Raw genomic sequence first — 115,412 nt, forward strand, 5'->3', positions numbered from 1 at the left:
GCCAAAACAGAAGCTCAACAACATCTGTCCAAACAAGTGCATGGCCTAGAGCATTCCATTCAACTGCCCAACGCAGTGGAGCAGTAGGATAGCCTAAGTCAGGGTAGGTTCAACCAATAACCACCCCCTCTGACCTACAGACCTCTTTTGTGAGAGTGTTTGTGTGTGTGTGGGTGGGTGTGTGTGTGTGTGTGTGTGTGAGAGAGAGTGTTTGTGTGTGTGGGTGGGTGTGTGTGTGTGAGAGTGTTTGTGTGTGTGGGTGGGTGGGTGTGTGTGTGTGTGTGTGTGTGTGTGTGGGTGTGTGTGTGGGTGTGTGTGAGAGAGTGTTTGTGTGTGTGTGGGTGGGTGTGTGTGTGTGTGTGTGTGTGTGTGTTTGTGTGTGGGTGTGTGTGTGTGAGAGAGTGTTTGTGTGTGTGGGTGGGTGGGTGTGTGTGTGTGTGTCTGTGTGTGTGTGTGTGTGGGTGGAAAGAGTGGAAAGGGGGATCTGATCCATGAGGTCGTGATGACATCACCACACTCAGAGGCACAAAGGCTGGGCTCTCATTAAGGGGAAGAAAAGGTGCTCGTAGCTCTTATATCCTCCAATTATCCTCCATTTATAGCACAGTGGAGTGCTCCACCGCAGCTCTCTGACAAAACATACCAGCTATCAAGCCTCGCAACCTGTCTCACTCTGAACTATGGTGTGATTACATTTCGTTTCCAAAGACTTCAAGACAGTAAACAGGCTCCGTAGCCAGTTGGAAAAGTGTTAGCTTTGATGTACATCTTTAATGTAACACGTGTCGGAACATCCAAATATAGAAATGAGAAAATAAAATCAGCTGACTGCGGTCATGACCTAGAGGAGAATAACTGCAGTTCTGCAGACTCCACTAACTTTTTTTTTTTTTTTTTTTTACAGACAAAACGGCTTTTTTAGTCTGGCTTAGACAGTATGTTTAGCTTGGCTTTGCCATGACAGACTGGCTACATTATAATTGCTTAGCTGCATAATTTGGTATGAGCTTGATCGTCTCAACTGCCTCTTGGGTCTGCACTATTGTAATGCCGCGGTGTAATAAGGGGGTGTGTGGACCCACAAAACTGTTTACTCTGCGTCTTTCCCTGATCCCCCCCAGCACCCACAGGCTCCAGGTCAGGCTCCCTGGGCTGCGGGGCTCCAGGGTCAGGGGGGTGAGACTGATCCCGGATCAGGAAGCGCAGGGAGACGAGGGACGGAAGGGGGTGGAGGGGGGGGTGGGCTCTGATCCGCACCCCCCGGCGGAGCATCCATCTGGATAGGAGCTCACTCATCGCTTTGACACTCACAGCAAGACTCCGTCTGGAACCCCAGAGATCCTCTGCTCTGTGAAACCACCCTCCCTACCCTCCACTCCTCTCCTCACTCCATACCTACCTCCACTGCAGCCTCTACCCCCCCCCCCCCAACCACCACCCCCTCCCTGTTCCCATCCACTCCAGGCCTCCAGCTGAGGCCCCCTTGACGCTCCATATCGTCACCAAACAGCACCTCTGAACTCTCGGGGGCCACAGAAAGGGCTTTTCTCTGACTCTCTCCTCCAATCCCTTTCCTCCCCCCCCACCCCTCCAACCCCTCGCCCACCTTCTCCCAGTGCAGTGAATACACATTGTTGCATTGTTCCCTGGGCACATACGCACCCGAGCTCATTTAGTCATCCAAAAAGTGGGTTAAGGGGGGTAAGAGATCCAACAGTGGGCCGTCACTCGCCGTCCCCTCACCTCCCTCCCCCTTCCGTGGGGTCGGGACTGGGGGTGAGCGTAAATCTCCACGGGAGATCAGGATAACCCCATGTTTAAATCGGGGTAGGGCAAGGGTAAGCTTAGCCCTATTAATGTTGTATGGAGGTCGTTGCGGAAAGAAGTGAAGGAGTGGAGTGGAGTGGAGTGAAGGAGAGGACCTCGAGTGGCCATTTCTCATTTGAAAAAGTTTACAGAAACTCTCCAATTGAGTCGTGTGTTAAAATGTCTTGAGTGTGAAAAGTGTTTGAGACAGGCGTTAACACTGTGAAAGACCACCTGCTTCTGTGCACCCCTACCAGGTATAAAAGAGAGTTTGTAACACTAAACATACATTTTACACAAAACATGCATTACATTCTTTAAAAAACAACAAAACAAAAAAAGCTACAAAGTTCCCTGTAAAAACGGACACAGACAGTCCTTTTGTTAGCGTTTTATGCTTTTAATGTGACAGGACACGACCATAAGCACACCCACATTCAAAATATTCCTCTCCAGCAAATGATATTTGCATGGCCCTACACAGGCCCCTTCTGTGTGTACAAGGGAGACTAGAAACAAGGGACGGAGGTGGGGGTGAGGGAGTTCAGCACCGCACCCACACACCAACGCCCCCCCCCCCCCGCTTCATCCAGAGTTTAGGAAGAAATGAAGGGGAGCATGTCTTAGTGCACTGCTTGCATATTTCTTTCTTTTTTTCTCTTTCTTCTTCAACAGGGCTCTGAGGGGGAAAGATGCAGAAAAAAGGCACAATAGCACGCCCCCTTCAGGTCAACTGCATCTACTACATTTACGTATTAACAGTCATGATTTCATTTCTTTAAACCCTTCCTCCTCCTCTACACTGGAACACACAATTCCAGAACCGGTTTGTAAAGGTTAATGGCGCGGTCCCTGGAAGACACAATCAGAAGTGTTGATAGTCTGTCGGGATCAGCTCATAATTCTGTATAAGTATATAAGGAACACGTTTGTGTGTAAAGCGCACACCTTCCTCGTGTTTAGTGCAAGCATTCTGTGCATTAGGTAAACAAGCCTTCTGTGCATTAGGTAAACAAGTACAACTGAAGAACTCTGCTCTACCTCCTCAGAGGAGTGTCACTCTTTGGTAGAGGGAGCGTTGTGATGCTCTTTAAAGAAACCAGGTTATTTCCTTGCTCCATCAGAGATTTGAATTGTGTTTCCTTCACAAGCACCTCCTGTAAACTTTGGGGGTTACAGTACAGGATGGACAGGATCAGCCATGTTAAGAAAACCAAAACAACCCCCACCAGCAGATTTTGGGTTAATATGCCATGTCGTTATACATTTAATATGTGTTATACACTTAATATTTACTGAGATTGTCAGGATATATGTTTGATCTTAAATCAGGAAAGCACCAGTGTATACAGTTAATGCAGCACGTCAAAGCAGAGCACCTCTTCCGTCACGTCAAGACTCAAATATGAAATGTAATGAATATAAGTGCATCCCCAATGGGAACAACCCAAAGTAAACTGCATGGAAGGTGTCTGAAATGGTGTTTGAAGGTATGAAATGAGTATGTGAGGATATAAAACTAGACTTTGTTTCCACCTGTTTCAAAGGATGCCTTCAGTTCAACAGAGTTGGCAAAACACAGATGGCCATGCTTGTCTTAAAATAGTTTTATTTGTGAATTTACACTGATTAGCAATACATCTAAAAGCAACTCCATTAGATAACCATTTATATAAGATTTCACATATCACAGATAGGCTTGGCTCAAAGTTGCATGCCAAAGCTAATTTGTATTTTTTTTTTCTCCTTTAAAACAAAAGTGATGGAAAGACAGGCATTAGTAGAACAAGGTGCAAACGGTCAAAGAAACAAACAAAAAAAAAAGCTTGAGAAGAAAGGAAAAATGAAATAAAACGAGAGAATGCAATGCACATTCATTCATCTGCCATTTTGTGCTCGTAAATGGTGAGTAAAAAGCTTTGTGCTCTGTAAACTATTTTAAAACATACTGCAGTACAAACGGAGGACTGAAAGCTTAAAATAACTTGCAAAAGGGAAAAAACATGGTATGAAAGAGGAAAAAAAAAAAAAGTAGTACAACTGGATCGATTTTAAAACATGTTAAATGTCAGGAACGCCTTTCTTCACTTCCCGACTCGACCCAATGCTCGTCCCACCCCCACCCTGCCTGCCTGCCTTATAAAAAATTCAAATGTTTGCCTCCATCTCTGGCCCCGGCTTTGGCGTTCGACATGTATGAGATCCAGCCGGGGGCCTCCTGAAAGCCACATGCTTATTTACACAGCTTACATGTCCTTCGCTCCACCCCACCCCGTTCCCAACCCCCCACCCCATCCCCCTGCCCTCTGGGTCCAAATCCAGTACTTTCACATTGCTGGCTGGGATGTCTCCATTGCTGGTTTGGCCTGCCCACTCCCAACCCACTGACTGACCAACACTGATTTAGAGGATAAGTGACAACCTACTTTCTTTTTTTTTTTTTTTTTTTTCTAATGGTAGAGTTCACTCTTGGGTCTCTGTAATCTGGACGAGCTTTTGGTAGATTATTTTTTTTTATTTCCAGAAAAAAATTCAATCAGCATGAAGGATCAGATGGAGGGGAAATTAATAAAGTGTAACCACATCTCTCCCAGTTGCCACGGTCATTCATTTCATGTTTTCATGATTTGAACCCCATCCGCTCAAAATAGTACTTGGATGTGGGTACAGTGGGACATAAAAAACAAAACAAAAAAAAAAAAAACAGTTGAAATGACAAAATGGCAGCAAACAAAAACAAAGGGTCTCAAAGTAACCATGGCGACAGAGAGAAGTCTGTGGCCTGGTGTGGTGCCATTTCATTGTAGTGACTTTAACGTGTGGCTTCCACGTCATGCAAGTGACTCGTAAGAGTTTGATAGTGGTCTCGTGACCCTCCTGGTCCCCCTTACCCATCTCTCCCTCTCCCTCACTCACTCACGCACTCACTTTCTCTCTCGCTGTAGAACGAGCAGGAAGATTGTAGCTCAACCTTTGTCTTGCAATTATACATCCAAAAAAAAAATGAAAAACAACAACACAACAACCTTGATATCTGTATGGCTCATTGTAGGAAGAAACACGCACAGGAAATGGCACTCCGATTCCGTTCGGAGACCAGAGACTCCTGCTTCACACCTCCTGGCTGGTGCTTCCATAGTGGTGGTGAATGGTGACGGGACTGCTTGTTTATAATGCACTTTCATATGGGATTGAGATTTTTGTTTTGTTTTGTTGTTGTTTTGCTCTACATAGTTGTTAACAAATACATATATTTAATATAATTGGATGCTTAACACACACACACACACACACAAAAAAACACTCTCTGTCTCTACTCCCTTTCCATACACCTGAAATGTCGTTCCCCAGTTTCTCAAACTTTTCATCTCGTCTTTGCATCTTCTCTGCTCCTGACACTTTCTATCTGGCCTTCCCCGCACCTTCCTTCAATGGTGAAACCGCCTACATGTACGAGTTTGTGTTATACACCATTAGAAAAGTGCAGAACAATTAAAAAAAAAAAAGAAAAAAAAATACAAATACAGAATCAATCATTAATTCAATGCATCCAGTTATCATATACCTCCAATATATGCAGTTTTATTGTCTGAGCTACAATGCTGAGGAGCTCGGCATCACTGTAGCCATATAAAGTTCAAAGAGAAAGAGAGAGAGAGAGAGAAAAAAAATGTTGACCATTTTAACTTTCAGTAAAAGCATAGAAATGGAGTAAAAACTTAAAAGCATCTAGCAGGAAACCCCACTGACTAAAATCAGAGATGAATGTTTTTTTCTTCTTCTTAAAACAAAAAAAAATCCAAATGCATGATGTAAAAATGATGAGATTCCATTTCACTAAAACGTGATTGTTTCTTTTTTCCATTTAGTTTGGCAAGAGGGAAAAAAAAAAAAAGTGGGGAAGCTGATTAACGAGACTATACAGGATTGTGAATGAAGTCAGAGCGCAACAAGGATGTGATCCCAATTCTGCCTCCAACCGAAGGACCCTTTATGACCTTTTAAAGGTACAAACCCATTGAATCTCTCTCGACGAGAGACACGGGTGAAGACAGGGTAAAGACGGAAAGAGCAGACAGAGGATGAAGGGTATATAAGAGGAAGAAAACACAATAAATCATAAATCCTGTTAAAAAAAAAAAAAATGTCTCAAACTGATTCCAGTGACTTTCGCGTCTGTGGTGTGGTGTGATCGCTCATCCTCTTTCGCTTAAGGAGAGACGAGCCCAGAGCACAGGGGAAGCAGACCATGATTGACAGGCCTCATAAAACAAAATGGCTGCCAGCCACAGAGGATGAGTTCATGAATGCTACATCGCCGTGCTGTGCAGCTTTGTTTGTCGGGCCATAGCGCCCGCTAACTCTTAAGGCCAATCATTACGCAGAGGGGGAATCACACAGGTGGAGTTTAGTTTACCGGCTGTTATCCTGTTATTGAAATTAATCTTCTTACATGATTCCTCATAAAATTCATCTTCTTACATGATTCCTCAGAAAATTCATCTTCTTACATGATTCCTCAGAAAATTCATCTTCACTCATCTTTCAACTAGAGTGATTAAAATCAGCATTTTTTTTGTTTTGCATACAGTGGTGGGATTCTTTTCTCTTTTCACAAAAAAAAAAATTAACTTTACAAAAAAATTCAATGACTTAAAAAAACAAAACAAACACAGACTGAAGTAATGCGAAACACACAGAAGAGGGAGAGAGGACTCAAAACAGACCCGACCGGCTGGAAAGTGAAATGCTGACGACAAAAGGGGTAGAATTTGTGTGTGCGTGTGTGTGTGTGTGTGTGTGTGTGTGTGTGTGTGTGTGTGTGTGATCTCTAATAATAATAAAAAAAAAGCTACCAAATGAACTGTGAAGAGTGGTGGAAAGTTCTTGGCATACAAAGACTGGAAGAAAAAAAATCAAAATAAAAGCTTCACTGCCACAGGTCACACCCACTACACACATTTCAGATTCCCATGCCTGAGGAATCAGCCCGACTCCTCCATCTCTCTCTCCCTGCTCTCTGCTGCACTCCTAATCTCTAAAAAAAAAAAAGGTGTGACTAGGTCGTCCGAAAAAGACAACTTGCCTTCACCTCACACCCTCCCTTCCATCCATCCCACTCCTCCCTCTCAAGCTTCCACCTTCTCCTTCTTCTTGTTCTTCTTGAGGAAGGACGGCGTGCGGAACTTCTTCTTCTTCTTGTTGGGGGACTTGGAGGGTGAGCTGTCGGGCGAGAGCGCCTCCTCGATCTTCTCGCCGTGCGGCGGCTTCAGGCTCTCGGCGCTGGTGGTCAGCTGACTCATGCGCTTGTTCAGCTCCTCCTCCTCGTTGCCGTTGTGGCCCTCGCCCTTCCCGTTCAGCAGCACGCCCGTGTGGTTCTCTGTGTGGTCGGGAGAGAGAACGGGGAAAAAAAATGAATACGGAGTGCATCTGGAATGAGAGAGACGTTACAGTTTTCCCGACCTATAGACTTAAACTACACTGAAATGACCACGACTAGGACTACAAACTCAAGCTACTCATGATGTCTTAGCTGTAAGGTAGCACCTCAGGCTAACATCACACCCTTCACGACTCACTTGAAATGCGTAAAAATATACTCAGGGCATCTGCTTTCATACTCCACATATATTTAAGCATTTCAAGTATCTGCTTCCATATTCTCCACACATTTCTATTGTCTGAATTAATATCCTTATACCCTTCTGCGTATCCCCAGTGAAGTACTTCAAATCCTCTACTCTGCTGATACGGTTCTGTTCCTGCACGGATTAGGGGCAAATTACCAGCGCACGCGAGTCTAAGCCGTAATTGAGCCGAAGCAGTGGCTACGTATATGCATTAGCGCCTTCATAGTATCATAGTACCTTCTACAGTATTATGCTCTGTGTATTGAAGTTCTCATCTCAATGGGGGCCACTAGTGCTTTTCCTGTACAACGGAGGAGAGGTGCACGAGGCAGAAAACTTGGGAAAAATCCTTTCATATCTAATGAAAATACAGAATTGACATAAGTTGGATAGTACTGTAACATAATACTTTGTAATAAGTGGATATAAACTGACATTAATGTACTATTACTGACAATTACAACTGAGGAGACTGTTTTCGTATAATGACAATCTACTAATCACCACACTTGTAAATGTTCTAGCCTCGTCTTGTTCCGTCGTCCAAAAAAACGAAACAACCACAGATCATCCGTGACCGCAGAGGACGACGGAAGGGGACAAAGAAGCCAGGCCTGATGACACGCCGTCGACAATTACTACAATGGCCGCCCCTGCTTATCTACAGCAATCAAATCAATTGTCACTAATTAAGAACAGACACACTGAATTATGTAGGAGAGACAATGCCCTAAGGCTAACTCTGTAAGCACTCTGTTTCACAGCTTGAGATGTGTCTCTGATATTATGCTTCCTGTTTACAAAAGGAGTATTTATATTATTTCATTACTTCATATTGTGACCTTTCAAAACATTGAAACAGTGAAAGACCCACTTGAGAGCCACTTGGAAGAGGGCGCACTGATTAGATCCTGTTCTGTTAAGAGGGGGGTCAACTAGGGCAAATAATGTCACTGGTCATGTAACCGAGAGAAAGAGAGAGAGAGGCAGGGACAGAGAAAGAAGAAGAGAATGAGAAGAAAAATGGAAATAGAAAGAGACTGACTGAAAGAGAAAGAGAGGAGAGAGTGAAAGAGAGGAGAGAGAGAGAAAGAGAGGAGAGTGTGAAAGAGAGGAGAGTGTGCCAGAATCATGACCAATAGGCTACAGGTTGAACACAGAAACCATATAACCAAAAGGAACAAGCCAGAAGGTACCAAAAAAGGAAGAAGTGCAGAGCTGAAAAAAAAAAAAAAGCAGAGAGAAAGGAAGAGTGCACTAAACCCAGAGAGGAGGGAACAGGATGTACTTCCTCCTGTGCGTCTCAGGGCTGCCACCGCTCGGCGCGGTCCCTTTGATGTGTCACAATGTCACAATGCCACAGCGCCACATCAAAGGCCGTTGCACAGCAATTGACACCCCTCGTTCGGGTCGCTGGCTTGAATTGTTTTGACCCCGAACCGTGTCATTAATAGAGTAGAGCTACAGTGTGTTTGTGTTTGTGTCCTGAGCCTGGTTGTGTGTGTGTGTGTGGGTGCACACTTGTGTTTGTGTTTGTCCTGAGCCTGGTTGTGTGTGTGTGTGTGGGTGCACACTTGTGTTTGCAGAGGGCTCAAACACAGGAAGTGAGACAAACCTCTCATCCTACCTATATTGATCCCTGCTTCTGAGCTGCCAATTAAAGGAAAGGTTTGCCTGATAGACTGGGCCTTTAGACAGAAATACCACTAACTTTGCCATCAGAGAAAAGGGTTCTTAATTCCTCTCCTTGCGAAGATTGCGCAACTATTTCAGTTCGACTCACAAAGATTCGGACACACTCAAATATATATATTTTAGGAAGTGCTCTGCACTCTCTTGACTCAAAAAAAACCAACCAGTCTAGTGTCAAAAGTTTATACCTCAGCAAGCACTTCTGCTTTGTGAAGCTGACTACACACAGTTGTGTATGCTTTGTAGAGTTGCACTGAACTGATTTTGTAGTTTTTAAAACTACTTCTTATAAAAAATAAAGGGCTTATCATTAAGCCTTGTGACCTGTGCTATGTTTCAGTAGAAAAACACACAAACACATGCAGTTACACACACAAACACAGACATGCTCGCACACATCTAACCACACACGCTCTAAAGCACACATCGTGAGTAAATATCTAGAGGACCCAGCCGTTCTGTCCAACTCCGATACCTTCTTTAGCAGGAGTGATTTGTGGAGACTGAGGCAGGGAGAGAGACTGGGAGAGTGTGGACACGTCGTCGGAGGTTAGCTGGTCGTGCTCACCATCTGCAGGAAGTGAGGAAGGAGGGTGGGGGTGGGGGTGGGGGAGCAGGGGTGAGGGGTGAGGGAGAGATTAGTGAACACACGGGTTAGAGACACAGAGAGAGGAGAGAGAGAATAGAGAGAGAGAGAGAGAGATTTTGTGTGTACTGTCAGAGAGAGAGAGAGAGAGAGAGAGAATAGAGAGAGAGAGTTTGTGTGTACTGTCAGAGAGAGAGAGAATAGAGAGAGAGTTTGTGTGTACTGTCAGAGAGAGAGAAAGAGAGAGAGCGAGAGACAAAGAGAGGGAGAGAGCGAGAGAGAGAAAGAGAGCAAGAGAGAGAGAAAGACATGCACATTCACAGCGGTTGTGGTTAAAGTCTGCTCTGATGAGCTCAGTGGATGCAGACTGTGGGTGTGAGTGTGGTTTTGTGGGGGAGATGACAGAGGGAACCTTTCAGATGCAAACGAACACAGATTATGAGAAGACGATCAACATCATGTGCTCGGAGAGGTGTGTGTGTGACAGGGTGTGTGTGACAGGGTGCGTGTGACAGGGTGCGTGTGAGTTCGGGGAAAGGGGTAGCAGGGCAGGTCAGTGACAGGATTAAACATACGGATTGATTGATTTGGTCTTGATCACAGACTATGGCTATGAGAACCTATGAGCCTGAACGGTTTGTGGCGGTGGAGCTTGATGACGCCGGCCCCAGTATTTGGGGAGCATTTCCTCCAAGGGAGTAAGGGCGTCACATCAGGTGCAGACACAGAGTGGATTTGGACTAGAGGACGTGGCGGCTGCGTGCCCATTCCAGAGATCTGGAGTCGAGGAGGCGGTGGATGTCCAGCTCACGCCGTCAGCATCACAAGGGCACAGGAGGGCCAGCTCAAACTGATCAATCCTTCAGACCTCAGATCTCTCTGTTACACGTGCTGATGGCAAGAATCCAGCTCCTACACTCTTAGTGTGTGTGTGTGTGTGTGTGTGTGTGTGTGTGTGTGTGTGTGTGTGTGAGAGAGAAAGAGAAAAGTAATTAGGCATGTTTATGTGGGAGTATCAATGGACAATGGTATCAATGGTGTGTGTGTAGCAACGGAAAGACGACACATCTTTGTGATACTGTGTGTGTGTGTGTCAGAGTGTGAGCAAGCATTTATATCTGTCTATGTATAGAGAGTAGAGTATGCATACACTAATGGCATTAGTCCATCTCCTACTCTCTGTGATTGAATGTGTGTGAGTGTGGGATATTAGAGAGAGTTTGGTGTGTGTATGTGTGTGTATCGCAATGCAAAGGAGCACACACACACACACACACACACACACACACACACACACACACTAATGGCATCCATCCATCTCCTGAGCGCTTTGATTGTGTGTGCATGCGCTACTCAACATTGCTACACACAAACACACACACACACACACACACACACACACACACACAGAGAGACGTTACTAATGGCCACCATGTTGACCCCGAGACGTTTTCCCCATACATGCTGTATTGATTTCCCCCTCTGAAAGGCTCACCTCCCTGTTGATCTTATAATTACCATCGACTGAAGACCCCAGGGGTCGAATAAGAAGCCTTCACACACATGACAAATTTCAGACACATGAACAAACACACACACGTGCACACACACACACACACACACACACACACAAACACACAGATCCATTCACCCTACAGCTTTACTGTATAGGGCCTGTGTGTGTGTGCACGTGCCTGTGTTTGGAGCCAGGCAGTCATTTACAAGGGCTATTGTGTGATTGACATGACAAAATGGAGGCCCAACCAAACGCAATCGATGTGTGTGCTGAATCCCGGATGTGCAAAGGTTACTGTGGTGGCGTACTCCTTACACCTTTCTCAAAGACCATCAAAGCATTCTCGGGTGTGGCGGCCGTTCAGCACGAACGGAATCTCGGTAGAGATGGCCGCTGGAGATGAAAGCTCAGAGACTCTACGTCCGGCCAGGTTTGACTCTGGAGGGGGGGGGGGGGGGGAGGAGGCAGCCACACAGAGACGTGACGCTAGGACCAGGCAACACTAGACCTAGTGCGTCAAACAGGCCAAACTGGAGCCAGTATCTCCAAAGTCTTCTTTCAAGCCTTTTTTTTCCCTCATTTGTTTGTGCAGTGTGTATGAGGAGGCATCACAAGACCTCATGATCAGACGATTACAGGAACAATGCCACTGATAAAAGCCTTCGGGGAGGGTGGGGACCCACAGAGAGAGGAACTGTGTGATCACATCGGGTTCATATGAGAATGAGCAAATGTGTGCGAGTGCAAAATTGTGCGTACTTTTGCTGGTTTCTCCAACATTGCCTATCCTACCTTTAACTGCAAATTCCTATATACATGTACCGTAATTTCCGGACTATTGAACGCACCTGAATATAAGCCTCACCCACTGAATTTTTTAAAAATAATTATTTTTAACATAAATAAGCCGCACATGTCTATAAGCCGCAGGTGCCTACCGGTACATTGAAACAAATTAACTTTACACAGGCTAAAATGAATATCAAAAGTAATACAATAGTGATGCATTTTATTAGTTTTGCCAGTTACGATAAGTGCACTGTTGCTTTAAGAGAGCACAGTTGCAAGAGTCAATCAGAAGCTAGAACGTTAGATTGAAGACAGCGAGATAGAATAAAGACGCTAGTTTGAAACCAGTGAGCTAAAGAACTTGAAAAGACTGGATTTGTATTGTTGTAAACTTTTTTTAAATTTTCTAAAGTGTTTTGAGTTGTGTTCTGTCTACGCCGGTAGACTGTGGTTATTTTGACATTAGTTAAGTTATTGAGAGATACTGAGAAATCGCGTGGAGCTAAGCATCCATGCGGCTGCATCCATGCTAGCATCCTAGCTCCACAAAGCCACTGTAAACACAAAGCCACCGTATACAGTCACAGGTATCATAATCCATAAATTAGCCGCGTCATTGTTTAAGCCGCGAGGTTCAAAGCGTGGGAAAAAAGTAGCGGCTTATAGTCCGGAAATTACGGTAAACGCAAATTCCTTTACATATAAAAGCGACATACATCCAAGTGTGACAATGCATGAGTGGTAGTGAATAACCTCTCTCTGTTTGCTATTAAAGTGTTTCTATGACTACCAGTGGGTGACATCTGATGACACCGACATCATTATTTGCAGGTGATATGTGACCTCATTATCTAACTGCTTGACTTCTGACCAACCTCTGGGAGAATGACCTCCGACTGAATCTCTCTTGACCTAACTGGCTTCGGGTGGCTGTGGCCGGTGAATCCTGTTACTGACCAGTCCAGCCCTGAATTCTGGATGAGGGAGTAACGCTGTTTCACCTCGGGTGCAAGTTTCTGTTTTCAGGCAAAGGTGATGTCATGCGCTGGTATCTGTGTTTTGTGCCTGAATGAGTGGCGTGGTCTGGCGTGGCGTGGTGTGGGTTACTCTTCACACATAAACCTATTCTCTGTCTAGGTGCAAGGTCTCCATTACCCTGACCTCCACTGAATTGAGTCTGTGCATCATTTATATGAAGGTGTGTGTGTGTGTGTGTGTGTGTGTGTGTCCTTCAAAGAAAGAGAGACTCCATATGTGCACTTCATCATGGGTGTGGGCACATGTGTGCTAACATCATGGATTATATTGATCCAATTCATCTTTTTAAAATAAAAGGCATCGCTTTAGTGGACTGGGTGTGCTACTGCCTTTGTATACACATGTCACAATCATTGCATTTAGTACCCATTCCTGTATCTGTAAACACTCGGTGTGAAAATGTTCTCCCTTTGTATATGTGATTTATGTATGTATGTCCGTGAGGTGTACATGTGTATAAGCTACTGGATGACCTAAATTTCCCTCGGGATTAATAAAGTATCCATCTATCTATCTATCCATCTATCACATGTGTACATGGATGCATGCATACATTTCAACGTGTGTGAATGTTTGTCGCATTTTCTAATCCCAGGAAAGTGCATGTACTGTATAGGCAGACAAATATACCCAAATGTATACTTAGAAATGTGTGAATATGAAAAAAAGTGTGCATTCAACTGAATGTTCACATTAGTGTGTTCGATCTGATAATTGTTGTTACACATTCTGTGTGTGTGTGTGTGTGTGTGTGTGTGTGTGTGTGTGTGTGTGTGAGAGAGTGTGTGTGTGTGTGAGCGTCTGCATTACCAGTGAGGTGTTTGCCGTCCACGTTGTCGGTCTGCTCGCTGAAGGGGTTGGGAGGCAGCGGCCCTGTCTGCTCCTCATCGTCTCCTGTGTAAGGCTGAGGAGGACGGGACAGACAGACAAGACAAGACAGGGGAGGAGAGGACAGGAAGGGACACAAACAGTGGGACAGGACAGGACGGGGGGAAGACCAGAGAGGAAGAGTCAGTTACTATGAGTAGCAATAAACAATCATTGTGATAATGTCTTCTACTGAGAGAACACACACCTACATCTACGCACACAAACACCCACTCTTCATGCTAAGAGCTAGTGTGAAATCTCACACCACTGCACACTGGGTCATACACACACACACACACACACTCATGTCAAACACATGGAGGTCCACGTTTAATTACAAGAGTAACTGAGTGACAAATCACGAAACTGAACAGGATGAGAAGTGCACTACGGAAATAAAACGTCCACATGCGTCAATGTGCGTCACACTCAGGGACAGACAATGTGACCCACTCATCTTCAACTTACAACCTCGCATAACTCTGGATTCAGTATGAGAGTGAAAACTAGATACAAACAAGTGAAGACCTCATGCTATGCTGTGCTGTTCGTTTAAGACAGAAACTACTCCACTCAGGAACAGAAAATAGACGGTAAAACTGGGCTGCAAACAACATACACAGTGAGTCGTTTACCTTTCCAGGACCCTCACCCTTCAGACACAACACACACACACACACACACACACACACACACACACACAGATTGCAAGAAGAGAAGAACAGGGAGATGTTTCTCTTATTTAAAGTTCATTAAGAAACATGAGCAGTGCTTTCTTTGAACCGTTTCATGTGCATCCAAGACCATCAAATGCCATTGGTGCCCTGTGGCATCACTGACTACTGTAAAGCAGCACCACCTTGTGGTGAATATTGGTACTGACATGTCAGAGCATCAAAGGCCATGATGCTTGCTAGCTGTCCTCTAAAATATAGTACCACATAAATACTCTATAGAGTCACCAGTATTCAAAGGCATCTACCCAGAAGTACAAGGATGCATACAAGTTACAATCAATCACCTGCCTCTGGCTTAGTTCCAAACACTGCAAATAAGACTCGGAAAATGTCCTTACAACCCAAGCAGTACATCATTTTCACCAATTCCCAAAGCTAGCTTCCTTTTACTCAGTAGTGTGACATGAACTTGCTAACTGATGCGATACAACATATCATCTATAAGCTATGGACCATCCCTGACCAAATTCACACAAACATCTCTTTAAAGAGTACTTCACCACAATTGCTTTGACCAAAATCAAAAGCGTTACGGACACATTTCCAAACGAATCACCTGCTCATGAACGCTAGATGAGGGATTGGAGCAGCATGAAAGCCTCACACACAGGAAGCACTCGTCTGACCGTGATGGGTCTAAACACTCCTGCGGGTGATGGCGTACGATACTAAGCAAACTCCCCACACCGACCTTTAGGACATGATTTTACTTGTGCTCACATCCCAGACCTCGGAAGAAGCAATCTACGTTAGAGTATTACGATCCACGCAAAGATCAAGGTTTTAGTAACCAAAGTACACCCACACAGATGCAGAACACACGTTAGTGTCAGGTGTAGAATAATCTAATTCTCATGTAAAGTAGTATTTATTGTTACACCATGCTTTTTTTATTGCTCTTAGCTTGACTGTTCTCTCCCTTGTACGTCGCTTTGGACAAAAGCGTCTGCTAAATGACTAAATGTAAATGTAAATAATCTAGGAGAATTCAAATCCACCCTGTTAAGAGTTGGAGTAGCTCTCAGTATGGGAAATGTGAAATTGCAGGCTCAAGGCTACTGGTGTCCCATTGAGAGAGCAGATCTCTTTAGGACCCAGAGGGGCGGGACTCGGGCACTCACCGGCGGTCTCTCGATCACGATGCCCGCCAGCTTATGGGACTGGGGCCCTGCTGTTGTCATGTCGTATCTGTTCTGTTCCCGGATCTGTGTGGGGGGGGGAGAGAGAGAGAGTTAGAGAGAGAGAGAGAGAGAGAGAGAGAGAGAGAGAGAGAGAGAGAGAGAGAGAGAGAGAGAGAGAGAGAGAGAGAGAGAAGGTCACCACAATAATAATAATAATAATAATACATTTTATTTCACAGCGCCTTTCATGTCACTCAAGGACGCTTTACAATTTAAAACAGGAGCAAACAAATAACAAAACAATTAAAATTAAAAGTGCAAGTAAAAACAGCATGGCAACTACAGTGAGAATGCAATCCTGAAAAGGTGGGTTTTGAGAGAGGATTTGAACTGAGGGAAGGAGTCAATGTTTCACAAACAGACAATCAGACACTTCAAGGGGGGGGGGGGGGTAATGTGACACACAGTCAGGCTTGTGATTGGATGGTGAGGGGATGAGAGGCGGTGCTGATGAGGCGTGAGGGACTCACTCTGTTCCTCTTCTCCTGCACCTCATGGGGGTTGGTGTTGAGGGGGATGAACTGGTTGGCGTCCTCGATCCGGATAGGGGTACCGCTGCTGAGGCTGGAGTCTTCAGATTTCATCCACTGTGGGAGAACAGTTATCATTGAATTCAATTATATTACATTATATTATATATCATCATACATCTTCTTACAGACTAAACAGCAGAACAACTACTTTCACACCAGCGCTAGAGAAATGTAGAATGTCTAATGGCAGACAGATGCTGGACATGGTATGTTAGCTTTAATACATACTATCTTTGCATGGATAGTGCAGTTTCCTCTGTGGCCACAAGAGGGCAGAAGCACATCAGAGTTATAGAGGAGATGGCAGCATCAGCTCTCTATTTGCTTTGGTCTCGCTTTGTGTCAGCTGAGATTGTCAAAAAAAAATGTTTCTCAACCTCAGCTAGGAACTGTAAGATGAACAGCCACGTCACTGACTGATCTAAGAGCAGTCGGTCCGAACAACTTTACTTGTGACTCTGGCTTGTTTGTCTTTACAGGAGACTGAAGACACCCTTAAGGCTATGGAAACTGTTGAGACACACTTGTTTATCTCTGGTCCAGTGACACCCACACAACAATATAAACACACAGTGGTGAAACTCATTGTTTACCCCAGACAAGGAAGTAACAAACACCTAGCAATGACTCTCTCCTGCCTTTTGTTTTTCCTGGAGACAAACAAGCTGAGAGAGACTCAACTGAGTGTCATTAACAGTCAGCAGTGAAGGCGGCAGTGACGCAGTTCTTTGTATTTTGTTGATTTCATCAGTATGGAAACACAACACACAACACTCTCTCTCTCTCTCTCTGTGTGTGTTTGAGTCTTCTCTGCATTGCTATGCAAACTGAGAGTATGTTTCAACTATTCCAGTAGCTATGGCACTGGGCTACTGGGTAGGTGCCAACTTCACTTAATCAAATAGAAACAGGCATCGCACAAAGCCAAAAATGTAATGTTCATCAATATCTCTCTTGTATATCAATCATCCTTGCCTTTCAATGGGGCTTCTGTTCTGACTTCAGGGCTTCAATAATGCCAAAATGAGACACTAGCAGTTCTAACATGTGTGTGAGTATCAGTCTCTCAGTGTGTGTGTGTGTGTGTGTGTGTGTATCAGTCTGTTAAAGAAAGTATTAGTATATTTTATCATGAATGTCTTTTTGTTTTAAGGTTTCTTCCAAAATGCTGTGTGCCCTGCTTCTCCATGTAGATTGGACTTTGGAAGACAATTAGCAGAGTCAAGAATGTTAACCCAGAAACCTAACGTATATGTTTACATAAGATAAGGAATTGGGGGGTTGTGGAATGTCTTGTTACTGGGCAGAAGTAGAAGGTATCCTAAGTGCATCCCAGAGTCTTGACTGTCATACTGTGTAAACATTGGTTAATAAAAGGACTTGTTTTCAGCACGGCACGTCAGACAGACTTAAGGTGTCTGTCTCCGTCGGGGCCCGTTCGAAAACCGTCCAGTTCACTTATATGCTGGGTAGTGTTTTTAACCTGCTAACTAACTGTTGAGGGTCTTATCCCTGACATTTATTGGTCCTTTCGAGCCGGAACCCAACAACACCGACCGCCTGGGAGCAGACTTCAGGAAGCCGAAGACAAGTGCACGTCCTGCCGAGAGAAACCATCGGCAGAAAGTCCCACTTAGTGAATTCTACGTGGGCCGGCGGAGAGGGCTCTGCATCCAGGGAGGCTGGTCTGACGGGGATCTGAAGCAAGGTTGAACACACAGCATGATATGAGTAAGTAGCATTAGCCTACTGAATTAGAACAGACTAAAAAAAGAGATTCGAGTTCTCTTAAAAGCGCTAGTTGTGAATGGATGTACATGTGTGAATGAGTGCGTGAATGGAGTAAGGAAATTAAGCAAAATTAAAACTTTGGAAAATATCTGAGAGTACAAACTCCAAGGGATGGTCCGGATTGATTTATCAATCTAGAAGCTCGGCCTCCGGATATTTTTCATAGACTCAAGAGAAGTATTTTGCTTAATTCAAAAAAAAAACTCACCATAATTAATGAATATGAGTGTGACTAGAGCAAGTGATTAACAGTCTAAAAACAGATAGAACTCTGTGGTACAAACACCAAGGGAAAGCCGGACATATTTTTGTCTAGAAGCTTGCTTTCCGGAGTCTATATCTGACCCATTTGAGGTATTCTGTTTTAATCCAAAAAAGCTCGAAAATGGGTAATGAATATGAGATGGTTTGAAGAAAGTAAGAAGGCAAGATGGTTTTAAGAAAGTAAGAATGAGATGGTTTGAAGAAAGTAAGAAGGCAAGATGGTTTTAAGAAAGTAAGAATGAAAAGGTACGTGGAAAGTGAGAATGAGAAAGTCAATGGAAAGTGAAGAAGAAGATTAAAAGAAAGTGAGGTTAAGTGTTATTCTTGTAGAGAAAGAGGGGTAAAACTGCAGGCTTGATAAACTGTATTAGAGATTTTACTGTGGCCACGTGAAAGACTCTATACATTTTATCTGCTTTGTTCATTTGCACGCACTTTTTAGTCTTAAGTGCGTGAAGGGGGAGTTACTAGAAATTATGTAAGACATAAATAGAGTTGAGCATTTGTGAATGAGAAATTGGGATACTGGCATAGACAGACACTGCGCACGCGCACAATCCATGTGTCTCATTGAAATAGCCACCAGTGACTGTGGCTGAAAATAAACACAACTGTAAGAAGCTGAATGCTATACTTCCAGAAGGATTATAATCCTTTGTTCAAACGGATAAGTGGCTCATTCAGAACTTACTCATTGTGTTTCATTAACCTTGTTTGTGAGTCAGAACGTGCTTGTTTCAATTGGTTGAATCCTACGGGCCCTCAAGAAGGCAGGGGTGTGGTTTTTCCAACAACCCAAGATAACCGGTGGTTTGAATTAATTGATTAAGCACGTGACAAGCAACACAAGGCAATAATCAAAACAGAGGGAAGAGGTCTTATTGGATATAAAAGACCTTACATTGTACTAATTTGATTTAACAGCACAGGTGGGGAAGGGACACATTGGAATTGTGATCATCATTGTGTATCATCTAATTATCATTTGTTATCATTATATGATAATGATGGCGATACTGGCTTAAATAAAATAATACAAGTGCAGATCGATTTGAGGATGAGGAATTTTGGTCTGATCAACTAAAAGATCTCTATCCAAATAATCGAATTGCATGAATAGCCGCAGGGGTAGAGGCCCGGAGTTAAGATTAGATTAGATTCAACTGTATAGTCATTTGCACAGAGTACAAGTACTGAGACAACGAAATGCAGTGTAAGCATTTATAATGAAGAATAAAGGAGTGGGATTCAGAATAATCTCAGAGTGCTATAAATATATAGATATTATAGTAATGAATGGAAATAATTCCAGTGTTGCAGGAATTTTAGGAATTATATTTGCAAAAACCTATTGTATGTAAGCTACGTTTTCATTAGTTTCATTAAGAGATTGTTTGGTGCTCCGAGGCGAGACTAAACGTAGATTTGAGGGGGAACCTACCGTTTTAAATTGATATTTAAAACTAAAATAAGCAAGTGACCAGTTGTTGGCATAGTTTACTTGAAGGTATTTTGTGTAACATCTGTGAAGAGAGAGCATTTAAAATTGCTGAGAGCGCGACGCGCATGACACGAAAAAGATCAGATTAAACTTTCTCTCGTTACCTTAGTAGTGCGCCGTCAGAGGGCATAACAAGAGAAAAGTGGAAATACGAGATTGTGATGTGTTGTGAGCTATTGTATGTGCCAAAGTACTGAGTGATTAACATGGCCCGGAATGATTGTAGATTGTTTTTAAAACGTAAGATCGCTAGCAGCTACTTCGACTTTTTAAACAAACCTGTGTGATTGACTGTTGGGACAAAACAGAGAAGCACACGGGTGGGGGCTGTTAGGGGGAACAGAGGACTCAATCTCACACACGCACGTTCTCACACACACACGCACGGTCGTAATTAGAAGGAGAGGAGGTGAAAAGAATAATAATCAGACTACACATATTAGTGTAGCTCGACAGTACTGGCTCTCCCAAATTATGCGAAACCTTTCGTCCTTATGGTTGATTCCAGACATGGATTCATGACGTCTGTTTTGCTTCGAGTATGGGGGATCAAAATGAGACCCATCGCATTTTATTCGACCCAACTCGACCCGGTAGCTCGTGCTACACCATCATGTGTACAAGCAGTGCTCGCGGATGCATCGGCCGTTCACGCGTCAGCAGAAATTGTGCTGGTTCATGAACTCGTCGTTAAAGTATCCCATGCAGTCTTAATGCTTTTATTACCTAGCATATAAAGCAGACAAGCAGGCAGCTGGCCTGTATCTAACACAGGGAACAGAGGATGATGGTGTAGTTAACATGCATCAACAAGCACCCAAAAGTGAAAAGGGAAATTTGGATAAAACTGGGCGACTCTGAAAGATGAGGTATATGTAAGTCCAGATAGAAAACCCATCCTGTTGCGAGCTCGATACAAATGGGCAGCAATTTTTTGAGTCATGGGAATTTCCATGCCTCAACAGGGGGGAGATAAAGACTAGTACATAAACACTGTACAACATATAACCTATTAAAAAAAATAATAATAATAGTAATAATAATAAAAAAAAATTAATTAAATTTTATTTTATTAAAAAAAATTTGTCAGCAATGTGAAATATGCATTCGGCATAACTCACAGGGAAACCTCAGGCCAAAGAGGGGCGAAGTTCCCAAGCCTGATTATCCTTTCCAGGTAATACACATGGATTATATCCAATTTAGCAAAACCAAAGGGCTGGAATATTGTTTGGTTATAATTGATGTGTCTTCCAAATGGATAGAGGTATTTCCCCAGCTCAACCCCAGATTTCCTCACAGTAGCAAAATCACTGTGCAAAAGAATAAGACCAACTTTTGGTGTGCCACAAATTACACTACAAACTAGGGAATGTAAGAACCCAATACTGTTCGAGTTTTTTTCTGTGTCTCCACAGGTACAAGGCCAGGTGAAGGTGGGAAACTGGGTGTTCATCAAAGTCATCAAAAGAAAGAACTGGTCTGACGACAGGTGGGAGGGACCATGCCAAGTGTACTTGCCACCCCAACAGCCGTCAAGATCGCTGAACGCTCCACCTGGATTCACCTGTCACCCTAGAACATTCAGAACATTCAGAACATTCAGAACATTACCAGGATCCACCACTAGCGTTGAGTAGCGTTTTGTGGCGCCGGCAGGGGGCTAAGTGTTTAAATCTTGGTCGTTTGAACGTCACCTAACTTCCAGGGAGTGCCCTGAGGGTTAGAGATGCTGCTCAACATAGTAGAGGTGTATCTGTGTTTTTTGTTTTTCATGTTTATTTGTGTTTATTGTTTTTCTGTATACATCATATCACTCCGTTATAACAATGTCTAGTCTGCTGCTATTAGTGGTTACTTCAGGAGTAATAATGGGTCTCTGGTCCTCCACAAGTGTAAATGAGAGAATCCATAAGAGGTGGATTTCATATGGGGAACATGAGGTCCTGGGGAATGTTACTCACCTGTATTCTACTAATTCATGGTATAGATATGCATCCATGCAAGCGAACAGACTTGATAAGACTAATTGCTATGTATGTACCTTAATGCCAACATCCTACTTTCACCCTAGACTTAAATTAAGGCTACTCTCATTCCAAGCAACGATCTGTGTTGGAGAGAAGTGTGCCCCAGACAACTGGGGCTACAGTAAGCCATTTTATTATACAGACGATACCCAGGTGCAGGATCTGTGTAACAATACCCACCCACTAGCAGAACTAAAAAACATGCCACAACCTAGCTGTCACCTTAAGTGGCAGTCCATTCCATATTCCTAATGTGTTTTTCTATTAGAGGAACAACGAGAGTAGGCTCTCTGAGACGGAAACAGTGTAATGAAATTGTCATCGATACTGCTATAACTGTCATCAAACACTGCTTCCTCAGCCAACGTCGTACCCTGTCCATAGGAACAGGTCCTTATGTTGAGGTTGGAATGCAGGGCATTGCCACTCTGACAAGGGTACCCCTAAGGTGAGAGAGGTATTGTGGTTGTGTGGTAGTATATTGTACAGTCATCTTCTTCCACACTGGGGTGGCGTAAGCGCCCCCGCCCAGGTCATGGACCATTTTTGTGTTGTTAGTGCTATCTCGCAGGCAGAGTATCTCGTAAGAAGAGATTTGCTGTTGAGAAGCATGACAGCGTGTGGGGGACTGATGTGCTGATGACTAAAAGATTTGGACCACCAGCTCCAAGGTTATTTTGTTTCTGTTTTAGGCCCTAGGAGTAGGAAAAGTCATGTTAAGAATGGCAACCCTTAATTATAGGTTAGAATTGTTTGTTAATGCCACCTTAGTCAGCATGGACGGCCTTAATGATGAGGTCTCGCAGATTCGGCTGATGGTGCTGAAAAATAGATTAGTGTTAGACTCACTGCTGCTGGTGGGGGAGTTTTGTGACTGATATCTGTTGTATCTGGATATTGGATTATATTCATAGTGTCTCTGTGACTGAAGCCTTACAGCAAATGAAGGTTGTTATGTGATGCTTTATTACAAGACAAAGTGGTTAATGTTCCGTGGTGAAATGTGTTTGCTTGGTTTACATCTGGTACATGGTGGTAAATGATGGTGAAAGGTCTGTTCTCTATTGTAGCAATTTGTATACTTTTTGTATTTTTATGATGTGTATTTCTACATGTTTCTAAGTTCTCATGTCTAGTCTTGTATGTACTTCTGTATGGAGTGTACTGTTGTCTGGAACCATCAAGATGATGATGCTTTAGTTTAATGATGTTTATACTAGTGTTATTTTCATGATAAACAGGAGGGAAATGTTAAAGAAAGTATTAGTATATTTTATCATGAATGTCTTTTTGTTTTAAGGTTTCTTCCAAAATGCTGTGTGCCCTGCTTCTCCATGTAGATTGGACTTTGGAAGACAATTAGCAGAGTCAAGAATGTTAACCCAGAAACCTAACGTATATGTTTACATAAGATAAGGAATTGGGGGGTTGTGGAATGTCTTGTTACTGGGCAGAAGTAGAAGGTATCCTAAGTGCATCCCAGAGTCTTGACTGTCATACTGTGTAAACATTGGTTAATAAAAGGACTTGTTTTCAGCACGGCACGTCAGACAGACTTAAGGTGTCTGTCTCCGTCGGGGCCCGTTCGAAAACCGTCCAGTTCACTTATATGCTGGGTAGTGTTTTTAACCTGCTAACTAACTGTTGAGGGTCTTATCCCTGACACAGTCTCTCAGTGTGTGTGTGTGTGTGTGTGTATGTATCAGTCTCTCAGTGTGTGTGTGTGTCACGCTCTCAGTGTGTGTGTATCAGTCTCTTAGTGTGTGTGTGTGAACTGTGTTAAGACTAACCCTAAGTAAAGCCCCCATGGCCTCCCCCCACCGGTCCCCCTCTCCCCTTACCTTGGTGCGTGGGTTGCTCTCGGAGCCGTTGTTCTCGCCGATGTTGACCTTCATGTAGCTGTTGGGCGAGTTGAGCCAGCGGGTCTTCTCTCGCTGCTGCCGCTGCTGGAGCAGCTTAAAGGGCAGCCGCGTCGCAGCGTCCTCCTCCTCGAACGAGAACGCCGTCACCGTGGCCGGGATCTCCACCTCGCTCTTGTGCCGCGGCTTGTCCCGCACGATGGGGTGCCGGTAGGCGAAGCCCGTTCGGTAGCCCTGCAGGTCAGAGGAGAGGAGAGGGATGTGAGGAAGGGCCGTGTGTGTGTGTGTGTGTGTGTGTGTGTGTGTGTGTGTGTGTGTGTGTGTGTGTGTGTGCGCCAAAGCAAGGCAGTGGTTTTAGTGTGTGTGTGTGTGTGTGTGCGCCAAAGCAAGGCAGTGGTTTTAGTGTGTGTGTGTGTGTGTGTGTGTGTGTGTGTGTGTGTCCCACAATGAATGGAAAGCAAAGCTTTCAGGACAAACGGAGAAGGGACAATGGGAAAGTTTGTCATTTTAGAGGATTTCAGATACACATCTAAAATGCACTCTCTTTACAGGAGTTGAAAAGAAAACACCTATGATATAAACGAAGAAATAAACTACAAAAGAAACTACTTCACCGTTTCAACACATTAGCAGAGGGCATTTTGGCCTTTCAACATCATAATGCCAGTGACCGAAAATGACCTCTCTGCCCAAGCTGCATCCAAATCAATAAGAAAGTAGATTAATTACTAAGACGGACCGCAGGAGAGGAGCACACTTGGGACCGAAGGGATTTCCATCACTCTCCTCCTCCGACAGAGAGAGAGAGGGAAGAGTGACGGCAGACTATGGAGGGAGGAAGGGAGGGAGAGACGTGGGGAGGAAGAGATCTATAAACGAGCAATCAGCTGACCGCCTGCCAGATGGATTTCCCCGGGCCTGCCCCAATTAGTGCTCCCTAAGAACTAAGTCAGCTTGGACCGACAGAGAATTATAGAGACGGGGGGGAGGATGAGAGAGAGATGGACAGAGAGAGGAAGAGAGGGAAAGAGAGAGGGAAAGAGAGATCGAGAAAAAGAGTGTGTGAGAGCTCAAGTGAGATATTCCCTGACAGGTGCAGCTAGTTTTCCAGTCAATCAAGCACAGCAGCTGACCTCTGAAAGCACAGGGGCCGTCTGCAACATCTGGCACTGATTCTCAAAGTGCTGCTGTGGACACATCCTCTCTCACACACACACACACACACACACACACACTCTACTGTGACCCAAAACACGCGTGAAGGGTGTTAAACACCACACTGTGACAGATGGCCAGAGGGATTCCGTTGGACACAGGAAGTGACACAGAGAGGACGAGGGGTGGGTGACACAGCCGATGGCACACGGTACTTGTGCCACAGCTTACACAACGGGTCACGCGGCCACCAGCTGTAACGTGTGCCAGCGTACGGGCGGTTGGTAAGTAGATAAGGGCATGTCTGTTTTTATGAGTGGGGATAGGTTAACATTCCCGTAGGGCATTTAAAAAAAAAATTAAAAACCCGAATGCCTGTCAGCTTAGGAGGGTGTTAAAGTCTTTGTTTTCATGCTTCTTGTTTGATTACTGTAAGCTTGTCTGGGTAAGTAATTGCATATGTGTGTGTGTGTGTGTGTGTGTGTGTGTGCTTGCATGATATGCAGGTGTATCTGAGCACATTTCCATCAACAGACCTGTGCAGTGTGTGGAAATATATGCGCAGTGTTTTTAAGGCTATTTGTGCAAACAGGAACATCCAAAAGATATACAGTAAGTGAGTACACCCTTGTGCAGTATCACTTTAACGTCAAAATGAATGCATTACTTCTTAAAAAAACTAACAGTTTGGAGTTTCCATATTAACATTACAGGACCCAAAGTAGGAACTAATTTACATTTAGTCATTTAGCAGACGCTTTTGTCCAAAGCGACGTACAAGGGAGAGAACGCAACTCAACGCAAGTCAGTACACCTTTCATCACAGATTCAAATCTTTTATATGTTCAATACCAGTGTCTGCTGCTCTCTCCTGCATGGGCTTTGTGTTGCTCTTCCGTTCCCTTTAAAATAACCCCAAAGATTCTATTGGATTCTAGTCAGGCGACACACTAGGCCAGGTCATAGTCTTCACTCACTCACTCACTCCTTCTTTCTTTAGAAACTCTGGGGTTATTTTGGCAGTGTGCTTTTGGATCGTTATCATGATGAACGATTCCTTTTCTGACAAGCTTCTGAAGACTGGGAGTCATCCTGTCAGCCAGTATTTTGGAAATCCACAGGCATTCATGGTGCCATCCATGCATGTCATCTTCCCAACACCTGTACAGTACCAGTCAAAAGTTTGGACACACCTTTCATTTTTTTTAAAAGTGTTTTCTTTACTTTTATTATTTTCTACATTGTAGATTTATACTGAAGACATTTAAACTACGAAAGAACACATATGGAATGATGTACTAAACAAAAAAAGTTGTATCTACCATGTAGAAAATAATAAAATCAAAGAAAAATCTTCTCAAAAAATGAGAAGGTGTGTCCAAACTTTTGACTGGTACTGTGTGTAACCTCCCCAACACATGTATGTAATCTCCCCAACACCTGTATGTAATCTCCCCAACACCTGTATGTAATCTCCCCAACACCTGTATGTAATCTCCCCAACACATGTATGTAATCTCCCCAACACCTGTATGTCATCTCCCCAACACATGTATGTCATCTCCCCAACACCTGTATGTAATCTCCCCAACACCTGTATGTAATCTCCCCAACACCTGTATGTAATCTCTCCAACACATGTATGTAATCTCCCCAACACCTGTATGTAATCTCCCCAACACCTGTATGTAATCTCCCCAACACATGTATGTAATCTCCCCAACACATGTATGTAATCTCCCCAACACCTGTATGTAATCTCTCCAACACATGTATGTAATCTCCCCAACACCTGTATGTAATCTCCCCAACACCTGTATGTAATCTCCCCAACACATGTATGTAATCTCCCCAACACATGTATGTAATCTCCCCAACACCTGTATGTAATCTCCCCAACACATGTATGTAATCTCCCCAACACATGTATGTAATCTCCCCAACACCTGTATGTAATCTCCCCAACACCTGTATGTAATCTCCCCAACACCTTTTGTACTCAAGCAGCCCCATACATCACACTTCATGCTTCACGGTCAGGACGTTGCATTCACTGTGGTAGTCCTGGCCAGGTTCATACCAAAACATGCTGGACTCCATCTGAGCCAGACAAATGTATCTTGGTCTCAGAATACGCTCCCAATATTCATCAGGCTTTTTTTCAGGTTTGTAGTTTATTCTCGCTGTTTTGAGCAAGCAAGGTTCTCTTTTTTACCTTCTTGGACACCGTCTACAGAGGTTGACGTTATGCAATGTCCTTCACACTGTCTAAGTGGTCATAAAATCTCATCTCTAAAGCACTTGCCCATCTGTTTCTCAGAGCCGGATGGTGCGAGTAGTGCGCTGGCCATGCCGTCATGAGGTTCTCATTTGTGTGGTAGTGATCACAGGTGTATTCACTTTAGATGTATACTGCACGTATATTTGCAGTCATGTGCGTATTTGCACTAGTTTTCAGGAATATGAGCAACTTTGTGTGGATGTATAAGGGCATATGTGAGTGAGTGTGAATATGTGTATGTGTGTGTGTGTATATATATATATATATATGTGTGTGTGTGTGTGAGTGCGTATATATATATATATATATATATATATATATATATATATATATATATGTGTGTGTGTGTGTGTGTGTGTGTGTGTGTGTGAGTGCGTGTGTGTGCGTGTGCGTGTGTGTGTGTGTGAGTGCGTGTGTGTGAGTGTGAGTGCGAGTGGCAATGTTCCACTCACCAGGTTGTCAAGCATGCGCATGAGCGACTCGAACTCCAGCTCGCCCACCTTCCACTTGTGCTGGCTGCCCATGTTGACCCCGGCCACGGCCACACCGTGCGTGCGCTGGTTGTACTTCTCCTGGTCCAGCACGATCAGGTTGTCCACGCCGCCCGCGCACGAGATGGCATTCACCTGCGGGAAGGAGAGACGGCAGGTCACTTCACCTGCGGTGTTTCTAAACAGGTCACTTCACATGTAAAGCCAGTATCGTAGGCTGTATGTAATGTATTTGGATTTCCAGAGAGGGTAAGATGAGCGAAAAAGAGGGAGAGAGAGAGAGAGAGAGAGAGAGAGAGAGAGAGAGAGAGAGAGAGAGAGAGAGAGAGAGAGAGAGAGAGAGAGAGAGGACGAGTATAGGACGAGACTGTGACGGGGCAATGTCAATCATGGAAAAAAGGACATAAAAACAGTGAAGGCACAAAAACACTACATTTTTACACAGTGGATAAAAACTAACAAAAACACTGTGTCCAACCCCCCCCCCCACACACACAAACATGGAGTCCCTAACACTGTACGTCCCCAGAGGGAATAATGGGATCGCGGCTCACGGACATTTTTCCATAAGTCAAACATGTAACCAGCGGGGGGTGTTTATTTTTAGCAGCGTGAGGGAACCGTGGGTTAGAGAGCTTTGCAGCGCAGATTAATGTTTTTGTTGCACCCTGGCTCCGAGTCAAATTGGGATTTTGTATGCCTATTACATGGAAGGGGCGGAGGGGCGTACACACACACACACCCCAGCCTACTAAATCTGTCTCCCACACTTTATCCCGCCCCGGCGACGGCAGGATGCGCTGAAAAAGCAGGCAGGCACAGTCCTTTACCGTCTTCCCTACGTCACACTTCCTGTTCTCTTCACCGGTCAAGCCCGCCTAATTAAAAGTCCCCCGGCGCCCATTATCAAGGCAAATCCTGAGATAATCCACAGAATGCAGATGTTTTGGGAATGTTATTATGACCGCTGAAAATTTGGATGGTGGGGGAGAGGGAGGGAGAGGGCCAGGCCTGTTTTATGAGGTTGTAAAGACAAGAGGGAAAAAGGAGGAGGAGGGAGGGGAAGGGGAGGGGGGAGAAGAGTGTGGAGAGGAGGGGTGGGGGGGGGGGGGGGGACAGCTGGAGGAGAGCCTGGCATAGAAAACAAACAGATTATATAAAGCCCTCTCTCTGCTCTGAGCCAAGAGAGATGAAAACACAAACATAAACACGCTCTGCATGAACTGTAACGGGGGACATACAAAAAAGGGCCTGGGCTGTTTGCTGGATGAAGGGGAAACAAAGTGATGAGCCGGTGTAAGCAGTGCGTGGGGTGGGGGTGGGGGGTGGGGGAGTGTGGTGTGTGTGTGTGTGTGTGTGTGTGTGTGTGTGGTCGCGTTGGAATACACAGCCTGAAAGTGTGTATATCTAGTCTGTGCATGAGTGTGTGCGTCTATGTGTGTACATGTTTGACTAGATTGTGTGAGTGGAAGACTGGGTGGAAGAGGAGATATATATATATATATGCATGCGTCTTACCTGGATTTCACACGCAAACTGGGCGGTGTAGATGTAGTGAAAGGCCTCTTCGATAGTCTCTCCCAGCGCCACCACTCCATGGTTCCTCAGGACCAGCACCTGCGCACACACACACACACACACACACACACACACCAACCAACTTTGAGTGTACAGGCCCAATCGCTTCAATCATCCCCATAACACCAGTACACTGGCACAGAACCGGCAGTCATCCCCATAACGCCAGCACACCAGCACAGAACCGGAAGTTAATAGGTTATACCTGCCGAGGACACACCCTTGTAAAAACACCTTCATTTTACTTCCATCTTCACTTTATGTAGCTCTTCATTAAGATAAACGAATCTATGCCCCCTAAGTGGCCATCATCAAACAGCAGCTGCTAGCCAGTGTGCGTTCCTGCAGCTCCACTGGTAGATCAAGGCCAGGGGATTCACCCCCCATGGAGCAGACATGCTGAGGAAGACGTGTGTATCTGCACTAAACTGGGGAGGCACTGGGATTAAAAAGCCTTTGCTAAACACATGTAAATGTAGCCTGCACAGTCATGTGAAATCAATCATGTTTGAATGGTTAAGAGCAGGGAGGTGTGTTGCTTTGTGTGTGTGCAGTGAGGTGTGGTGCTCTGTGTGTGTGCGGTGAGACCTTGGTAGAGGGGCCCAGGGCCTTCTGGAGCTCCAAGCGCTCCTCCTGGTCGTCAAGGCTGCCTTGGTAGTTGTAGTAGGCGATGTCGCCCAGGATCAGAGCCTCTTGGGATATGGGCAGAATCCCGCACTTCATGGAGGAGACCTGAGGGGGGAGCCAGAGAGGGAGGTTACACTCAGAGCACTGAGGTGCACGGGGTAGTGGTTCTTTTGTAGTGCGTTTAGTGATGGAGAAGTTAGAGTTGGGAAAAGAAAGAGAGCGGTACAGACAATCTGAAATATGGAACAAATTGGCATAAGTGACACATCTGTAGTGGGGTTTTAATTGTTTGTAAGTCTGTCTTCTTCCAGACTATCAACTGACTCCGATGTGAACTACATTTCCCAGCATGCCTTGCGGCGTCGGGTGTGTACTCACTGCGGCAGTGGCTGGAGTGTGGATGTGGATGATGCACCGGACGTCGGGACGCATGGAGTAGATGGCCGCGTGGGGGCTGAAGCCGGCGTAGTCGATGCACAGGTTGGTGGAGCCCTGGTCCACCACGTCCCCGATCATGTTCACCTTTACCTGGGGGGAGGAGATGGTTAAACATGAGAGGTAATAAAGACACCGTCCCAAGAAGACCTGGGGGCTCCTCCTTCCAATCAATGAAGCATGGCTGACCTATTCCCATAAAAAGGAACATGTCGTCAAGTGCCACATCTGAACTACTTGTGGTCATGAATAGTATCCCCACTTCAAACAGAAACGAGAGGAAATAAGCTATGGAGATATGAAAGAATGTAGAGTTCCATCATACTTATTGATTTTTTTTTTTTTTTTTTTTTAAATATAACCAATGGTTGCTAATTTCCTAAAAACCTAAACTCACATACACTGCTGAATGGCAGTATGTGTAGGCTGTTGGCAAGTGCGTAGCAGTTGCAACAGGCTGCATCTTGGCAGCCGACGCAGCAAATGCCAGGCAACCAGTTGTGGATAACAACATTATAGGGGGAATCAGCTCTGTTAACCGGTGACATCATGCTGTGAGGAATGAGTCGTTTTATTACTGGAAATGTGAACTGAAACCGTCCAATTGGGTTACGAAGTGGGCCGGATGAGTAATTCTTGACCAATGAGTGACGAGGCGGCGGGCTGTGTGGGAGTAGCCCTGCCTGGGGAGCAGACGCTGATGTGGATAACAGCAGAACCAGGACCAGAACCAGAACCTGTCATCGGCCGCCTGTGAAACTAAAGCCAGTGGAAAGAGGGAAGAAAAAAAACAAAAAAAAGAAACGGAGACCGAGTGGAAACTATCCCCGTCCACATGGCCGACTCATTTGAGCTTTGTGCATCATATCTTTTCGCTGGTAATTTGACATGGGCCCTGAGGCGAGGGTAGTTGGATCCAGCGCCGCAATGTTCTCTTCAAATCGATTTGCATTAATTAATTGGGGGCTTGTGACCCAAGACACACAAGGCTACAAGGGGAGTAGCCTAAAGGGGGGAAAACTACAAAAATGACTAACGAAGCCATAAAAACAATAACATCCTGAGGCATTACCCATGAACAAAATCACGACGGACGATTCTGCTGTATCGGACTACAAAACAAATCACTCGCGTTCAATCACAATGTTTGTAACAGAGAATGGAAATCTCCCTCTGTATTAAAAACATTTCAAGTGGTGCCACTTCACTGGAGTTTAGAAGAAGATCCTTCCCCTCAACAGCTGGGCCTCACGCACAGAGTGAACCATATGAGCAACCCTCAGGGAACTCGCTATGGCAACAGGTCGAATAAAAACCAATTTTGACTGAATGTACATTTAATAAATGGATTGGTACTTTCATCGATGTCTTTTAATTGAGTTGATGCTATTTAATGGTCAATACCAAGTTATACTGTCATGCTGACTATTTGTCCAATCCCAAGTGCACATATGGCTTTCATGCACTTGGATCAATAGATATCCAACTAGTGGAAAAGTGAATGGTCGAGGCATGTTTCATTTTGCATCCATCTGTTCTCTGCCCCACAACACAAACCGCACACACACACACACAGCTGCCAGAACGCCTGAAAGTTACGTCACATGTTGATCCTGAAACTGACCACCCATGCTGCCCTTCAACTCCACTTCGCTTCTCTGAGCCGTCAATACTCTGGGCCCAAATAGCTTCGGGGTCTGCATGCTTTCAATACAATACAATACAGTACAGCAGAGCCCAGGCCTAAAAATACACACTTTAACTGCCAGTGACGAGACGCTGAAACACAACACTGGTGATGGACAGGCCAAGGTGACATTCAGAAGAAGGAGAGATTCCCCGCGGGCGCGTCCGATTGGTGGATTCACACACACACACAAAAAAAGAAATCCCTCAAGACCTTGAGGGCCCCCACGGTGCCGGCCAATCACAGCGATCCTGTGTTGTTTTCTGCCCCAACCATGCAAACCCCCCCCCCAATTCCAAAATACAAGGTGTCGTGTAACGCAAGACATCCCGTCGGCAGGGTGTGGCACTTGCAACCCGCTTCCAGCTGCGTTTGAAACATTTTGTCAAACGCAGCAACAATATAGGCTAACACATACACATACCATAGAAAGAGAAACCATCACACTGTCTCTGCTTTTTATGATTCCAAGTGGCTTCTGCTTCGGTGATAAAGTTAGATAAAGTCGGCTAAACATCTACTGAAGTACGGCGCTAAATGAAGGGTTTTATAAGGGCAGTCAACTCTACTGTAGTGGATGAAACAAACATGGGATCAGTTCTTAAAACCTCTCAAAAAACGATGATTAAAAACTAATCTCCTTGTTGCAGTGGGCTTTACTGTGGGAGGAGAGGGACTTCTCTTTTTGTTTTTCGCCGAAGCTAGAAAGAGAGAGAAAGAGAGGGAAGGAGACAGAAAGAAAATGAAAGACTTACGGATGGGTGGGGGAGGGAGGGAGGGAGGGAATAAGGAGAGAAAGAAAGACGGTGGCCTTTACAGACGTCTGCTTCCTGCCGGAGCCCTTTCCCTCAACTTACAGGCAGACAGACCGTGTTAGTGCGACCAGACTTGTCAGCCAAAGGTTACAGCCAGACCTTGGAGTGACCTTTTCACATGATGCACTTTAACAGGCTCTGAACCAAGGACTTACTCAAGCTGAACTGGGGTCAGGACAGTCTCCAGAAAGACCACTTGAGTTCAAATCCATAAAAAAAAAAAAAAAAACACAAAACAAAAGACTGTGGGCTGCGAAATGGAACAGGCCTCTCCGGTCTGTTTTGTTGTTTTTTTTTGCTCAGAAATGGTTTTCTTTTGCTACTGAAACATGCACTGCTACCAGCGAGCACTTCATCTACTTCCAGCCATTCAGAGTTTTGATAGCAGACAGCGGCGAGAGCCGTTCGCCCTGAAAAAAAAAGAAAAATGACATCTGCCCAGAATAACAAGTCTAGCACAGCCTCGACCAAAAAGGGAGGACGGGTTTGGTGCTGCACTTTAAAAAAAAAATGGGGCCAAGCTGAAGTGAACAGAGGGGTTCATTCAGCAGTGGCCCAGATCTCACTCCTCTGGAGCGGTGCCCGGTCGCTGGAGCCGCATTCGGAGGGGGAAACAGCCATAGGTGATGTCAGCTCTCACCTGTCACCTGAGCTAGTACAGGTATGTGCGCCACCACACTGGTGCACCTGACAGAGGCAGGTGCTGCACGAGCAACAGAAAAAAAGAAAGAAAAAAAAAAAGAACAAGGAAAAAAAAAAACAGCCCGTGCAGGGGTTGTTTGACCTTAACTGACATGAGAGTATATATCACACATGTTTGTCTTCGCTGCGGAAAGCAGGGGTTTAAAAAAACAGTTTGAACAGAAAAGTCGAGTCAAGGTGCTATGGTTAAGACTTTGTGCCAGACAAGAAGAGGCTTGTATTTTGCCAAGGTGTCTAAGAGCACTTAGTGAACGAGCAGCTAAGTGCACTGCACTTTTACTCTATAGAGTTCATTCATGTCAGGAAGGGTAGCGGGGTGGGGTGGGGGTGGGGGTGGGGGGGTACAGAGGGAGACCGAGACAGAAAGGGAGAAGAGTGAGACGGGTAACATTAGGGTGCGAGACAGATCGACAGACAGAGAAAGACAAGTGCCTGTCTACTTCCATTACTGTGTTCTCTCAAACGGCAGTGACTGTATCCATTTCATCTGCATTGGTGCTTACAACAACAACAACAACAAACAACAACAACCAACGGCAACAGGAGAATTCAGTCAGTTAAGGGCCAGGCATACACCAGGGGGAGATCCAAGGAGATGAATGAAACTGGACTTGTCTCTTGTGTTTTGAAAGAGAAGGACCGTTCCGTTGCAGGCTGACAGTGAGGCCAGTCTCCTCTCATACTCAGGAGATCGCCCTGGTTGTGCCGCCGCGGTCTTACAATGAGGCCATCCGGTCTTTTCCTGATCTAACTGTCACAGTGGATGGTTTAGGAACAAGTCTGCTGTATGGCATAAACCAGGACCAGCATATCACACACACACACACACACACACACACACACACACACACACACACACACCTAAATGCTCTTACCAGATTGGATGCGGAGGCCTCGGCGAAGGACAGTCCCCTGGGGAGGATGAGAATGTGGTCTTGCTCTTTGCTCACCCGCACCTTTGGCATGCCAGGAAAACAAACCAGAACAGAAAAATGATTAAACCGGCGACAAAAAACCACAACAAATCTGAGCCGAGTCACGAGACATGTGATGGTACGCCAGTGTAAACAAAGCTGTTAAGCCCAAAGCAAAGACAGCTGTCTGCACAGGTCCTATTGATTCAACTGCAAGGCTTGCTGTCTTTGTGAAGGCGGCACTTTGCTAGTGTCAGTCGCCAGTCTCCACATATCTGCAGGGCACAAACAGGGGCTTTCTGCTGCTCTCAGTAGTATATTCTTTGGTCATTTTAGGAGATGCATTTTTTTACTCTTACTCAAGTCGTTATTTTTGATGGGTACTTTTTCTTCTACTCGAGTCATTATTATTATTATGAAGTAACAATAATTTGATTTGGAGTACAGCTTTTGCTTACTCTACCCACCTCTGGGGACCACTCGCTCAGTCAGGGATATGAGTGGGAAACGGTTTGGGAGGTTTTGGGACGCTTGGGAGCTCTGCTGTCTGTGCGGAGGAGGCGGCGGCTGGGTGACTCACCGTGACGAAAGAGGTAGGGAAATGGGCCCAGCTGAAGAGGTCCACCAGCCGGTAGAGGCTGGACAGCTTACAGCGGGTCTGCTTCTCGCCCTTGGCCAGGTTGGTGGACTCGGTCCCAAACATGTCATTGATGGGAGTGACCATTGCCAGACCTGCAGCACACAAGCAAACAAACAAACAAAACAAATAAATAAATAAATAAATAAACAGATAGATAATCGATGAGCACACGGGGTTAGACCCCATTAAAACCGCTGTGAATGAGCGCAATGAGAACATTGACTGATGCGGACATACTTCCAAAGCTACAGCCGTGAAGAAGCTGTAGGACCAGCTCTTCGTAACATTTTAGATCAAAAGGGGGAATTTCACATTTTATGACTTGAGTTGGGGAGTTCCCTTATCTGCGAAAGGGTTTTGGATGAGCCTTGAGCAAAAACCTGCTGGACCCTAAGCTATAAAGATATTAGACATGGAACACTCAAGAGATGAGCGCACAGCCTCTGGAAGCCTCTGGAAGCCTCCTATTGTGGTCTGATCGCAGATGGCACATTCCTTGACAACAGGAAATGAAACATAGTTTCAGAAGCATCTGTGGCATGTCTCGACACAATGAGGACATTATATTTGATGCCGCAGTCTTATCAGTAGAATGGTAGCAACGTTACCGACCACTTATATTTATTTTGTACCGTTTCCAAGAGACTGGTGGAATGGTATGTCGGGCCTCAGAGAACTGTTTGCCTAGCTCTCTTAGCTATTTGAGTGTGTACGTGTATGTATGTGTGTGTGTGTGTGTATGTATGAATGTGTGTGTATGTGTGTTTATGGGGTGCACGAAGTCCTACGGAAGTCCAAAATCATTTTACAGGGTTGAATGAGAGTTTAACATGAAAACTATTGCACCAAAATACATCCTCATTATGAGCAGCAGTAAAGTGATTAAGTTATACACAGAGGGTGATTAGAGACTTCCTGCCAGATAATGCTGTATACAGTCCTGTGCAACTCAAATCAAACCAAGTTATGTTGTTGTAAATCGACTGGCAAATATGAATTAATACTGAGCACATCTATAAATGTCAAGATGAAAGGAAGCCTGCCGCCGTAATGATCAACTGGTTGCAGGTAAATCCATATCAGTTAGCGTGTCTGGCTCCAGTACATTGGGGCTGCAATGGACTGGGTATTGACGCAGATGTTTTCCCCATTTCCCCCGAATGCGGAGAGGACAGTGCTAATTTCCCCGGAGAGATCCAAGCAAGGGCTTCAATGTCAGGGAGATTTTTTTTTTTAAAGCCGCCACCCCCCCCAACCAAAAAAGAAGCTTATCTATTTAACCTGCTAAATGACGCGCTCCATGAAATTTAATCAAGTGATTTACTGTACTCGTGGATTGATTCCCTTTAATAATAGTGAGTGAAGAGCAAATAAAGTTAACTCTATATTTAGACATCCATTATCAAACGGAGTAATGAAGTTACTGGGAGTCGTTCCCAAGGAGAGGGGGCAATAAAGCGCGGGGCTTCGTTAAAAGGTAAAGGGCGCCGTTAGTTTTCCGCCCGGGAGTTCCAGGGGAGGAGGCCAAGCTAGACGTGCTGATCCCAGGCATACATCACACAGCCAGAGGGCCCGGGGGTTTTCTCTGTGTTAGCGGTGAGTGTCGGGCTGCGGGGGGACACAATTGGTTCCGCATACCTCCGCTGGAATGGGAAGCAGACTTCGCATGTGGAGAGACGGAATGAGTGTGGGGTTTGCAAAAAAAAAAAAAAAGAAAAGAAAAAGACAGAAGGAGGGGGGAAAAGGAGAGAGGAGAAAGGGCAGGAGGCTGGGAACGGGGAGAGAGAGAGGGGGAGAGAGGGGGAGAGAGGGTAGGGCGGGGAACGGGGAGAGAGAGAGTGGTAGGGGCGGGGAACGCTGGGGCGGGGTGGGTGGGTGAGATATTCGAGGCCTTTCCTGAGTTGGCTGGGCTGGATAACGGTGTATGTCTGCATGCCTCTCTGTCTATGGGAAAACTGTTTTTCTTCACATTTCAGGGAAAGAGCTTTATTTGAATTTTTTTTGGTCGTTCTTTTGAACCAGGTAGTAATCATGTAGAGAGTTGGGGTTAGGGTCAGGGGTGGAGGCTGGCTGCCATGGAGATGGGCCATGACGACGGGCTGTACCAACTGCAGGCACTTACTGAGGGGGGAAGTGGAGAAGCCGGCGATGGAACTGGACATGAAGAAGTCTGCAATCTGCCGCAGGGCTAACAGGCCGGTAGGGTTATTGCCCTTATTCTGCTGCTCCTGAATCATGCTCTCCAGCTCGTCCTTAAAGGCCTGAATGAGAGAGAGAGAGAGAGAGAGAGAGAGAGAGAGAGAGAGAGAGAGAGAGAGAGAGAGAGAGAGAGAGAGACAGCAGATTAGAAACTTGGCAACCTGGACATGACACACACACACACGTGCGCACAGACACACACACTTCTAGGCTGGGTTGCAAAGCTACTATGTGTCACACAAGCCACACTAATCCCTGACCCAGTGTGCCCTGCAGGCGTTCTCCTGTGCTGCTTACCAGAGGCTCAGTGGGCTGACACACACACACCTGCTGTAAGCCAAAGGGGAAACCTGGTGACCCAGTGCCTGTAGATGCTCGGAGTGCTGACACACACACACACACACACACACACACACACGTCTAAAGCGTCCTCATACTCCATGATACACAACACGACCAGAACAGGTCAACTCATTCCAGCAACTCATATTTGTCTTGATGGTTTCAGCAATTTCTTGTTTCAAGACTTTGGGCTATCCCTAAAAGAATTTATAAAAGCAATAACTGAAAGCACCTCTTGCTTTCACAAACCACCTAGCTTTAAAAACCTCACTTCCTGTCATCCTTAGCCTTCCTGATGGCTTCTTTTGGCTCAACTCTCGAACATTGTGGGCCGTAAAATATTTCCAATTGTGCTGTGCCCAGCTGAGATAACACACACATACACACACACCACGCCACCCCATTCCATTCCCTCACGCACCAAGAATCCCGGCAATGATGTCCCCTCGGTCCCAGCAGCTCTGTCAAAACACGAGCCCCAACAAAAACGGCCTGAAATAAAATGCACGTTTTTTGTTGAGCCAAAAAACGTCAGTCAACTCACAGCTGGCCTCAATAACAGCAGAGCAGAGCAGCGTCACTCCCACCTCGAGCGGAAACTTTGACTCACGGCTGCATCAAAGTCTGCGTCCTGATTACTCAGGACCGTGTCAACTGATATGGCTGGCCCCTGTGACCACAGTGGGGTCAAAGACAGTACAGAGGGTATTGCTTGTATGCTTTCAATGAACGCGCCGGCTTAACGTTTAAGACTTAAACTTAGGATATCGTTATTGCCGACTAAATCAAACAGTCAATTAGGAATCTGGTTGATGGTAATGCTACACTGAAAGAAGTTGGACTCCAGACATCAGATAAACAGATGGTGAAGATGGAAGAGTCATAAAATAATAAACAAACCAAAACTAGCTGGAAGAAGTGGAATAAACCTGCCTGAAAACAGAAAAAAAAAAAAAAATGAATCAACAACAGAAACGAACTTCATTCCCTGACAAACCAGAACTGGCAACTAACCTCCTGAGGGTCAAAGGTCAGCACTGCCTTCAACATGCTGTTGCTCGTGAGAAATGAAAAGAGCAAGTCGTAAATTAACTCGTAAGTGTCTTTTCTCATGAACCAAACGAATTCTGAAATTTACCTTAAAACCATACCTATTTCTTCACTACAACTCCTTTGCACTAATAAATACGACCTACCATCTTTTCGCCAGAAATATAAGCCTATTATGTCTATTTCATCAATACTGACCGAACAACTTGCAGTCATAATGATACTGACAACTACATTCTTAACTGTTTAAGATATATTCACACGGATGTACAGTATTTCCTGTCACTTTTTTCAGTGGGAGAAATGCAACCCAGAGCTAAAGACAACACTCTAACCTGGAACAGTGGACTTTCACGGGTTAAACCAAATCTCAGACGCATAGTAAGAGGCCCGTGAGCATGGGACGTCATGAGTCACACACACACACACACACACACACACACACACACACACACACACACACACACACACACCAGCCGATAAGAACAGGGCAGCGCCACACAGAGCAGTGCGTCATTGTCTAGCGCTGAGATTTAGTCAGTAGTAAACAACCACCGCAACCTACCACACAGGCAGGACTGTACTCGACAGGCAGGATTACACGGTACTACAAGATGGCCAGGGGGTTGATACAGGTGAGCGTTGCCGGGTGACAGAGGTATTTTAAAGTAAATATTGTGTCTAGCGGACACGCCCCTTTCGGTTGGATGACACAATGTGTTGTGGCGGTATCACAACACAGAGCGTGAGCTCAGTGGCACAAAGGGGTGTGGCTTGAAAGTGGGTCACAGGGCACATCTAACAGCCTGCGCCGGCATGGGGGGAAAGATGGACACTACAGTGCCTGTAATAGCAGCAGCTTTCAGTAGAATAAAAGGTCCACACACACACACACACACACACACACACACACACACACACACACACACACACACACACACACACACACACACACACACACACACACACACACACACACACACACACACACACACACACACAGCCTCTCATACACATATCCATGTGTGAGCATTCATGATTAGGGGCTACATCACGCTGCGATCACTATCCATGTTGTCAACCAAGTTGAGAGAACCAAGTCCAGGCCTTTCAACATCACTGACCTGATGCCAACCACTAGCAGTGGATGCAACATCTTTCTTTTTTTTCCTGGAACGCATGCATACATACGCACAGGAAGCAAGAAGGGCACACAAGCAACACACGCTCTGACACAATGACCTGTGGCGTAAAACAGTCTTTCAGTGTTACACAACCAAACAAGCACCCGTTCCCTGGGCTATCTTTGGCAACATTCCCACAGTAGGGTGAGACTTGTGTTCTCAGGCGTTGACCGTTTGTAAACCTCCATTTATGCTCCATAGAAGCTGCATGAAAGGCTGCATGCTCGGTTCCCTTCCATAAAGATCTAGCCTCATACCACGAAGCCAAAAACAGACTGTTGCACAGGATTCGGGGTATTCCCAGTCTCCTGTGAATGGTGGCGATTTAGCAATGGCTAAAAAATAATTATTTTAAGGCATCATTTTGTGATGCATGAGTTTCATGCTACCAGGTTTGGCCCGTGATCTTTGCTCCTTGCTCTACTGCAGCAGCGATACGTTTGCACCCAGTCCGGACCCTTACTAATCTAGCCCTTAGTAATGTATTTTTCTATGCTTTCTCCATGACTTCTCCCCTAGCGCCATCATACTATCTCTCTCTCTCTCTCTCTCTCTCGTTCTGTGACTCTGTATTTCGTGCCCTCATTCAGTCTGTTGATGTGTTCTCATCCTCAGCTACAGAAGCGGGTGCCAGACATTCACAGGCAGCTCGCTGCCCGTATCCATGGTGATGCCAGCCAAGCACACAGAGGGATGTTTGGGCCCTGGAGCCAGTTCAGGACAGAGGGGTGTTCTCAGTGCGTGTGTGTGTGTGTGTGATTGTGTGTGTGTGTGTGTGTGTGTGAGTGAGTGAGAGAGAATGTAAGGAGACATTAAAGAACAGTGTACAGGGTTTCTGTGCGAGTGTCTGAGGAAGTTCAATATTTGGGTGTGGGATGCCATCTGCTTGAGTGTATGATTCTGAGTGTGTGTGTGTGTGCAGACAGAGGAGGAGAGTCTCGAAAAAAGAAGCCTCTAAGCTGAGAGGAACGGTCACGCCACTCTTCGACAGAGAGAGAGAGAGAGAGAGAGAGAGAGAGAGTAGGACTGAGGGATGGATTTCCACCCCCCCATCCCCATCCCTCCTCTCTCCTTTCTTTCTTTTCATTCTGTAGGGGAGAGCTTGCGAGTGAAGTGCTCTCGTGCATTTCAAGGAGATTACAACGTCCCATCTCTCCGTGCCTTCATCAAAACGGATTAATCTCCCCCACCATTGGAGAGTGGAGAGCACCATTATTCATATTTGAAAGCCCCCCAAACCCAAAAAAAATAAAGAGGGAGTGACAAAATTAATATTAAACGCTCGACACGGGACAAACACACAGGGATGGGTTCTGTGCTGTGCTGCGTACGTGTGAGTGAGAGTTTTGTGTGAAGCGTGTGAACACTGGCCAGGCATCCTGGTGCCAACCTCGTTAGCGAATCTAGGGTGAAACAAACAGCAGGCCGGGTCCTGAGTGGAGAGTGACAGTGAACAGGGTTCCGCTCCACTCCACGTGCGGAATTTGCAGTCCAAAGATAAGCCCGCCCAAAAAAAAATAAAAAAAGCACATTGCACGTGTGGGTCCGACTGGTGGTGTGATGCTTGCGTCGTGAGGAACGTTTTCAGCATCATGACAGGATAGAGCCCCTTTGTGTGTGTGAAGTGGGGGTGCAAACTTCTGAAGGCCAGGGAGAATGCTACGCAGAACCTGACCTTTACTTCGCTGATGAGCTTTCTTTTCAGTCCTACACAGAACAGAGTGTGAAAGAGAGACGAGGCGTTCAGAAGAAAGCCTTCACTTCTAATAAGCACCTTTAAGCTATGATGAACTACACAGTCACGTGCACTAAAAGAGAAAATAAAACAACACTAATAAAAACTTCATATACACACACACCTTCATATAAACCTACTTACATGCATAGTAATATTCTACTGCTGATGTTCCATCATCGAAGAAAGTTGCTTTGTGAGGAGCCAAAAATAATGACAACTTTTTAAATGAACTCAGACCACAAGTCTTTCAGCTGCTTGTATTTGCCTCCAGAGTATTGGAGGACAGCCGTCGTCACTGTGCCGTCGTCTGCATGATGAAGCACCTCAGCTCAAGAGCCTGGCGTAAGATGCGAATGAGATGAGTCACGGGTCGGCCCTCTTTCTTTCATGTCCTCCACCCCAGGGGATTGTGGGTAACAGTGACACAGCCAACAAAAGAGGGGAAGGGGGGGGGGAAACAAAAAACCACTACGAAAACAAGTAAAACCACTTAAGGGGGTACGGGGAGGAGGGGGGTTGAGGCTGAGGTTTCCCATGCCAAATGAAAATGCAGTTTTCGACTCGAAGGACCGTCCCTGACCGCAGCGCTAAGGAGCGCCAGCTGTGACGGTTCTGTCGTCTGCCATCATCTCATAGATCTGGAGCATCTGCAGTTTCACCACTGAATCTAGCGGTGTGAGTCTTCACTGGCCTCACGATTCTATTACCATATAAAGGGTCACGAAATACATATTTAAATAGAAATATAAGCACTCACAACTATTTTCCCTTTTAACTTTTTTATTGAACAGCTGTTTTTTTATTTAGAAAGCCTTGCATTACATAAAAAAAAGCTGTCTTCTTTTTCAAATATAACTTAGCAGTAGGCCTATATCCAAGTACTAAATATTTTTCAGTCCACTGCATTGTAAATACAAATTAGGTCTACAAGATAATTCATATAATATAATAATTCAGTCCTATAAAACTAAAATATAACATAAAACCAACTGGCTCTTTTAAGATCAAATATGGTTATCAATATACAAGGTAGTATGAACAGAAATTCATATGTAGGTCTATCTGTGGTAAATACCCCCAGTAAAATCCATTTTGAATTGACCAAACTAACGTGCAACTCTACCTGGCTGCATCACAAGACCCAATGGACATGAAGGATGATACTGTTAACTTCGTTCACTGATATCTATGGTGGTCGCGGTGGAATGATTTGTTCACATTAACTGTACTTGGCTTGTGTCACAAGACCCTAATGTAAACAAATGCAACATGACACGTCGTGTTTATTGCCAGTGCTATCTGTAAATTAACTTTTCGTTCATCATTACAACTGCAGATCACAGTGAAATGGGTTTGAATGAGTCATTTAAATTCATTATGTTACATATTATTAAATGATGTAATTTAAAAATCTATCTACTTTAATTTTACCGCATCAATGCAGCAGCTTTCATGTTAGCGGTGCATCGATCATTTTCCCCAGCCCTAACTCAATCTCCACTCATTCATTAACTCTTTCTTCCTCTCTTTCTCTTCCCTTCTTCCTACTCTCCATCCTGGGTTCATGACACTTCTAGTGTTTCCTCTCGTTGAGCACTGGGGATCTACCCCGTCTCCTGCACCCCCCTCACAGAACCCCCACATCTGCCCCTTCATCCCTTCTGTTGCCCCCCACTGAACTCCAATTCACTTATTATATTAGTTGGCTGTTTATTTATGCTGCATCCAGAGCAACATCATTAGATCCCGACCTCTCACCGAAAGAAGAAAGAGAGGAGCGGTCACTACCTCTCCCCAGGGTCAACTAGAACACTGTGTGGTTACAACGCCAACGGCTGTACGGGCTAAATCAACAGGATTAACCCACATTTGAAAACTACACACCAGGTTTCATAATTCACATAGTGGCCAAGGCAGCATATCCACCTCCGGCTGACGCCCATATCTGTGTGAATGGCAGCCTATTCTTCCCCATCTGGTGGTGCGATGGACGGGGTTCAGCTCGTCCTGCGGGGTTCTATTTATCGACGTCCACTGTGGAGTGTGTTCTCTGGTTACTCTGAAGCTCCACACACACACACACACACACACACACACACACACACACACACACACACAGGCTGTCCGGTGGTGTGGGCATCATGGTTGTGGTATGTGGTTTGATCGTGGGAAAGCCAGGGACGACCGCATGGCTAAATGGCTGTGGTGGTGTAACCCGCCGCGGTGCGGAGCAGCCTGTTGACACATGCAACACACATGCAGGGGGCATCTCTCTCTCAGACCCTTCAGACACATGAGTCATGATCTGGCCTCATCTCAAACACTCACTCAAAACATACACTCAAAGAAACACTAGCCTGTTTTGGTTTCTTTTCCTGTTTAGGAGCCTCCTTTAGAAATTGTAGTTTGTAGCTCTATAATTTATTCAAGGTTTTCCGTCTTCGTGGTAACAGTGCCAGCAAGGGACGGAGCCCACACACGCACCGTTCACTAACATCACGCCACCTCGACAAACTAAATATACACACACCCCGGCACAAAAATGCCCACTCATCCAAAACTACCGCAGAAAATTCCAAGAACTGTGTTCCGCATCTCTCAAGTGAAAACAATTCCCTTCCAATCAGAGTTTTGCTGCTCCCCAATTAGCCCACATTATTCTATTGCTCTGCATATTTCATCGGCTCCGAGGAGCGACACAGAGAGGGAGAGACAGCTGTGGGAGAGGACGGACGGCAGAAAGCTTCAGCTTTTCCCCTACTGCCGGCGCAGGGTCCATGAGTGCGTCAGTACGAGAGCTCTGGGACATGATGCACTCGGTGTTGTTATGGCGGTGCTTAGGGCCAATGCTCTCTCTCTCTCACACACACACACACACACACACACACACACACACACACACACACACACACACACACACACACACACACACACACACACACACACTCTCTCTGCATATGGCTCCTCCAGGACGTCATCACTGTCAAATAAAAATGCAGCGCTCTAGAGCAGTACGTCCCAGCGAGACTGCAGCGTTTACGTTTTTCAGGAGTGAGATGTTTGGGGGGGGGAGTACACAACAAAATAAAAGGAAAATGCGAAAGAAAGAGAGAGAGAGAGAGAGAGAGAGAGAGAGAGAGAGAGAGAGAGAGAGAGAAAAAGAGAAAAAGAGAGAGAGAGAGAGAGAGAGAGAGAGAGAGAGAGAGAGAGAGAGAGAGAGAGAGAGAGAGAGAGAGAGAGAGAGAGAGAGAGTGTATGGAAAAGGAAAGGAGGCAGGCCTTGAAACTCAGGGAGCATAAATTATCCAGGCCAGATTTGTCAGAGGAAGCCTGAGTCAAAAAAAAAAAAAAAAAATAATAATAATAAAAAAAAAGTTATCCAAGCTCCCTCCAAACCCAAGAGCGCGGCCTCTGTGTCAAAATAACTTCTGCACCGCTGACAGCGTTTAACGCTTCAGGTCACTAAAATCACTAAAAGCCCAGGGATAGAGCGAGCAGTAGGGAGGCATCAGGGAGAGACAAAGGGACATGCAGGCAGAGAGAGAGAGAGAGAGAGAGAGAGAGAGAGAGAGAGAGAGAGAGAGATCTGATCGAGAGTGCATTTTTACACAGAAACACTTGCACTGAACTGTATTTGAAAGGATGCACTATGCAGGAGTCGAGCTAGATCACACACACACACACACACACACACACACACACACACACACACACACACACACACACACACACACACACACACACACACACACACACACACACACACACACACACACACACACAGCAGGGTTGCACTACGTTCATTTTTAAATATAGTCCTTCCTTAGTTGGAATGTCTATTAAAAACACAATGGGCTGCATAAGACTATGGCCAAGATTTACTGGGCTAAAAAAACTGACAGACCGAGAGAGAGGATATCACTGCTCTAATTACGCTGCCTGCTACCCACGTCTATTGTGTGCAGTGCGCACGGTCCCCTAGCAGAAAAAAATGCTAAATCACCCATCTCCCACTTCCTCCTCCTCCCCTGTGGTCTTTCTCCAGCACTTTGGTCAAGTTTGAGAACCTTACAGCTGGTGCTAAACACACAACTCAAACCACTGTCAAACATCAAATACTGATTCAGCATCGAGCTATAAACCTGAGGCCTATGCCATCTAAATATGAATGCATTCATTCAGGGCAATGACTATGTGGACAGTGCTGTCCTTGCATTGGCCTGTCTAGTACAGAGCAGCTATAATGAATGGAGCCTACATGCCAAAGACCAATCCAGTTCATGTAAACATGCTTCACATCTGAAATACATGCCAAGATAAACCCCCGACTCCACAGGTGAATAATCTCTATTCAAATACTAATAATGCACAAGTCCTAACAAGGTCATTAAGACTATTCTGACTTTAAGCGATGAGCCTATTTGTATTGTATTTACGTCTACATGATCATAACTCACACAGAAGGCCTTTAGTACAAATAACTGTCTAATTTTCTTGTCAGTGTTTATACTTGTAGTGCATTTCATACAACTACAGACAGCAGGTATACACTCTCATGTACACGGCTTTCTTTGTTAGACCACACCTCGATCTGCCACTGCAGTGTTCAATAAGCTTATCGTGTGTTGCGTATGTTATTTGATAAGTGCAGCCCAAACACACACACACACACACACACACACACACACACACACACACACACGCGGTGCATGAAAGAGGGCGAAGCAGAGCCAGAAGAAAGGGACGGCAGAAAACAAATACAGTCAAGCCAGCTGTGAGGAAGTGTTGGGTAAACTCAATTGAGCAGAGGGTGACGTTTCAGAGACATCCGGACGCATGTGATAAACTCACCATGGAGAGCGGGAGGGAGACACACACACACACACACACACACACACACACACACACACACACACACACACACTCTCTCTCTAACAGAATCAAAGCATTGTGAAACCATCTGTGGAGACAACGCCATGGGATACATCCGTGCACTGGGCCCTTTCAGGACAGCTTGACGAATCCGTTTTGCCCTCACTGCACTCTCTCACACACACACACACACACACATAACTTGCACATACTCGTACACAAACACCCCGCTCATTCATAGCTGCACGTACAGGAGCACACTCACACACACACCCATCCACCCCGAGCCCAGGTGCAGCTCTGATAGCCCGGCCCCTTGCTGGCGTGAGTGGTGTGGCAAATGGGATTTTTTTGGGAACTGAATTCCGCCGTTAGCCTGTGAGGGGAGGCCAGTTCGTCCACAGCGCGGCCCTCTGTAACTATATTAGTCTGGACTTAAATATAGTGCTCAAGCTTCAGCTCTCTGACAACATGTCATTTAGGGAAATAGAGAGCCTGGCACATAGCACAGAGAGAGGGAGAGGGGGAGAGGGGGAGAGGATGAGGGGGAGAGAGAGAGAGAGAGAGAGAAACTCAGAGAGGGAAACCACGGAGGATGAAAGGGTTTGTTGTTGACTAAGTGGACATGGCATGAAATGCCCTCATGCAGGATTCACACACCTGCTTGTGCTCTCGTTCTGTCTGCCTCCATTTATTATCTCTCTCCTTCTCTCTCACACACACACACACACACACACAGTAGACAGATACTACTCTCAACTCACATTAAGGTTGAGGGACCCCTCTCTCTTACACACAAACACACACAGATACTACTCTCCGAGAACAAAAAGGTGACACATCTGGCAAAGAATGCATCTCTATCCACCGTCACTGCCACACACACACACACTACTCTCAACTCACATTAAGGTTGAGGGACCCCTCTCTCTTACACACAAACACACACAGATACTACTCTCCGAGAACAAAAAGGTGACACATCTGGCAAAGAATGCATCTCTATCCACCGTCACTGCCACACACACACACACACACACACACACACACACACACACACACACACACACACACACACACACACACACACACACACACACACACACACACACACACACAGCCCTGAGCAGGTGTTTGGCTCCCGGCTGCAGAGGCAGTTGGTACTTGGCTGGCCTGCATCTCACAGCTCACATTCAGCTCTGTGGGGGCAGAAGGCCATGGTCGTGATGTCCCCTAACTCACCGGGCACCTGTCCACCTTACATACCCTCACCACGCTCACGCCAGGGCTATCTATCAATACGTACGAGCCCGCGGCTTATGTGAGCAGAGCCCTTCACCGTCTCATACACAGAGGCCTGCAGAGTTCCCTGAGAGGGCAAGTATGTGTTACTGTCAATAGTCACGCTCTGAAAGATGTTGACTCACAGTCACACTACTTGGACTGTGGAAAAGTAACTCAACATTTTTGCAATTTGCCATTTTTTGAGGTATGCTTTTAAATAGCAACTACTTTTGGCATAACCTTCAAATACATTCCGATGGAATATGGCCGTGTGAAGGACCGATAAACACAGCTGTCGTTCCTACTCACCGTCCAGGCTATGCACAATGTAGTTCTGTTCTGATCTGTTCTGACCCTTGACCTGTAAGTGGGTCGGCACCACTCAGCGGCCCCCGTTCTTTGAAATGGCACATTCATACGTCTGCAGCAGTCTCTCTCACTCACTCAAGTACGTCTCCGCTGGTGTTGCTGTTATCTATGGAAAGTAAGAGTGAGCTGGTCTCGTATGTGTGAATGTGTGAGGGGCGCCCCCGACACTTCTCCATCACGTATGAGGGAGATCATGTGTTTAGACAGTAATAAGTGTCACACGATTGGGGACAGGCATGTGGATCAAACATGGCTTGTGTAGACGCTTGATGCTCACGTTGGGGCGACTTAAGCCTGACCTTTCTCTCATGCACCAGAGATGCCACAAAGCTGACCTTTGCCCTGACGGAGAGGTCCCACCCTGACCTGTGGCTTGGGTCATGAGGGTGACATTCAACGAGTCAATTGTGAACATGAGCTGCAGGCGAGGCTTGAAATGCTGAAGCACATGCTCATGTTCACTTTGCTAAATCCTGTTACGAGGGGAACTTAATAAAACTTGTGTAATCAAAGGCGCTGCATACATATCGTGTCTTCGTGTCAAACAAGGGATGTAGTATGCGTACACTTTAATGAGATACCAGATTGTAGCTAGGCATTTAATCATGTTTATAGTTACACAGCCGATAGCACTTGGAAGTGTGTGTGTGTGTGTGTGTGTGTGTGTGTGTGTGTAAATGTGTATGTGTGTGTGTGTGTGTGTAAATGTGTATGTGTATGTTGTGTGTGTGTGTGTAAGTGTGTGTGTGTGTGTGTAAATGTGTGTGTGTGTGTGTGTGTATGTAAATGTGTATGTGTGTGTGTGTGTAAATGTGTGTGTGTGTGTGTGTGTGTAAATGTGTATGTGTGTGTGTGTGTGTGTGTGTGTGTGTGTGTCTCATGGGTGTGGCTGGTGGTTGCATTAGAGGCTTGTGGTTTTTGGTGGGGCTTGTGCACGGTTGCCAGTCGCTTGCCACATCCAACTTCTGTTCAGATTTGTGGGTTCCTCTTTCAGATACTCAACACTAGTTTTGGGCGGAGAGCTACTCAATTTCCTTCCTTCCTGGCAAATATCTGGAGGTCTAGTGAGGGTGTGAAATAAATGTTTCTGAATCCACAGCCGTGCCTTTTCAGGCCTGAGGTGTCCAAGAGTCAGCCCTTATCCCTGTTCTGAGGGTTTATATGGAAAAGACAATCCCAAGTTTAAGGTAGAAATGGGATAGCTTTCACACACACACACACACACACACACACACACACACACACACACACACTGAAAATTTCCATAATATGATGGCTGAAACTTCTTCCTGGCTTTTCTCTCCATAGTGCCCAGACGTTATATCTGGATGTTTTAATTTAGCAGAGGTCTTGCACAGCGTGGGAACATCTTCCTCTGGGTCACTGGCTGCACAGCTGAGCCAGTGCCCCATATTACATCTGTTACTGAGTGAGACGAATCTACACTGATGCAGCCAAAACGGACGACAACACTAAACTATAAAAGGAGTTCGGGTACAAATCCGGCAACACCAAGGAGACTAGTCAGCATGTATTTAGAGCATTTTAAATGGACCTAGAGTGGAATTTCTACTCTGTAAAGTGTGTGGAATAAAAAAAAAAAAAACCATCAATCTCTCGATTTCTCTGACGGCTTCTGAACCTTTTTGACATGAGACACAGTGTCGTACGGATTACTTTTACCTGACACATTAACAGATTTCATAAGGGAAAGGAGCTTCTATGTCTCTCTCACACACACTCGCACACACACACACACACACACACACACACACACACACACACACACACACACACACACACACACACACACACAGGACTGCTTGAGCGTTGTTCGTCACTCACCGGGCTCTGGAGGATCTGCGTGACTCTCTTCTTCTGGTCCATCATGTTGAAGTCCTGCCGCAGGTCGGGCGACATGTTGCGCGCGCGCAGGTACTCCGGGTCGTTCTGGTCCACGCGGTCAAAGTAGCGCTCCTTGGGCGGCGGCGCCGAGCCGGGCCTGTCGGTGAGGGGGGCTGGGGGGGTGGTGACCACCTCCTGCGTGGCCTCGGCACTCATGGCTGCTCCTCTCTGCTCCTCTCGGCTCCTCTTGGCTCAGCTGCTCTCGCTCGCTCTCACCCAGGCCAGACGCACAACACCACGCTCACCAAGGACGGCTCACTGGACTACACCTGAGGTGAAAAGGGGGGGGGGAGAGATGGAGGAATACGGGGAGGGAGAGAGTAGGGTGGGGAGGAAGGGGAAGAAAGGAGCATGGAGAGGAATACAGAGAGAGATGGAAAGACAGAGAGTAGAAGAGACACAGAAGGGAGAGAGGGGGAAGTGATGGGAAAGAGACAGAGAGCGGGACACAAGGGATAGAGGTAAACAGAGTGGAGACAGGAGATGGAGATGGAGTGAGACAATAAGAGGGCGAGAGAAAGAGAGGGATGTTGGAGGGAAACACAAAAGAGAGAGAGAAAAAAAAACCTGTTAGCAATGCTGTGTAAACAAACACTAAGCAGCAGGTGACAGCACTGCCCCCTTTCCACACACACACACACACACACACACACACACAGATACACATGCATGCACACACACACACACACACACACACACACACACACACACACACACACACACACACACACACACACACACACACACACACACACACACACACAGGGTGACGGGGAAGCAGATAAGCGTGTGGCTGTCAGATCAGGAAGGGGACGCCCTGACAAACAATCCCTGAGGGAGATCTGCTCATTTGACAGTCAAAACAAACAGCCCCCCCCCCCCCCACTCAGTACTAACAACTGAACCATTTTATGCCCTCACACCCACTCAAATATACTCACACACAGTTAACTTTCCACTCCCAATCAAGCACACAGACACCTACGCACCCACACACACCTACGCACCAACACACAAAGCCATCACTTGTTTTCCCCACGAACACAGATCTGATGTGCGTAAGCTGATAGCATATAAGCTGCGTCGGCAGAAGCACATCTCCCACATGTGACCTGTGGCTCCAACAAACACGGAAACACTACACAAGGATCTTATCACCCATCCCCCCCCCACCCCCACCCCAAGGCCTTTAACCCGCCCCTGCTGCCAAAGGGTGTTTTTGAAGTTCTGTTTGACACTCTGCAGACAGACAGAGGGGTTACATGATGTGTCCACTTTCCAGTGACCAGGAGCGACTGATGTCTTGCCAGCTGTGTGGGGAGGCCGGAGGGTCAGCCAGTGGACTTTGCGCTCGTCGTGTTTGGGCCAGTGTCCTGTTTTTGTGCGGATGCCAAACCATCCGATGCCGTCTCACGCATGTGTGTGTGTGGTGGCGGAGGAGAGGGGAGGGCTGAGGTGTGCTGAGGTGAGGCGAGAGGCATTGTGGGAGATCCATATGGGGTAGGCAGGAGAGAGGTGGGAGGCATTGTGGGAGATCCATATGGGGAAGGCAGGAGAGACTACGCTGAATGGATGGTAAATAGACCGTAGCTACTTCAGTGATAAGGCCAGGATTTACTCCTCAAGAGGACCCCTGACACACACACAACAAAAAAACATTTCACAACACAAACTGTACTGAAGACGCTCTGTGCGACTCACTTCAAGCACACTTTGTTTCATGAGACACCGCAGGAGAGAGAGAGAGAGAGAAAGAGCAGGAGAAAGAGAGAGAGAGCAGGAGAAAGAGAGAGAGAGAGAGCGAGCAGGAGAAAGAGCAAGCGAAGAGTTATGGACAAGGAGAAGAGTAAACAAGAAGACTTGCAGCTGCAACTACAATGAATGTGCTTTTTATAAACTCCAACCGAGTTACCGAGGCTACGGAATGGGGCCTTCACCTTGGCCTCTCGCTCACCCTCACTCTGTCTAGCCATCTCTCTCCCGCTCTCTCTCTTTCTCACTCTCTGTCTTTGGCTGTGGAAAAGGCTTAGCCTTAGCTATCTTCCCCCACGCCATCTTTTGCCATCCCGAGGGTGGGGGTCGGAGGGAGATCTCGTCTCTGCCGTGCCTTGCTAAGCTGCTCATTCAGGTCAAACGCCACTTAAAAGGATGTTTAAGATTAGACACCAGCCAGAACTACCAAAGGGAAAGATAGACTATACTCTACACTGTAATTACAGACAATAAACAACGCACTAGGTAAAAGCGGGGAAGAGATCTTGAGATGGAGGAAAAACAGAGATAGGAGGATAGAGAGTCGTAAGCTACTTACACGGGGACAGGACAGAAAGTTTGTACCGGCCAATTCACAAATGCTATCCTCACTGCACAGTATTACTACTGTACTGTACTGTTCCACTGGCAATACTGTACATGATCTGCATTGCCATCACAACCACTTGCGAGAGAAAGAAAGAAAGAAAGAAAGAAAGAAAGAAAGAGGGAAGAAAGGAGGGGAGCAAGAGAGAAACAGGTGCCTTTAAGCCTGAACCCCCAGTGAGATGAGAGAGAGCTGTGAAATTCACAGATGTATAGCTACAGTTCACAGCAAGTCCTCTGTGTGTCCAGCTGACCAGAAGAAGGCCGGTGGCCAGTTAGATAACAGGCTGACACCCTCACACAGGCTGCATACACGCTCTGATCAGAGCGGAATATTCTAGTGCTTGACAAAAACAGACTGAAAGCTGTGAGAGTGTGACTATGTTTGAGACTGTAAGCTATGTGTGTGTGTGTGTGTGTGTGTGTGTGTGTGAATACCCTCTTTAAAAAAAGGGATGAACCTTAACAGGTTTACTGAGCTGATGTGTCAATAGTGGACAGAATAACACGCATGACCTGCCTATCGAAAAACGGCAAACACTAAACTTTCTGTCCAAATGCAAAACAAGCAGCAGCTCATGCGTACAGATAAAAACAAACTCGCTCAACAAGAAGAGGCCAAAAATGTCATGCACCTGCTACCTTCTGCATGGGCTAAAGAACTGAATGCAACAGGCTTTATCTTCTTTCATCAGCGACAAACAACGACTCGCTTGCTAATATGGAAGGCTGGATCATAGAACTCATGCCAGCACAGCAATCAACTGCATGGAGACATGCAAATCTGACGGTCAGATTTCATGTTGATCTGGAGCCAACATCATCTCCCTATTGATTCCCTGTGTCAATGGCATTGAACCCACCGCCAAAACGCCACCGCAATATTGAGTGCTACAACTCGGATGATGCTGACAAAACAGACACAGTCAGGAATCCAACCACTTGGTGATTTTCAAATTCGGACATTTACCCATGACGGATGAGCAAGCCAATACCATACTTGACTTCAAACGCTAGCTGATTTGCAGAGAAAGCTATTGTTACAGCTTTGCGCAATCTGACGCACATCTGCCTGTATGAACTCGACAGGGAGAACTGGACTTTTTCAGACTTCTCCAGTGCCGATACCATGCTTTCTTTTCCACCGTTCAAGCTGTTGGCCGCCTCCTTCACCTCTGTGTGATTGCAGTCGTGGCTACTGAGTGCAAGCAGCTACAGTTGGACTGATTACCTCCAGGGAGAATGCAAACACTGGAGAATCACGCTAGGATAAAGACTCTATTCTAAAGGCTCAACTGATGCTGAAGCATTAACACCTGAACAAACACCACCAGTGAGTCTTTCATTTTTGGTCCATTCCTTGTTTTTTTTTTTTTACACCAACACAATTAGACTGTAACTCACTCACACTCTCTCACACACACACACACACACGCAACAGAAAAAGGATATTCCGGTCTGAACTGTGGCAGATGGGCAGGTTACATAATCCAATTCTCAAACTCCAGATTACAGAATGGTTTGGCATAGTGTGTGTGTGTGTGTGTGTGTGTGGGGGGGGGTGGGGGGGGGAACAAACACAGGAGTAAATATTTGGATATGCCCAAGCAAGCAACCCCTGGTGCTTTCCAGCTGGTACTTCCTTAAACCAGGAGGATGAGGACACACCAGAAGACATTCACAGTACATTTCCAGTCACTCGGTGCTTGCCTGTCTGAAATACCTCACAGATATTAATGTGCAATGGGCAGCTACTTAATTATCAAGGCTTGGCTCCTACATCTTGAGGCCCTCAAACTGACCACTAAACCATGGCTGTTCTCTGCTAGCGCACCAATCTAAGGCGTCAGGAGTGCGATGAACAACGGTGCTGCCCTGACAGTCTTGCCTGTTTTCCGAACGTATAGTCATATGGGATCCCTAAGGACCAAAAAGCCGTGGCCTTGAGTCACCTTAACGATCTACGGTAGTAACGCATGCAGAATACAGAGTGGATCCCGTGAAAGAAGAGGAAGAGACAGGGAAGATCACTAACGGCAGCAACTGAAAGCCAGGAGGAGAGGCGTGTGGCAGTCTGGGTTTCTTACACATGAGGACTGCTGGCTGAAGGACAAACCTCTGCTTTGGACACGTCAGCTGCTGCGCCCAAACACAGACGATGTGTACAGCAGACCAGCACTTTGGCTTTTGCGGTCTGTCTCCACGGTTCCATCATGTGGGTTATGATGGCACATGGGCTGTGACACTGCGCCTAAGGATCCCTGACCACAGCGGAGGCAGCTGATGAGAGCATCGCTGGGGGTGCTTTAAAGGGTGGCTGTGAGAGATAAGTAAGGGGGGGGGGGGAAGACACACGCAAAAGCAGGGGGGGGGGGGGGGGGGGCGGGAAGACACACGCAAAAGCAGGGGGGGGAGGGGGAGGAGACCGCATGTAACCACCACAGCACCAGAGGACAGTCACAAGATCTCCATGCTGTGGCCAGAGCCCTGTCAATGGCTCATTGTGTGGGAATTCCTTACTGTTAGCCCCATGAAAAGAGGGAAAGTGTCTCTCCCTCTGACTATGCATCTGTGTGTGTGTGTGTGTGTGTGTGTGTGTGTGTGTGTGTGTGTGTGTGTGTGTGTGTGTGGGGGGGGGGGGGGGGGGGGGGGGGGGAAGCGTGACAGACTGACTGGGAAGCCTTGCGGTTCTGGACCTCGGGGGGAATCCAGAAGCAGAGTTGTTTTTGAACTCCAGCTCACATGGCAAAACCCTCCCATCCCAATGGCTAATGTTGCTCTCGCTGCAACGTTTCAATCTCTCCCTTCCCAGAAAACTCCACTCCTTTCCCCTTCCCACTGATAGACGAGAGGACCTCACCCTCTAGCAGACATATACCCCATCCCAGGCCTTGCATTTCTCCTTCAAAGTGGGTGCTGCTTGTCTTTTAGCCCGCAGCCCCTATTTATAGCGAGTAGAGGGGCTCTAGGTCCAGTTTCAAACCCGATGGCAACAAAGCCAGGAAAGAATCCGGGCTAATTATAGCAGTAAATCTACTGCTGTGCACACCGGGGGCGTGTGCTTCGAACACAAAAACGAATGGAGAGTAGATGAAAAATGCAGACGCATCAAGCCAAACAAAAACATTAAACGTGGTGGAACGAGTGCAGTAACAAAACAAAAAAAATCACAGGTGCATATTCGGAATCTGTGCTCTACTGAGGCAGCGCCTGGTAGTAGTCTGGTACAATACGGAGGAGTTGTGGCTCAAGATTCACGGTAACTCCATGTGGGTTATTTGCCCCTCCACGCACACGAGAAAAGCGACACCCATTCTTCAAAAGCGAACCACTCGTTTCTAAAGACTCGTGCTTGAAACGACTGCCATGCTTTGTTAGGACAACAAACACAGCGAGTTGAAATTCAACTATTTGACCACATTAGCATTTTACAGCAAGCCTAGGTTGCGCGTATTAAAAAACACAGCATACGCAAAAGAAAGGCTGTTAACAAACTGACGAACAAAAACACAAACCTGTTCCACAGTCCTGCGTTTATCTCATGAAAGTGACAACAGAGGCTTCAGCCCGGCGCACATTGTTTCTTCGTTCAGTCCAGAACCCTCAAGTTAACTCCGGAGGGAACGGAGAAGCGGGGAAGATTGAAAGCAACACAAACAAACCAAACGATTTACTTCATTTCGCAGTACATCCTATGCGACAACACAGCGGTTGGCAGATAACGGGTTGGCTCCGCTTTCTTTTTCCGCGGCAATTTTCTGTTTTTATCTCGTTCAATCCAGGATACTCTACAGTAGACTCCAGCAGCTGAGAGTGAGCGTGCGTAGAGTGTGCGAGGGAGCGGGAGAGCGCGCGTACTCAACTGGGTGGGTGTGTTTCTATGGCAAAGAGCTGACGAAATCACGTGACTCGCTTAATCCATCCCACTTCAAGAGCGCTCGCTGCAAGCTGTCCAATTACAGGGAAGTTCCCGGGCGAAGCACCACCCCCTGCGTGCCCAAATCAGCCGGATTAAAGGTCAGTGTTTATACTACTTCATGCCTGCCAGCTCCATATTCTCCTGCTCTCACTCTTTGAGAGGATACATGTGTTCAGACATACTATACAGTCAAGATAAGATTTTTTTTAAAAAGATAAACTTAAATACTTGAGTAATCAACCTCAGGTCCTGTTAAAACATTAACAATTTAAAAAAAAATCATCTAGGATTGTAACAATGAGCAAACATGATAACTACACTGCTACTTCTTTATCAATGAGGACAACCTTCCAAACTATTTCACCTGATAACCCATACAAGACCTTTATTGTTTGGTGTGTGCGTGTGTGTGTGTGTGGGTGTGTCATTGCAAACATACTGTAAGTAACAGCTTGGTCTTGGTACACACTGCACACTGACACACACACACACACTGCACACTGGGACACTGCCATTTCCTTCCTGCTGTAATGCAAACCCAATGCTTTGTCTTATCTGTAGGGCATGTGGAGTGTGTGTGTGTGCGTGTGTTTTGAGAGTGTGTGTGTGTGTGTGTGTGTGTGTGTGTGTGTTTTGAGTGTACCATTCAACAGATAGGGTGTGCCCACTCAAACTAAACAATGGCAATGTGCAATCTAGACAGTTGGGTTTTACAATTATTATATACAGTAGCTCAGCAGAAGCGATGGCTGTTTAATGCTGGAACTATACATGATATAGATCACAGTGGGTGTTCGGCAAAAAAAAAAAAATGGACAATAAATTAAATGACGCTAAAGCTCGGCCACAGCAGGGACATGTGGTGGAAGGATAAGCTGCTTTTGAGAGATGAAATGAACGAAGGACAACACTGAGCCGTCAGGCGGTCAGGAAAATGCCATTTGCGTCAGCAGCGTGCACTACCAGGGTGAATGTGCTATGCTAGGGTGAATGTGCTATGCTAGGGTGAGTGTGCTATGCTAGGGTGCTCTGTTACACAGTTCAATGGTGGTGGTGGTGGTGGGGGTGGGTTCTTGACTGTCCTGACCTGAGAAGTGAAGTGTTGTGTCGGCAGATTGTGTCTGAGAAGAAATCCCACAGGCAGCACAGGGGAGAAGGAAAGAATGTGTGTGTGTGTGTGTTTGTTTCAGAGTGTCAGAGATATAGAAGTGACAGTGTGTGTGTGTGTGTGTGTGTGTGTGTGTGTGTGTGTGTGTGTGTGTGTGTGGTAGTAGAGATACTGGAAGTGAATATACATGTTAATGCATTTGAGTGTATTAGCGGATGGTGTGTGTGTGTGTGCACACATATGTTTGTGCACCTGTGGAAGGAGGCTTTGCTGATAGCCAAATCTAAATCTCTGTTATCTGACCTGCAGGCTCACTCACATTTAAATCACACTCCCACTCCACCACACACACACACACACACACACACACACACACACACACACACACACACACTTTCATGCTTATCAAACCACTGACAAACCTATAAACACACACAGACATCTGGTCGTACCGCACCCACACCATAATACAGCGGTGGTAAATCACAGAGGCCGCTCTGCTGACATTCAAATTCACACAGCTCTCTGCCTCCACTCCCCACTGCACTGTGTGAACACTGCAGATCATCTGGCCAAATGACAATCCACTCACCCCTTGGCAGAAGACTGGGGCCTGCAAGTTACACCCCCCGCCCGCCCGCCCCACAAAACTGACCATCTCACTGACACTCATGGGGGGGGCAATGCCAACGCATGTGGCGATAGGGCAGTGCTTTCCGGAACAGTCATTCAGGCTGGCACTAAAGACTGGCACTGGGCTCCGAGACTGAGGGGCTACTGTACTCCTCAGCATTCTGTCTGTTCACCCCCCACACACCCCCCTGCCCCGAGCCAGCCCCAGCTGACACCCATAACACTGTGCCAGGGAGACCACCAACACCCCCCCCCCCCCCCCGCCCCACACCACCCTAAAACAAAAGAAGCCCAGGAGAGGGAGCTGCGATCGATCAGCCCAGCGAGCAAATGCCGCATTTCTGAGATGCGGCAGCCAGTTGGCCGAGGTTACGGCAGCCCAGGGAGCCTCCGAGAAGCTTCAGCCTGGCACACGGCCACCAGAGCAGAGCTGCGCACAGGACCGCTTCAGATACTTCAGTCCTGCTCCCCTCAGGCTCCTGCACGACACGCTTGCCCTGCTTGCCTGCTCTTAGAGATACGAGACCTTGGAATGTGCTTGAGTTCGCTCATGCTCAAAAAGATCATAATTTCTCATCCAGACGTTTTTGAACGCAGCCAATTTGTCTCATCAGTTGACACATTGCTTGTCTTGTCATTTCAAAATTGATACCCTCAAAAAGTTGGAGGCGGTTGCTGAGGAGGGCTTTCAGAACTGAGCAAAAATGTGCATTTAAGCAGTCTTTTTTTTGTTTGGATGAATCTTTCATTTAAATCTTACCTTTAAAAAAAAAAAGCTAACGCTGAAGTTGGCAAATCACACAGCCCTCGCTGACTGATCCAAATCCTTGCTCCTCTCCCCCCCTCTGGCCAAACAACCCAGGGCAGCTTCCAGATATATGTGGTGAGGAGAGGAGTGGATTGGTTCTGATTTAATGGCGTGAGCGAGACCATAAATACAGTTTTCCCTCATGCGTGTACCATACCTCCATTCCCCACTCCTTATCTCTCTCTCTCCCAAGTGCCAATTTCCTCCAAACCCGTTGCCCTTCGCTCTTCCTGGCCCTGATGTTATGGAGAGATAAGGTAAAGTTCAGGAGTACCTGCTTCCATGCATAACAACACTACATCATCCCTCGTGCTGTTCCCACGCCCCGGCTACACTGGCAGGCGGTGCTGTGACGTTTTACACTGATAGGGGTGATGCAAAGGCCTGGGAATGCAAACACTTGACCTCATAAAGAGAGGCCTGCATCTCCTCCTCTTGGCAATAAGAATCGCAGCCGGGGTCGAGACCCGTGTGGGGAGCATCGCTTTCTTCCGGTGCTTTCGTGAAAAATCCAGATCCAGGAAGAAAAGAAAAAAAACCCACATCCATGGAGGGCCCCCCAAATCTGGGTCTTGACTGACTGATTCATTCAAGGTTTTTTTGACAAACATTAGTTTTACAGGTGAGAGTATTTTAGCTAGCTTGGCATTCAATGATATGGCCAAGCTGTGGGTGTGTGTGGGGGGGGCTGCAAAATGTCCCAGAAGGTTGTAAAATCCTGCGAGACATATCGATTTTTACATCAAGCCGTAAAAGTGCCTCTCCTTTTATGTCAGTTTGAGGAGAGGCAGGGCAGGAGACTTTCGCAATACTAAAACGTCTGACCGGCTCAATCCGTTTGACAGGTCTGCACCACACACATTCATACACACCTATATAACCCCAGGAGATGCAGTATCTGAGACAGAAATCTTAAGCCTTTAATCTGCAGAGGACAGAATTGAACATAAAACACTGAGATGCCCAGGTCATTGGGTTAATCTTTAACTAGGAGACGACAAGGTTGCCTCATTCCCCCTGCCCAACAACCGAACAAGTCAGTCTGTGTGTGTGTGTGTGTCTCTGTGTGTCTGTGTGTGTGTGTGTGTGTGTGTCTCTCTCTCTCTGTGTGTGTGTGTGTGTGTGTGTGTGTGTTAGTGTGTGTGTGTCTGTGTGTGTGTGTGTGTTAGTGTGTGTGTGTCTGTGTGTGTGTGTGTGTCTGTGTGTGCGTGTGTCTCTGTGTGTGTGTGTGTCTCTGTGTGTCTGTGTGTGTGTGTGTGTTAGTGTGTGTGTGTGTGTGTGCGCGAGTGTGTATGTGTGTGTCTCTGTGTGTGTGTGTCTGTGTGTGTGTGTCTGTGTGTGTGTGTGTGTGTGTGTGTGTGTCTCTGTGTGTGTGTGTGTGTGTCTCTGTGTGTGTATGTGTGTGTGTGTGTTAGTGTGTGTGTGTGTGTGTCTGTGTGTGTGTGTTTGTCTCTGTGTGTGTCTCTGTGTGTGTGTGTGTGTGTGTGTGTCTCTCTGTGTGTGTGTGTGTGTGTGTGTGAGTGAGTGAGTGAGTGTGTCTGTGTGTGTGTGTGTGTGTGTGTGTGTGTCTCTGTGTGTGTCTCTGTGTGTGTGTGTGTGTGTGAGTGTGTGTGTCTCTGTGTGTGTGTGTGTCTCTGTGTGTGTGTGTGTGTGTGAGTGAGAGAGAGAGAGAAAGAGAGAGATAAGCTGCACAAGTCAGGTTTGGCCATGCAGCTAGAAAGAGCAACTTGAACCTGAGCGTCTCGTTTGCTCGTTCAGGCTAGCTAATTGACAGCACCACACTCAAACACGAAAGAGCGGACTTCCCCTTGTGTGCTCAGGTGCGCACGCCATAGATCTATACTGTAGAAGGCTTAACTGACAACCATTTTGACTGATTAGCAACAGTCTTGGAAAATCCATTGAGGCACCAAAAGATACTACCAGCCCCTGATAGCCACTTGATGAAGGCAGATTTGTGATGGCCGTCATCAGGTCCTGGATGCCTACATTTGGGCCAGGCCTCACACATTCCATATGTGCAGTGAGCATGAGGAATGGAACAGATTAGGGAGAAGGGTTGAGACGTTGTTTTGACCCCTGCTTGTCTCCATCTTGTCTGTATATTGTCTCCATCTGGACGATGACAGATAAGAGATGTGGCATCGCAGCAACCCGTGTAAACAAACAAACTGAAGTCTACCCAATTGGAGATCGAAACAAAACCGGACCCTTTTTTTTTTTTTTTTTTTTTTTTGCAGTTCTGCATTCTTTCTTGTCAAACAGGCTGCCATTGCATAGGGTTCTACTGCACAAGTTATCCTTGTCAGCAACCCCCAGTCCCTTGAACAAAGATTTGAGACCTTGTTGTAATCATATTCTAATTATAGAATTAGGACAACTGTCAGTACCCTTATTCCATTCACTTCCTTACCTTTCACTCAATGTAATGCAGCTGCTAAAACCTCAAACATGACGAACACACGAGGACTACGACGTGAGAACTAGAATGTGAGCGCTGCAGGAACGGCACCTGACCTGGTCAAACGCTCAGTAGGATTTCCCATTTCCTTCTCGAGGTGCCATCTCTGGCAGAAAAGGTCCGGATGCAGCTTGGTGGTGAAGTAAGTGGTGGTGAGCGATGGGACTTGCAGAAGGACATTTATTCAGGGGTCAAACGGAGGTTCTGTTTAAAGGAGTGAGATCAAGGCCTCGTGTAGAGTTAGCTGATGACGAGGTAAGGCCACTTATGAAGCGGCGCCACTTTTTACTGAATGACACCGCTTTCAGTAAATCAGTTACCGGTTTGGACAGCTGAACTAGCTTGGCATACATCTGCACACACACACACACACACACACACACACACACACACAGAGAAAATAGACTCAGGACGTTTTAAAACACTCTTCTCCCACCAAAAGAAACTACTCCCAAAGGTAATCACAGACCTTTAAAATCCCTGCTACCATCATCAGCACATCAAACGTCAAAGAGGGAAGGAAGTCCGGAAACTAACAACTTCTGTTTGTTGTTCCATTTCTGCTTATCTAGATGTGAGCCAACTCCGTTTCCTCCAGGTCAGTGCCTGCTACATTTCCACTTCATTTCCCCCTCACTGTTGCTTTGAATGTCTCCATAACAGTTCACCTCATAAGCAATCTTTCAGTGGAGCAATGGAGGACCAGTGATTCATTGTCAGTGGTTATGTTAGTGGCCAACCCTGACAGATAGGAGCGCACACATGTTACATACCCACAAAGGTGTGTGCGCGCGCACACACACACACACACACACACACACACACACACACACACACACACACACACACACACACACACACACACACAGGTGCTAAATCACTCTGCAGACACCTCAGACTGCCAAAAATGTATCAACCCAACCTGTTTGTGTAGACCATAAAACAGTGCCCATAGGTGATTATGGCAAGGAGTACACTGCTTGGTTCACTGCAGGCCATTTTTAAGTGACGAGAGAAAAGAAAGAAAAAAAAAAAAAAAAAAAAAAAACATACACACCTGGCAAGAACACCTGTGTATAGTTTCGTTTAGTGTTTGTTGTTTTTGTGAGTCACAACCCCACTGTCTTGCACCAGACGTTTCACTGTTCAGAAAGAAACTGTTGAAACACGGCACAACACCATACGACCAAGTGAGGGCAGAACAATTGGATCAATTTACATTCCCAAGATTCTGCCTTCATGTGTGTATGTGTGTGTATGGGCTGCGGAGGGGGGGGCAGTCTAAGAGTCTGAGACCCCGGTATTCCCCCCCAAGGCCGTCACTGGAACGAACCATGAACTCACATAGGCCATCTCAGAGATGGGAGATCTAAGGGAGAGCTATCCTAATGTTGTGCTTTTGCTCTTAAATGCATATTTCTTAATTTCACATTCCATCTAAAACACATGTGTTTAAACATCCAGCCTGTGACTCCTACAGAGGCCAGTGTCCCGTTGGAGAAAAACCAAGTGAGAAAACAGCGCTGCAATGCATTACATAATGTCACACCCCTTAAAATACCCCCATCGTAAGGTCTAATATGTTCCCTATGACGTGGCCGTGGTTATCCAGGGATCTGGTGTAATGGTTAATGTAAACTCCACACTCTTTGGACTGTGGAGACACAGGTTTGGATCTGTGCTGCTGAATCTTAAACTGATAGGGCAAAGAGTTAACAGCAGGGTCTTGGGTTCAACTCCTAGGAAGCACAGACACGGACAAAATGTAACTTATCCACATTGAAAGGAAGCCTTCTGGTATTGTAGTCAATACAATGGAAATGTACATTTTGCAGATAACTGCAATAGGCATACTAGAGATGTACTTACTCTCCTTAAGAGTTGAAGAAAATGCCATTAATAGATTGGGCAGGCCGATGCCCAGCAGCGAGTAGCTTCACAATCATGGAGACAGTGGTACAGGGGGTAGAGAAGTCGGTTTAGTAATCAGAAGGTTGCTAGTTCGATTCCCTGTCGAAGTGTCCTTGAGCAAGGCACTGAACCCCTAATTGCTCCTGATGTGCAGTGTGCCATCAGTGAAAATGTAAAATATGTATACATTGTAAGTCGCTTTGGATAAAAGCGTCTGCTAAATGACTAAATGTAAATGTAAATGGAACGCTGCAGGCGCTCATCTTCCATTTTGCCATTAAGCCTACATTCCACCACAACGAGACGTAAGCGGAGTGCAACAAGAGTGCAAGTATCCGCTGTAAATATCCTGCTTACCCAGCAACACTGTGGCTTTCAGCGGTGCCCTGCACAGACGTCAGGGAGCAGTGGCGCATTAAAGCGCCTTTTCAGGATCACGCTGCACCAACAAGTCATGATCTCCAATAAATGAAAGAATCATGTTTGGTCGAATCTTGTGTAATTACTTTTTTTAGGGGTATGTTCTGCCTTACTTTTCATGCTATCGAAAACTCAAAGCAGACTCTGTGTGTGTGTGTGTGTGTACAGGAGTGCTACACACAGGGCCACTTCATGAGCTGCTCTCAAATGAAGGTGTCAGATTTGAACACAGAGCACAATGTGTGTCAAAATCAGATTAGTTGTTTAACTATGTTTTAATTTGATCAAAAATAAACATGACCCAGGTTCCCAATCATAAATTACGCAGCTGCCTGCTATCCTCATTAAGTGTGTCTGTGCATTTAGCAAGCTCAAACTACAGGAGACATGGGTCAAACCTGTGGCAAAGATTTTGGGGGCAAAGTAAAAAAAAAAATACAAATACAATTTTACCTTCAGTAAAGTAAAGCTTTAAACTATTCTAAAAGATAGGCTAGAGCATGGGGATGTCAGAACGATTCAGAAGTCAAACATACAAACAAATCAGGAGTGTCCAACTATGTGATTGCTGGGAGGTAAAACACACAGACAGTCAATGTGTTCATTACTTTGGCAATTTGCAATGTGTGAAGCAAGAACACTCTGGGCCTGGTGGTGTGTCTGTGACCAGGCCTATTGACCGCTTGGTCAAAGGAAGGAATTGAAGGGGAGTTCACTGGGAGAAACACAGCTCTGTAACCATCTGTTATCGGACACAACTGTAGCATATGTGCAGGCGGGGAGCAGTATCTGGGGTGATGTAATAATGCACGGAGCCGAACACTTTCTCACACATTTCTCCATGCGAGCCCCCCCAAACCCCCTACCCCCTACCCTCCGCCAGGCAAGCACAGAGGACACACAAACACAAGGGGCCTGTGGTCACTATCGCTCGTTTCCATGGCAACCCGAAACAAACAGTCAGTGAACGTAGCAACCCCACCCCATGCCTGGAGACAGCAAGCATCATAGGAAGGCTCTTTCTCCACATATGCTTCCCCTTACACACGAAGCCCTCATTCACAAACACAACGTCTGCCGAGTGCATATGTGCGGAGAAACTGTACCGCGCAGGCCATGTGTAACCATTTTAAGCACACGGGACATGGAAAATGATTAGCATGCTTACAGGGTGAGACATTCTGATCCTTCCCACAGATTTTTAGTTCATGCTTCGGCAAACAACAGCCTGATTATGAAGAACCTGCTCCTCTGGATGAGAGGAAAGTTGTCAAAAAGAGACCCCCTACGCTGTGGCACGATCCTGACCTCATCACCTTGTTTCAAGTGTGCAACATGAAAGTCTTTCTGTGTGTGTGTGTGTGTGTGTGTGTGTGTGTGTGTGTGTGTGTGTGTGTGTGGTTGGGGGGGGAGGCAGAGAACTTTGCCTGCTTTTTGGCCTGAGGAGAGCAGTGTATTTTTCAATAGCATGACGAGAGCTTAAATTCCAAATACATCAACGGCATAACAACCAACCCCAGAGAGAAGGGGGGGTGAAGGATGGAGCGAGTGAATGAGAAGAAAGAAAGGGCAAATGAAAGGGGAAAGAAAGGTTGAGGGAAGGAAGAGAAGAGAAGGCTTATTCATTTACTCTCATTGTGCACCTTCATCAAGTGACCAGTGAGTTAGCTTGGTCAGCAGATTCCTGGAGGTGCTGTGGTCTCTGAGTGCCTGGCCTGTGTGTGGGGGGTGAAAACGTATCCATCACAACCCACACTCCTAGATAAAATGTCTTAGATGTTCGGCTTTGGAGTAGCATTAAAGCAATACACAATTTGTTAAGTTTTTGTTTTCGTATTCTTTTTTTGTCAATTTGTTTGTTTGTTTGCTTTTCTGTTTCTGTTCCTCTGTATCTGTGTGATCAAACTATAAAAATAAAGACTCAGAAAAAAAGGGAATACACAACAACACCGAGGAAAGCCAGCAGGAAAACAATACTCCAAACTGCCTCTCAAAAGATGGCCTGTTCATCTCTTCATTGACACGAAGTCTTTAGCAGACCATTTAAATTGACAGTTCGCTTAGGCATGTGGAAATCATGAAAGCACTACCACAACAGATGGCAGCCACTTCACAAACTTTGCAGCTCATACATTTCAAAACTTGAAGATTTAGCATAACAGTAAAAGAATGTGTTTCAAAAGCAGACCAACTGGAAGAGGGTTTAAGGGGCATTGAGATTCAGCATCGACTGCATACCATCAACATCAACAGCACATTTCAAACAAAAACCAGCGAGAGACGTTTATTGGTGCTTAAGGGGTTTGCCTCAGCGAAGCCTGGACTTGGCCCAATCCTTTAGCATCACTCATAAGCACATCTCTTCAACTCATTCAGGATGTCATTGGCTGGCTAATGTCAGAGCTGGACTTGGGGCCTCGGAAGGTTCCTCCGCAGTTTACGCCATTGTCTCCAGGCCAGCTCTCAGCGCTTTCTCGCCTCGCAGGAAGTTATGTGGAGATCAACAGCGGAGAAAGTGTTGGATGGCTGTCAACTGGGGCCAGATTTGCAGAGCTGATAGCCACTGATGGCGGAAACTCAAAAGGCGAAGTGTCCGAGAGGCCGTAGACAAGATCTCAAAAGTATTCAAACACAAGCCCAGAACTGTGACACATGGCATGTTTAGGAGGTGCCATTAAAACTGGCACGCATCACCTTCAGTGGCCATCAAGGTCATGTCTGATGATTACAGTTTAAGCTTATAGTGTCCAATCCCAAAGGCTCCATTCCCAGAGAGGGCCTCGCATCAGGACCGCACCACAGGAGCTCAAACGGCCCAGGCTGCGCTGCCGACCCTGCCAGTGGCTGTCACTTCTCTGAATGAGCAACTCCCTTCGGGGGCAAGTCAGAGCATGAGAAGGGCCTCCAGGGTCAGCCGCCAACACCAAGCTCCCATCAGTGGGGGTGGACTGGCGTGTGTGCGTGCGTGTGTGCGTGCATATGTGTGTGTGTGTGTGTGTGGATACTGATTGTCAAAAGAAAGGATGGCGTTTCCGGAAGGGCCGACTATGTGGTTGGATTTTTTTGGTCTTGGTCCAGGGACGAAGGGGCATTCTCTGTGCAAGAAGTCATTTGAAAGATGGAATACAGTCATCACAGTTAATGTTACAGTACAACCCAGGCAGCTAGGATTGGTGGGTGGTAGTTATAACAGCTAGGATTGGTGGGTGGTAGTTATAACAGCTAGGATTGGTGGGTGGTAGTTATGGCTTTTGTGGAAAAATAATGAAGAAAAAGCCATGGAGTGTGTCTGAGAAACAAAAAGAAAAGAAAATGAAAAAAAAGAGGAGATATGAAAAAGAATGGGGAGGTCAAGGTATCATTACTGTTTCTGTGAGGGAAATCAGACCACCCCGTGGTGGTGGAGGAGGGGGCAGCTTACAAACACAGGGCATCCCTGCATTCCTGACATCAATAAATAATGTAAACATTACTCTGACCTATTTTTGCTCAGCAATGCAAAGCTTCTGGCAACAAGCCAGAATGTCTTTTTTTAGTCTCACATTTGACCCTATTCCACCTGCCAGAGGCAACCTCTAAACCTCAAAGATGGCCAAGTCTCTGACCAACTGACTGATCCTTACAGAAACCTGAGAGCAGAAAAGGGAGATTGCCTTCGAGAGGTCACTAACTTCCATTCAATTGTGAAGCAATTGAGGAAAAACATATTCACATAGCTTCTCAGAGACCAATTAAAATACCTCATCAAAGAAGAGAACATTACAGACTCCATTAAAGCACAATAAAAGAGCCATCAAAGTTTTATCTTACCAAAGGACCTTGTGTTAAGGTATATCGCTGTACTACTGTTCACATACGGCCTCACAAGTTGACTAGCAATCTAACAAAAGACAGGGAGATATAGATGAAGAGAAAATGAAGCAGAGAGAGATATAAAAAGAAAGGTAGAGAAGAAAGAGAGAGAGAATGAGAGCGAGCGAGAGAGAGTGTGTGTGTGTGTGTGTGTGTGTGTGTGTGTGTGTGTGTGTGTGTGTGTGTGTGTGTGTGTGTGAGAGAGTGTGAGAGAGAGACTGACTGACTGAGCAACTAGCTTGTCAGCTGTGTGGTGACGGCGTGGGGCGCTGAGGCCTGGAGGATGCAGGATGGCTCTTCTGGGCCAGCGCCGGCTCTCAGCCAGCTGATGAATGGCGGACAGAGAAAGAGAGAGAGAGAGAGAGAGAGAGAGAGAGAGAGAGAGAGAGAGAGAGAGAGAGATAGATAGATAGATAGATAGATAGATAGAGAGAGAGAGAAAGAGAGAAAGAGAGAAAAAAGAAAGTGTCGGGAGGGGGGACTTCCTGTCAGGAAACAGCATCCAGCTGGGGGACACCGGCACCAGGCCAAGAGCGTCCGGCTCCGCTGGGACCACATGCTGGCCCTTGGGACGGACCGAGGAGGGGAGGGAGGACGAGGGAGGGGGGAGCCAGAGGACGAAGGAACGAAAGGAGGGAGGAAGTCACTCTAGGGGTGACCACCCAGGGCAGTTTCCACCACACGAGCGCATATCGACTCTGGGTGAAACTTCGAAGAGAGATCTGGGATCTTATTTCTCCGACGACACATAATTCTTCTTTTCATAAATTAAGATTGTCCTGCCCTTGATGCGATTGCATGCGCAGTTGAGTTATGGGTAAAACTATCCCACAAGGAGAAGACAGCAAGACACCAGAGAGTTAACATGTCAATATCAAACAGCTCCATTTAGCACACCTGGGGGGAACAGAAGGATTTGGAATTCTTTTTCTGCCCTTCTCTCAAGAAATGCAGATGCCATAAATCATCCGCTCCAAGTCCGTGGTGAATGCTTTGGCCCCAGGCATCCAACAGTCAGATCTGTTTTGAGATATGTCATTCCCCAAAGACTACCACACACACACACACACACACACACACACACTCTGTCACCCAATCCACCACTACTTCCACATCGAGTGATTGTTGGGTGTTTAAAGTTTAAGGTTCAGAGTTCATTTTTCTCCAGCTGTTTCCCCTTAGCCAACTCACCTCCTCCTCCTCTCTCCCTCTTTCTCTCACACACACACACACACACAGGGGATAGACTGTGGCAGAACCTCAGGAAGAGAGCAAGGGTGATTCATGTCAGCCTTCTAATGTCGCTCGACTAGTACCATGAGAGGAAAATTCACTATTTCAGTGGAAGCTTGAGTCCTTGGTTTCAACGAACAATGCTAGGATACGGCAATAGGAATATGACACGTGCAAGGGTCACGAGAATCGTTTCATTTCCTGAAACGTTTTTAGTCTGGATGTTTTCCCATATACAGTACATGCTGAGCTAGATGGTAACCAGGGTAGCCTAATAAATCAGAATCCCCTGGTTACCATCTTACCATCGGTGGACAAACTGACACCTTTGGAGTGATGAAGAGGTCTGCAGACACGTTCTGAATTCAATTTCATCTGACAGAACTCGGGGGCCCGTCACGCTCACCACGGTTACAGATTCCGTGACACACGTTCTGCTTACAAATCCTTCGTCGCCGAGGATACGCTTTATCAGACTAACCAACAACAAAAGGGCATTATGCAACAATCTGGGGAGCCGTGAGAATCCAGCTACAAACCTTTAGAGGAAATACGACTGCACGTTGGGGGGCGTCAGGTCATCTCCTCGTCAAACCTGTGAGAGATTAACTTCACTCGGCGTGGAAAACGGGCTATATAAAGACACACCTAAAAGGACACATAGTTGCCCGACATATCTCAGTGTCACCAAGAATGTGCGTCAAACTGCGACATATCCGTGGCCGAGATGTGAGAGGGAGTGGGAGTGGATGAGAAAGAGAGACAAAGAACGAGAGAGAGTAATCGAGAGAGAAAGAGAAGCAGTTGAGAAACTAGAAAAAAAAAAGTGACAGAAGTCAGGAACTACGAGAGGAAAGATTGGAAGATGAAGAGTCCGAAGAGAAAAGGGAGAGAACGACGGAGTCCTTTTTCTATTTACTCAGCTATGCAAACTAAGAACTGGGCTATGTGCCACCGGAATACCATGCTGCTCAAGACTTTCTTTCAACCCCCACCTCCCCCCACACACACACACTGTGGGTGCAAGAGAATATCTAAAGGCCACAACCTGCAGGGGCCTGGCTCTCCAATATTGCACCATCCCTTCCTCCGTCTGGCAGCCAGAGCACAGACACAAAGAGCTGCTAATACAGCCGCCTGCAGGGGACTGCGTTTCTGGGGAGACACTGCCGCACTGCAACAGACTAAAATGCACTCAGTGCGATATTGGGCAGCAGGGCTCTAACTGGGGTTGTTGAAATCTCAGACAAGCCAAGTAAGAGAGTGGGGAGACCGAACAGGGTGAGCGAGGGGGAAAATGGTGGAAGGCAAAAAAGAGCAAAGGATGGAGAGGGAGAGATGAGCGAGAGGGTGGAGACGACAGGAGATTCTTTCGGGGTGATGCAGATGGTGACTTTTGGCCACTGTTAAATCCATTGTCTGTCTCATATACACACACACACACACACACACACACACACACACACACACACACACACACACACACACACACACACACACACACACACACACACACACACACACACACACACACACACACACTCACTCACACACACACACACACACACACACACACACAGGGTCTCTCCCTGCTCCCCCTCTTGTCTTTCTCTCCCTCTCTGCTCAAAACATCAGGGCCTGGTCTTTGGAATGTGTGGGCTGAGCTCTGACATCAGTCCTTCGAGCTGAGGCGAGTATCCCTTCCCACCCCATGAGGGAGGAGAGAAGGGCACCAGGGACTGGCTTTATTCCTCCTGGGAGAGGCGATACCGAACACTGCCATACTTCCTGTTGAGTAGGGAAAGCACCTGACTGCCCCATTAGCAAGACTACCACTTCAAAAGGACTTTGACTTGCTGCTTCAGAGTTTCGGTGGAGCTACAAATTAGACTGGATGACCCACAGCTGTGGGCAGACTTTTAACTCAATTCAAAGATCTGCTCGCCAGCTGGTGTTAGCAACAGACTTCATCATCAACAGTTGGATTATTCCTACGACTGGAGAGACCAATTCAGTGGGTGGCACTCAAGAGTTTCTGCAGTCAACACAACTACAGTTGTTATGAATGTCAATAAAGAAGACAAGCACCCTATTCTGTGTGATATTTCTCTTCCTAAGTACTGGGAGAATTCAGGTCAACTGTTTTGAGGCAGACACGGTCCCAGATATGGAAGAGAAGCAGAGATGTGACTTCTGACGAAGACGTCGTTACCTTCTGATCTCATGTTTCTTCTCCTTCTCTCTTGCCCAATTAACCTCTCCTGCAGCGTACTCCACGCCCCCTCTCTCCCTACCTCCCTGCCTCTTTCTGAGCTATCTATTCCACCCATCACTGGGGAACCTTTGCGCCGGTGTTCTTGGCTGAGCCAAGAAGCTTGTCCTGTCTTTCGTTTTGGGCTGAAGTGGAGAGGCCTTTCAAAACTCCTGAACCCCAGAGCCTGGTCAACACACCAACCCTCCCACAGTCCCGCTCTCCCTCTCCGCTTCCTTCTTGTGCTTTTCTAATCTCTCCTTTCTTTTTCCTCACAGTCTCTCTGTTCATCAGCTTCTCCTCTACCCTCCTTCTCTTTTTTTTTTTTTTTACTTCTCTTTTCTCAAATCCAAATATATCACAATCATCTGTGCCTCTCTGGGTGAGCACAACAGCATAGTGCAACCTTGTCATGCAACATCTTTAACTCCACATTTTATATGTACAAATCTGGGCCTCAGCTTCTACTCCTTACTTTTCACTTTCTCCCTCTCCCTCCATCTCTCCCTCTCCCTCCATCTCTCCCTCTATCTCTAACTCTCCCTCTAACTCTCCCTCTAACTCTCCCTCTAACTCTCCCTCTACCTCTCCCTCTACCTCTCCCTCTACCTCTCCCTCCATCTCTCCCTCTCCCTCCATCTCTCCCTCTCTCCCTCTATCTCTCTCTCTCTCCACAGTGAAGGACAGTGCACCATTCCGTTGGGCTTCTCCCACGCATGCGGAAAAATAAACAGGCATGTGCACGTTCCGGAGGAATTTTAATGACTTCCATAACTGGCCCATTACCTGCCAAAAAGAGCGTTATAGAGGGTTCTGGCCGAGCGAGGAATAATTAAACGGCTCGGGGAAAAATAAAGCAGGGCTGGTGGCCAAGCATGCAAACAAGGCTGCCACACCCACTTCGGTCTCTCCATTTCCTTCCTCTTTCTACTGGCGTCTCTTCAGATTCTTCTCCTACTTCTACAGACTCTTCTACTTCTTCAGACTCTTCTCCTACTTCTACTGGCTCTTCTCCCTCATCCCGTCTTTATCATTTTCCTCTTATTTTCCTCGGTCCTCCTTAAACGTTTAAAATATGTACTGTTCAGCCATTCACATTCACATTCTCTGTTCTTCACTTGTCTTATCTGACCTCCAACATCTGCTCTCCTTTAGGAAATCTCCACCTGTTGTCCCACCTCAACCTCAATCAATCATCTTTCTTCTCTCCTCCTCTCCTTTCTTTTTCCCTTCTCTCTTTCTCAGGCTGTGGGGCCATCTGAGGGATTAGGTCTGGAGGAGGTAACCCTCTGGAGAGAATCCTTTCCATCTCCCTCTCCTCCACCACTAAATGCAGCAATACCTCGCTCCTTCTCAGAAGCCCTCTCTTATCAACCGTACAAATGAGGGGAAATGAGTTCTTTGAGTGAGCTGCTTCAACAAACACGGCAGTCCTTTTAAAAGCCTGCGGGGACAGAGCCTCACAGGAAGACGCCTCTCAAAGAGGAGTGGGAGTGAGAGTGGGGGGCAGTGGGGCTCTGGAGACTCTGTGCTGAGGATGGGTGGTCTTCAATGTGTGTGTGTGTGTGTGTGTGTGTGTGTGTGTGTGTGTGTGTGTGTGTGTGTGTGTGTGTGTGTGTGTGTGTGTGTGTGTGAGGGGGGACAACATGACTTGGTTGAAGTGTAGAATATGGAAGCAACAGCTTAGCCTCTCGATGAACCGTGAAACTCTGCGTGCTGTACCCAGACCGTAGCAGGAAGCCTTGGGTTTCCACCACGAGGCTTATCCAACAAAACCACCCACATAAAGAGAGAATGCCGGGTTAAACATCACGAGTCACACTCACGACAGTCTGCGAGTCACTGCATTCCACTAAAGCAAACAAAAGCTCAAGAGACGGGCACTGACCTTGGCACTGGCGTTTTCCTCAATTGACAATGCCATCCCCTCAGACAGAAAGACAGACACACACACACGCACAGCCTAATGAGCAACAGAGCAGCCACAAATAACTCCGCCGACAATAAGATGAATGTCTAAAAGACAATGACCACACATTTGTCTTCCTGAGCTCCTGACATCATTGGTGTAAAAAAAAAGTGCCATAATCCGTATCTCCGATGAACAAGGCTGGACATACACAGTGACACAGGACAAGACCTCAAGTTTGAAAGTCACCATATATAATCTTCAGGTTTTCAGCTTGCACCTGAAGACTGGTGATGTTGAGCTGTTGTGCTTTTACCACTACTAATACAATTACTTTGGGTGTACCGAGTGGTATTATTTCTCATTTTCAGGTCGTTCAGGTCATCATGCCGTTTTAAGCCGGCGATGCAGACGGGAACACCCAAGCACACTCTGAATAAATGTTTGGATTTCCAAACCCCACTGCAGTGTTTTTCTTTCTTCTTCAAACCAGACCAGCTGTGGAGGAAATGACAATGCTTGGAAAAAAACAAAAAAACCAAGGGCCAACCTCTGCAATTAATAAACCTTACCCCCCTACTCCACTCCATGTACAGTGCATTCAGAAAGTATTCAGACTTCTTCACTTTTTTCACATTTTGTGATGTTGCAGCCTTATGCTAAAATTGTTAAAATTCATTTTGTCCCTCATCAATTTATACTCAATACACCATAATGACAAAAGAAAAAACAGGATTTTAGAAATCTTTTAGAGCAAACTAAATGTCACACTGTCGTAAGTATTCCCACCCTTTGCTAGGACACAGCTCAGGTGCCTCAAGCCTTAATAGCTGCAGGAAACCAGGCACTGCTCATCAGCTACCCAAAACCTTCCCAACAGATGGTTGGGATGAAGCATGGTGGTGGCAGCATCATCATCATCATCATCATCATCATCATCATCATCATCATCATGTGGTGGGGGTGTTTTTCAGCGGCAGAGACTGGACGCCTGGTCAGGATTGTACTATGCAACGTTCAGTTTTCCTTCATGAAAACCTGGTCCAGAGCGCTCAGGACCTCAGACAGGGTCGAAGGTTCACTTTCCAACAGGACAATGACCCTAGGCTCACAGCCAAAACAACGCGGGGGTGGCTTAGGGACAACACTGTGACTGTCCTTGAGTGGCCCAGCCAGAGCCCTGACTTGAACACAATTGAACATCTCTGGAGAGATCTGACAATGGCTGTTCACCGACGGCGCTCATCCAACCTAACAGCGCTTGAGAGGATCTGCAAAGAAGAATGGCAGAAAAGCCAAATCCAGGCGTGCAAAGCTCGTCACATCATACCCAAGAAGACTTGAGGCTGTAATCGCTACCCAAGGTGCTTAAACTAAGTACTGAGTAAAGGGTCTGAATTTCTAAAATCCATTTTTCTTTGCTTGTGTAAAATGTAAACGATTTTAGCATAAGGCTGCAACATAACATCTGAAAAGTAGGTCTGAATACTTTCTGAATGCACTGTACACCATGTCTCTCTCCACCCTTCTCTCTCTCGGTCCTTCTTGACTCGGTCTCTCTCAGTCTCTACAAACCTGGGCGTTCCCTGGACAATGAGATCGGGACTTGACTCTGAAAAGTGATACATGATATAATGAACAAATGGAACATGTGTACACACTCTCACACACACACACACACACACACACACAGCTACACAGCATCTGCTGTAATGCTGCAGGAATCTGGGCTGACGTCTTTGGGGAGCCTCGGACTTAAATGGGAGCCAGATTTTTGGGGTGTGGGTGTTGCAGAGCAGCAGATCTCCTTAGCGCTGGGACTGGTAACCTCGGTAACAATACCTGCGCCCCCCCCCCCCCCCCCCCCCCCATCCCCCATCCTGTGTCCATCTGGGCTCCTGCCAACCACCACTCCATCCAGTCTCGTACGCATGTTTGTCTGCTCACGTGAAAATATACAGTCAGTGTGTGTGTGTGAGATTATTGTGTCTTGGAGTGCCTGGTCCTAATCCAGCTCCTCCACAGGGAAATTACTTTTTATATTCCCATGATGGGACTAGGGAGAAGATTGAGGGGGGAAATGCAGCTTCCACTGCCTGCCAGTCACTGGGAGTTTTAAGAGATCAATACAGGAAGGAGACAGGCATAAAAAAGCCACAAGGGCAGGTCGTCCTCCTCCTACTCAGCCCCCCTCCCCCTATTTCTGTCCCTTTCACTCACAAATGCAAACTTCTTCTTCATCCAGCACTGAGTGCACTTCCTTTCCATCTCCTCTCCCTCCTTCTCTCAGTCCCCTGCCCTCTCCTTTCCCCCCTCTTCTCCTCCAAATCTCTGCAGATGGGCTCCAGATTGCTCCATGCGCTCGATAAGGGCTTTTCATCAGAGCTGTCAGCGTTACCTGCTCCGCAGTTTTCAGAGCGCGCTCAATGCGCCGCTGCGGGGCTCTTCTCACGCCACTCGCATTCCTCCTTTTCAGGGGGGCTTCTGAGACTCATTTCCTCTCCCGCCATCCTCCATCAAAGAACAGGCCTAATGCTGCCTGCCTGCCTGCCTGCCTGCCTGCCTGCACAAAGCCCCCGCAAATAAAAAGAAAAGGATGGAAAAAAAAAAGAAAGAGCGAGAGAGAAAGAAGGAAGAAGAAAAGGAAGAAGAAGAAGAAGAAGAAGAAGAAGAAGAAAAGGATGGGGAAAAAAAGAAACAGCGAGAGAGAAAGAAGGAAGAAGAAAAGGAAGAAGAAGAAGAAGAAGAAGAAAAGGATGGGGAAAAAAAGAAAGAGCGAGAGAGAAAGAAGGAAGAAGAAGAAGAAGAAGAAAAGGTGCGGCTCCTTAAGGGACTAAAAGGGGGATGGTTGTGGAGTGAGGGAGTGTGGGTGAACCATGACGAGCTAAAGGGTGGCCATTTTCCCCCTCTTAGCAGCTGGGGAATGTGTACGATCAGATTTCTTTTAAGGCCAGACTGATCTGATCAAACTTTAGTAATCCCTCTGCACTGGGTCCTTCATAAACCCCCTGGACACCTGCAGGCCATTTCAAATGAGCCCACACCCTTGCTGGTGTCCCACCGGCCGTATTGATTGATTGATTGATTGATTTATTTATTTAAGCCTCGGAAAACACATTGAGAAATAAGACCCTCATTTACAATGGTGCCGAGGGTACAATGAATAGTTAATACATTGGAAAATAAAATAAAGAAATACAATTAAAAAAATAAGTAAATATGCTTATAAAATAGTACAGGAGTACAAGGGAACGATGATAAATAACAATTTTGAATATTCAGTAAAATACTATGGTTGAGTCAACAGTTACAATCATTGCACGAGAAGTCAGTTGTACATGTGATAAGATTTAAGAATTCTCTTAGTGAAATAAATGAGCACAACCGTAAAGATTTTTGGACCTCATTCCAGATGTAGGGTGCCTTATAACAGAAGGCTGTCTTCCCCAATTTGGTGTTGACAACAGTATCCTGGGTGACCGCACTCTAGAAGGTTCCCCTTTATTTCGAAAATGGATTCATCAGACCCATGAATGACAGGACATTGGACAGAAATGTGACCAGCTTAAAAATACAGGCCTACTGTGCCATAGATTAACATAAAGATGCAACCAATGTGGGTACCATAACATGGCTATCAAGGGCCAAAGGAAACATGCCTCAATATAGAAATAGCATTTAACATATAAACTTAACACAAAGTTACAGTAATACACAGCTCACCGTGTCAGCTAGCCTGTAGTCTTAACTGTGCTTTTCCAAACTGCCTAAATACTCAAAAGCAATAGCAAGTCTCTATTTGTCACTGGCTAAGCTAGTGCCTTTCCAATAAAAATGGGATTGAGGAGGAAACGGAGTGGGCAGGAAACTCCAGCCGATGAGGCCACGTCAACGGTATGCAAGCCTTTACTCCAAGGGTCAATATTTGCCCACGTCTAAGGCACAGGCTTCCATGATGTCAGTTATTTTTTTTCGGTCGTATAGAGATTCTTTTAAAAAGGGCAGCGAGAGCTAGGATCAGGCCTCCAGGATCTCCACCGAGATATGGGGTGCGTGGAAAAATGGGAACATCCATTGTTATCCAGGAACTCGCAAGGCCAGGACACGTAAAGCAATATCCTTCTTCCTGTATCCTCTCTTGGTGCAATCATTCCTCTCCCAACACAATATATTTGCTTATCTGTCTTGAAAAAAAATAGTTTACAAGAACTGGTGGAGACTGCCGTCACTAGGGGAATGGTTTAAAGATACAAAAGGAGGGAGCTTTTCAGGCCGTTAAGCAACAGGTCAAACCTTTAGCAGCAACAACTCCTAAGAGAGTAGCGATGTGTGATGCAATGAGTAAAGACAGACAAAAATATCTAGACAAGAGGAGGAAATGAGGATATCTGGCATTGGACAACTGCAGCTTTAAAACGATATGTAAAGAGCAAAGCGCAAAAATCACTGATGTTTTAATGTATCGGCGAGTTTCAAAAGGCAAATGCAAAATGTCTTTCAGTACCTTCGGTGATCTGGTAGTCTACATGACGAATAAGCCGTCGCTTCACAGACAGATTACCTCACCACCCTCTACAAGTCAAAATGGCTGCTCTGGAAGCGTGACGGAAAGCCAAGAGTTTGTTTGTTTGAAGGAGAGGAGAGAGCAGATTTATGAAACGGTCCACCTGTGGGTCAGCCTGCCGTGGATTTGAGGTCAGAATTAGGAGAGGACGTCACCAGAGGTGAGGGAACGCCCTGCCCCTGGCTAAAACAAAACAGACAGACACCCGCCCAAGAGACACACCCATAGACACACAGACCCCCCAACCCCATCCACAAATCACTGAGACAGTTGACCATGCATCAAAAACCGTCTGTCAAACAAGTCCTCAGCCAAAACTTGGTCGTACATTTTGCAAGATTCCTCCATCTGACTTTTAATATGCTCACAATACAAAGCAAGGACATAAATTAAACATCTCCTCAGAGATAAATAATTCAGTTGAGCAGATGAGAGCAACTTTTGGAATGACTGACTGGGTAACATTTTAGACGCTCAGGAGGAGCACAATACCCTTGAGTGGAAAGATCTAAAAATAATAACATTGAGGATATGCTCTGCATCTTTCATGGTAGTACAACTACGTTGACACGAGAGTGTTTAAAATGTAATGCCATTTAGCGTGCTGACGAAACGTCATCTAACCCGCAATTCCAAAGCCAAAAAACACATACATACAGTATATACATACATGCATACAATGCTTAGTGCATCCACATGGAAAGAACAGTCTTTTTAAGTTAAAGTGACCCTTAGAAATGTTGATCATCCAGGAATTAGACCCATTGTGAAAACATAGTTTCTAAAGTTATTTCACCACATGGGCTAGGTAACACCTGCAAATCATGCAACAAGTATGCAAGCTTCTCGTCACAGCCCCATGTTTTAAATCCCTCTTTCTGACCCAACCCAAACACATTTGGTTCCATTTAATGGCGCTCAATTATTCAACATGACTCAATTACACAGGGTCCGGCACTGAATCCCTCCCAAAATCCCCCAAACTCCCCTCACTTGTGAGAGAAACAGCCGAGGCAGGCTCTTAAGTGAGAGCTCAACTAACCCCTCTGAACGTTTACCACAATAAAACAAACTCTGAACATGACTCAAGAGTTGATACATCCAATCACATACTCACACAAACACACAAATATACAGTACGGCAGTGTGAGTATGGTTGTCTGTCTGTCTGTGTGCGTGTGTGCATATGTGTGTGTGTGTGTGTGTGTGTGTGTGTGCGTGCGTATGTGTGTGCGTATGTGTGTGTGTGTGTGTGTGTGTGTGTGTGTGTGCGTATGTGTGTGTTGCTCCCCATGCCTCTTTGAATGTGTTGGTTAAGTGACTGTAACTGAGGCGAACAGCTGGAAGCCATGCTGCTGGAGTGACATAACTGCGGGCAGCCAAGCCAAGAGCTTTGAGCACAAACATGGCCGCCACCGTGCATATTACATAAACCCCGTCTGATTGGCAGGCGGCGTGAGTAACACCCATCATATGTGCCTGCAAGCCATCTTCGCCCAGAGATCTAAGGGAATAGTGAACCAACTGACGACATCCAACATGAAATGGGAGGAATTACACTGGACGTGCTGCAGGGCTTGGAGACGTAAATTAAACACAGAATGTTTGTGATTCTTGCAGAGGGATTTTTTTTTGTAGCACTTAAAGATTAAAGACGAGATTGAGGGATGTAGGCATGGGGAGAGTGATGAGTGATGGCCGACATCTGTAGTCGAGTCGTCAAAACTACACCAGGCCTCGATTTTATCAAGAACCTTCGGCTAAATCATAAAAAAATAAACTGACCATTACGTAAAATACATTCTTAAACATTTACAGTTGAAACACGACATTTAAGGGAAATACACCACTGGGCAATTTGACCAATTAAATTATATAGGTCTACTTCTACTGAGCCTATAAAACTGCATTTCTTCGCAGCCTGCAGGATCCAACATGCATGGAAATATTGCCCAATTGGTTGAATGCGCTTTAGGTAAAGAGAACTGCATTCAGGCCAGATAGGCTAGAATCTAGTTATCAGCTGATGCCTGATGTTGAACTTGAACATGAACTCATGTTTCCTTACAAGAGCTTAAAATCGCTTCAGCTGACAGTTCATTCAACTAATAGAAGATAGCATGGCTGAAATAAAAAAAAATAAGAAAAACACACCAACTATGCAAGTGTGTGTACTTGAATCTTATCACTGTCACATTAAAGCTTACAAAAATATATGTCTGGCTTTTAAGCTTCAGGGATATAAGTGTAGGCTTAACTGGCGACGTGCTCTCTGAAAGCCCTGTAGAGTAAACTGATTTACAGGTCTTGCCGGAGGACAGAAGCGCCAGCCAAGCCACACTTGTGTCTGTAACTGAAGTGAATCGTGAAAAACAAGAGACTTCCCTCAAAACTATAAATTCAGAGTGGGCTCAGCAGGATGCTACTTAAGTCCTCTACCATCAAGTAGTCAACTCCCACTAGGGGAGAAGACTGCAGGATAATGATTGAGGCCGAGTCAAGGGGAATCTTATGGGAGATCAGAGAATTCCTTTGGAATGGGAACAAAAAAGGAGAAAAGATAGTCTTATAGAATGACATTCTTATAGTGCATTTGTATCATCCGTAGATTGTCTTGAGTGTTCGTATAGTATCTTTTTTAGTTCGATCAACGTCTTGTTTATAACAGTCACTGAACAATAACAGCATTACGTTTACTTTTCCGCTGCGTGGCGCCGGCTCAAATTGACTCAACTGTTTTGGCAAATAACTCTGGTACCTGGTACTTTTTGGTACCACCTCCGTTGAGGTTCCAAGCGAGCTGAGGCGACACCAAAAGCTGACGTGACATTGGTCAGAGAGAATCGTCATTAGATTCATCACACATATGCTAACGTTAGCTCATCCTCTTGCGTTGTCTTTTAAGTAACCAGTTGCCTCGTCATCTGAGCTCTGATTTTTCTATCAGCACTCTTTGGCTTTGCTGCCCATCAGCCTTCTTCTGAAACAGAATTTGAGTCTTTGTTGTGACAAAAACAGCCACATACAGACGACAGGGCAGTTTCATGCGGTGTCGCTATGACAACCAGCTACACTGAGGGGGGGGGAGTAAACTGCAGTGGAAAACGTACCTGGTACCAAAAGCGAGTACAGTCGAGTTGAGCCGGTACCATGCAGTGGGAAAGCAGCTATGGAGGACAGTGCTGGCAGGGGGTTGGGGAAAGGACAAATGCTATCATGTGGACAGAGCCGTTTTCACAGCGAGTTATCCCCTGAATGAAGCGCATTCATCTGAGACCTCACAAAACACCGAAAAAGAAAGACTTGCTGCTCTCATCTCTTCCATCACCACTTAAGCACTCTGTCGGTAAACAGAGACCTTTGAAAGACAAATAGCCTCTTTGACAAGTCCACTTAGCCCCAAATCTTTAACGTCTGATCCCTTGAAGGCGACTGCATGAGAGAGGCCCAGCGAAGAGGGAGGGGCGAACTGCCGTCTTGCCAAAAGAAAAGCCGTTTTTCCTAGTATAAACCCATCAAGGTCATACGCTGCCCTTAGACGTTCCAATCCATATACACAGGAAAAACAACAACAACAACAAAAACACACAACCCTTTATACCCACTTTAACTGCTTTAACTGATTGGATCTGTAAAGGTGACAGCCCTTCAGGCAATGATGGGGTTGAAAAGGGACTAAAGGTCCTGTATTGCCCCTCGAAGTTGCCCAACCATACACACACACACACACACACACACACACACACACACACAACGACGCAGTTCCACTTTGCGTTACCTGCTTGGATCTCTGTGAGGGTTCCAGCCCTGCAGGCAACAACAATGGGGCCAAGGGGAAACAGACAGCACTACCCTGAGGCAAGGCCGTCTGAGATCTCCCCTTCCAAAAACACAGGAGCCGAGCCAACAGGAGGGACTCCTCCGCCCCCAATCAACAACTGAGTCATCAATCTACTCCAGGGGTCACGGTGACCGCCAGGGCAGCGAACTAGAAGGCAACTGAAATTAACAATGGCCACCAACCACCAGCTTGATTTAAATGGATGCAATGCTGCATGATGCAGGAATAAATGCATCCATGAGATGCTGGACAAGAGTTAATATCTAATTGTCTGTCTGGAGGATATTTTCACAAACTATGCAACAATCTGATCACTCACAGCAACAGCCAATCAGAAGTAAATCTCAGCACTGTTAAAAGTTATGTACATTCCCTGAATGAAATGGTGAAATAAAGAAATTACAAAAGCACCAACCTTATTTACACAGCGAGTTTCATTCACAAGAAGAGCAGAAAACCCTTTGCTCCTGCCTTGTCCGCTTCTGTCCTTCTCTCTTTCTCACACAAGATACTCAGCAACTCCCTCAGTTTGGAGCTTTTTTTTTTTTTTTTTTTACACTTTTCTTGTCTTGATCGGGAACAGGCACCAATGGCTAGCTCTGACTGGAATCAAGCCTCTTTCCAGCTCAGGGAGGGAACCTTTGTCTTCCTCCCTCTCTCTCTCTCTCTCTCTCTCACTCTCCTCTCTCTCTCTAAAGGAAGAGAGGTGAAGAGAGGGTGGGGGAGGAGGTTACCAAGTGATAGCACACACACACACAAACTTTATCTCCTTGGCAAGAGTAAAGCAGCTTAGGCTGTTGAGTGGTGGGAGGTGGATGCTGCTGGTGGTGGTGGTGGCAGTGGTTTGGTTTGGGGTGGGGGGGGGGGCACTTACCACTGATTGCAATTCTCCAGACACACACATGGAGAGGCTAAGGGCTTTTTCTGTGAAGGAAACATATTTTTTCAAGCATTTCTTTTCATTCCAACTGGAGGGAGTGAGGAAGGAGGAGGACTGGAGGGTTACAGGACTGCAGAGCCCCTCACTTTCTTGCTTTTTAAAAAGTTGGCCGCCGCCCTTCTCTCCCTCTCCCTCTCCCTCTCCCTCCCTCTCTCCTCCTCTTTCAAACCCGTCTTCATGGGTCCCAAAGGATTGGCGAGTCTGAACAATAGGCTGCGGAGGAGTAAAAAAAAAAAAAAAAAAGAAGAGGGAAAAAAAAAAAAACACAGCTGCTTTCAGAGTGACCGGCAATCCAACCCCCAGCCACCCCAGTGTCCCAACCAAGCCCCCTCCTCTCTCCCCTCCCCCCCCCCCACACACACACACACAGAGTCCTTCCCCAAAATCTCTTCAAAGCCCAACTGTGGGCTCAAGTACATTTCCTAGTGTCCCTCATTCTCATTAGGAGAAGGACTTTCTATGGAGAACTGAGGGTGGGGGGACAGAGCACAGGGGTTGAAGCTCTTGTGGATATTTTTAATGCATTTTGGAGGCCCACTCCCGATTTGGCCATAAATTCGCCTCGCTCTGATGAGCTCCTGGGCTACGACTCTGTAGGGGCTAGCTGTGTGTTTCATGCCTCATTTGTTAACACAGACAGCCGGACAGAGCAAAGAGGATAAATAAGACGTTAGGGGGGAATTTGTTTATTGCTCACACCTGTGGATCGGGCGTCTTTATTAAAAATTGTGTTAATTTTGCCATGCGCAAAGTTCTGGATGAAACCAAAGTACTATTTTGACTTTTAAAATTTGCTTTCACACACAAGAAAGGCTGAAAGGAATTACGCCCACATCTGTAAACGAGCAGATCCCACTTGCTTGTGGTGTTTTAAATGTTTTTTCAGTGCTGGGGTATGGTTGCACTAAGGACAATTTGTTAACCGAAGCCACACAACGAGACCGAGCTGGAGTGACACGGAATTAGCATCTGAATGACTTGCTCTGTGAACCTAGTTAGTAGAGTCAACTTCCATACATTTGTTCCTCGATTTTGATCTTGACTTCCATTTCTTTACAAAAGACACTTTCAGCATTTCTTCACGAGAGCCTGAACTGATAGAAATGGCTATGGCCATACAAAGTGACATTTCAGCATCTAAGATTCCAAGCCACCTCCAACAGCCTTCTGGGAATAGCTTGCTTTCTAGGCCATTGGTGCATAACCTGACCTTTCTATTGGTCCTACAATGGCCAAGTTTATCACCTTCCAATTGCTGTGCCCTTAGCCTCCTACCCATTGCCTTCAGTTCAACCGAGAGTAACTCTAATATGCAAGGATGGCAAGTCAACTACCAACACATGGCAGAAACTGCCACTAAATAAGTCATGGCAATAAAACTCTGACTGAATCTTCTTCCAGTCCGTGGCCTTAAAATGCCTCTTTAATTGCAAAGTGTGTTTATCGTTGAAGGACTTGACAACTGCTGACGCAGAGGGAGTAAAAGGGAAACCATAATCATAGGTGGAAAAAAGAAATTATGTCTACACTTTTTCCCTCAGAGGCTTTCTAAACCGACAAGCTTTCTTAAGAGCTACAATGTATTTAATGGGGAGAAAGCTTCAAAGAAAAAAAAAGAAGAAAAATCAATATCCGATCAATTATTCAAGGGGTACACGAAGAGTCTTAGACAGGGCAGAACGCCCCCAACATCTGTTCTCATGAGGAAACTCAAAACACTCTCGTCTTGTTACACCAAATGTAATGTTTACGAGGCTAAAACCAAACATTGCCATGGGATAACCTACCTTCACATTAAAAATTCGGCTGTTTGTGCCTTATCCAGATACCACATACCAGACTGAAATAGCCTTTGTGTTTGACAACACCCTTGCTACCTACAGGAGGAGTGAGCTAGACTAGCATTAGCACATTCTACTGTGGACACTCAGAGCCTCTCTGCATACAGCAGTTTTAAAATGTGACCCAGGAATGGATTATTTAGTATATCCACTGCTGAAGCTCTTAGGACAGAGAGAATACAAGAGAGAACAGAAGGGGGAAAGCGGGGTGGTAGAGACAGGGAAAGACAGAGACAGACAGACAGACAGACAGACAGACAGACAGACAGACAGACGGACAACCAAATTAAACATCATCAGACTAAACAACACACTATAAGCATGATGTGTAGCACCACCGCAATTACAGGCAGCACATTATCTAGTGAGTCAATCCATGAGGAGACTTCAAAGCGGTCTTTTATTGACCTTTCGAGGTCTATGTCTTTGATGCAAGGAGAGTAGACATGCTGTAATTTATGGCTCTAACAATGGGCTTTCTGTTAGATAAAGGCTTTGGGTTTCCAAGCAAAGTTCATAAGTGTCTACAACTGAAACCCACAAAAGAGGACAAGTTCAAGTTCAAGCCGTTTCCATGAAGTACGTTCACATTTTGAAACTATAGATGACACTGGAATACTGAAACTACAAATAATAATAATAGTCATAGGTAGTAGGCGTTGCAGTAGCAGTAATAGTCACAGAAGAATTATTACTGTCCATAGTTCTCAACTGGCTTTCAAGTGGCCTGATCTCAAAGAAACATTTCACTGGTTTGGACTAATTGAGGATGTTTCATATTTCAACATTTGGCCCAGTCGGCATGCTGTGGGGATCAGTATCAGTCATAACTGGGACCCCTTGCCGTCTATGGTATGGTGGTCAAATATATGGTGTTCCTTGCTGCTATGCATATGAGCATATATCCAGATGTGTGTAGGTGTGTGATAAATGGACTCGGGTCACCATACAGCAACATAGGAAGAGTGGAGTAAGGACCTGGAAGGAGAAATGCTGGGATAGGGTTCATTGCCCGAGGGTGTATTCAAGGCAATATTAGGCTGAATGAATAATTGACTGTGTGATCCAACCACTGATACCACACAGCTCTTTTTTCATTCACACTGACCACAAGGTCAGGCTCTAGAGTTACAGGTCCAATGTGGTTTACGAGCAGAGCTGGGATATGTCAGTGTGAAGAGTCTCATGTCTTGTGAACAGCCTTCACTGACCATGTCACCCAGGCCAGCTATATCTGTAAAGTGGCATTCCTCAAGTGTTGATCTGCCAGCTATATTTAGTACCAGCGAACGCCACTCTTATAATCTGAATGCCAGAGACTCCAGACAGACACTACATCTATGAAGTTAAGGTGGTATGAGTGAAACAGTGTTCTGGTCATATTAGTGTAACAGTATTGTGGTCATTTTAGTGTAGTGTTGAAAGCACTGCCGTTACATATTTGGAGCAAGTAAGCTAGCAGACTTTAGAAAGTCATAGGCATCTCAAAAAGGGGAAAACTGGGGGTGAAATCTATCTCTGCACCCTTCCTGGGCTCTGTAATCACTCGCTTAAATTCCAATATTATAATATTACATTATCAAATGAGAAGAATGAAATGGACTGACAAATAGGGCTGAACGATTTGGGAAAATAGTCTAATTGCGATTTTTTACCAAAATATTGCGATTGCGATTTAATATGCGATTTTTTTTTTCCCTCTTTTTTTCCCCCAACAAAACATAATGAATGATTTAAATATGAACAACACAATATTAGATACATTTAGTGTAAAATATTCTTTCCCACATTTTTGATTTTTATTTAACTGCTCATTACAGAAACAAGAACAACAAATCAGTGGCCACTGTGCATTTAAGTAATTTAAAAAAAAGTAATTTTAAAGTATAAACACTAGGCATGCACTTTTTAAACACTCTGTGCAAAATGTACCATCTTTAAAAAAAAAAAGAAAAAAAATTATAATTTTTTTTTTTTTTTTAGACCACGTTTTTTAATCGCGAACGTTGCGGTTAGAAAATCGCGTTCTATCATATCGCGATTAAATCGCAAATGCAATTCATCGTTCAGCCCTACTGACAAACACTTGTATGTGCTGCAGAAGGGGTAAGCTCCCATGGTGGCCCTTTAGCAGTTTCTCAAACCATAACCATCGAACATTTCAAACAATGTTAAGTTTAAACTTTTGGAAACATGAGAAGAGATGATGGAGCATTCTAAAGTTTGTTTTGTCACAATGCTAAACGATCAGCAAATTATAAGGAATTCACAAAGTAAACAAAAAGCAAAATAGTGTGCAACTTCCCAGCATGATTGTTGGGATTCAGTTGCAAAACTCTTCCCTGTTGAATTGCCAGACAGGATAATGAAATTAAATAAACTGCAGATTTTTCTTTGGACAACGGACGTGGGAGAGAGAGATATCTCACAGGGCCGGGGAAGGAGAGATTGCACTGAAATTGTAGTCGTTGTTCATGTCTGATTGCTTTGCCAGACCACGGAAAACCGACATTGACAGAAGATCTATATCTTGAATAAACATCCCATGTCGGAAATATGTACTAAAGGTATAATTCAGCACCATTCATTACTAAGATCTAAGAAAGGGCAGCAGTGCATGGAGTAGGAAACATAACACAACATGGCTGAAATTCATCTCTAGCTTTCTCGTTCCAAAATAAGACCAACAACTTCAGCTTAACTAAAACTAAAATTTTGCACCTCAACTCCCCTGCCTCTGCCTTGACGTTAAGGGTACTCCCACATCTTCTTATCAAGTGAGCAGAGGAATCAGTCATATCTTGTCCTGAGACTGAAGCACAAAGGGTACATCCCACACCAAGCCCCAGACTACTGTTCAATATCAAAGGCAGTACCAGAAGGCCCCATATGAAATTGGTTTATTTGTTTTGCCAAATTCAGTTTTATTGTTGCCAGATTCGGTTTCATAAATTTGATCATCATCATCAAATCATATGTACTCAGGACAAGGCTACTGTTCTTTTACACATTGTTTTATCTCGGTTATAGGTCTTTGTTGGAATATGGTAGGGATTGTAGGCCAGCAATGCTTGTAGATTACAGTAAATACAGTTTAATTTACAATAAGTTTTCATTTCATTTTACAGAATGAAACAATTGCTTACATACTTACAGGGAGATAACCTTGTGGTTTCCGGTTACAAGACTTGTGCCCGGTCAGTAAGCCACTTGTGTAATGATAGAAGAGGCAAAAGATTTACAGTTTAGACAAAGAATATACAGATGCAGCCCCAATAGCCAGTTTTAGTCTCCTTGCAGAAGTCATAGGGCCCTACAAACCAGCCTCTCGTCAGAAGTCAGGCCTTTTCAGGAGGATTGCCACATTCCTACATTGTTGCCTTGTCGGTGGAGTCCACTGCACACAATCAGAGTTTTTTCATGCACTTATTGGGGGGGGAGGGTGGGGGGTAGAAAGTAGTGGGTTAGCTAGGCTTTGAAAAAACACTTAATTAGACTACATATTCTGAGTATCGCACTTCTAGGAAACAGCTTCAGCGCACAATACAGTTGATTGTGGTGAGCCATCTCTCAACTAACCCAGGCATAAAAGGCAGAGAGGGAGCAGAAGAATCAAAACGACTTGAGATCCAGAAGGTGGCCCCTAGGGCCCGCATGCAGTGTGTGCAGGGAGGGGCCTGTGGAGTTCCAGGCAACGCCTGTGTCAGAGTTGAGCAACTTCTTCTGTGACCGGATGAAGCACAGAAAAAAGGCACTTAGGAGCACTTAGCACTCCAAAAAATTCAAGAAAAGAAACAAAATGTCTGAAAAAAAAAAACACACAACTGATGAAACACTCCAAAAGGCCAAGCGAAGACGTGACGAGACAAGAACACTCAGGGAAGTTGACTTGCTTGATCAGGATCTTATAAACACCAGAAACGAGGCACGCCTTTTCATCTCATTGGAACTCTTAAAACAAAACAGTGTTCTATTCTAACTTTTTTCTCTAGCCTCACACACACGAACACAAACACACAGAGCGACTCCAGCATCTCGCACACAGCTAACACACAGCTAGACAGCTGCTGTTCATCAGGGAAACACCCCTCTGAAATACCTCCAGAGCGAAGAACCCTGTTCGCCCCTCACACCACCCAGCACATCCCAAACATCTGCCCCTCCAGCCCTGTTTGCCCCTCACACAACCCAGCACATCCCAAACATCTGCCCCTCCAGCCCCTTCACACCACCCAGCAGATCCCAAACATCTGCCCCTCTATCAGGCAGCAGCAGCAAAAACAGAGCCACACTGTTTTGCAGAACATTCTATAAGGCTGAGCTCACTGGCAGGAGAGGACTGATCGAGAACAAGAGAATGTGCTCTCGCTTTATTGCATTAAGTGTACGGGGTCAACAGCAGAGAACGCGCAGATTCGGATGAAGTGATGGGGTGAGAGAGAGTAACAGAGAGAGAGAGAGAGAGAGAGATAAGAAAAGAGATAGCCGCATGTGTGTGTGAGAGAACATTCAGACAGAGTACTCTCTCTGTTGAAGGAGACAGCGTTGGGCTGCCAAGATGTGTGAACTTGACCCGAGTGGCAAATCCCTCTGCCAAGCACCACCCCGCCCGCCCGCCCCACCCCACCCCACCCCCTGCTCTCTTTCAGTCCCATCTGTCTAATATAATTACCAAAGATATTCCAATCATGCTACACACTTGGCTCAGGAAGCCTTTAGCAAAGGGTATCGTCTTCATCAGCACCCACCCTCTACATACCCTGTCCAGCTTTTACAGCACATTGCTGTTTATTAATAAAACGGCCCTGGCATGCTGAAGTGTCATTACCCTTCACAGGTGAAGTATCATTACCCTTCACAGGTGAAGTGTCATTACCCTTCACAGGTGAAGTGTCATTACCCTTCACAGGTGAAGGGGCTAATAACTACAGTAGGGAAGAACAGAGTGTTCCAACTTTTAGTGCTTAAATATTTCCGTAAACATACATTGCTGAAACGCTGTTTTTATTTTGCTCTCCTTCCATCAGCGACGCTTGACATCTGCATACTTTTACCAAACAGAAAGTAGTCACTGGAGACTTAAGAGACAGAATGCCGTTACAGCGATTGATGAAGTCAAAGGACCAAAGTCCACCTTTGAAAATCTGAAGCGAAGCAAATTACACCGCAAGTGGACCATACATCTCCTTCCAGAGTTCCTTGAGCATAATGAAATGTAGCCATATTTTAAAACAAAAATCCCTACCTTCTACAGATAATCCATGGGGGGTTTAACTATGAGCTGATTGGAACCAGCTTGAGAGAGAGAGAGAGAGAGAGAGAGAGAGAGAGAGAGAGAGAGAGAGAGAGAGAGAGAGAGAGTTGAGGGAGCAAGGGGGAGGTGGGGGGGGGGGGTGCTGGAGTGCTGCAGGGAGGCCTGGAGGAGAGTGGGAGCGAGAGGAGGTGTGTTTGGGCAGAGCTCCAGGCTCCATGCATCGTTTGTTTTCACGAGATAAGATCCAGAGTGAAAAGCCCTGGCGATTAGAGGCGGACCAGCTGGAGGAGGCCCAGGGCAGAGGAGACGTCATCCTGGGTCAGGGGGGGCCAGACGTGGCCTGGAGGGGAACCCAAGCCACCCAGCTCCCCGCCACGGGCGGTGGGGCAAATCACCCCGCCCCGCTAAGGCCTGCCCCAAAACAGAGCCACTTCCTATGTTAGGTTTAAACCTGCAGATTACACTTCATTTCACACCTGAACTATAACATGCATGGAAGCAGAGGCAGAGACGGGGATGAATCACTTTCAAACAGCAATATGAGACGAGTGCAAACAAACCATAAACTGCTCGCTAATTTGTAACACCTAGCTAACTAGCTTTGGGTTAGGGGGAAGCCAAAATGAGCAGCTAACAGCTATGATAGTTAAATCTACTGTATACTTTATATAAAATAAAATACCACAGCCTACCTCACAAGCTTTTTCAACAGACACAACTTCTGCATCACCACACCACACACCCTCTGTGCAGAGTTACTGACCCAAAATGGCACTCAGGAGTTTGGCAAACAAAGAATGTTTTGACCAGGCAGCTCGATGCCCCCGTGAGACCAAGGTAAAAGGTGAACCACAAGCGAACCGCCACAGCTCGCGGTTTGCCACGGTTGCTAAGCAACAGTGGTACCAACGGTGGGGGCACTGACTTTGTGCAGTCCGGGGAGAGAATGGTAGTTTGGCACGTGTTTGCAGCAACCCATAAACTCTTTGTTAAGGTGGTGGGCATCTTTTATGGCACAATAGATTGGGGAGAGTGTCTGTGAAAGCCCACAACAGAAGCAGAGAAAGATCTCACCGGTACATTCTACAAGTGTAAAAGTGTCAAATTTAACTACTTTGGTTACTGAAACTCGTGTTAGGCTGTCATAACATAAGACTAGGAAGTACAGGTGGCGATTACAGCTGTGGAATTGAGAGACACTTGTGTAGAGATGAAAAAAAAGGGGGACTCTTCCTGGCCACACACTTGTTTTAAGAGAAGTACATAGAAAAGAGAAATGTCTCGAGAGGGGTTAGTCAAACAGTCTTTACTTTCATATACATGTCATTTGGCTCTCGGTGGAATCTGGCTCCTCAAATGTAAGCCAAAATGTACGCCTTGAGGAAAAGTTTACATAATAGATTTCAAGAAAATCTGCTTTTCGTTTTACTCCCCATAACCATGGCAGAGTGACTTTAAAGAGAGAGAAAAGTTATTTGATCCAGAGCACTGGCAGTGTGGCGCTCTTCTACTAAAAGGTAACACTATGCCAATAAACAATGGCAGAGTGAAACTAGATTCACCTGGGCACTTCACCAGCTCACTAAAGGCAGTTCACTCAAATGTGGCGCCAGTGATGGGCAGGGAAAATCATCAAACATGTTGGATTTTGTTGTGAGAATCACCAAGGGCAACCAAGACCATCAAACCTCTCAGCATGAGCTCCTCCGAGGTTATGAGAGTCACATGATGCAACTGAAGACTGACTGCCTTTACAGACAACTTTCTGTGGATATTCTAAACATTATGGTTGGGCTGATGGCTGGTTACTACTAGGCGCTGGTAAAACGTGTGTGGTGCTGCGCGATTAAATGCTACCGTACAAACAGGAGAAACACGCAAAGCCAAAGACTACTACAGCCATAAAAAAAAGATAAAAGAGCAGTGCAAACTCTGCCAGGTAAAGCTAGCAAATCATACAGGTCAGTTCAGACTGAAGACTCGTGACGAGTCGAGCTGCACCTACTGGAAACCAGCAACTTGTTGCACTAGCTGCCTAGCCAGCAGTCAGTGGAATTTTCTTTATGTGACTTTCCTAGCATGTGCTTTTTGACTGATGTACAGTTATGGTGTTCTTGAAATTTCATAAGTAGTACTCCGTCTCCCCTCTGACTGAAAGTCTGCCATTGTGCATTATGTGTCTTGACTGACAGAGTGAAAACATGTCAAAAAGCTGTGAAGTATGCGTTCTAAAAGCTTATGTTCTCCAATTTGACACAAGTCTTTTGCAACTGAATCAGACGGCTTGTAACGACTTGCAATGATTAATTCACACCATTAAAACTTGTCACAAATCTTTTGTGTGAATTGGCCTTAGGTTTATCACAACTGCATCTCTCCCTCTCTGCCTCTCTCTTTGTGTGTGTGTGTGTGTGTGTGTGTGTGTGTGTGTGTGTGTGTGTGTGTGTGTACACACGTATCTTTGCTTAAAATGCCCATCCCTAATATTTAATACTTTATTTCTTATTTGCAGGGATTTCCCCAGGGATAAAGTTGAGCCGTAGAGCGGATGAATATGCACTTTAAGGAGTGTCAGCAAGAGAGTGCAAAAATGAAGGATGGATTTATTCTGAAGTAAAAAAGAAAAGTATATAAAATATTATAGTACCTATAAAACGGCCACGCCCCCAGCCCTCCCCCGGTGACATCATCCATCACGTTGTCTCACTGTAGACATAGTCATATGCCAATCTGGCATCCCCCAACCCTACTTGACAAGATCGAAATGACGGCTACGAATGCACATCACCCGTCATACAATTTGACCACATGTTAGAAGTGTTTGGCAGAGTGAAAGTGAAGGAGAGGGAAGCATAAATACCTCAACCGCGCCGTCACCCGACATATAAAAGGCTTAACCAGGCACTGTTACGTCTCCCCCCACAACTCAAAATGTTCTTTTTGAAAAGTCTGTGGCCACCTCTCCCAACCCCTGCAGACTGCCCGCCTGTCTCTGTCCTCTCAGACATTAGTCACATAACACTGCCTCAGAGGAATGGAATACATTAATCACACTGCAATGAGCAGAAAGGAGGGAGGGAGAGAGAGGGAGAGAGGGAAGAGAGAGAGAGAGAGAGAGAGAAACAGACAGACAGGCAAAATGTTTATACTGCTACTTTTTACGAAGTTGGACATCACTAAAGCAAATGAAAGATATTTAGAAAGGATTATGTTTTTTTTTTTGTTTTTCGTGTTTTTTTTCCCAGAGCTCTCTTACAGCTCTTGAAATGCCGTTTTTCACTTCATTCTGATGTGTAACTTTCTATTGGATTACCATACAAAATAAATCCTACTTTCCATGTAACTCCGGTAATACCTGGTAATGGCTGCTTATGTCAGATTATAAACTGGGAGCCCCTAAAACCGATGATTCCTCTGAATGTGTTGGCTGGAATTTTTTTTTTAACGTGAAATTAAGACAGATTAATTTGGGAGGTAAAAGTCTTAGTACAGGCATTGGTGTAACCAGGCCGGTGACTGGCGACGGCGGTGTGTGCATGTGTGTGGGGGAGGGGGTGTGTGTGAAGGATGAGACTACAGTACCCAATGAGATATGACACACTGTGAGCCGCGTCAGCTCCAGACTGTGTTGTTCAGCCACCGCCAGTGGCAGATGGGCTTTCACATGCCCAGTCACTGTCGCACGGCATCAACTTCGCACACTTGTGTGTGAGACAGCAACGCAGAGCAAATGGGTACAAAAACACAAACGGAGAGATGCGGCCGATGCTATTTGTAGATGTGACTATGCAGTGGTGGACACTGGCAGGCACCCAAAGAGCTATTAGTTTCAAGAACATATTTTGTTTTACAGTCGACACCACTGCAGTACCGCAATCCCAAGCAGGTGTTTCGAGTTCTACTCCAACCAATCGTGCTCAGTCTGTGCTGCAGGGGGACTGCTGCATCAGCACTGGCAAACCGCAACTTAAAGCAAAGTAAAGGAAAGCAAAGCAAATGTCATCGGCTTAACTAAAACCTTCCCCGACACCCACGGTCTAGAGCAGGGGGGCCTCCTGTGCAGGCCCGCACAGGAGGCTTTTACCCAGCATGCACTGCAAGTGTCCTTTGAGAGGTGTCCTCTGGAACATTCTATATGAAGCATCACAATGGGAGCTGATAGTATGTCAGTAACGATTTCACACGTTGCACTGTCGAAGGGAAAATAGCAATGTCGACTTCTACATTTGCAACCGAATCTTCACAACAACCTTCTTTTTTTGCTTTGCACCAACGAGAATCTGAAGAGCTCGAGCGTCCTCCGCCACCATCCTCCAAAATCAACTGAGGATCCCCTAGGAGAGCACCCAGAGATTGGTTGAGGCCTTAATCCAGTAATCTCCAGAACTCGTAAATTGAGTTTGTGGAGTGAAGCCACGGATCCCTCCAGTCGAAAAAAACGATCTGTAAATTAAGCCGGCACACATGGACAGTCTTGTGGTGGGATGTCCTTGGGAGTTTGAGCAATGTTAAATAAATCATGGGGAGTCTCACATGATGGTCAGGATATTTCTCCCCACTTGCCACAAACAGGGAGAGGCGGCGAGCACTGATTACCCAATGGGACAGCTTCCAACAGTTTAAAAAGTGTCTTGGCAGGCAAAATATAATCTTAAAAGACTACTAAATCTTGCAATTTGTGTAAGTAACCTCCACCCCAAACTTACTCCAACTGTCCAAAAATGTTGGCTGCATAATAAAAGTTTATTTTTCACCCAAACTTTACAACATTGTGGAGAGTACCACAGGAACAACCTTGGAAATGGTTCAAAAATATCACACCCATCTGAGCATGTCTAAACCTCCAGGTCCTCAGCAGTGATAAAAACGCAGTCCAAAGACTGAAGATACAACGGTCAAGTATCAGATCAATTATGTTCTTCCGAGGATCTTCCAATATGAACCACAAAACCAGAATCATACAGCTCTACTCCACAGACCGTCTACAACAGGATAACCATGACGCAATCTCTTCTTATGTCCTAAATACAAAACGAAAATCATACAGGACAGCTGTGGCTACTGAGGTAGCTTACCACCACCGGTATGACTGTGTATGAATGACTGCTGGACTCTGTAAAGCGACTTCGGGTATATAGAGAAGCGCTATATAAGATTGAATTGATTGATACAGATCTACTCCACAGACCGTCTATAACAGGATAACCATGATGCAATCTCTTCCTATGTCCTTAATACAAAACGGGTGTTAGTGGTGCAACCCTCAAATGAGGACGATCCCAAGAACATGCAACCGTTCTTATGTGACACAGCTTCTTGACCAGGACATTGGACACGTGCCAAATGGAGGTTGGCAGAGGCTCAGCGGATGAATACAGGGTTCCACTGCAGGGGAGATGCTGTAAATAGACACCTACCTTCTGGTCAGCTTCTCCACCCGTTGTCCCCTTTGCGACACCTGGCTCACCTGCAACCACAAGAAAAGATCAGCATATTAAAGGTCAAAAAAGCAAAAAAAAAAACATATCAGAACGGGGATTATGAAAAACAGTCAAACATAATTTATATCCATGTCAAGGTATGAGACGGTAGAAAATGCAGTAAGTGTTCTTGAAGGATGTAACCATCTAAAACAAAAAACTTTAAAAGACAAAAATAAATGGCTCGCATGGTACCATCCATCTCTTTAAATGAGTAGGTAAACCCACTAATGAGTAGTCGCCCTGCTCTGTAATCACCAAAGATGCGAAAAGCACAGGTTTGCAGCTTTAGGTTCAACGAGCCAACATGGCAGCTCAGAAAATGGGAGCAGGAGACACTAAATACATTCATATGACTTGTTGTGTTTGTCTAGCATGGAGTCGCCCCGTATGGCAGATCGACATAAAACCCCGGAGACACAGAGGTGAAGAGGCAGTGCTCCATCTTATTCCTACTACCTGACAGAACCTGCATGCCACTTTGCCCAAGGGGGTTTATGAGGGCCTACGGGCAAAGGGGAGGCCTTGACCCCCCCAGCATCCCAAATCAGAGCTCTTCGTCGCAAGGGAGGCTCCCCTTGAAATATCCCAACATCCCCAAACAGATGCTGGGCCCCTCAGGTCTGCCACAGAACACCCACCTCCAACCACCTCTGTCATCTAGACACCTGTGGAAATATACCATGATGGCCCCACAAGACACTATCCAAACTTGTGTTTCCCTGCCCAGGAGATTCTCAGTGAAAGACCAGTCTGCACAATTGAGACAAATAGCAAGGTCAAATCAAGGTCCTGTGACAAGTGCTCCACAAAGTAGTTGATGCAGTTTTAAGCTAGACCCTGATCTTTGACTGGAATTGATAGGAGAGTAAGCATCCTAGCATAACTTTGGTGCTGCAGGAGATACCGATGCCTTAGGATAGACCTAAATAGCCCATTTGCTATGCTGACATAAAAACAATGCTACAGTTCCACCTTGCCTAATATAACCATAGGCATGCCATGAGTATGCTTCCGTTCTCACTGAAAGACATTTCCCTCGAGGCCAGCCATTGGGACATGCTGAACCCATAACTCCACTTTGGGATATTTGGCTAGCTAGGGCCAGCCCGGACTACTTAATTAAGGAAAGGAGAAAAAAAAAAAGAAAAATGAAGGGCATGGCCTCTCTCTCTGGCGACGGAATGCTTATGCAATGGAGAATCATTAGTCTGATTTTCTCAGGCGCCTCAGACGAGTCACTACTGCCGAGTCTTGCCAGTCATTTGACATACCACCCTCTACGGGTCATTAGCCTGTGCAAACCCTCGTCTTCGGCTTGAGCGCAGAGCCGCGATACTCCTTGCCAAAGACCTTCTCTTGACCTCACCTTTTGAACGGTTACTTAAACAAACAGACAACAAAGTAGTCACGCACGTCAACACGGTGGATTTGATGGGATTGGCAAGGCTATAAACGATGGTGCTTCTGTCACACAACAATCATTGTCCGAAAGAAACAAAGCTTTATTCAGGTCACAGTACAACTTCTAAAAGACTTTCCGACGCCTATTTAAGGCCCTCATAAAAGGCAGTTGTGACCGGTCAAACTAGGGGCAGGGAGCCAAAAATCCAGTCTCTATGATGAGCCATAATGGACAGTAAAATGGCCCAATCTTTAGTTCGTACGCTCCGTATTGATGCTTCTGAAACGTGTATGACACATTGGCAGGCAGCAAACAGGCCAGCCCATGAGCAGATGGCACACAAGGCCTGACGGGACGGGGCCATAATTGCAGGGGAATCACAGCAGAAGCTAGACAGGGATTGACAGAGTGTAAAAATCAAAACCCATCGGGGCAGATGCCCTCCGGGACACATGACTTTCTGTTCTTTAAAGCAGAACCTTCACAGATTAACTGGGGGAAAAAAAAAAAAAAATGAAACAAAAAACAGGACAGTGTATTGAGAGCATTTCACAGTATAAATGTTTTGTTTATATTGATCTGATTTTATCGACATCTCTCTTTACGAAACACTGAAAAAAAATCTGGCAACTGAGAATACATGTAGGCCTAACCCTTGACGGATTTCAAAGTTAGATTACAATATTCACTTCAGCATTTCATCCCAACTGTTGTATGCCAATAAAAAGCCCTACAGATTTCGTAATTTAGTAACAGTTGTAATCCCACATGCCAACCAAAACAAAAACAAGACCTGTGACTCCATTCTTCAAAGCCATGTATGTAAAAACGAGACAAATTATTTGACAAAATAATTACAGCAATCACTCATTGCTCAGAACAATCAAAATCACAGACACAACAGAGCCTGGCCACCCTGGCAGAGGTTTCCTGATAGCAGCAGTTTTCAGCAGGCTGATTTTGTCTGTGTTGCAACTCCACATTAAAAGGCTCCTAATCTGGTTTGTGTTGACTCTGCTTAATAGCTGAAACCAGGGGATGGCCTCTCTCTCTCTCTCTCTCTCTCTCTCTCTCTCTTAGTTCTACCATCCATCTAGGTTACATTCAGACTCATTCAGGCCCAGCCAGCCCCTGCACTGCTGTCTGGCAAACAGAGCGTCACAATAGGCCCATGGTGGAGCAGACGTGTTGTGTGTGAACCAGGGCTGAGGGGGAAAAGGGGGAGAGAATGAGGGGTGGTTTTGCCCTGGCTAGGCAGTGGTGTGTGTGTGTGTGTGTGTGTGTGTGTGTTTGTTTGTTTTGCACAAAAACACACACACACACCTGAAGAGACCTACATTTTATGAGCCCTCTTGACAAATGAAACCCTGTTGTGTGCCATAAACAGGTCATTCTACGGCTCCCAGAGAGGAAATAATCACTTAACCCAGCAGGACTCCTAGGTCATGCGTTTCACACAGGCACGATTTGAACTTGGACTTGGATTTCCAACATGAATGAGCAGAAAAGGTAGACAATGAACTGGTGAGATTCATTTTCACAGTGGAGGCAACGCTGTAATGGACTGATGGATACTCGAGGGGTGTCATATGTGGTCATTGGTTGACCAAGTAGTAAGAAGAAAAGACCAACAGCAGCCAAACCATAAAATATGGTGTGTTTTCCTCACGGTACGCTATTACGCCAATCACTGGTTTTGTTTTGCGGACTGACTCTAGGAAGACATAAGACTTAGAAGGCGCGTTCATGGGAAAGACAATCTGGCATCTGTATTAGTCATCTAACTAGTAAACCAGCTTAGTGCAAGGTGATCAGCCTGCAGAGAGGCTCACACCGCTGTCTGTTGTGGTGACCCTTCTCCAATCTTTAGGGAAAACTAGGCATGTGGACTAGGTGGGAATTCGGAGTTATTTAGCAGTGTGTTATTTAGCAGTGTGTTATTTAGTCTGAGCTATTTAGCAGTGTGCTATTTAGTCTGAGCTATTTAGCAGTGTGGTATTTAGTGTGAGTTATTTGGCAGTGTGTTATTTAGTCTGAGCTATTTAGCAGTGTGCTATTTAGTCCGAGTTATTTAGCAGTGTGCTATTTAGTCTGAGTTATTTAACAGTGTGTAGGCTATAAGATAGAGATAGAGAGGCTATGTGGTGCAGACGGGGATGGACTGAGTGTGGAGGTGTATTAAGGTCAGGACTCTGGAGCGATGGCGGAGAGCGCCACTCACAGACGTCGTCTTCCACCCACACGGCTTCTTCCTGTGCCACACGACAACGCTGCACGTCTAATCTCCTCAGCCACTCACCCGAGGTGTGCCGTCTCCCGTGCTTCTCCCGCTCGCTCACTCCGTCTAGCCCCCCATTCACCTCCACCTACTGTCCTCCCTCACTGTAAATCTGACAACTTTAATCTGCGCCAACGAGTATTGGGTGCACTCACATGGGTGCACATCATCACAAGCACACAAAGAATACAGCTCAACCCACGTAAGCAGGACGAGATGGAAGGCATCGAACAAACCAGCCTTCATTGCCTTAAAGGCAGATATATGATAATCAGGCTGCTGTCTGACCCTTAATGCAAATCTCCACTGACCCCGACAGGGCCCTGAAGCCATTTGATGGGGCATGTTCATTCCTGCCGATCTGCTCCTTGGCTGGGTGCCACGGTTGATGAAAGCATCTGAAGTGGCAGATTGGGAGAGAGGAGCATTAACCTCAAAAGCTGCCTGACTGCACCACACGGGGTTTCACAGACGCGTGCGACTTCCTCCAACCATCGTGTTGTGAAAGTGTCACCACACCGAGACACACCCTATGGCAACTTTTAGGTGGCGTCCACGCGAACACGGTGAAAACAGAGCTTTTGCAAAAAAACCAAGAGGTTTTGTTTTGCGTTTTAGCCTTTCGTTCACACGACAACAGCGTTTTGGAAATGCATGTCGGAGTGACAGGAGATTTTTGAAATCGCAACCCCTTGTCGTGGTGAAAACCAAGCTTTGTGAAAACGATGACACGGCTCCAACTTCATCCACATTTCATTCTCCATGAAGCTTCAGGCTGAGCTGCGCCCTCCAAAGCCTCCACCACACCCTCAGTTGCAATGAATAGAAAATGTATTTCTTATTGTCAGACACAGTCGTCAGCCAATTTGATCCGTTTCTATGAGGACGTAATCGATTGGAAACATCATCGGACAAAGCCCGTTTTCGGGGTTTGTTTGATGTAAAGTGACACTAGAAACTTTCAACAGGGTAGGTTCAATTCAGTGAGGATATTCTGTTTGTCCAAACCACATTTTGCGTTTATAACTTGCAGCATAGGTTATGCAAGAAATGTGATCTTCAAATTACCCAACAGCGTTTTCACTTGTTTTTTGCGTTTCCATGTGGACGCAGATGAGCTCTCTGAATGCTGTCAGGTGGACGTGAATCTTTTTGAAAACGCAAAGGAAAACCATTGTTTTCAAAACACCCCATTGTCATGTGGAGATAGCCTTAATGAGCCTCCCTACCAGCATTGTACCGAGCAACAGAGACACCCTTCAGCAACTCTTAATAGGCCTTGCTTCCAGTAATGTACCGACTGACCCTTGCTTCCAGGGCTGTACCGACTGACATTTGATAAAAATTGAGCTACAGAATTGGATTCTAAAAACAGACCCCACCTTCTCCCAGAGCTGCTGACTCCAAGCAAAGCTGTTAAAAAAAAATAGGGATGTCCGCGTGTTCTGTGAAGGTAATAAAACACTGCCACAAGCAAACTTGCACAAGTATATCTCTATTCCATCGCAGAGTTATTTGTCTTGTTAGTTTTTCTTCTCAGTGGAGAGACTTCCAAATACATTTTCTTCAGAACATCAAGGAAAAACAAGAGCATTACTGGGAGCCCAAATGGGTTAACAACATCAGTTGTGTCACTTTCTCCACAATGGGAATGAGGTCACCCCTCAATGATCTCAGCGCTGTAGCCACAGAGACCCAAGAACAGAGCAACAGAAACAGGAGGAAATTCTTATGAGTGAAAAAACAAATGCAGACTAAGCTTACATGATCCCCCCCGCATACTCATCGCGAGGCGCCAAGGGACGAGTATCACTGTCCTGAACCCACCCCCCTTCATCCCAAACACCATACCGAAAAACAAGGAAACCGAGTGTTGTCCGATTCGCTGATGCTGGGGGAAATGAATTCTTCTTCCTCCACTTCCTGCCATGACAGGCGGGGGGAGGGGGGGGGGGGGGGGGGGGTCTGGGACATGTGACGCACGGGGAGCCTGGAGGCCTATCTGTCCCTTCAGCACACACATCCTCATGGAAACTCTGATTGGGGGAGGTGGGGGTTGAGTCTGATAAGATGCGAGTCTCTCCTGACACCAGCTATCAGTCTCCTGGAATGGTCCGGCACCCTCCCCCCCCCAAATGTTCCCCCCACAACAGGGTCCTGAGAAAAGGACGTGTGAAAGCTCTGTGTACTGTCCTCTCCTGCCTACAGGAAGCACCGGGTCTCTCCTGGGCTGAGAAGACCGTATGCTGTGCCGCATGCATGGAATCTACAATAACATGAAAACTGAAAGATAAATGTTTGTGGACAATGGTTTAACTTGACACTCAGAAGCAATTTAAATTGGCCACTTCTGCTCCTTAGAAAGTATTAGAAATAATACCAATTGGTATTGTATTTTATATCGTTGGAAAGCCTGATTAGTCACCTTTACAATGAGGTACAACTTGTAAGGATCGTGCAATCGTGGAATGAGCAACACAGCTAACCGTGTGGGTAGCGGCCCAATTTTTTTTTGCCAAAATCCCCTGCAATATTCTTCTGTTGGTATTCACTCTCGTTTTCAGTTGCTTGGTGGATTGGATTAGTGCACTCTCCCACAGTAATAAGGAAAAAACAACACATATTGGCCATTTTTACACTTAATTTTACACTGTCAGGGACCTCAGTAGCGTGTGGAAGATCCATACGCAGCCACAACAGCTTGGCACCTCGTTCTCATGCTGGTCACCAGCCTGGTCGCACACTGCTGTGGGATGGCATCCCATTCCTCAACCAGGATTTGTCGCAAGTCAGCTAACATGGTTGCGTTGGTCACTCTGGCACGTACAGCACGCCCAAGCTGATCCCACAAGTATTCAATTGGGTTGAGGTCTGGACTCACGGCAGGCTATTCCATCCTCTCCACTCCCAAATTCTGGAGGTACTCTGATGATCCTGCCTCTGTGAGGGCGAGCGTCGTCATCCTGGAGGATGGAGTTAGGTCCCAGATTCTGGAGATATGGGATCGCCACTGGTTCCAGAATCTCATTCCGATATCTCACTGAATACCAACAGAAGAATATTGCAGGGGATTTTGGCAAAAAATGTTGGGCCGCTACCCACACGGTTAGCTGTGTTGCTCATTCCACAAATGCACGATCCTTACAAGTTGTACCTCGTAGTAATGGTGACTAATCAGGCTTTCCAACGATATAAAATACAATACCAATTGGTATTATTAAAGGGGAGGAATAATCGACCGAAATAACGTTTCCGAACTTTTTTTTGAGGAGTTTAGTTATGTAAGGGACTTCTATTTTATAATTTCTATAATTCTCAAAAGTACTTCTTTAGATACTTTGAAGGACAGTTACAATGTTTTGCTTAATCCAAAAAGAATACCCAGAATGTAGGTCTTTGCAGTAGGCACCGACACGGAGATAGAGAGGGAAAAAGAGATGGAGAAAGCACCCTCTTGTGACAGTTGGGAGCACTGGGTTCTTCCTGACGGGAAAAGAGCACTCCAGAACTGTGTAGCGATGGAGAAGGATATATGAAGGGGAAACGACACCTTTGAGTTTTGTTGCTGCTGTTGTCTTTCCACCAACAAATAGGCCCACTTACAACAAGTTAGACTGTGGGCTAAAAAAAAGGGCCAATAAATTACTATTACTATTTACTATTAGTCATTTAGCAGACGCTTTTATCCAAAGCGACTTACAATGTATACACATTTTACATTTATGGCACACTGCACATCAGGAGCAATTAGGGGTTCAGTGTCTTGCTCAAGGACGCTTCTGATTACTAACCGACTTCTTTACCTCCTGTACCACTGTCACTGTTAGCCTCTTAGCACTTGACACACACAAAGTGTGCAGTGAAAACAAACGTCACCTTGTTCTAGTGCGCCAAAATTAAAGACACAACCACACTTCAATCTGAGAGAGAAAAAGAGCGAGAGAGAGAGAGAGAGAGAGCACCCCTACGGTTATGCTAAATTGAAACAATCGAGCAGCCAACACACACACGAGCAAGCGAGAGAGCGAGTGAAAGACATTTCAGCGACAGACAGACATGATAGCACTTGCCCTGATCTGTCTAGCTGCTATCAAGGCCATGTCTTTGGGCGCTCAGATCAGGCTCCAGTCAGAAAGCCTGTCTGAGGCTACGGATACAGCACAGGCACCCTGGGGTGACGAAACAACCATTAGCCGTCACCTCAATCCCCATCAGGGGCCCTGATCACAATCAATATATTGACGAAGATGCTTTGAACCGTAACGGACATTACACTGGAATTGACTGCCGGAGACAAATGTCAAATCAATTTCACACAGTTACTGAGTGGTAGGATGCTACCATTGAGAAACGGCGGATATCAATTGTCAGAGTGGGGAAAAGTTATGAAATGGATTTAATTGCACAGGTGTGGTTCAAATTTAGCCTACCAACTAGCATTCACATTGAAGCAAATGTAACGATGCAGCTTACTGTGCCAATACTTCCTCTGGTCTGACAGGTATGGGTTCAGGATCACTGCTTCCTGCACAGAGATAAATAACGTTAGAGGGCTCCACGCTTCTTCCCACCTCCTCCTCCTCCTCTGCACATGCTCAGTTGGTAGCCAGTTGGAATGTCCCGGCTGCACCAATAGGACCCCTTGGCGTCTAGGATAGGGTGGGGTTGCAATGCCCGTCGGCCTTCACATGCCCGTCACACGCCACAAAATCAATCAATACAGCCAGACAGGTCATCCACTTGGGCAGTCAGCTGTAACTCTGCACCCAAGACTCGAGATCCCAGGACAAGGCTGGAGGCATGTGGAAAATGAACACAAATAGCCATGCAAAAAACAGCGCGGCAAGAGAACAACACATAAAGAGTACGAGATCTCCACTGCCAAGAATATCCCCGGGTGACGTGCTGTTTGGACTCGAAGCTGGGAACAGCAGAGTAAACAGAATGACAAAATGGGCCTGGGTTCCCCACCAGCAGACCGCAAAGGTTCCCCTCTCCCCACACTCTTTTGAGGGGATCTCATTTCACTGTATGCTGGCGAACATGATAGTTCCCCTCCACTAAATGTGTCCTGTCAACAGGCATGATCTTACCACCAGCATCCAGCTAGCCACAACATAGCCCCAGCCACCCGCTGCCGCTTCAAAGGCATTTGCTGGAGAGGAATGCACTCGATCCGACTGTGGGCTTGGGCGGGTGTCAACATCACCGCTAATGTTTCAGGACTTATTTCTGGCACCATTTAGTTGCATCTGAGGGACGAATCACTGTCCCTGAAAGTGTTCCATGGTGACATGTTTATCTAGACGTCTGCTGGGACTCATCTGTCTTAGACGGCCTCACGCACACGTCAGACGTTTACCCTTAACCTTCAGTAGTGTTCGCATTCATCCAACAGCAATCCAATATTCCAGAGCAAAGTAGTGATTTGAAACAGTTGATGATAATGTACAAAACAGGAACCGAATGCCGGGTGTGGGGAGGAGGTCATTCTGGTCCTGATGAGCTGTTTTATATATAGAAGACTTTTTTTTTTTCCACAATCAAACCGTCACAGCAGCACTTCCTCAACAGGCAGGAAACCATCCTCCACACACCCCTGTTGGCAGGTCAGTCGGGTCAGGCATTAAGCTGTGGTAATCATCACCACACACACACACACACACACACACACACACACACACACACACACACACACACACACACACACACACACACACACACACACACACACACACACACACACAGAAGTGGCATATGTGAATGGAGAGCACACCTCGGGAGGCTTGGCTTGCATTCCAGGGAAACCCGAACGGATCTTGCCGTAGGGAAGGGATGTGCCATTAGTCGCCATTCATTACCATCACACACAGCGCTATTGAGCCACGATGCACTTTCAAAGAAATGGGAAAGAAGAGGAAATTCACAGAAGAAAGTGACAGCAAGACAGAGGGAGGGGGGGAAGAGAGTCACAAAGAAAGGAGAGGGCGGGAGGGAGCACGGGAGGCCATGTGTGGTGAAAATCTGGCTGCGCCTCTGCATCAGTACTAATCTGACAAAGCCTAAACCGTCTGTCTGTCCCAGTGCCGCAAACCAAACCCCAACCAGCAGAAGCCAGCCTTGGTCAGGGATAGAGCTCCCCTCTCTCTCTCTCTCTCTCGGTTCTCTTTCTGGTCTGACGTTCACGCCTTTTCCAGATTTGAGACCAGACAGTTTTCATCACCACTGCCTGGACTGTGTCGCTGGAACTGGACGAACCGCAGCCGACGCTGTTGGTCCGCCTCATCCGCCAAAGCCCTATTCCTCCGCCACAAACAGCGCCGAGCATGCTACCAAACCAACACTATTTGTGTAACTACAAGGTAATTACAAGTGGCCTCTACCTAGAGATGTCAATAAAAAGTGTCTCTTGAAGGTTCGTAATTGAAAGGCGTCTTCGTTTAACAGTGCCCTTGCAGACCACAAGGGAAAAAAAGTGGGCCGACTCTTTGCCTTTAAAAGCGCTTCTTGTGTGCCATCCAAAAGCAGCGTTATTGACTTTGGCCAATTTAGCAATGACGGGACCCTGTAGTTATTCGCTCCATGCTTGCCGTTTTTATGCCCGACTGTTAAAGCATCCAAAAGACAGTGGGACTCTATAAAGCCAGGGCCAAAGTGAAATGTGCCACGCCAACTGAGAGAGGACAATGCCATATTTCCAGGCAAAACAGAGACCAAGTCTTTCTGTGGCATACCATAGAGATAGAGGCTTGGTACCATAGAGTTTTGGCAGCCCCCCAGGGTAACAGGCAGTGCTTTGGGAACAACAGTATAGAGAATAACAAGCAGACAGGGGGAACGGTGCCATGAAGTCAGAGACAAAGATTGGGGTGGGGTGGTGGGGGGCGGGTGTTCACAGAAAAATGTCTGTGAAATAAAACAGAGCCCCAGATCCCTAAATAAATGATAACCTACAAAATCTGGCTTCAGAGTAGACCTAGATGAACCTAGATAACACACACAGACACACGGCACAGAGACTAGACCATGTTGGAATGATCTTACCCTTCACTGGGAACATGAAATGACAGTAATTGGGCTAATTAAACTCCTGACCTGGAACTCATCTATGTATGCGTGGAGCCAGGCCCCGAGGCGACGCCCTCACCAAACAGAAAAAACATCACTGGGCACCGGCCCCCACCTTCTAAATGTCCAATGTCTGCCTTTCATGTTGAACAACACTCAATAGCAGGATAGACATTACTCCATTGTTTGTCCACAACATAAATAAATATATTTTTGTAAATGTGCCCTAAAAGACATGTTGAATGCCACCGGGCAACTTCCCCCAACTTGTGATTATGATGGCTACTGCTGTTAAACAGAGGGGCTTTAAGATCAAACATCCAGACTTATTTCGCTGTCCAAACTTGTCGTCTTCCTATCACTGTTGCTGGTCAAGCTCTGACCCGGAATCACCTTGGCAACAGCCTTCCATCTGTACAACACAGCACTTTCTCCTCCGTAAAGGAATTTCATTAGGCTGTCCCCAGAGGTAGAGAGAGAGAGAGAGAGAGAGAACCTCCCAGACACATACATACAAATGTAACCCTTCTCCACCTTTAAACTTCTAACATCAATAGACATCCATCTCAGAACTGCATTCAACATTCACTCTGGCAGTCCCTCAAACTCTTCCTACGGAAACAATAAAAAGTCTCAACTCTACTCCATATTCGAACAGAACCAAAACATGAGTCCGGACTCTCTTCAGCCCTGCAGCCAATGATGTCACCGAGGCCGGCTCCGCCCACATACGGATAATAAGGTTATTATGACCCTAATTCCACTCAGATCACTGGCCTTGGCAGTGCTACAATACTGGATATTGTATAATTCAAAACAAGAGCTGTCTATTATGTTATTCCCACTCACACTGAAAGCTATTTATTTATCACTATTTTACTGTTACGGGGTCATGTGGGAATGGAAGCCAAACAGTAAAGCTAATCTATCCCTGGTGACAGAGTAACATTAACGATCATTTTATGACATGGCTCCAGTGGGAATTGGAACCTCTGAATGACTGTGTTTGAGAAGGACAAGGGGGTGAGGAAACTTCATTCACTACATTGTTATCCGAGTAAGCCCCTGCCCCATTAAATGTCCCATTATTTCTATTGTCTATGTGAATCCATTAAACGCCATCCACAAGTGGTTGTGATCACTTTGAACCCAAGGCTGCCTTTTGCTGGTGATTTTGAGCAATCAAACTTAGCTTCAGGCTATGGAGCAAACCGTGTTTGGTGGTCGCTATGGTGCCTAGTGGCTATGCTAGCTAACTAGCTAGCAAGGAAGGAAACTTTTAAATAACCTTAAAAAAACGGTTTAAATGGCACATTCCAGAGTACCATTTGCATAAAATAGCAGCTCATTATCAAGCGGACATTAGTCTCCTCAATCTAACTTTAAATAAAGGTAAAAACCCTCAGGGTGGCTGTGCAGCTCCACTGCTTGGCCCCCAAATACATACATTTAACTTAGCAGCTAATGCCAACTGTTAAGATGGTTCCCTAAGCTAGAGATAGAAAGGACAGTTCATAGCTACGTTAACTATTCACATGTCGCGGAGGTTCGCGCTATGTAGCATGCCATCAAATACAGTCTGGTGGGAAAACACGACACCCGCAAATGTATTGTCATGGAAGACCGAGTGGGATTGAAATTGTGTAAGCCACCCCGTTTCTACCTGATGCATTCATGGACTTCGTATGTGAAAGAGGCTTATGTCCCACCACCCTACTCCACCCCATCCCTTCCAGCACAGTCCAAATAAACAAGCAAAAACTGATGTATATTGACTTAATAGAGCTGGAATACTACGAAGGCTTGTTCTAAGGAAATGGTGAATTAATTTTGGCCTATGTCGGGAAACATACCAATGCAAAATGTCCTCTGGGATTATTCAACATTTTTTCTCTGGGTGTTCGAGCTTTGCTGGGGAGCTAAGTGAAATATGTTTGAGCTGGAGAGGTCCTGTATATAGGGGACGGCGCAGAAGAAAAGGGTCTGACACAGAGGAAGGAATTAACTACAGATGGAAGCCAGAAAGAAAAACAGGGGGGGAGAGGAGAGCCAGTGAGACAGAAAGAAATGTAACCCTGGCCGAATAATAAAAACAAACATCAAACACCCATACGCAGATGCACGCACACACACATACGTTCTCCTCGTAGAAAAAAAGAAGGGGAAGAGAGCAAAAAAAGAAAAAAGAAAAAACCTTTCCAGTCCAAGCCGCAATCAATTTGTAGTGCAGAAAGAGACCGTGGACCATGTGTTTTTGATAAGTTTAGCTGAGAAGAATGAGGTAATGATGAGGTCATGTTTGTCCTTTAGACAGGTTCAAATAAAAGGGTTTGATGCTTTCTAAATGGTTTTATACTCCTCCCCCTTACCCTCCCACACATACATACCCAAACGACCACACACTTGTGTACACACACACACAAAACTTGTGTACACACACACACACACACACACACACACACAAAACTTGTACAGGGAAGTCAGCAAAAGGCCTAAAGGGCGTGTTATGACAAGACCAATTCCTTTTCCAGGAGATACTGTTCTCAATCGCAGTCCATCTTATCAGCAAGAAACATTTGGCAAGCCTGCATTATTTTTTTCATGTCCATCATCATGTCCCAAAATGATTCCAGGTGATAAAAGGGTCAGATACTGGAGCCATTTGAAACATGGACCATCAATTACAAAGACAGTCATTGGTGTCCACGTTGAAGAAACAATAAAACACACAGATAAATAAATACAGGCACTGTGATCGAGAGAAGAGTACTGCGCAAGTGAGGTGAGTTGTGTTGAGAGTATTGTTTAGCCGCCCGATTAGAATGGAGATCTCTGGTGTCCAAGGTTTTTTGAAGTAAGTTGTAATTTTTTTTTTATTAAGAACTGTTCTGCTGTGAAACAGCTTTACACAGGCTGGGTTTTCAGTGGGGTAATAAACCCGTGGTGACCTGTTGCTCCACTGATTCGAAAAATGTATAATCCAATAGGGACCCCTTATAAATCACAAGAAACTGCACTGGGGGAACATCTTCAAAGTTCTACCGCCTCCACCACCTTTCTCCTTGACAGTGAAACCTGCTGGCCAAAGTGGACCTGCTTTACGGATAGACCATTTGTCTACAACCCCTGACAGGTGTTGAAATAAATATGCAACACAATGTTCCGCGTGATCGTGCATCGATCAGTGGTAGATCATTCTGACAGATTAATGAGTTGTTCCCTACTCTTTACCCTAGGGCTAATGATGAGGACTTCGAGGGGGGCAGAAAGCTAAATCGTCTGTTTAATTTATGCGACCGTGCAAGAATTCTACCGTGCACACCAAAGACATTTTAGTTCTGAGTTTTTCCTTGCCTTCATCGGGTTCTACAGCAACTCTAAAATGTTGTTATTCATCTCCAAATATCCTTTACTTCAGCATGAAATCTTAAGCATAAAATCTTTAATTTCCTAAATATTCTAGCCCATTTTAAATCAGCTTTCAATATTTTACTAATGTTGGCTTCAAAACAGTGCTGCAAGCCTTTTCAAACTTATATTTTATCAAGAGGAACTAATCCTACTTCCTTCAGCCTAACCATGATATTAATCTCATTAAGTTAATCAAAAATACAGATGTTCTACAACTCCTCAAAATGTTTGAATAATATAAACTTTAGCTCGTGTTTCGCAATCCCATTGTGCCTACGGCATCCCTGCTACAGTTCCTCTGTTTTGAGAAATCATGAAATTAGTTCATTAAATAAATTAGTTGGCAGGTCTATGGAAAGCACAACCTAAAGCACGTTTGTGGAGCTCAACAGTCTGAATGCCTGCTAGTGCTGAAGCCAGTTCATAGAGCTAGTCGCTGTTGAGCAAAGCCATCTTGGGAAAGCCTGTTGTCTCCTAACAAAGTACTAAAGATTGTCTGAATTAGAATTAGACCTTTCTAAGAAGTATTCAGTATTACTAAAAATGATAGGCGCAGGTATGAATTGTAAGTTCAAATCATTAAAAGTTACATAAAACCCTGAGTGCAAAAAAAATCCCTAGCCCTGACCCAGACATAAACTGGTAACTGCTTAAAGACGGACCGTGTCTTGGAGTGGTATTAGGATGGATTCAAACAGATGCACAGTATCCACAGCAGCAATATAGAGATGTATTTGCAGTGCAGAGCACAGTGTGCAATTAAACCCGCACACTGAGAGGCAAAATCCTGCACTGGGGATTGAACTAGCCTCCTCAGAGATGGGCAGCATGCAGATACGACCTGTGTTGGGTAAACGGCACGGTCCTGCGCCCAACTCAAACATGCAACCTGAGACGTGGGAGGCAGGCGAGCATGCTAGCAAGGGTGCTAGCGTCTGTTACTAGCACATCTCTTAAAGTGTTGGGGAGTAAGGCTTACTCACTGCACAGCTCTGTACCCGCTGGCTACCGTTACAGAAGGTATTCTCGCAGGGTGCCCAAAACCAGAGGCTGCCAGCAACCGCAGTGCAGCCGGTACAGCAGAGGTGAGTTGCAGTGCGACACTGGGCGTAGCAGCAGCAGCACCTGAGCCAGAATGCACCTGGAGCGCTCGGAGCCCGAGGCAAAGGAATGCAGGCGAGAGTGAGAGTGAGAGTGAGACTGAGGACTGGCATCCCAACCTGCACCGGAGGCAAGGGAGGAGTAACAGTTGCTTCCTCAGTCACGGCTGCAGGCACAGAGCCAGAGCAGCAGACATCATGTTTAGCCAGCTCAGGCTCTGAGCAACTACACTATTTATGAGTCTTTTATAAAAAAGGCTGAGTGGTAAAGAAATGGAGGGGATAAAGAAGGGGGAGGGGGAGAGACAAAAGGAGATGCCTGTAGAAAATAAGGGGGGGAAAAACTCTAATGGATGAATTAGCATTTTCTTTCATTCTCAGTTAGGGCTGGGGGCTAAGTTACAGTCAACGTTTCCACATAGTCAAGCCTCAATACTGGTCAAATGAACCGATTGTGTGAGTAACTTTAAGCTCCATCTGTCGAACAGCCCTAACCCTTAACCTCTAAACTCCAAAGGGGGGCGCAAGCAAAGCCCTTCAGAAATTATTACCTTATTTGTCATGGCTGTGGCTTTCATCTCAAGGCGGGGCAAGGAGAGAGGAGACCCTCCGAGAGTGAAATTGGAGATGGAAAGGTGGTCAGGAGATTAATGCTTGAGAAAAAGATAGCAGAGGTGGGGTGGCAAACTTAAGACCAGAACTCATTTCCGTGGGACGGAGAGATCTGAACTCAATTTCATGGTCACTCAAACACACAGTGCGATAACACAAACAGCATGACGACATGTTATGCGATGCAGGCACCTTGTGGTGGTGCCACTCCAAAGCCTGAGAAATCACATCCTCTTCAGAAGAAAAAAAAAAAGGTCACAGCACACATGGAGGCATGTTCTGCTATGTGTTACATACACACACCAAGTACACTTACATGCATTACTTTCTATGTTAACTTAATTAAATACTGGCATCTGCTGCAGTTGTTTTTCCTTTGCATGGGCGAGTAAGTATGGTATTGGGGTACTCTGGAAAGGGGAGTTCTCTCAGGCCTGATCAGGCTAGAGGGAGGTGGGTTAGCTTGGCTCCACGGCAGGGAGAAGGTAACGTTAAGCCTCATCTATTTGAGGGTCTGCCAGGTGCCAGACACGCTCGAGTTAGGTTTGTTTTTGTTTTGCAACACACACAGAGAGAGAGAGAGAGAGAGAGAGAGAGAGAGAAAATACGGCCCTACTTTGCGTCATATGAGTATCTTATATTTAACGTGCTGGGAGAGTAGTGGTACATAACTTAAGTTGAGAGTTACTGTGCTTATGTGATGCAGAGAGAGCACGAGAGAGATTTACATTTGAATTGTATTACATTTACTTTTAATGAGGCCACTGCGCCGCTGAATTACTCATTCACCGAGGTTACTGGCTACGTGCTGCTCTGGGCGGCATTCCGACACACAGGACTCTTTTGGCGAAATGCAGCATTGTCCTTTCTAATCTAAAGGGCAGGCTACTGCAATCCATTCATTTAACCCCCACACTGTAAACTCTCCGTCCATACCATGAACCAGTATCTGGCAAACACACACATCAAAATGTTAACTTGATGCTTTACTTTAGCTCTGCCTCAACCGACCCATGTTCTGCCGAGGCCACCGGTTGCCATGATTACACGGACTCAACACTGTGAGGCTAGCTGCAGAACCGCAACTTTGTAACATCTTAAAATGTAACTATTTGGAGAAAAAAAAAATCGCCGGACACAAAAGGCTTCGTTTCGAAATTCTGTAGATAGTTGGTTTCACAAATGGTTGAGCTTCAGCGGTGTGGATTGTGGATTCATTTGAATAAACTAAGTTAGCAGGGTTGGCTGCAAGTTCGTCTCACGCATCTAACGTTAACATTAAACACACAGAAGTCACTATTTAACGGTTGCATAAATTAAACAACCTAATTGAACTACAAAAATCTGTTCAACTGATGCACACTGTTAAAGACGCACTTACCTCTTAAAACACAACGACTTTGCGAGAAGTTCGAATCAGTTACTTTCATTCAGTCCACACAAGGCAGTTCGCGCACACAAGCAGGGTTCTTCTTCTTCTTTGTCCGTTTTACGGCAGCCGGCATCCTTACTGTTGCATTGTTGCCACCTTCTGGGTCAATCTATTACGCCACCATGCTTAAATACTATTAATGAACCCAGTGTCTTTTGGACATTTCAAAAGCCATATTTTGCCCCTTTTATTTCATTTCTAAAATACTTTCAACTGATACTTTTATCAATTTCGGTACACATCTCCTCTCTCTCTGCAGTGTACTTCCTGAGTCACACCAACACTTCATGAGGTTGGATCTATTCTGTCCATTGGACTGCCACCAGGATATCTTACAATGCTACTGAGTATACATTCGAGACGTTTGATGTTCTTGTATATATCTCCACATTCCAACCCTGGAGTACAATAGCTTCTCCTGTAGTACCTGTTTCAGGATTCTTTGATTCATTAGTAAAGATAAGAAGATGCTATGAGATGTATATTTCTATGTGAAAATATTTTTGTGTTGTGTGTGCTCGTCATATGATGTACTCCCAATGTTTCATGTGTAGAATCTTATGTGTAATAATTAGATTGTAGTGTTTTAATTTCTGCACGTATGTTCTGCACGTTTTCAGTTTGCAATTAAGGGCCCGTCCACACGGAAACGGGATTAGCCGAAAACGGGCACATTTTTTGTCGGATCTGCCTTTCGTACACACGAACACGGCGTGTTGGGTCCCCGAATCCGGTAATTTTTGGATCCAGGCTCCAGAGTGGATACATTTCGAAACGCCCGCGGATCCGTGTTCGTGTGTACAACCAATCCACACATTCTCTGACACGATGATGTCATTGCCCCACGTGAATGCCCTACGCCCCGCCTCGCAACCTCAGCCTTAACCCCGCTGCGTCACTTCATAACAGCAACAACATAAAGTAAATCGATGTTGTTAAGAAGCTGGTTAGGAAAGGGATGACCTTAACAAGCCACACTTTAATATATCACTGTTTAATCTATTTGCATCATTGCATCAATGTTCAAAACCGGTTTCCCAAAAACAGTGATTTCAGGTGGTAGAGAAGTCGTTCAGCAATCGGAAGATTGCTAGTTGGATCCCGACTTCTGTCTTCCATCGCTTTATGCGCATGCTCAATGCCTTCTTCTCCGTTTTCTTCAGTTGTCTGTAGCAGCGTTACAGCTCCACCAACAGGCCTGGCAGATATACTACAGCGTTTTCAGCCGCTTCAGCGTTTCCATGTGTACGCAGACATTTCTTGACACGATGCCGTGTTTACGAGATAAAAAAAAGTACCGTTTCCGAAAAAGACCGGATTTTTTGAAATTTTGGATTTGTGTAAACAGGGCCTAAACTCCAGCGAAAAATATAAATTCTCCGCCAAGGCGAGAAATTTTCAATATGGGCGTGGCAAAATATTCTTCTATTAAAGGCGCAGTCCCGGAACTTTTGATCGCACCTCGTTGCTTACAACCTTTCATATCTTCTACATTCCCCATTTGTGCAGGCTACTGGTCTGTCTACTGCTCTTGCATTTTTATATCGTATATCTAGACATACAGTCACCAGTAGTCTCGTGTCACACACACGAATAGCCTACCCTTATGCATCGACTGCACCAAATCGCCTACAGTTTGTTCTCAGAATAATACTAAGTAAAAAAGCCAAGTAAAGGATACAATTTCAATCTTATTCATCCAATCCCAAAGTTACCCGAGACAAACCTAATATGATGTTTCAGTACTTTAAAAGTTTAAGATTAATATTCCGCATCACCACACAATACGTAGCATATGCAATTGGGGAAAGGAGTGAAAGTAGCATACTTAGAACACACAGGTTTCCATCCAAAAACTTTTATTTCCATAGAAAAAAAAGCCTCTCCCACAAGTGGCACTGCAGCAAGTGTCACAATGTCTACTGAAACAGTTAACATTTCAGCAAAGATATAAGATCTACATTTTTCGTTTCAATACCTAACTCTGAAGTAGCAAATATATTTCATAAAATTAATTTAGATTATATAATTGAATATGTAACCATTCACATGTTACACGTTTTGACATTTTACATTCTAGTCTAAATAAATTCTCCTGAATGTAAGGGAGATTGGCCATATCGATCTCAATAAAAATAACGTCATGAAATGTAAGGTTACATTATTATTTTTGATTAACTGTTTGATTAACAATATAATAGTCAGTTCGAAGAGATGTGGCAGGGCATTCAAACCGTTTTGACAAGATACAATTGTTTCAACAAATGTATTTGTTTGGAAAAACAGAAACAATACAGTTTATTCCTTGTAAAACTGTCCAGAACCCACGGCCTTATGGCCATCTTCTTACATTGTAATCTCGTCTGATGCATTCATCTTAAATTGATTGCTCGACAATGCTATTGGTCTGCTTTAACCAAACCTTTCATGAATTAACTTCGGCATCGCGATGCCCACTTAAGTGCCTTTGACCACGCCTTTACCACTCACTTTACGCTTGTGCAAAAGTGCGCATGCGACGACGTTATCGTCCTCAAAATAGGACCCAGTGTGTTTTATTAATATGAATGCCCTGGTGTGGTTTCCTGGTGTTTTAGCATCTTTGTCTACCCTGTACCTGTTAAATGTGTCTGCGTATATAAACCCACTCACTTGATCATTCTGTATCAGTGTCTGGCATGATTATTAAACGGTAAAAACGCCAAAGATACTTCTAAAACTGAGATAGCTGCAGTATTCATGTACCAGATCTAAATTATTGCTCTCTAGTTTAGTTACAAGCAATTCTAGATCAATTTAAGGAATCTGTAGTACCAATAACGGACACAACGATAACTTCACATTGCAAGCTTCTGCATGCATCGGCAGTACCCACACAACAACAGATCGCTACACACATGATTGACGACAGCAAGCGCCAAGTACGTGCTGAAGTCCGTCCTTGTTACATACATATCGGAAGCGCGTTCTGCTAGACGCAGTGAAGGCTCACTATATGGCAGGAAGTGGCTAACGTGAGGCTTATGCTTCAATCTATTTTAAGGGGCACGGTGTCTATTCACATTTGATTTACACGTGTGCAAAGCTAATGAGCTTACTGAGATTTGACATGCATACATTTACGTCCATTGCGAGAAAGGACAAGAAAAACACAACAAGTAGGCCCTACGTCATCCTTACATCAGCCTTTAGAGAACTGCAGCAATTAACCTAAGTAATGGCAACATCCAAGT

At 45.7% G+C, this 115,412-nt stretch overlaps 1 protein-coding gene across 1 annotated transcript; it reads right to left on the minus strand.

Moving 5' to 3' along the window:
- Positions 1-3,398: 3,398 nt before the first annotated feature.
- On the minus strand, positions 3,399-56,313 carry add3a (adducin 3 (gamma) a). Its single transcript, XM_031563600.2, has 15 exons — positions 55,964-56,313; positions 50,031-50,359; positions 37,271-37,409; positions 35,089-35,240; positions 34,470-34,550; positions 30,334-30,483; positions 29,917-30,060; positions 29,269-29,367; positions 27,712-27,885; positions 23,806-24,057; positions 16,316-16,432; positions 15,786-15,869; positions 13,868-13,961; positions 9,604-9,699; positions 3,399-7,186 (listed from the first exon to the last, which is right to left on the minus strand). The coding sequence occupies exons 2-15, from the start codon at positions 50,244-50,246 to the stop codon at positions 6,936-6,938; spliced, it is 2,049 nt and encodes a 682-aa protein (XP_031419460.1). The 5' UTR covers positions 50,247-50,359; positions 55,964-56,313; the 3' UTR covers positions 3,399-6,935.
- Between the last annotated feature and the right edge of the window lie 59,099 nt (positions 56,314-115,412).

The sequence above is a fragment of the Clupea harengus genome, chromosome 26 (genome assembly GCF_900700415.2).
Source record: "Clupea harengus chromosome 26, Ch_v2.0.2, whole genome shotgun sequence".
Taxonomy (NCBI): Eukaryota; Metazoa; Chordata; class Actinopteri; order Clupeiformes; family Clupeidae; genus Clupea; species Clupea harengus.

What these genes read in the sequence shown, in the direction of transcription:
- add3a (XM_031563600.2), bottom strand. Translation starts at nt 50,246, where the DNA reads ATGAGTGCCGAGGCCACGCAGGAGGTGGTCACCACCCCCCCAGCCCCC. An exon ending in TCCCTACCTCTTTCGTCACG is followed by an intron (nt 34,551 to 35,088) that starts GTGAGTCACCCA and finishes GGCATGCCAAAG; the next exon opens with GTGCGGGTGAGCAAAGAGCA. An exon ending in GGACGGCAAACACCTCACTG is followed by an intron (nt 9,700 to 13,867) that starts GTAATGCAGACG and finishes CACTTCCTGCAG; the next exon opens with ATGGTGAGCACGACCAGCTA.